The sequence below is a fragment of the Maniola hyperantus genome, chromosome 8 (genome assembly GCF_902806685.2).
Source record: "Maniola hyperantus chromosome 8, iAphHyp1.2, whole genome shotgun sequence".
Taxonomy (NCBI): domain Eukaryota; kingdom Metazoa; phylum Arthropoda; class Insecta; order Lepidoptera; family Nymphalidae; genus Maniola; species Maniola hyperantus.
This window is the reverse complement of record NC_048543.1, coordinates 1,514,832-1,659,010: the sequence shown is the minus strand read 5'-3', so window position 1 is coordinate 1,659,010 and position 144,179 is coordinate 1,514,832. Positions and strand designations below refer to the sequence as shown.

General features: G+C 38.0%; 1 long non-coding RNA gene and 1 other non-coding gene across 2 annotated transcripts; one reads left to right on the top strand and one right to left on the bottom strand.

Annotated features, from left to right (window-relative positions):
- The first annotated feature begins 85,100 nt into the window (after positions 1–85,100).
- Positions 85,101–85,173, top strand: TRNAS-CGA (transfer RNA serine (anticodon CGA)). Its single transcript has one exon. It is a non-coding gene; the product is annotated as a tRNA-Ser (tRNA).
- Positions 85,174–85,438: 265 nt separating this feature from the next.
- On the bottom strand, positions 85,439–87,403 carry LOC138402644 (uncharacterized). Its single transcript, XR_011236999.1, has 3 exons — positions 87,199–87,403; positions 86,529–86,720; positions 85,439–85,965 (listed from the first exon to the last, which is right to left on the bottom strand). It is a non-coding gene; the product is annotated as an uncharacterized lncRNA (long non-coding RNA).
- Positions 87,404–144,179: the final 56,776 nt, after the last annotated feature.

The following is a 144,179-nucleotide window of genomic DNA, read 5'->3' as shown; positions in this document are numbered from 1 at the left end:
GTTAGGGGAAAAATCTGAAAACCGTGAGTTTGTGGTCATGAACAAATAATTAATATTTTCAACTTTCAAAGTAAGATTATTATTTCAAGTGGAGTATCATATTATATGAAAGAGCTTTACCTGTATATTCTAAAACAATTTTTTTTCATGATTTTTTTTTATGTTTTTGATTACGTAGTACGGAACCCTCGATACGCGAGTCTCACTCGCACTTGGCCGGTTTATTTTAATTGCTGATACTCTATACTAATATTATAAAAAGGTAGAGTTTGTAAGTTTGTTTGTACGGGGTAATCTCTGGAAGTACTGAACCGATTTTGAAAATTCTTTCACTAGTAGAAAGGTACATTATTCTTGAGTGACATAGGCTATATTTTATTTATTTTCAGAAAAATAGAGATCACTACGAAATTTGTAGTAAGATACCCGTCCGCTAGTAATATATATACTCGTAAGTTGGACTGGACAGCCCGTTAAGACTGACATCACAGTATAGTGGAAACTCACTCTAAGGGAACCCTTTTAAAGGCACAATAACAGAAAACCTGCCTGTCCACCCTTTAAAGGCTTGTAACTCGTGATGTAGTATGAAATATGATATGGCTGTAAATTAATAACCCTTTGCCCGAACCGCACAATAGTGAAATATATTATAGAGATCATCTAGTCTAGGTATTATATGGGTACCTACTTACCAACTTTTACGTAGGTTGATACGTTTTTAGGTCCTTACCACTGGGACCATTTAAAAAAAAACTGTATGAATGGCTGACCGCAAAAACATTTTATTCCGTTAAAGAATTTTTTGAATACAAGGAATAAAATATTATACAATTTATAATTATGTAGTAATAATAATAGTAATCTTAAGGTATTTTAATTAGAGTTGACTTGATGTGATTATATTATATTGACTATTTTTTAGTCATTTGCATGTCATTTTGTCCTGTGCATTCTAAAACAGATTTTGTTCTATTTTTTTGCATTATAGATTTTGAACTATCGTGCAAAATGTTGAAAATATACGACTGTAGTACGGAACCCTCGTTGCGCGAGCCTGACTCGCACTTGACCGGTTTTTTAACACGAACGTAAATCATTGTCAGTGAAAATGTTTTGATATTTTTGAGACTGTTTCTAAACAGCCGTGGCTAGTTTTTTAATTAAGATACAAGTAAGCCCTTGACGGCAATCTCACCTGGTGGTAAGTGATGATGCAGTCAAAGATGGAAGCGGCCTAACCTGCAAGGGGTATAGCAGTTTTTATTAAACCAATGCCCCTTTGGTTTCTACACGGCATCGTAATGGAACGCTAAATCGCTTGGCGTGTCACGCGATACAGCCCGACGGACACAGACGGACGGACAGCAGAATCTTAGTAATAGGGTCCCTTTGCCATCCTTCGGGTACGGAATCCTAGAAACGTAATTAGTAGGTACCCTTATTATAAATGCGAAAGTGTGTTTGTTTGTTGGTTTGTTGGTTTGTCTTTCAATCACGTCGCAATGGTGCAACGGATTGACGTGATTTTTGCATGGGCATAGATAAAGACCCGGAGAGTGACATAGGCTACTTTTATCTCGGAAAATCAAAGAGTTCTCACGGGATTTTTAAAAAACCTAATTCCACGCGGACGAAGACGCGGGTATCAGCTTTTTTTTAAGAATATTAGCCATGTTAAATAACTAATATTCCCCTTTCCTCTCCAACTAAGCGTCAAGCTTGTGCTAGGAGTAGGTACGACAATAGTGCAACGGACGGGGTTTGAACCGTCGGCCTTTCGGTTTTCAGTCCACTCCTTTACCGGTTGAGCTATTGAGGCTCTAAATCTAATATAGCCTTCACTGTTCACGCCCCGCGTAACGCGGAAAGCCTAAAAATGCAAACTCCATTAAAATCTATTGGGAACAACCTTCGGAACAGGAAGCCTCGTTCAAAGGAGGGGAAATTGCCTATCGCGGCCCGTAGCGATCACAACGTGCGTGCCAATCTAACTTCGCCGCGGACGGTGGATGCTGCTTAATGAGATGTTTCTACTAGGGACTGACCATTTCACAGATAGCGTGTGAAAAATCATATCGAAAATCATATAAAAAGCTTTGTTTCTAGCCAACAAATTGTCAAGTCGAGCACTTTTCAATTGTGCACTTGGACTATCTAGTTAGATCGTCCAAGATTGTGCATTGTGGAGTCTACATATGCTGTGGATGTGCCGTGTAACGCGGAAAGCCTAAAAATGCAAACTTCATTAAAATCTATTGGGAAAAATCTTCAAAAACCAAAGGAGGGGAAATGGCCTATCGCGGCCCGTGGCGATCACAACGTGCGTGCCAATCTAACTTCACCGCGGACGGTGGATGCTGCTTAATGAGATGTTTCTACTAGAGACTGACCATTTCACAGGTAGCATGTGAAAAATCATATGAAAAGCTTTGTTTCTGGCCATCAAATTGTCAAGTCGAGTCGACTTTTCAATTGTGCATTGTGGAGTTTACATCTCCTGAGGGTGTGCCGTGTAACGCGGAAAGCCTAAAAATGCAAAATTCATTAAAATCTATTGCGAAAAACCTTCAAAAACCAAAGGAGGGGAAATGGCCTATCGCGGCCCGTAGCGATCACAACGTGCGTGCCAATCTAACTTCGCCGTGGACGGTGGATGCTGCTTAATGAGATGTTTCTACTAGAGACTGACCATTTCACAGTTAGCATGTGAAAAATCATATGAAAAATCATATAAAAACCTTTGTTTCTAGCTAACAAATTGTCAAGTCGAGCACTTTTCAATTGTGCATTGTGGAGTCTACATATGCTGCGGATGTGCCGTGTAACGCGGAAAGCCTAAAAATGTAAACTTCATTCAAATCTATTGGGAAAAATCTTCAAAAACCAAAGGAGGGAAAATTGCCTATCGCGGCCCGTAGCGATCACAACGTGCGTGCCAATCTAACTTCGCCGCGGACGGTGGATGCTGCTTGAGATGTTTCTTCTAGAGACTGGCCATTTCACAGGTACCATGTGAAAAATCATGTGAAAAGCTTTGATTCTAGCCAACAAATTGAAGTCAACAAAATCCATTTTCCGTTAAAACCCACCTATAAAATATCAGTGCAGTGTGCAATGTAGTTAACGATTGTAAGTGCGAAAATTGAAGAATCACTTTTCGTGATAAATCACATGTGAAATCACTGTGAAATGATTTCAAAGTAGCATTGGCAGTCTCTGGTTTGTACGACTGGGAGATGGGGAATACCGCTGCAACTTCCACTGGCACTGGACAAATGATAAGTTATTATACAGCAGTGTTATTGATCCAGCTATGTGTAGATATAGCAGTACAGCTGATCAAGCTCAGTGTTCATAAGACTGAGGGTTACGCAAAAACCACGCAAACGATTGAGATGAAATTGTCTTACTTAAACTTTTCAAATTAATATAATACAAAGAGTTACTGTTCCACGCCCACACATACACGCACACACACATTTTATGTTGATAAGATAAGATGAAATAAGATTAGTCATATAAAACTAGATTTAAGGAGTAAATTTATGGAATCATACCTGCAACATCGTTCGCGTGGATTTAGGTTTTCAAAAATTTTATGTCACTCACCAGGTTTTTACTATAATATATCCATGCACAAAATCACGTCATTCTGTTGCTCCGTTTCAGCGTTACTTAGGGACAAACTAACAAACAAGCAAACTAACGCATTTTGTACGGGTAGTGATAGAAAAAAAATCTGTCGTTAAAATAATATTCCCGGTCGAAAGTTCCAATCAACTCCATTAATATTTTCCGTTCCTTCCAGAACATCCGTATCTCCTTCATCGGTCCCTCAAATATTGACAAACTCTCCGTCCGGGGCGGCTCCGACTAACTTTTAAGTAGCTAAAGGCTTGGACGCACACGACGCGGGACGGCACTGTCCAATGCTGCCCGAAGAAGTTCAAGAAACTATACCTTCTTAGTCTTCGAATTTCGGGCACGGCAGCTAATTTCAACGGGCAACTGTGATTTTGACTAACGAAAGATAATAATAATATTATAGTAGTGGGCAAACATAAATAGATACACTCTTTCCTCAATGTAATAAACAAATGGGACGAGGATATGATCGACAGATAAATAAGCTAAAACCAGTTTAACAGAGAGAGAGAGTTTATGCAAGAATTGGTTAGAAGAAAAAAGGTTGCAGAATATTTAATTGCTTAAAACAAGAATTATAACATAAGTATAGAACTAATCATTAATCTCTAAACAAAATGAGTACTATTGCCGGTAATTTTATTACCACTATACATTGTCCAATTGTACCTATTTAAAAAATATTTCGCTGAAATTTTCGTAAACAAAACCTGCCGTTTCGACTATTTCGATTTCAACGTCAGGCCAAAAATTTAGTGAATAATTTCACTGAATATTACCGGACGAATAATGGTGAAGAATGCTTTTGTGCGCCCCGAACGGCCTCGTAGATGACATATTGGTTTACATATTCGTCCGACTATACATATTAGTGTAGCACTACCATTGGAACCCGAATGTTTCAAATGATCTTTTCTAGTATCGCACTAGTCTCAGTAAAGCTGTGTAATATGTGGGTGAGTGTTTACTACATAACTGTCATAAGAAAACGAACAACGGCTCGACGTGATTTTTTGCATGGGTATTGTTAAAGACCTGGAAAAATTATATTGGCTAATTTTTTTCCGGAAAATCAAAGTGTTCTCCTGGGATTTAAAAAATTATAATATTATGATCATGTTTAAAGGACAAAATCGGGGGCATCATTTACTTAGTTTGTAATTAAGTACAATAAAAATGTCTACCTAAATATTTCTTTTTTGTACAGTTTCGTTTATATTATGACTAGCTTATGCCCGCGACTTCGTCCGCGTGAACTATACAAATTTCGGTTGAATTTTCAAAAATCCTTTCTTAGTGTATGTCAAGCTATCTGCATGCCAAATTTAAACCCTAACCGTCCAATAGTTTGAGCTGTGCGTTGATAGATCAGGCAGTCCTTTTCCTTTTTCTTTTATATATTTAGATTTACACATTATGTATTTAAAATGTGTAATTCTGTGGGCGGTTCTGTGACAAATCTAATAAAAATAAATAAATATTATATAGGTTGTTTCAACTCGTAACGGAGTAATTTAACAAATTCGCACTAAAAGCTAACAAAAAGTATACAACCCTCGTCTAGATGCTAGCAAATGGTGTCATTAAGTCGCCATAAATCATTTCAACACGCTGCACGCTGTAATTTCCTAGAGTGGCCATAACCCGGCACAATGGACAAGTTTCATGGCGCGAACAACTGAGAACATAACGCTTTTTACATTTAAATCATTTTACTGCGGTACGGGCTTACGGCTTTTTTTATTCCTGTGATGATATTTTAATGGCGAAATCGTGAGAGAATTCTCTTGTACGTTTCAAAGTTTAGTTATAAATAAAAAAATCTTAATAATATTATTAAGTAGCTGATGCTCGCGACTTCATTCGCATGGAATTAGGTTTTATAAAAATTCCGTGGGAACTCTTTGATTTTCCAGGATAAAAAGTAGCCTATGTCACTCTCCAGGTCTTTAACTATACCAATGCAAAAAAAACGGGTACATTACACGATTAATTTGATGTTTTCATTTGTGGATATTTAAACCCAATTGCACGGGTCGTCAGGAAGATCCTGAAAACTTCAATTAATTTTTATTAATACCACTAAAATGGAGACTTGTGCACTAAACTACAAAAATGCAACGTTTTTTAAAAAAAATATTATGGTTGTATCCAAAACAAACCGACCACATTACTCACAATTTACTAGAAAAGTAATTTAAGTGCAACTAAAAGCTTACAACACAACCAAAGTGTCATTAGTTTAGGTACAGTAAAATAATTTTTACACGTTTCTGTTTTAATGTTTTAAAGTAACTGCAGTAAAATAGACCAAGCCTTTTGTATGCAAAAATTCAAGCCAGCCCGTGCATTTTCCAGGCTAAAAATATATTTAAAACTAGATGAACTACAACCTTGTCATTCTGAGTTTAGTTTACTTACAAATGCCGTGGGAACTCTTTGATTTTCCGTGATAAAAAGTAATATTTGCCGTATTTGGTTTGGTTATAATTACTCTTTATTATAGTAAGAACCTTAATTTAATAACTTTAAGGGCCAATATCACTTAAAAAATTAGTTTGGGAACAACAATCTATGCCGCAGAGCGTCCGCAGAGTAAAAGCCATATTAAAGCAGCCAACAGTGTTGATGGATATATTTTACTTTTAACAGTGCTACGAATGAATCAAATCAAATCAAATCAAATCATTTATTTGCACGATTGCAGGTACAATGATGGTGTTACAGTGGTTTATTTACAGCTACAATCCGCCAGACAGTGGGCATGCAAAATTTATCTACAAGCGAAATTTCAAGTATCAACACTGCGCGTCTGAGCTTTACGTTGGTATGTCAACCAAGTTCAATCGAGTTTCAATCGAGTACAGTTAGTACCACCGCGTTGGGAATATTCAAATTCTTTGCCATATCCGATAATACCGCTCTCATGCAAAATGCATACAATATCATTCTTTACTTCATACGCGAATGCTTTCCGGACGTAATTCATGTAAAACTGGCTTTATTTGAATTTTATGCTTTCAAATTTTTGGTTGATCTTCCCCGAAATAAGTGAAGCGGAATAGATGGTAGTTGGTAACCTCCCCCACCTTCATATTTTCCTGCATTCTATTACTACGACTTCCAATTTTGTCCCTATTTTATGATTTCAGCTCCGAGAGTAAGAAAATGATCGCTGGAATTAATTTCTTGCTGGCTTATTCTTAGTAGTTCACTACTATTCTACTTTTCGATGGCTCTACAAGCATGACAACACTCACAGCTTCTCGTGTGGTACATTGGTGCTGGAGAAACAAGATTACGAAGTTCCTGAGCGCACTTTCCAAAGCATATCCGATCGAAGACCGATAGACAGGCGACATTGCATTAGTGCTGTAAACTTTTCCTATAAAGCATCATATTAAAACAGGGCATCCGTACCAAGCTGAAGCAAGTAACTTACTATAGAATACTTTAAGAGGAGTTTATTAGAAGCTCGCTGAAATCGTGCTTTGATTCACATCTAAATATTATATAAAAGGAAAAGGTGAGTGACTGTCTGACTGACTGACTGACTGATTGATTGATTGACTGACTGACTGATCTATCAATGCACAGCTCAAACTTCTGGACGGATCGGGCTGAAATTTGGCATGCAGATAGCTTTTATGACGTAAGCATCCGTTAAAAAAGGATTTTTGAAAATTCAACCCCTAAAGGGGTGAAATAGGGGTTTGGAATTTAGGTAGTCCACGTGGACGAAGTCGCGAGCTCCGCTCCTTTAATCGTTGAGCTATCGAGGCTATAAACTACTTGAACCAATTTTGAAAATTCTTTCACCAGTAGAAAGCTACATTATTCCTTAGTGACAAAGGCTAATTTTTTTTCAAAAAGTTAGAATAGCGAACATTGAAATAAGCTACCCGTGCAAAGCCGGGGTGGGTCGCTAGTTTGAGTATAAACTATCATACTAAATGAAATTTTGTATGCTCATTCTAGCAACAAATATATTCTGTGTCTATGGTTTGCCAGATTTCCATAATAACTAGCTTGGAACGTTTCTAAGAAATTTCAATGAGTTTGACTGGTCAATATGAAAATGTAAACCGAATTACATGTGTATGGTAAGCGCGCTGGAGAAACTTCTCATAAAGTTCCAATGCAAATATTGAATCCATTTCTGTTTACAATAAACCCAATAATAATATTAAAGCTTGCTCAATAAAACTCGAAAACAAATACTAACTCAAGTATCCCGTAAATGGCTTCAAAACCGCATATCAAAGAGATGAAAAGGTCCGGACGGTAGTTTCAATCGGTAGCTAACTAACGTTGTTCATAATCCATTGAAACAAACTTTCCAATTAGTGCGACCCTATCTTTATTAAAACGGTTCTATAGTTCAATAGTGGATAGTTACAGAGCTAGTAGCAATATGAGTATTTTAGTGACTGACTGACTGATCTATCAACGCACAGCTCAAACTACTGGACGGATCGGGCTGAAATTTGGCATGCAGATAGCTATTATGACGTAGGCAGCCGGTAAAGAAGGATTTTTCAAAATTCAACCCCTAAAGGGTTGAAATAGGGGTTTGAAATTTGTGTAGCCCACGCGGACGAAGTCGCCAGCATAAGCTAGTGTATAATAAAGTAATAAAATAATTAGAGTTAAATACCTATTGAAAAACAGTTTCATAATACAAATACAGAGAGAGAATATAACAGCGACTATACTAAGCTCTAATTGAGAAGGCCTATATTATGAAGTATGAATATAGTTCGACAAAGTTATAAAATATTTTGGTAGCAGCTCCCAAGCTACAAAGGACCCGATCGCAAATTTACAAAATAGTTTGTTCGAGGTATTCAATTTATATTCATTATAAAATATGGCGGTAGATCTCATAAAGATCTCGAGTGGAGGTTACCATAGATACAGGGGGGGTTGCTATAGGTGACTTCAATTGGCTCGGCATCCGTCGAGCTTCGTGGGTGTGTGCTCCAAGTTGAAAAGAATGAAAGAGAGCATACTATTTTTATTTTATTTTGTATAGAAGCAGGCGTTACTTTGCAGAAACACATGCTATACAATGAACCAAAAACTTAATTTGCTAAATCTAAATTTGCCGCTGAAACAGGTCGAATGCAATTATGGATTATAAGGTCTACATCTATTGAGGATGCTCCGGTGTCGGGGTGAAACGTGCGTCGAGTGTGTTTTGGGATTTGTGTGGTGCTGCGTGGTGGTGCGTATTGCTTGCCTGGTGGATGCTTTTTCCTGCATGTTTGGCAGTGGGAGGGCGGGCGGTACATTTCGCATGCTGCATGTTGCACCATACAGATTCGACCTGTTTCAGCGGATTGTAGCAAATTAAGCTTTTGGTTCATTGTTTATTTAATTTTGTCATAGCGTACAGGAAGTACGCCTAGTCTATATATATATATATATAAAAGGAAAAGGTGACTGACTGACTGACTGACTGACTGATCTATCAACGCACAGCTCAAACTACTGGACGGATCGGGCTGAAATTTGGCATGCAGATAGCTATTATGACGTAGGCATCCGCTAAGAAAGGATTTTTGAAAACTCAACTCCTAAGGGGGTGAAATAGAGTTTTGAAATTTTGTAGTCCACGCGGACGAAGTCGCGAGCATAAGCTAGTATGAGATATAAATAATTTAGCGACAGGTCAAGATTGCAATCGGGGTGCAGACGCCTGCGACCTGCACAGCCCCCGGTGCGGGATAGTGCAGGTGACGTGAGGGTGTGCGGGGCGTACCTCGCTATTGACCTGTCGCATACTATAGGCGATTACGTAGCGTTGAACCTGCGTAGAGCCTACGTAGAGCCCGCGTAGCATGTCGATGCCCGGGTAGTCGCATTATCCAGGGAGTGTAGAGTGTAGATAATCGGGACATGCTTAGTTCAAGATTTAACATCCAACCAACGTTGATAGAATTTGTCAAAACACGATGACAAAGTAAAATGGACCTATATCAAAATCTTTCTTATATCAAAAATCGCTTCCGCTTACAATTTAAGCCACATTCAATTCCGCGAGTCCTCATTACGAGTTGAACAACAAGTAAACAACGAGAGGCTATCGTTTATTGGACAATATTTACTGTATCTCTTTCGCACATCGCTTTATAACCTTAAGTTATTACCGTGTCTGAGTGAGACAAAAAATAATAATATTTATGTAGTTATAAGGGATTGGTTGAGTGATTCTGTATAAAAGAATTAAGCCATAAACTAGTAGGTAGTAGAGAGAAAGCCAGCGCGTGCCAGACCTTCGTTATTTCAAACAAGCTGAAAGTTTCTCTGCGTGTTGTCCCCAACAGTGGGAGGAACGTTTGTTTGGATGTTTTTTTGCATCATGGTGGCTTTGGGAAATAACAGGTAATAAAGGTGGAAAAAATCTTACGTGAAAGTATATAAAGTCATTTTTCATATTTTCTTCAGAATAGGTAGTATTAGAAATCACGTCATGCATTGTCAGACGTGTCGTGGCAACCCCCTGCCAGGCACCCTTAAACTTTTAAACTTTAAGGGTGTCTGGCAGGGGGCCTGGCACGTCCATAGGTAATTCTGTAGTACCTACACAGTCTATAAATTACATATGATAGGTAATTCATAGACTACATACATATTTTGCTATCCTGTTCCACAGGGAGAAAAAAAGGGATAGCAATACATTTAAACATACCATCTTTTTGGTTTAGTTTCTAGGTATACAAAATAAATTAAAACTACCAGATCCAGTTTACTGTAACGCGGAAGTATTTCGACTCTCGAATTTGGTTTGGTTTGGTGAGACGTAAAATCTTGTACTACGGGTACCGACGACGATTCGAAAGCGCTTGTAAAAAGTCTACTTGAATAAAAACATATTCTATTCTATTCTAAAATATTTGTCTTATTTGCTTCAAACAGTTAGATAAGATTTTAATTTTTTTTTTTTGTAATCTGAATCATTAATTATAAGTGTATGTAATGAAATGACATTTCATAAAATTGAGTTTGCCGCGCTTCGCGCGTGTATCAACTTGTCTGTGGTGGAGTGAGTGACGCATTGTGTGCAATGGCGTAATTACGTTGTTTTGATTTGCAAAAAGATAATTTAACGGATAAAGTTGAGGAGGCGATATTAGTGAACTTTAAATGTCGTTTCTTTGTTTTTCAGGTGAGAACTCATAGTTTGTTGTACCTATGTACCTACCTAATATTGTAAAAGTAAACGGGTGTTAAAATAAAACTTTGTTTTTCAGAGAAACCATTTATGTTTAATTGCAAAAATCCTCAACAATATAATCTTATAAAACGACATTTTCGTTAACTAAAGGAAGATGGACCGGCTGCAATTTGAGTTTACGATGATAGCTTCAAGTGATGGCAAATCTAATGTATTGGCCATAACCTCAATATCTACAGAAGAAGGAAAATGTTATGTTTTACCTAATGAGTTGAAGCCGGTGATTCACCATACGTATATTGTTAAAATGAACACTTTCTCAAAAATAAAAAATAGCATAAAAAAAAGACACCAAAGTAGAAAAATATGGATAAAATTGGATGAAAATCTAAGGAAAACGTACATAGATGAGGAAGGTAATATGCAATTCTCAGATCAATATTTAGAAGAAATGAGCACAAAACAACCAGAACACAGAGATGACAGTTTGCAACATATCTTGGAAAAATTAATAGAAACTACAACCAAGAAAGAAAATCAACATAACCTAAAACATATTTCAGAGAAATTTATTATTGAAAAATTCACAAGCAAGAACCCTAATGCAATGCAATGGATAGAGAATTTTGAAAAAGAATGTGAGCGCTTTAATATAACAAAAGATGAAACAAAAATAGACATATTGAGGTTATTTTTAGAAAAATCTTGTTTAGATTGGTATAGCTCGATGGTTATAAAATTAACAGTAAATTCTGAATGGAAGGAATGGAAAGACAAATTTTTGGAAACTTTTAAAAATCAAGGATGGGACATGGTCACAACTGCCCTCGCATTCAGGTATAAAGAAGGATTGTTGATTGATTATGCTATAAAAAAAGAGCGGCTCATACTAGATATAAACAAATCGATAGACCAGAAAACAATGACAGATCTGATTGCAACAGGTCTACCTGGGTTTATCCTAAATAAAAAACTCAAGGAATTACTTACCTAACCTAAACCTACCTACCTAAACTAATAACCACGTAGCAAGTAAAACAGTAATTATTGGTACTGTAGGTAATATTAAAACTTAAATTTTGAAACCAAATTATTTCTAGTCAGAATTTTCTTATGAGTTTCCTATCAGATTCTGTGTTATATCTCGTAATATTTCTTGAAATAATAAAATGAAAATGTAATTATTATTTTAATCAGCGCCATCTATTCGAAATTCCTGTTACTAGCTTGCGCAACCTGGGGTGGTATGCAGCCTGTGACGTAGTTACAGGAAATCGAATAGATGTCGCCCTTTCAGGAGCAAAGGTTGGCTGTCAGCTGGAGACGACCTGAAAACTACTGTAATACATAGATGGCGCCAATGGTTTACAATTGAAACGTTTCAATTTAATTTTTCATCAGGAAAATCTGGGAAAATAAATGTTACACTGGCTTATGAATAAAAGTGGTCCGATATTCCCTTATTTGGTTTTTGCTACACAATTTTATGCGATGATTCGGATTTTTTAAATTCAAACGCTAAAAATGTCTGATTTTGTCTTGCTATTTTCCTTGTAGGCAAGAAAATTTAGCGGATTAATAATTTCTCTTCTGCATTTTGTTGGCGCAGATATTATAGTGCTTTTTTAATAATACAGTCTTATCTAAGTGAGTGAGTATAATGCTTTTCTGCCGAATAGAGTAAGTATACTTACTAGATTTTCATCCCTGGCGTTAATCTGTTATTCTTAATGCCTACCTTGTATTATTATGGAAGTATAGAAACGAGATGGACAAAATTTGCCCCAGGCTAAACTATGCCTAGTAGACAGGGTTGCCAGGTCGCCAAACCTAATAACCGGATAGACCAGCCAGTTTGGCCGGACATTTGGGTAGAAAGACCGGACACCCTACATTATTAAGGATTTTGTGTCTTAGTATAATAGGTAGGATAAAAAAATTGTATGTAAAATCAAGCTTTTTTTTATTATTGTCATAAATCTTGTTGTCAGGCGGCAGTGCCGCCTGCGGAAGCGACCGACAGTCGACTCGCCTGCGCTCGGCCACGCTCGTTTGCGAAATGTAAAAATCCAAACAAAAGCCGGACTAGCCGGACACCGTTTATTTTGGCCGGACACGCAATCAAAAAGCCTACCTATGTCCGGCTTTATCCGGACGCCTGGCAATCCTACTAGTAGTAGTACCTACCTAATTCTATAAGCAGTCATACAAAATACTTTAAGCAGAAATCATAAAACTCAACACAGTCATACGAACAGTAAACCCCTAACTTTACTCCTAAAGTTATGTAAAAATTTCATGTTCTATTACAATAAAAGAGTTAAGCCAGAAAAACCTAATCTGGCCACGACACACGTAAGCCCAGAGTCTAGAATCGTACGGACGCAGATTTATGTCGGGCAGGCATGCAGGCATGCAGGCATGCAGGCATTCGGCTGCGGCGGACACCCGTGAAAAACCTATGCGATAAAGTTGGCTTTGCATATGCTTGTTAGGGTATGAACATAATCGGTAATAAAAACCGCTGCGTTGAAAAAAACGCAATGCAAAAGTGATTTTTTATTGCAAGATAGGTTGTTCTTATTACAATAATGCCTTGTGGAAAGCATGATGAGGTACCTATAGGTTGTAGCGCATTTGCCTAGAAGATTTCTATTCACTCACGCGGCATGCCTTGAAGTTACTTAAATAATAACAATTAGCAGTTCATAATAATATCAGAGATGTTGAACAAAAACGATATTCAAATCATCATAAATCAATCATACTTTGATTTTTTTTTTACTTTATGGACTTGCACTTAACACACTAAATAGTAAGTACTTAGGTGATGATGCAGCAATAGTTATTAGGAATAGTTACTTAGTATCGTAAATAGTAAGTAACAGTTCTTCAATAGTGATATTTCTTTACCTTCATCTCCTTAAGCAAATAGCTTAGTGAGATAAGGAGCTAGTAAATAATAAAGTAGCTGATAGTGTAGGTAGTGAAAATTACTTAATGTACCTAATAGAAAGCTGAAGGGAGAACCCGACTAATCCATCAAGTCATGCTGTTGCGGATTGAGCGATTAGGTCTACAAAAACACAGAGTTCCTTCGGAGCTCCCAACGTTTTTCTTGGGTTTAGACAAAAAGTTTACTAATTATCTCTGGCTAAGTAAAGCTGAAGTGGCAATGGGCAGGACAGGGATAGACGCTGGGGTCCTAAGGTGCTACAATGGCGACCCCGTACCGAAAAGCGCAGTTTTTGAAGACCCCCCCACTAGTGGGCAGACTACATCAAATAAGTCCCAAGGAGTCACTGCATTCAGGCGGTGCAAGAGCATGGCGTGTGGAAGTCCCTACAAGAGACTTATGTCCAGCAGTGGACGTCAATAGGTTGATATTCATGAAATAATATAGTAGATAATATGTAGGTAGTAAAAAATTACTTTGTGAACCTAATGGAGTGCTGAAGGGAGAACCCGGCTAATCCATCAAGTCATGCTGTTGCGGATTGAGCGATTAGGTCTACAAAAACACAGAGTTCCTAAAGAGCTTCCAACGTTTTTCTTGACTTTAGACAAAAAGTTTACTAATTATCTCTGGTTAAGTAGTGCGTATAGTAATTAGAGGGTTCTAGGTTATATATACGTGCGTGCGTACGTGCAGCTCATAGAGGCATAAACGCACTGCTTACCCTCATTGTAATAAGTCAATGCTTATTTTTCATTTTAACCTGCCGTAAAATAAGTTCATACTTAAATGCATACCCTGGCTTGAACTCCTGTGCACGCCACTGCTAGCGGTCCATGATAACCTGGTGGTTAGGACGTCCGCCTCCTATACGGGAGGTCAGGGTTTTGATCCAGGGCAAGGACCTCTAACTTCTCGGAGTTATGTGCGTTTTAATTAATTCAATATCACTTGCTTTAACGGTCCGATTAGAAGGCGGACGTCCTAACCACTAGGCTATCACAGATAATTAAAGCATAATAATTAATTATTTTATGTAAGTTAACGTAACATAACAACTATTTGTTGTATAGAAGCAGGCGTTACTTTGCGGAAGTCCATGATATACAATGAACCAAAAGCATTCCTGCATGTTTAGCAGTGGGAGGGCGGGTGGTGCATTTCGCATGCTGCATGTTGCACCATACAGATTCGATCTGTTTCAGCGGATTACAGCAAATTAAGCTTTTGGTTCATTGTATAACAACTATTACAAACTTATAAGGCTGGTCAAAACAAATAGAATTTAAAAATTGGCATTTAAAACTAAACGCAGCGTTTAAATACAGAAGTGTGTTACAGCCTTTATGATGAACTTTTTTGGACATTCTCGTATAGTGACGGAATATTATTTTAGTTGATGCTCCGGAAAGCCATGTCAGGTTTGGTGAAATATGGTCCTAGTTTGATTTAGTACTCAAGTTTTTAGGCTGTAACCGAATCGGATGCTATAAATTCGGCCGGAGCGTCCGGGGGTTTGTTACAACCCTTGTATTTTCTTGTTACATAAGAAAAAATGCTGGTCAAGTGCGAGTGGGACTCACACATAAAGGGTTCCGTACCATCGTACAATATATAGCTAACACTTTTATTTACATTATAATTTTTTTTTAATTTTTTTCATGTACCGAAGTAGTAGTTACAAAGTAATAAAATTAAGTTACATTGGAAACGTTGGTTCATGTAGAACACTGCAAGTTAATGACGGACTGTTCTATAGCTATAGGTAAGTGTAGCATACAGGCAAATAACACATACAAACTTACATTCATACTAACACATGTACTTGTACTACATTCAAAACACTGTCGTCTCAAGTCTCACCGCGCAAGTCTCAGTGTGCGTGGAAAGATAATCGTACGCAGGCGGGGAGTCGAGTTCGGGCCGCCGCAGAGTGAAGACGTGCATAGTGAGATGGTTGAGCCGATATTTTATACACTATAATTAGATACGCATACATGAGTTACCACAGTAAGTATGTGATTTAGTAAATTAACTTTTTCGTGAACACATTTTTTGTGATGTAACCACACATTCACAGTTTTTGAATTTTTTCCTTTATTTGTGCTATAAGAACCTACCTACCTGCCAAAGGACAACGACAGAATTTCTATAGAACCGTAACCCATTTTATTATATAAAAGTCCTGTTGACTTATGCAGCATTTTGTTGCTGTTTCATCACTGATAACTAAACATAGGAGTTAACACCTCTGGAACTTGCAGTTTTTTATTAAATTTAAGTTTAAGTCACAATGATTGTAGGTTATGTGCAATTTACCTATAATATTGTGAAACTAATAAAAACATCCGCAAGTTTTAAATCACAATTTTTAATTTTTAAATGGTTATTTAATACTAGGATAATTATCATTGATTTATATTGTGTGTAAATTGGTGGGTCAGGATCTGTCATTCTCCTTTTATGATTCTAGGTCAACGGGAAGTATCCTATAGGTTTTGTTGACAGACCGACAGTAAGACAGACAAAATAGTGATTCTATAAGGGTTCCTTTTTTCCTTTTGAGGTACGGAACCCTAAAAAAGGTGGAAGGTGGCCTGGTTAGAATATGAGATGAGTTACGAGATATTTGTGGAAAAGGAGCCAAAAATGTAGCGGACGTTTTCAATCACAGTGGCGGTATGTCACTGGATAAGTATCTTAAGAGATATATAAGATATAGCTACTCTTTAGGTTAAGATTATTATGTACCTAACCATTTGTGTTCAACAAATCCGTTCACTCGTTTTTGCGTGAAAGAGTAACAAACACATATTACACACACACAAACACTTACACACAAAGAGCAACCACCGAGTTTCTTGCTGATTCTTCTCGGCAGGAACGGCATTCTGAACCAGTGGTAAAATAAACTAGTTGACGATTCAAAAGCACTTGTAAAAGTTTACTTGAATTAAAATATATTCTATTCTATACACACATACATACATACAAATAATCTTTCGCTTTTATAATGTTAGTGTATTTTTATTTTTTATTTTTATTTAGATACAAGTTAGCCCTTGACTGCAATCTCACCTGGTGGTAAGTGATGATGCAGTCTAAGATGATAGCGGGCTAACCTGGAAGGGGTATGGCAGTTTTTATTAAACCCATACCCCTTTGGTTTCTACACGGCATCGTACCGGAACGTTAAATCGCTTGGCGGCACGGCTTTGCCGGTAGGGTGGTAACTAGCCACGGCCGAAGCCTCCCACCAGAAAAATAATAATATATGTACTTACATAATAGACAAATTTTTAAGTAAACTATGATAAAACTATTTAGAAGCAATTATTATGTAAATGAACGTATCTACTACATTGTATTACATATCTAGTTAACTACCTCCACACTTGATATCATTACATCGAGTTAAGGCATTGTTATTAATTATATTAATAATTAATTTCAATGCGACAATCCACGCGCGGGTCGGTACTCGGTAAACAGGTCATTAATTAAACGTAATTAATGTTACATACCTACTGCAATTACACGTGATAATAATAATCGATATGGCATCCTTTTAATTGCTACAAAAAATTAAATATATCCATTATCCAATACTACTATTATACATGCGAAAGTGTGTCTGTTTGCTAACTTTTCACGGCCTTACAGCTTCACCGACTTTGATGAAAGAGTTAGCTTACATCCCGGGGACGGACATGGGCTACTTTTTATCCCGGAAAAAGAAAGAATTCGCACGGGATTTTTAGGAAATATAAGTCCAGGCGGACGAATTCGCGGGCATCATCTAGTCTAGTATTATTATAAACCTCCCCCTCCTCTTCCTGACCAAATTGAGCTCTTCCTCTTTAATTTTCCGAGATAAAAAGTAGCCTATGTCCTTCCCCAGGATGTAAGCTAACTCAAATTTCATCACCGTGAAAAGCTAGCGACAGGAAGACAGACAGACAAACACACTTTCGCATTTATATTAGTATAGATATGGATGTATGAATCGTTTTTATTTTAATTATGTTCTGAATAGTAATCTATCAATTACCTAGTTACGAGCTGGTTACGACAGGATAACACGTCGCAGATTTGATGTAGTGAATACTATTAATAGTATTAATTGTATTAATAATTAATTCACACGCGACATTCTCGACGCGGCGCGGTAAGCAGGTCATCAATTACACATAATTAGTGTTAGAGGCAGACAATCCCGTGCGATAACATTTGACGTGATTATACTAGGCGCTTAATTGCTTCATTTACCCTTTAGGTTAGGCTGTGTTGACACATGCTGTGCAAAAGCGGTGAGACACGAACGGCCTAGTTCTTAAGACATCGCCTTAATATCCCATCGGTGGTGTTCCCACCAGATTACAACATGGGGTTATTCAAGGGGCGGACCAACAAATTCCTAAAAGGCCGGCAACGCATCGGCGGCTGCTCTGGTGCTGCAAATGTTCATGGGCAGCATAATCACTTAACATCAGGTGACCCGCCTGCTCGTTTGTTCGCTATCTCTATGAAAAAAAATTGGGAAGTCGGAGGTTCAATCTTGTGGACGCACCTCTAACTTTTCAAAGTCACGTAAGCAATTAAATATTGGTTTCAATCATTCAATCAGTCAGCCTGTTTGCGTCCACTGCTGATTTGATTTTGATGGGGAAAGTATAAAATACCATTTCCTTATAATGAAAATAATCTCAACTTATTCTTTACTTAACTGACTTTATTCCATCTATACAATGCTTAATAAACTTCAACCTTAATTCTAAACTATTAACTTCTTCAAGACATAAATTCCAATCTTTTCTGCTTCGAATCAATAGCCCCATTTTTCTTGTCGCCATTTTACATCTGCCGCCAATTATCTTTTTTTTTTTACTTAACTCTAGGCAAAGGCAATGCCACTAACACTTAATATGCCGTACTGGCCATTAAGGCCCACTTTCTTCCTGTTCAGTTCAAAAATTTAAGTATCTACCCAGACAATCAATAGACAGAAACATTCGGCAAAAAGTACAAAAGCCAATGAAAGCGGTAGTCGCAGTTGGGGGTACGGAAACAAACAATTGTGGACCTCCCATGCTTTTGTCACTCCGCCTGTACCCTTTATCCAATCGCAGGAGTAAAACGAATCGCGCCTCGACTTGAAAATTGAGTTTAGTTTAAATTCGATGAAGAACTAACGTTGGGAATTTCATTCTATTTAGAGTTTTAGTTCTTTGTAATGCAGTAGATCATCACCATCATCATCATGATCAACTCATCGCCGGCTCTCTACAGAACACGGGTCTCCTTTCAGAGTGAGAAGGATTTTGGCCATAGTCTACCACGCTGACCATGTGCGGATTGGTAGACTTCACCACACATTTGAGAACATTATAGAGAACTAGCTTATGCTCGCGACTTCGTCCGCGTGGACTACAAAATTTCAAAACCCTATTTCACCCCCTTAGGAGTGGAATTTTCAAAAATCCTTTCTTAGGGGATGCTTACATCATAATAGCTATCTGCATGCCAAATTTCAGCCCGATCCGTCCAGTAGTCTGAGCTGTGCGTTGATAGATCAGTCAGTCAGTCAGTCATTCAGTCAGTCAGTCAGTCAGTCAGTCAGTCAGTCAGTCACCTTTTCCTTTTATATATATAGACTCTCAGGTATGCAAGTTTCCTCACGATGTTTTCCTTCACCGTTAAAGCAAGTGATATTTAAATAATTAAATAGCCGGTGATGGGTTGATCATGCTGATGATGATGATTTTATTTTAACCATCCAATGAGCGCGTTTTGTTTTGTACACCCGGGTGTTCGCAAGACGCTACAGACCAAAAAAGATCGTGAACACGGGGGTGTGCACTGTGCACGGGACGCCCGATGGGTTAAGCAATTAAATATCATTTGCTTTAACATCGTTAGGATATCTGCATCCCTGAGAGCATGCTTTGTGGGATACATTGCGCACAAGATCCGAATTTCGTTTAACGACTTCGGATAGCAAAATTCGGATAAAGTGCACAATTCCACATAATATAGTACTAGTAGTTTTACGGCTACTGCAGACTGACAATTCTTGGATTCGGATTGAATGCAGTGCGTAAAGACCCTAAGTGTAAAGAATGGAAAAACAGTGGTTTCTATTGCAAGAGACCACCAGAGCTCTGATCTCGTAGATATGCAAAGCTCCTATCCTTTGGAACATGATCTTATTGTGTACAAAATCTCCCCAAGGCTGCATACGAAACGACTGTGTATGTCGATTTAGAAATTTATTAGGACGCGGTTGAAATTTTTATTCTTATCGCATTGATATATTATAGAAACCAAAGATACACAGTACGCTAGAAATGTCATTATTTTTACCAGTAATTTTTTTTGTTGCCACACACATTTTTTTGTACGTGATGGGCAGGTTTTCTTTTACAAAATCCTTGAATGTTTCTAATTTTCTAATCTTTCTTAATTTTTACAGTTACGATAAGTTTCAAATAACTTTAAAAATAATAATAGTCTGACTAAAAAAACAGCACTAGGTACTTAAAATACCTATATTACCTTTGCGCAAAATCTTATGAAAATAACTTCTCTGTTAAAATTTGGAACATGATCTTATTGTGTACAAAATCCCCCCAAGGCTGCATACGAAACGACTGTGTATGTCGATTTAGAAATTTATTAGGACGCGGTTGAAATTTTTATTCTTATCGCATTGATATATAGCAACCAAAGATACACATTACTAGAAATGTCAAAATTTTAACTCTAGTAAAAATTTTTTTGGCACACACAATTTTTTGTACATATGGGCCGGTTTAAAAAAAAATATTAAATGTATTTTAGTTAGAAATCTCTCTAATTTTTTACAGTTACGGTAGGTAAGTTTCAAATTATAACAGTAGTACCTTAAAAATATATGATGCGCAAAATCTTATGAAATTAACTTTTCAAGAAGATTGACATATGGCTACTTTTTATCGAGAAAAATCAAAGAGTTCCCACGGGATTTTTGAACACCTAAATCAACGCAAACGAAGTCGCGGGCATCAGCTAGTGAAACAATAAAACTCACGCGAAACTTGTGTCTTGGGTTTAGAATATCAACGAGTTATCGCGATCAAAACGCCGTGCCGCACGAGTTACAGTCGCAGGTCTTGCATTCTCAAGCGGTGCAAGAATTTATGGTTAGACGATGACAGCTGAAAAATTGTCGTTATACGAATTGTAAGCGATGTAAGCGCTTTGGATATTTACGGGCGCCACACCGTGTGAAAGTTAAGGGCGCTTTAATGTTTTGATTTATAACGCGTGTGGAAAGTTCTATAGTGCTTTTGTTAGTACCGCAATTATAAAATTTTCACGTACACAGGTGAAATAGGGGTATAATTCATCGTCTTCTACATTATCAGCTGATAGACGTCCACATCAGCACTTGTAGGGACTGCCACTGACACGCCACGGGATATAATTTATTACAAAATTATTAGGAAAATAACCTGCACATATAAAAGGAAAAGCTGACTGACTGACTACCGATCTATCAACGATCAGCTCAAACTACTGAACCCTAAATAGAATGTGTTTAGTGATTTTTTTATCTAAAACCATATTCGCAATATTGCCTTTCTAATCAAACTGATTTGGGGCACATCGGTTGAATAGTTTCAAAGTCTAAAACGGACATAGGTACAAACATTTTTTTATGTTTTTAATAAAGACAACAAATGCAAAACTTTGTATTCTTCAGAATATGAAACTTATTACCTCACAAGATTGGAATCTCATGACAAATAGCAAAATTGACAACCCCAGGATCGCCTTTACAAATTCTACGCAATAAAACATTTTCAAAACAAAGGAAGGAACATCTCCGGATTTCGATCAGGAGGAAAACAATGCAAATCGGAAGATAAATCACCGGGAATCACCAATCACGGGCAGAGACCGCACTCCATTCCGTTGTCCATCGTTTGTGACAATGACAAGTCGAAGATTGTGCCGTACAGTTGCAAATCCCGAGGGCTCCTACCGAAATTGATAGTAGTAATTTGCTGGAGTCCCGACCGATGGCGGTAGACGGTTCGTCTGCGGGTGGTACAATGGATAGTTCGCGGTACAAGGGATAAAGTTACTGAAAAACTTGTATAGTAGACGCATTTTAAACTGAGTCGTCGAGTTATCTGTCTGTTTCGCTTGCACTTACCTACGACCTGTAAGTGCGAACGAAATAGACAGATAACTTGACGGCTCAGTTTAAAATGCGTCGACTGTAGCCAATTGATATGTAAGAACTGGTTAATCCATCGTCGTCTTCTCAATGGATAGACGTCCACTGCAGCTGGTTATAGATTTCTTTAAGGTATGCTGCTTACGTTCAGCAACTCCCAATGTTTCGCTTAAAGTCATATGTCCACCTACTGTAGGGTCTCTCAATGACGCGATTTCCGGTTTGTGCTAATCAATAGAGCCCCAATAGCTCAACCGGTAAAGGAGTGGACTGAAAACCGAAAGGTCGACGGTTCAAACCCCGCCCGTTGCACTATTGTCGTACCTATTCCTAGCACAAGCCTGACGCTTAGTTGGAGAGGAAAGGGGAATATTAGTCGTTTAACATGGCAAATATTCTTTATATAAAAAAATTACCACCAATAGACGTCCACGGCTGGACAGTAACAAGTCGAAGATTGTGCTGTACTGTTGCAAATCCCGAGGGCTCCTACCGAAATTGATAGTAGTAATTTGCTGGAGCCCCGAACGATGGCGGTAGACGGTTCGTCTGCGGGTGGTACAATGTTCGCGGTACAAGGGATAAAGTTACTGAAAAACTTGTAGCCGATCGACAGACGTCCACTGCAGCTGGTTGGAGATCTGTTTGACATCGCTAGGAAACATGCCACTTGTGTCCAGCAGTATCTAGCGAGTTGCTTAAGATCATTTCCATCTACTGTGGAACCCTTTTGGAAAACCCCCCAAAGCTGCGCTTTTGGATATTATTCAGTATAGTAACTACGTGACGTAGACTATAATAACATATTTGCAGCACTTGCCAGCAGGTCTGATTGCAGCCAAGAGTCTATAAATTAAAAAAAAAATATGGTCAATCATTTTGGATGACGAGTGGTGACGTGCGCTAGTCGTATCTACTCGGCTGCTTCCCGCTCATCTACTACCGTGCGTTGAGGTTCACGCCCATCAAGAACGGATGTACTTGCACAGCAACGAAGATAAATGCCAGTTACATGCTAGGACGAAGAGACATCGTGCGACCCAAGCGATTAGGAAGGCGATGCAAGGAGAAAAAAAAAACCAGCCAAGTGCAATTCAAGCGCGATGAGGGTTCCGTACCTACTACAGTCGTATTTTTCGACATTTTGCAGGATAATTTAAAAACTATGATACATAAAAATGAATAAAAATCTGTTTTAGAATGCACAAGTGAAGACCTTTCATATGATACCCCACTTGATATAGGTAGCTACCTTACTTAGAAAATTGAAAATACTAATTATTAGTTCATGACCACAATTTAATTTTTTTGTGTGATGCAACCAAAAATTCACGGTTTTCAGATTTTTCCCGAATTGTAAGCTATAAGACCTACCTACCTGCCAAATTTCATGATTCTAGGTCAACAGGAAGTATCCTGTAGGTTTCTTGACAGACCGACAGACAGACAGATAACAAAGTGATCCTATAAAAATGAGTAAAAAAAACCTCTCTTAACTCATTTCGACAAGACGAAGTCGCGAGCATAAGCTAGTGATCCATAAAACGCATTACTCAAACACGATACGAATCGTCACACGTTCTCAGAATAAAAATGTGTACCAATTTCTCGGGATGCATTGTTTCGCGCAATTTTCGGGCTTCCGCCAATGCCTCCACAATTGAATATACATCTGTACACGCTTGCGATTGGCCTGCGGAACGCTTGTAGGGTTTTATTTCTTTTTAGGGTTCCGTAGTAAGTAAGGAACCCTTATAGTTTCGTCATGTCCGTCCGTCTGTCCGTCCTCGCTTAATCTCAGAGACTACTAGTGCTAGAAATCTGTAATTTGGCATTGGTATAAATATTAATCACGCCGACAAAGTGTTGAATTAAAATTGTGATAAATGTTTTTGTTTAGGCTACGCTCTCCTACATGTAAAGTGGGGATGATTTTATTTCTCGTCTACCCCATAGTGGGGGGTATTTTTGAATAGGTCTTTTAAAAATACTGTGGGTGTGGGAACATCATTTTTCGATTTCTAGATCCGTTTGTAAAATATGATGTTTTAAAGTGCTAATTATATATATAGTTAAAGTACTAATAATAAAAATCGTCCTGTATCAGCCAAATGGTAGTATATAGGAACGTGAAAAAATTCACAGCAGCTAAGTAGTGTTCACAGGTTAAGGAGTTATATCTGTTTTTCGAGGTTAATTGTGACTACGGAACCCTACACTGCGCGTGGCCCGCCACGCACTTGGCTGGTTTTATTTTATTTCACTTTCTTATTTCGTGCACACTTTGCATGCGAAATAGCTTACGCTTCTGCTTGCATTATTCATTTAAACTGCATAGTTTTGTGCTTTAACATGATCATAGCTTATGAGATTTGTTACATGATGGTGATGGAAAATGAAAGTAAATAGCATATACCACTTTTTTTTTATTTATTTATTCAGATACAAGTTAGCCCTTGACTGCAATGTCACCTGATGGTAAGTGATGATGCAGTCTAAGATGATAGCGGGCTAACCTGGAAGGGGTATGACAGTTTTTATTAAATCCATACCCCTTTGGTTTCTACACGGCATCGTACCGGAACGCTAACTCGCTTGGCAGCACGGCTTTGCCGGTAGGGTGGTAACTAGCCACGGCCGAAGCCTGCCACCAGACCAGACCAGAAATTTGGAAATTATAAAATTCCAAACCCCTGCCAGGAATCGAACCCAGGACCTCCCACTAATAAGACCACAGCGCTCACGACTGCGCCAGGGAGCTCGTCATACCTACCAGGGATATACAGTACAGTCATCATCATCATCATCATCATCAGTCAATAGACATAGGTCTCTTGTAGGGACTTCCACACGCGCCAGACGCACGGGCTTGCGCCGCCTGGATCCAGCGGCTCCCTACGACTCGTCTGATGTCGTCTTTCCACCTAGTGGGGGGTCTTCTAACGCTGCGCCAGGGAGGTCGTCAACTTTAAGAAAAATACAGTGAATTTGATGTTTGGTTGGGTTTGCTATAACCAAGTCGAAATTCTACAGATACGTACGATCTGATTTGCCTCCTCATTTTTAATTCGAACCGCTTATATTTGGAACACCCTTCCAGCATCAATTTTCCCCTCCAATTATAATATGGATACCTTCAAGTCGAGAGTGAATGGGCATCTTCTAGACAAGCGTAGCTATATCTATTAGAGCCTCAATAGCTCAATGATTAAAGGGGCGGACTGAAATCCAAAAGGTCGCCGGTTCAAACCCCACCCGTTGCACTATTGTCGTACTTACTCCTAGCACAAGCGTAGCGCTTATTTGGAGACGAAAGGGGAATATTAGTCATCATGATGAAATTGGCTAATATTTTTAAAAAAAATCTTAGGCTGCATCATCACTTGCCTCCAGGTCAGATTGCACTACCAGATCAGGTCAGGATCAGACTGGTCAGAAGTCCACATAAATGATGTACGTGGATTATTTTAGTAACATTTTCAGAGTCATCATCATCATCACCGGCACGGGTTTCCTTCTCATTGGAAAATTTCAGTCATAATTTACCAAGCTGGCAAAGTGAATTGAAGTAGATTGGCAGAATTTACTCACCTTTGAGAATATTATGGAGATCTTTAGCATGTAGGTTTCCTCTATCTTCATTTTCATTTGAGATAAGAGAGTATGAGAAGAAATTTTTAAAAAGTGAGTAAAAAAAACAATACATGCTACAATCCTAAGAGTATTTTCCATTTAAAAGCTATTTATGGTCGGTGTACACTTTTCAATTCAGCGGCTCAAGCAGAATGAGGGTAGAATGGAGTCATGGCGTCAATTTCATGGGAGATTTCACCCGGGATTGCTCAACAGTGTGTGTCCTATGCATTTCTAAAGGCTCTTGACTGGTTAAGTGAACTACAAGACGATGGGAATTCCAAATGTCAATGAATATCGTAGAAGCAGGTATTCTACGTTCTAAATTCTAATCTATATATATAAAAGGAAAAGGTGACTGACTGACTGACTGACTGATCTATCAACGCACAACTCAAACTACTGGACGGATCGGGCTGAAATTTGGCATGCAGATAGCTATTATGACGTAGGCATCCGCTAAGAAAGGATTTTTGAAAATTCAACCCCTAAAGTGGTGAAGTAGGGGTTTGAAATTTGTGTAGTCCACGCGAACGAAGTCGCGAGCATAAGCTAGTCTTGTAAAAAAGTTAATGGTTTAAGACATCCGAGAGGTCGTAGGTTCGATCCTGGACACGCCCTTAATTCCTTTAAGTTTTCTGAGTTATGTGCGTTTTATCAATTAATATCACTTGCTAAACGGTAAAGGAAAACATCGAACGAACATTCGAACAAACCAGCATGCCTAAGATTCTAAATATATAGGTAAAAGGAAAAGGTGACTGACTGACTGACTGACTGATATATCAACGCACAGCTCAAACTACTGGACGGATCGGGCTGAAATTTGGCATGCAGATAGCTATTATGACGTACGCATCCGCTAAGAAAGGATTTTTGAAAATTCAACCTAAGGGGGTGAAAAAGGGGGATACAAATTTGTATAGTCCACGCGGACGAAGTCGCAGGAAGCTAGTTGATAAATATTCCTTTTTATACCCATGTGCTTACTACACATATTATTATTACTGACAATAATAATAACATATTATCGTCATTTAGCGGAGAAGCGGAGAAAAAATAATCTTCCAAACTCAGCAAACGAGGGATAAACAAGAAATAATGGGGAGAAAGATTAATTTATCCCAAAGATACACATTATGAGTTCGGCGAGCGATACCAACGTTTTATCAAAAAGGATGTAATCCGAAACCTTGATAATCCTGGCTTACGTTAGCGATATGTAGGGCCCCTTGTTAGAGAAAATAGATGAGTCAATCCCTCAAATAAAAATTTATTTAAAGGCTGTTTTGCAATGGAGAAACAACGAGAATGTGGCATGCTAAAAATCATCAGTACCCTTATTATAAATGCGAATGTGTGTTTGTTTGTTGGTTTATTGATTTGTCCTTCAATCACGTCGCAACGGTGCAACGGTATGACGTGATTTTTGCATGGGTGTAGATAAAGACCTGGAGAGTGACATAGGCTACTTTTTATCCCGGAAAATTAAAAAGTTCCCACGGGATTTTTAAAAAACCAAATTCCACGCGGACGAAGTCGCGGGCATCAGCTAGTGGGAACATAAATTTTAGAGCAAATATTTTAGAGAAGAGAGGTTATAATTATGGCCTTATGATATTAATGCTCTTTAAGGTCGGTTAAGTAGGTACAGTTTTGAAGATTTTTGAGAAATGAATATTATAGCGAACTCACAGGCATGCAGGTTTCGTCGCGATTTTAAGGTATGTATTAAGCAGCATACTGCAGTCTATTTTATGCCAAATAACATGTGCTGCAGAATCGGAATAATAGGTATGTGCGTACAGTATGACAGTCTACTAAAGTTTCTTGCAACAATTTTATAGTAGCATGTAGAAGTCCCACAAATTGCTAATGCGCGTGGTCGCCATTTTAGTGACGTCAGCAGTCAGCACTAGACTGAAGGTATATTTTTACTTAAATATACGTCAAAATGACGTCATTCCGATGTTAATGAGATATGGTTCCAGCGCAATAGCAATTTACGAGACTTATTGCCCTGCGCCTCTTACTTAAAAGACTACGCCTATAGTTCGCCCGTACTACGCCCAGGAAGTTATTAAAATATTCCATATGAACCCATAGGTAAGTGGAAGTATTTAATATCCATTGTAAGTTGTAACACAAACTCGGTCTAGTCACAAGGCATATTTTTCACAGTCTCTCTATCTTGCAAGTGGTAACTGGTAATGCCACATCTATTTTCTCTACACCAAGCACGCCCCTATCAAACGCTCGTTTGCTAGAAGTATGGAGTTAGACTATATCTGGAACAGCGAACACCGAGACGGCTTTAGGAGCACTTTTTCCCTATTTCCGAATGAATAAAAAGGATCCAAAGAGAACTTCATGACTTTTGTTACATCGTATCGCTTTTTATATCGCCCCGAGACGAAGAGGCTTAGCTAAGGGTTAGAGGAGACATTCGGATTTTTTCACAAGATAACAATTTTGATAACGTTCGGTTAGCAGAGGTGACGACCTCCCTGGCACAATGGTTAGAGCTGTGGTCTTATACATATATCACAAACTGGCTTTACTCAACCGCGACGCGTGCGCCAACTGAGTCCAGAGTCCCTGTGAAAAAAGACCTCGGATGGGTAAGAAACTATAGTCGAGCTAACGTCAACGAAACACGTGAGTAAAGCCGGTGTGTGATATATGTATAATGGGAATCACTCACGATAGTTTAAACGCTGTGGTCTTGTTAGTGGGAGGTCCCGGGTTTGATTCCCGGCCGGGGTTTGGAATTTTATAATTTCCAAATTTCTGGTCTAGTCTGGTGCTAAACTTTGGCCGTAACTAGTTACCACCCTACTAGCAAAGCCGTACCGCCAAATGATTAAGCGTTCCGGTACGATGCCGTGTAGGAACCAAAAGGGATATGGGTTTAATAAAACTGCCATACTTCTGCTAATATTAGATTTAGGGTGACATAAAATAAAATAAAAAATTTGCAAATCGGTTCAGAAACCTCGAAAAACTCGGTGTACAATGTACATACCTTTAAAAAAACAGGCCGAGTTAAGAACCACCTCCTTTAAATGTAGGTATATACTAACATTAATTGACACGTCCTGCCAGTGACGTCGAAACCTCATATTTTGTTAGAAGTTTCCTAACCGTTAAACTCTGACTGAGATATTACTAATTGACAGTTGACACTCCAGTAAGAAGTAGCCAAACGGCCACTTTTTTTTGCTCATGATTTTCTTATCTCACGTTACTCTATCTGTCACTTGCACAAAGTTTAAACACTCCAAGCACGTTTGCGAAGGCAAATTTTTGTGAAATGTTTTCTCGGCGTCTAGGTCTTTGTGCTATACAAACTAACTAACTGTGCTATGTAAAACTGCCATCTGTAAATTTCATCATCATCATCATTCTGTTCGCTTTGATAAGGCGCGCGCCGTGTCGACCACTGCTTACTCTTAAAATTTTCGAAGTGTTTAAATGTATGTTATTTGGTTTGGTAGAAAAAAAAAAATTTGAAATTTAAAAATTTCATATTACTTATTTACCATATTTTCTGCTACCTACCTACCCTGAGCAAGCGTTGATGCAAGCGTTTTGCTACCTACCTACCCTGAGCAAGCGTTGATGCAAGCGTTTTGCCTGTTTACACATCTTTTGAATAATTGTGAATATTTATGCTCTAGCTTATGCTCGCGACTCCGTCCGTGTGGACTACATAAATTATTTCAAACCCCTATTTTACCCCCTTAGGGGTTGAATTTACAAAAATCCTTTCTTAGCGGATGTCTCCGTCACAATAGCTATCTGCATGCCAAATTTTTGCCTGATCCGTCAAGTGGTTTGTTAGCTGTGCGTCGATAGATCAGTCAATCAGTCAGTCAAATTTTCCTTTTATAGAATATAAGAAAAACTATTTTTATTTATTCAATTTTATATAAAAAAAATACTAACATTTATAAAAAAAAACATTGTAATAAACGTTAGGTAGTAATTTTTATTTCTTTGAAGCGAGACACTTCACAAAAATCTAAAATATACATAAACTTTTAGAGATATTAAGTGGCAATATAAAAAATATCAAAGTGTCGTTACAAAATATATAGTTATAGCCTGGAGGCAGAGGATATGGCTGTAAAAAAGTTAGTACGCCATCAAATATTGTGACGAGACAATCCCCTAAAAAAACCAGCCAAGTGCGAGTCAGGCTCGCGCAACGAGGGTTCCGTACTACAGTCGTATTTTTTCGACATTTTGCACCATAATTCAAAAACTATGATGCATAAAAATAAATAAAATCTGTTTTAGAATGCACAGATGAAGACCTTTCATAATATTATGATACCCCATTTGATATAGTTATCTTACTTTGAAAATTGAAAATCCTAATTATTAGTTCATGACCACAATTTAATTTTTTTTTTGTGTGATGTAACCACAAATTCATGGTTTTCCGATTTTTCCCGAATGTCTGCTATAAGACCTACCTACATGCCAAATTTCATGAATGGAAGTGCCCTGTAGGTTTCTTGACAGACCAACAGACACACAGACAGACAGAAAACAAAGTGATCCTATAAGGGTTCCGTTTTTTCTTTTGAGGTACGGAACCCGAAAAATGAATTTATCAAGCCCCAGGTGAGGCTAAGCAGATTCACGTATAAGACACTGCATTGCGTCAAAACAATGTCAATAGAAGGGCACTCCCTTAGGCCGGGACCAACGAGATTTATCTATTGAGCAGAGCGGCTATCGCATGTTGACACTGGTTTAGTGTTCGTACACACGAGCGGCACTTAGTCGACAACAGGGGTAACGTTGCTCATCGACAAAGTGCTGCTCGTCTGTAAGCACACTTACGTTTTCAAGCGCAAAAGCCTTGGTTATAAGTCGTAGTTTATAATATTTTTCTCTTTAAGTTTATAATTAATATAGTTAGTCTCTGTTGCCAATCCGTACCTAGCTGTCGTTAACTAAGGCTTAAAATCTTCTCAATCGGAGATAAATTTCATCTGAGCAAAGCCATGCAGCCTAGACAGTTAGTTTGTATAATAATAAAATATCTAGGAACTTATATGCATATTATGAGCATAGTTCATGGATGTTGAAACAAGAATTCCCGAACTTTATCCAAACAAAGCACGCGTTTATCCACGCACGTTGATGAGCACGCACCTAGATCTACGGGATCTTAAGTACTAGACCCACTAGACCACTGCGTGTATGAAAACATCCTTGCAACACAACTCTAGTTGCTACAGCTTACTAAATGACAATTAGCTCCTTTTCTTAACTTATAGTTATAAATGTTTCTTCTTTCTGTCTCCAATAAAATATTTAAATATCTTTGTCCGGGACACAATCCTTTGATAAGAGACCCGCGACCGAGGGTTGGATTGCGATAACGTTTAGGAACATTTTCAGCTTGGTTTTTCCTATCGGTACTAGTTTATTATAACTATTAAATTTGCTAATGGTACGTATTAAAATGGACAGTTAATTAACAAAACACCAGAGAATACTTTAACGTCAGGTCACCCAAACTTAAAATATGACATTCGTCATTTTCATCGAATGAAAATCTTTCGTAATACATAATAGCCTTGAGCCTCAATAGCTCAACTGGTAAAGGAGTGAACTGAAAACCGAAAGGTCGACGGTTCAAACCCCGCCCGTTGCACTATTGTCGTACCTACTCCTAGCACAAGCCTGACGCTTAGTTGGAGAGGCAAGGGGAATATTAGTCATTTAACATGGCTAATATTCTTTAAAAAAAAAAAATGAATTATACCTACCTATCAGTCCATCAAAACGATATATCATATGCTTCTGAAAATAAACACTCTACTTAGATGAAGTGATATACAAGAGCTAAAAAAGTAAAAAACTTAGATAAAAATCTAAAAAGTCGGTGCAAAATTGCGCTACACGATCCATCTTAGGTTTCAATATATCCACTCGTTAGCAGCTTAAGCGCTTATCGGTACCTGACGAGATCATTAAGGCGATATCGGGCGGGGATTAGCGACAAATTGTACTATCAATGGACACCTAATTGATTTTAGATGCACGGTGCTTTACCTGAAAATTCATACGACGTGGGTGCTTAATTTACATACTCGGAGATGCTGTAGTTAATTAGAGATTAGGCGGAGCTGAACTGAGCTTTTTGGAACGATATTTTTGTACTCCGTACTAAAAATCCGTACTTACATTATAAGGAACTAGCTTATGCTCGCGACTTCGTCCGCGTGGACTACAAAATTTCAAAACCCTATTTCACCCCCTTAGGAGTTGAATTTTCAAAAATCCTTTCTTAGCGGATGCCTACGTCATAATAGCTATCTGCATGCCAAATTTCAGCCCGATCCGTCCAGTCGTTTGAGCTGTGCGTTGATAGATCAGTCAGTCAGTCAGTCAGTCATTCAGTCATTCAGTCAGTCAGTCACCTTTTCCTTTTATATATATAGATAAGGGTTTTCTTTATAAAATGAAATACTAGATAATACCATCCGCGTGGATTTAGATTTTTAAATATCCCGTGGGAACTCTTTGATTTTCCAGGATAAAAAGTAGCCTATGTCCTTCCCCTGGATGCCAACTCTGTACCAATTTTCGTCAAAAACGGGCGAATGGATGTGCCGTAAAAAGCTAGCAGACAGACAGACAGACACACTTTCGTATTTATAATATTAGTATGGATAATGTAGGTAATATGGTACCAGTATTACGTCGATATTGAACAACGGCTGTAACAAAAAGTTATTAATACCGCTCACGAGCGTACAATACATCAAATTGAACAGATGCGAATCAATCTAGATCAAAATATGAGTGCTTTGCTGTATTGGCGCGAAAATGTTTCGAGTTGTGAGTTTTATTGTGATCGATGCGTTCACGTCACGGCGGGATATTTATGTATTCTATAAGCGGAACCAGCTAACAGTTTTATCCATTATCTGAATCTGCTACGTCATTGTGCAATGTAAAGTGTAAAGTGTACCTACATTCAGTACGCTTAGTACGACATTTTATGTCTCACCAACGGTGATAGTATTCGAGTGTCGAAAACCTCCTGCATTATAGTAAACTGGATCTTAACTGCCTTGTATTAAAGCTCATGTTTGTCTACACATCTACAGCCAGCGCTCCAAGCGGAAACGTTGTGAAATTAAAATCAGAGGCATAACATTGAATTTTTGAGTTCAATTCAAGGCTCTTTAGATCCATTTTACTTTGACGGTATTGTGTTTCGACTCTCGAATTCTAGCAACGTTTGGTGAGACGTAAAATCTTAAACTGAGCATGCAGGTTGCAAGACCAGGTGGTCAGACGACGTCGATTCGCAGGATACCAGTCGATCCTAGAAGAGACCTAATCCAACATGGACGTTTATTGGTTTCTGACGGCGACGAAACTCGTTTACTAAATAATGCCTGGATTCAGGGTTTTTAAAATCCCGTAGGAACTCTTTAATTTCCTGGGATAAAAAGTATGTCCTATGTCCTTCCCCGGGATGTGATTAAACTCTGTACCAAATTTCATCAAAATCGGTTAAACTGTTGGGCCGTGAAAAGCTAGCAGACAGACAGACACACTTTCGCATTTATAATATAAGTATGGATTTATTTAGAAATCTTTATTGCACACACACACACACAAATTTTTTAATTATTAATTACACACAAATTATATACAGAAAACAACTTAAGATAAAGACATAAACTATACTAGATGGTGCAACGGGGCCTTATTGCTCGAACAATCTCTTACATTACAGGCACCTTTTGGTGAATAGATTTAATGACTAGAGCGCGGGATGGTGCACAAAGTAAAATTAATAAGCGGAAAGGGTAGCTTAATTATTATTTAATCAATTTTTCCGGGGTGATCTTTTTCAGATTCTAAAGTGGCTGAACCAATTTTCAAGAACAAAAACAGCCAGAGCAAGGAGTCCAGAATTTTTAACTTTTCTAACATTTTACACTTAAGGCAATAGTTTTCTTGGAATTCTGTTTTGAAGATACATCGATAATAAGAAACGTTTTTGAAGGAATAGTTTTTATTTTGACCAAATAAACATGTTCAGATTACTTTCTACATGTTATTATACCAGAAAGTCAACTCATTTTGCGTCCCCCTCAGTCTAGATGAAATAATTTAACCTAATTAAACAGTTAACCCCAAAATTTTCCCTCCAAAATTTGCATAACGATGGTTCAGGTTACTGCTCAATCTTGCCCGGGCATTATAACCACTTGGGCTATAAAACGCCTTATCAAATTTGTTCTATCTGGGCTCTTTATACAGTACATCAATTCCAGACCCTTAGGCAGTGGTCCTACCGCCGCACTATGGGACGAAACCGACAATATCGTCTCAAAAATGCATTTTGTATAACTATGATTACATTAGTTTTTTTTAAAGACATCATTAATAGAAGACTATAAGCACTTGTTAATGTAAAAATTATATACAAATATCCATTATTTACATTCAAAACTTGAACTTGAAGTGGTGAGTCGAATTTATGTAATTTTCGTAATGTAGCGAACCAAGATTCACGATGTCGATTCTGGGCTGGTTTTAAAATAAAGGTATATGTGTTGTATATGGTTGAAGAGGTAATTCATCCTGCTTTAAAAAAAAATTAAAACGAAAATTCTAAAATTCTTGTACAGTGAGTTACAAAATATTTTTATAGAACTTAAAAAATGTCTCTTTTTAAAACTTTAAATTGACTTTTGACAGTTACCTACGTTTCCCTATGTGGAGATATTTATGTCATTGAATTCAATATTTTCCACATTATATAAGGCAAGAAAAAAATCTTGCCCGAATTTGCCCCCTTTCAAATAAAACACATTTATGCATCGAGTGGTAAAAATGATGAATTTTGAAAAAAATCAATATCTTACTTCTTTTTGAGTTTTATTAGAGTTTTCAGTTTAAATATATTTTACTGGATTATTTCAAGCCTTTCTCATTTTAATCCAAGTAAAAATATAATCAAATTCCTGAATATTTGCTTTTTGATGAAATTTTATGTTGGTTGATAAATAATGTTATTAGTGCTGACCAGGTTCATTATTATGGATTTAATTATAATAGTTACAATGAAAAAATGATTTTTGGGTGCAAAACTGTTATCAGTTCGCTTGTAGGGGCTAATTTACTAAAATTCCTTGAGTTTCGGGTCATACCTACTGTACAAAATACCATCAATTTACACCTCATCGATTTTTTACGAATTATCATTGCATTTTAGAAATTAGAGGAGTTGACAAAGATTTAATAAAGGTTCTATGTAATTCTACAGGCCTTGGCATTATGTAGGCCTGCCGATCCAAAAAAGTTTGGCGAATATACAAAACTGCTCAGTTATTATTATGTGGATAAAACATAGCTCTTCAGTTAACAAAATTTTAATAAGTAGCTAGGTACATGAAGAAAATAATAATATAATAAGGCACTTTGCTTTATTTTTGCATATCTGATACTTGTAGTCAGCTGCTGATGCCCAGTAATCAAGAAGTAAGTACAAAAAAAACTAACCACGCACGAAAGTGCTTTAGGTCAATGACAAATGAAAACGTTTTCCATGCTCTTATATACATAAACTTCTAATCTTATAAGATATCCAGTCAAAGAAACAATTTGAAACTATTTCAAAAGAGCTCTTTGAAGTAACTAAGAACGTTTTATAACCATCCTGCATCTAATTATGATAAAATTGTTAGCAAATTGTCAGTTTCAGTATTTGTAATTTTTAAGGGAAAAAAAATTAATGCCTAAATCTTTTAAATGGCTGAAATTTCGTACAATATATTTGCGAAATGTCATAAAAACTCTTATTTAATTTTCTTTTAAATATTATACGTATTTATATTCGCAAAATGTCATAAAAAAGCTTATTTATTTTACTTCATATTTTTTTATTATGTTTAGTAAAAAATATTTACCTTGAAAAGGTTAAAATATTAAAGCTTATATATTAAAGATTATATGTAAAAAAAATCATCGGTTTATTTCAAATAATAAAAAAGTTACGGATTTTTGAGACGCTACACACCGTTTTGTCCCACAGTGCGCCGGCGAGAAACGACTAACTATCGGCGATTTTCTCTCTCAAGAAACGCACAATAAATGTATATTCCGTGTAAACGAAAGAGATGTATGTATCAAAAGTTTCTCTCTAACAGTTCCCACTGCCGGCGACGACTCGCTTTACTAGTTTTGTCGCTGAGTGACGAGCTTTCAAAAATAAACTCGCTCAGCGATATTCGTTCAGCGATGCTCGCTCGCTTGAACACGTGTAACGCGCGCGCAGATTTGCACAGGACAGTGAGCGACCGCGGGCGAATGGCGCGAGTAATCGCTCGTCGCACTTGCACACTAGCTTATAGCCCGGCGACAAAACTATCGAAACTACACACTCGCTTCCCGCTGATCGCCAACTCGTTTAAGTTTCTAGTTCTACTCGTTTCTCGTTCATCGTCGGCGGTCGGACCACTGCCTTATAAGTATGATGTTGTATTTTCGTAGGGTTTTAGCCCTTTTTGATGTAGTACCTAGACATAAATCCTTTTCAGGGGCTAAAAAGTTGGGCTTTGTTAGAAAGGTTTTTAGAGTTTTGGGGATTAGAAGAAAATATATATTTTTTTCTTACTTTATACTTTGACGTAAGATTTTTTTTACACATTTATTACCTGTTGTCTCCCAAAACCACCGTGATCTAAACTGCAAAGTCCGTCAGTCCCAGATCGTTCCTCCCTGTGTTGGGGCCAATACGCACAGAAACTTTCAGCTTTTATGAAATAACTAGCCAATGCCCGCGACTTTGTCCGCGTGGACTACACAAATTTCGAACCCCTATTTTACCCCCTTAGGGATTGAATTTTCAAAAATCTTTTGTTAGCGGATGTCTAGCGCTAAGAGCTATCTGCATGCCAAATTTCAGCCCGATCCGTCCAGTCGTTTGAGCTGTGCGTTGATAAATCAGTCAGTCAGTCACCTTTTCCTTTTATATATTTAGATGAACTCTGGCACGCACTTGCTCTCTCTCTAATAAAAATAGTGCTATAAATACTCGTACTTCGGATCGAGAACCCTCCTATTCGGACTGAAGGTAGTGCGTAAAAGCCTTAAGCTATTAGGAATTCAACTGAATTACTTTGCTAAAGAGTTCCAATTCCAGTAAAGTACTCCCTCTTTCCAGAGCCTACATTTTTAATTCGTACTCATAAAACTTAAGCGTACAAAGAGTTACAAGGCAAACTAATTTTTCGGAAAACTTTCGTTCCGCTGAGTGTATTTACTCGGAGTGGTTCACGAAATTATTTAAACTCAAAGCGAGCCGAGTTAGGGTTAACGCATACAGACGGAGTGGACCATTGACTTATAAGTATATTACTTCGTATGGTCTTTATTGAACATACAAAATGGCACCGACTCATTGGTGCTTTTGCACCAATGCAACCTCAGTGACGTCTGGATTTCAAACGGGTCGTTCATTAGGATCTATGAGGTAGCGCTGATTTATTTGGTTTGTAAACCGTGAAAAATTTTGTTCGCTTGACCATATCTTGTCATTTATATCGATAGAGTGGCGTCTAACTACCGTACTCAGAGTCACTAATCGTTACTTAAGATTGAGTTAAAACGAAACAGATTTATGTGAGAGCAGCTCTGTCTCGTTTAACTCAATCTTAAGTAACGATTAAGCGAATTTGAGTACGGCGGGTAGTCTATTTGAAAAAAAATTAAGTTCGGTTTTAAAATACTAAATATTTATTTATGAACACATTTTAATTTTTTTTTGTGATGTAACCACAAATTGACGGTTTTCGGATTTTTCCCCTTACGTGTGCTATAAGACCTACCTACATACCAAACTTCATGATTCTAGGACAACGGGGTAGGTTTCTTAACAGACGCGACAGACAGACGCCAAAGTGATCCTATAAGGGTTTCAAAAAATTTTGGAACTTTGGAAATAGGGTTTTAAAAACCAAGATGGCAAAGTTTGAAAATGACCACCATGCAAATTAAAAATAAATATAGTACTGCATAAAACAGCTTGTACGATGGTACGGAGCCTCTCACGTACGAGTCCTACTCGCACTTGACCGATTTTTTGGGAAAAGTTTCGTTCCGCCGAGTGTATTTACCCGAAGTGGTGGACGAAATTATTTAAACTCAAAACCGTGGCGAAGTTAGCGCTAATAACTGGACAAAACTTCAGTTTACTTTGTCAAAGTTTAACGGGAAACATTCAATTTGCATACTAACTTGTATTTGGTCTTTACAGTTATTTTGGGTTTTTAATGGTGCGGCGTTTTCTCTGCTATCTGCAAGTTTTCAAAAACATTTAAAATATGTTTTTATATCATTAACTAGCTTATACTCGCGACTTCGTCCGCTTGGCCTGTATAAATTTCAAATCTCCATCTAACAAAATTAGGGTGTTTCTACTATTTACAAAGACCACACCCTTCAAGTTTAATGTCTTTAGGACCAGCGGTTTAGACTATACGTTGAATTTTATATATAAAGATTTATATCATCATCATGATCAACCCATCGCCGGCTCACTACAGAGCACGGGTCTCCTCTCAGAGTGAGAAGGGTTTTGGCCATAGTCTACCACGCTGGCCATGTGTGGATTGGTAGACTTCACACACCTTTGAAAACATTATGGAAAACTCACAAGCATGCAAGTTTCCTCACGATGTTTTCCTTCACCGTTAAAGCAAGTTATATTTAATTACTTAAAACGCACATAACTCCGAAAAGTCAGAGGTGCGCGCCCGGGATCGAATCCCCGACCTCCGATTAGAAGGCGGACGTCCTAACCACTAGGCTAATTATTTACACGTCGGTAAATAACAAATTACTGTAACTTTTATCGGGACATGGTAAAACAAAATCTCATGGATGTCGAGAAAATAAAACATCACAAAATAAAATACACCGTGTAATTAAGTAGAGCACTGACTATGCACACGCCTGTAATTACAATTCAACAATTATTTGACGAGAACGTTAAATACAACAGGGATTGTTAAAATAAAATATAAATAGTCAGTTTTACCTTCCTGTAGATCGACGCAAACGTTCTATAAAATAAAACCGGCACTGCAACCTCCGATTCTGCTGCGCGATTTGATCAAGTGATCAATTGCAATAAGGGTAACAGACTGAACCGCAGGAATTTTTTAGGGGGTCTACGTTAAAGAGAAAATCTACATCAGTGCCCATATTATAAATGCGAAAGTGGTTTGTCCTTCAATCAAGTCACAATGGAGCGATGATAATAATGTGTGTTAAACAAGTTTCTAGACCCAATGGTTCAAAGTCTTTCGTCATCTTTTTTATGTAATAAACTGGATTATTCCTGCAACTTCTTCCAAAATCCCGTTGGAATTTTTCAAAATCTTTTCTTAGTGCACTCAAGGAATATTATATCTTCCAGATTTTAAATATATCTAGATTCTGAGTGAGTTGTATATCAGTGAGTCAGTAACGGTCAGTACTTTTTGATATCGATTTACGTGATACTAGCTTATGCTCGCGACTTCGTCCGCGTGAGCTACACAAATTTCAAACCCCTATTTCACCCCCTTAGGGGTCGAATTTTCAAAAATACTTTCTTAGTGGATGCCTACGCCATAATAGCTATCTGCATGCCTTTCAGCCCGATCCGTCCAGTAGTTTGAGCCGTGCGTTCAGTCAGTCAGCCAGTCATTCAGTCAGTAACCTTTTCCTTTTATATATTTAGATAATTGTTGATATGATGTCATCATAGAGATCATCATTTATTATTCTGTCAGTATGCATGTGAAGTGTAAACTGGTAATACAAACTTGGGGGCAGTTTTTTGTTAGTTACATTTGGTGCATCTATAGGTGGGTTGATTCATCGTATTGGTTCTTAAAACCACGTGCACATTAAGCCTACAATTACAATTATTTGACAACAGCGTTAAATACGTCAACGATTGTTGGAATAAAACAACGTTTAAATAGTCAGTTGTAACACGAAACTGCCATCAAGCGCTGCGGTTTAGCGTATTAACGTCCAACTGATTTATAATATTATTCATCGTTCCATTCGATGCTGTTTGAAAGGGTATTAATCGAGCTTCGAGAGTGGAGATTTGTGGTTTTGTTACAGCATTTAAAAAGAACGTAGGTAGTAAATGAATTAAGCAGGCACGTATAGCAATAAACTGAAATACATAGACCTCAACTTAAGGCCTCCCTGGCGCAGTGGTGAGTGCTGCGGCTTATAGTGGGAGGTCCTGAGTTCGATTCGATTCCTGACAAAAGCAATTCGGGAATTTATTTCTCTAGTCTCAAGTGGTGAGAGTGCACAATCGTCGTCATCGTTAACAGTTAGGGGGGGGGGGGGGGCGTCATCCCTACGCCTATGAAATATTATGTGCCCGGCCTATTGCTACTTCAGCTTCGCTCTTGTAACTTGTACTCCCTGTCACTTGTACGTTTCTGGCAAGACTTTATAAAAACCTATATCCACCTTTGATTCAAGGTGCGTGCGGCCTTTTTCACACCTAAGTTTTTCATTTTTCACTTCATTTTTGTCATTTACTTAGTCGCTTGTTAGAATAATTTATGACCCTACCGTAATGGTAAATTTAATTTAATTTAATTTATTTATTAAGTCGGACAACAATTGATCCATTATGTGTTAGTAACAATAAATACTTAATAACTATGTTAATACTTAAACACTAAGGAGTTAGTAACAAAATACTTAATCACTATGTTAGTACTTAATAACTAAAAGGGATTTAGTCCTCTGCACGAGTTTCCCCAACAGAGGACTATCCATTTTGCCCGCTATCATGCGCAGGATCCCGTTGCTGCTTCCTCGGACTCTGGACAACAGTGATGCTGTTTTCTTGCGCCAGATGGCATCGAAGCCATCTGTCCGGTAAACCACTAGTGAAATAAATAGAGCAGCGCACCGTTTCCCAATGAGCATGATACGGAATGGTTCAGAACGCTAATGGTTCTAATGTATTGCACAGTGGAACTGTGGCAGATACGGTCGTTACCGATAATGAGCGCGGGCGTGCTCGCGTGGGCTTACCTGTTCTTGTTTATATTGCTGTTCGTTACTACTGCCTCTAACTCATCGGCTATACTATCCACACTTATCGGCACAGTATACTATTATACAGAAACCGTCAAGTCTTAGTTTATAGTAGGCTAATTATTGTAGTACGCCAATGGGGCCGATTCTCTTGTACACAATCTCTAAACTAAACTAAATTAACAGGTCTAAATCTGGTGCTATCCTTTCCCGCAAGCAACATTATGAAAGGGATAGCAATAGATTTAGACGTGCCATTTTAGTTTAGTTTAGAGATTGTGTACAACGGAATTAGCCACAATGTCGATTTAAGCGTGGTAATAGCTACAGCTGTTCTAATGTCGTGCCACACGTGGTAAAACTTGAAGATATGGATTTACAGTTACAGCATCAGAAAAAAAGAACACCTGCGGAGTGATCTATCGATGGACAATGAGGTATACGATGGCACAAAATAAGGCGCGATTCAGGGAGTGTGCTGCCACGCAAATGGTTTGTCAGCCAACCTCTCGCTGCCCACGCAGTAGGAAAGTACAATAACTCAGCGTGGATATCTCACCATTACATACTTCGTTGCTGAAAACTTTGATGAATTAATGAAAAGGACTGACATCGTTGCTGAAAACTTTGATGAATTAATGAAAAGGACTGACATCGTTGCTGAAAACTTTGATGAATTAATGAAAAGGACTGACATCGTTGCTGAAAACTTTGATGAATTAATGAAAAGGACTGACATCGTTGCTGAAAACTTATAATGGATTACAAAGCGCGATTACAGCGTATTCGACGCTAAAGTAACAAGGTCATAGCCATAGGTAGGGGTAAACCACTAGTGAAATAAATAGAGCAGCGCACCGTTTCCCAATGAGCATGATACGGAATGGTTCAGAACGCTAATGGTTCTAATGTATTGCACAGTGAACTGTGGCAGATACGGTCGTTACCGATAATGAGCGCGGGCGTGCTCGCGTGGGCTTACCTGTTCTTGTTTATATTGCTGTTCGTTACTACTGCCTCTAACTCATCGGCTATAATTCCAAGCTTATTTATGTGAAACAGAAATGGAAATAATTTTTATTCTAAACCACTTTTACAAGTGTTTTTGGATCGTCTCAAACACTGATTCGGAATGCCCTTGTACAGGCGGTAATTTATTGATCGTTTTGCTGGTATAAGAGATTTAATGGTATTTAATTCTCTCATCAACATTAGCATGTCTCATACTTATATTATTTGATAGAGACAGCTTGCATCCCAGAGATGTACATATAAGCTTCTTTTATTCCGAAAAATTATGTTCCCGTGGGATTTTAAAAACCTAAATCCTTGCAGATCAAGTCGTGAGTAGGTATCATTATTAATTCCTTATTATAAATGCGAAAGTGTGTTTGTTTGTTGGTTTTGTTGGTTTGTCCTTCAATCACGTCACTACGGAGCAACGGATTGACGTGATTTTTGCATGGGTATAGCTAAAGACCTGGAGTGACATAGGCTACTTTTTATCCTGGAAAATCAAAAAGTTCCCATGGGATTTTTTAAAACCTAATTCCACGCAGACGAAGTCGCGGGCATCAGCTAGTGTTCAATAATAATCAACCACATTGTATGAATAGTAAGGGTGCATGAACGATAAACAGCTGGTCACCAAACCACAAAATATATAATAGTACTACGTATCTTTACAGACACAAAGTCCGATCGTACCAACAAATGCAACACTCAGACAAAGGTTTGTCCAACGTCTGGAGGTCTCAAGTATGCGAGTTGCCTAACACAATATTTGCTTTCACAAATTCTACAGACAGGTTGGGAAATACGCAGCAAATAAGTAAATGAATCACACTAATAATATTATAAAGGCAAAAGTTTGTATGGGTGCGTGTGTGTGTTTGTTACTCTTTCAAGCAAAATCTACTAGATGGATTCAGCCGAAATTTAGAATGAAGATTAAATTGGGAATTAACAGATTGTCTCGTAAAAATCCATGGTTCTCGCGCGATTTTTTTAAACATATCCACGCGAGCAAAGTTGCGGGTATCATCTAGTATTACAATAAAATAAAAATCGCCCAATGCGGCTTAAAAAAATTTCACTTCAAAAAATGTTTAATAAATAACCAATTTCAATTGTATGAATAGTTAGGCTACATGAATAATAAATAGACCGTCACAAACGGAACAGTATAATGTCCGATTGTACCAAAAAAATGTTTGTCAGACAAAGGTTTGTCCAACGTCTGGCGGTCTCAAGTGTGTGAGTTGCCTAACACAATATTTGCTTTCACAAATTCGACAGACAGGTTGGCAAATACGCAAATAAGCAAATGAATTAGGTATATGAGCAACGTGCTAGGTATTGAAAATAATTTGTTATTTTGCCTTTTACTTACGTGGTCGTCCTGTTTTTTATTGGGTATGTGGAGTTGACACTTACCTGAAAAAAAAACAATTATTATTGTAATGGTTGAAAAAGATTTTATTGTAAGGGCGGTTTCAGACTAGCGTTTTATACGTGCGTGTAAGCTCGTTTTTGCAAGCGCATGTAGGCGCGTATAGGCGCGCCTTTAGGCACACGCTCAACTCGTACGAGCGTGGACGCGCTTCTAAGCTCGTATAAGCGCGAGCCGCGAGAGACCACCACCCACCGGGCCACCGGTTCGAGCGTACACGCTAAAATATGCCCGTATACGCGCGTCCGGTTTTTTGAAGCGCGTATGTAGCGCGTACGCGCAAAAAATACGCTAGTCTGAAACCGCCCTAATGGTTGGTTTTTTATACATTGTGATTGGCTATATTCATAACTTTTCAGTAATAGATATGACTTTCCGTATCAGTAATATAGTGGTAATTTCTTTTGACTATTCGAAGCACATGTAATAGTTTATACAAATGAAAACTTAATTTATTCTATTATACAGGGTGTAACCAGAACGCTAGCATAAACTTAGCGTTATTGTTATACTACCTAAACACAATCCAATACCAATAACCATTTGCCTCATTTTGTAGTTTTAGTGATTTAGTATTTTTCAAACTTGCTATTTCAATCAACTAACATGCTTCATTTTCACAAATTACAGATACCGGCAATTACAAAAGCTGTCGGCACTCGGCAACAATCGTTAGGAAAAAAACCGGCCAAGTGCGAGTCAAGCACGCGCATCCAGGGCTTCCGTACTACAGTCGTATTTTTTCAACATTTTGCACGATAATTCAAAAACAATGATGCATAAAAATGAATAAAAATCTGTTTTAGAATGCACAGGTTATCCACTTGATATAGTTATCTTATTTTAAAAATTGAAAACACTAATTATTAGTTCATGAACACAATTTTTTTTTGTGTGATGTAACCACAAATTCACGATTTTCAGATTTTTCCCCGAATGCCTATTATAAGAACTATCTACCTGCCAAATTTCATGATTCTAGGTCAACGGGAAGTACCCTGTAGGTTTCTCGACAGACCGTCAGACAGACAGACAACAAAGTGATCCTGAAAAGTGAAACCCTTATGGTTCCGTTTTTCCTTTTGAGGTACGGAACCCTAAAAAAAAATATGTTCCGAGCGAAATTGCTACGTTCTGTTATTACAGCCCTAACCGCAATTACGTGTAATTGAAAACAGGGCGGTTGTTATCGCGCCGCGTGACGTCAGCCTTGCTTTATATGCAACCCTGCTAAAAATGTAACGCATACCTGAACGAAAACTAAACTTTATTATTAGACACATAGAATTCAATATTGTACTTTATTAGTTGGCATCGGGGACTTAGAGTAGCTAGATACCGCAAGTTGTCCATCTAGGCACAGCGTGCCAAAAATTTGAGTCAAGCGCTTAACTTATTGTCATTCCTCTATTAATACAATCTTTCTTCTATTTGGGCAGGTTTTCGAACTCAACCGTTTCCCTCTACTGTCATCATCATCAACAATACCTCTTTCTAGTGTAGTGGTAAATTAAAACTACCTGACGATTCAAAAGCACTTGTAAAATGTTTACTTGAATAAAATATATTCTATTCTATTCTATTCTATAGTACCTAAAATTAAATTATTGCTATACTATCTAAATACAATCCAATACGAATAACCAAATGCTTATTGGATTGGAATTATGTGATGATTTTAGTGATTTAGTATTTTTCAAACCCGCAACGTATGGCGTGCAAAACTGGGGTCAACTCCAAGTGGGCGTGGCCTATTTACGCAACGTTCTACGCGTCAGTCAGATGTTTTATTTGCAAAATATCGTGAACTTTTACAAAATATAGGATAACTTTTTATATTTTTTTCGCGTTTTTTTGTTATCATATCAGTAAACATCACTACTATCATTTGTCTTAGTTTTTGCTAGCGTTCTGGTATACATAGGATATTCACAGAGTACCTACCTACAGTGTTGCTAACTTTGGAATTTCATTTCCGTATTTTTCATGAGATTCTGGTCTGTCTATAATGAGTCGCGTGAGATCATCATTTTTGTAAGACAAGAATATAGGCCGGTTGGTTTTAATACCTACTATTTAATGATCATGCTGCATCTAGCTGTTCCAAGTCCGTGGTTGGAATTAATAGAATTTATTTGCGTTGCAATAAAAGCTTAGCGCGATAGACTTTAAGTGTCTTTATTGCGTACACTTTGTGGTCAAGTGTGTCGACTGTTGACGCGTGTCATTATTGCAAAAGAAATAAGGCTCAAAATCGCGCGTTTTGAACTTCAGTGTTTATGTTTTGAATTACTGTTTTACATTTTCAACAATTACAAGGGATTTATTATAATGTGTTTATTGCAATTTCCTTCGTAGTTCGTGATTTTACGGCGTAGCGTAAGACTGATTAACGGTGTGTGTGGACTGATTTAGTAAAATGACGTCGCTTTGTGAAGTAGGTACCTTAAAGTCCGCGAATCGTCGAGGTGGCAATCGGGGTATGAGGTGGGGGGATGCCCCGCACACGTGCGCGCCCACCCCGATTGCCATCTCGACTTGCCGTGTACTATAGGTACTTATTACTTACTTGCTTAGTAAGAATTAACTTGTAATGCCCACCTCCAGGCTAAGTAAAGTTAGCAATTCATTTATTGGAAAATCTATAAGATTTTATAATAAGCTTCCAGAAGACATATTGGAGATGTCTCTCAACAAGTTCAAAGTTTTCATAAAACGTAAACTAATTGAAAAATCCTATTACAATGTAAAGGATTATTTAAATGATAAGCAAGCTTGGGAATGAGTTGCTTAACGGATTGTGATAGTTCTAATAAGATTCAATAATTATGTAAAGTGGTGATAATAAAAAGAATACCCGGCTGAGTTTGTTGTGGGCTCTTCTCAGACCTGGGCGCGTTTGGAACCCTCGTAGCTTTAGTTTTAAGTTTGCGTAATAATTTTCACCACTATATCTTAGAAATCCAACATCTGACCATCAAAAAGAGTTATTAATTAGGTACCTATTTTGAATAAATCATTTGACTTTTGACTTTTGACTTTTGACTAACGTAGGTAATTACCTATAGTATGGTAGGTAAGCGCAAAGAAGTAAAAAATACCTACTTACCTACCTACTTGCTTTATTTTACAAGCTTCGTTTTGAAATTTCGATTTATGGATTGAGGATTTCTAAAAACCTCTTTATGGATAAATATGTTATCGCACTAATAATTTATTATCTCTGACAGAAGTCACGTGATCCGTTGTGTCAACATCTTGTGTCGATTGTATAAATACGGGTGGTTGATGGCTCTTAAAGCCAGTCTGCGTTCAGACGCAGGCTCATTCGACTACTAAATGCTTTTGTGGTTAGGTCGCCATTTTAATTGATTGGTTGTAATAGTAATTTTGTGCCCTGATCAGGTTAATGTTGTAGTTAGGTTAGTATGAAGAGTAAACCTCTCGATGAACCTCTACGCGTGTGATCATTGTCTGCGCAAGTTTAACAAGAGAGGACATTCAAATAACCAATCCAAAAATAGCATAATGCCCTGCTTTTCTGTCTGATTTTAAACTCGCTTCTGGTACCCTTTTAAATATAGGTATTATTTCTAGTGAATTTTAGTGTATTGTTTCGTTTCCTTTGTTATATTGCGGTAGAATGACAGCTACAATGTCACGATCGCAATCACCTTTGATTGGTTGACGCTCTCTCACTATTTATTGGCTACAATGTATTGTTGCAACAAGAATCGCACAAATTCAGCCAATCACAACAATTGAGGTTGTAATAATGATTGATGCACATTTAACGAAATCGCCCTACTATTGTGAACTTCTTAAGATCCTGATAACGCCGGGAGTTAGTAAAGAACAAGAATCGGTACTAACTTTACTAACTGATGATATTAGATGTAACAAACTAACAAGCATTCGTCTTGTTACTACCAAAGTAACGAGTTCACCAAGTTTGCAATTAGTTGGCGAGGTGAGACGACATGCATTTTGGTGAACTTTCATTACGTTGTGTTTTTACCCGACTATGACGGTTGCACATTAGTATAAGGCAATGAACTAAGCGAAGGGCATATTTCAAACAAAATCGTGATCTATGAAGTTGTCAAAACTAGTACCATAACACTGGATAACATGTTGTAAGAAAAAATCTGTCAAGTGAGAATCGGACTCGCACCAAAGGGTTTCGTATTATCGTATTAGATTAGATAATTTTTCAAATAATTTATATGCCGGCCATTTTGAATTTTTTATTTAAAATGAATTCAATGGCTTTAATAATTTCACAGTGAGCTTAGACTTCACAAAGACTGAAGCAGAAACTAGGAACGTTTGATAAATGCATTTAGTCTCACCTCTCCAACAAGTTCCAACTTGAAGGAACTCGTTACACCGGGGAACGGGCCTCGCTTATTTCATTTGTAACAGGATGGATGTTTCTAGAAATTTTATTGTGTTTCCTCTACCTATATAGGGTGTGACCAGAACGCTAGCAAAAACTTAGCGTTATTGTTATACTACCCAAACACAATCCAATACCAATAACCATTTGCCTCATTTTGTAGTTTTAGTGATTTAGTATTTTTCATACCCGCAATGCAATGCAATAGCATGCAAAACACAGGTCAATGCCCCACCTACGACGCGGAATTGACTTTGAAAATGAAATTCCGTCGTTTTGCAAGTTATATCGATGAAATTGCTATTTATTTGGGCTTTCGGTCAAATATGATAAAGTAGGTAAGTATTAATACTATTTCTCAGGCTGCTAAAAGGTTACCCGAAGGCGGGAGAAGAAGAAGTCCCAAAGAGTGAGGATTGGCAGACTTCTTACATCTTTGAAAACGTAATGGAAAACTCTCAATCATGCAGGTTTCCTCACGACGTTTTTCTTCCCCGTTAAAACAAGTGATATTTAATTTCTGAAATCGCTATAATAAAAAAGTACAATTTTATTATATTCTTTGCTAATAGCCAGACTGTCTAAAAGTCACCCGAAGGCGAGACGAGTGTACCACAAGCGATCACACGAACAAGTGAAGAGGTTAATTGTCGAGCAGCATACCGAGAGAACTTGGCTTAAACGCGTCCCAAACGAACGCTCCACTTTGCTAAAGGCCTATTGTTTGAAGAACTCTAATTTTTAATTGGATACCGTACTTGGGAACTGAAAGTTTGCATCTCAAAGGCCCGGCAATCTTTGCCTCGTTTTTGTTACAGCCTACTTCTTTATTCGCGAATTAAAGCTTTGTTTTTCAAGATTGGTCGGTTTTCTTTTGCTAGTTTTTCTATTTTTTACATTTACCTGCATGTTTTTCTGAATTTTTGTATGCGTTGTATATTCTTTTAGTACTTTTTAGCCATAGAAATCTTCACGGAAATGTCAAGAACTGAAAAAAAAAGTTTCAAATCAATCCGATAATAAATTTAGTTATTTATGATTGGATGACTTAATCTTAAATATATAAAAGGAAAAGGTGACTGACTGACTGACTGACTGACTGGCTGACTGACTGATCTATCAACGCACAGCTCAAACTACTAGACGGATCGGGCTGAAATTTGGCATGCAGATAGCTATTATGACGTAGGCATTCGCTAAGAAAGGATTTTTGAAAATTCTAAGGGGGTGAAATAGGGGTTTGAAATTGGAGTAGTCCACGTGGACGAAGTCGCGGGAATAAGCTAGTAGTAATACAGTTGAAAAAACTACTGCATTATTTTGTACTATAAAATATCATTACGACAGAACAAAGAATCAAGTTTATTATTTTATCTCGTTCAACATTATGAGTTTTGAAATCAACGACCTCTCGACTACATTACAGATTATAATTTAAAGTACTCGCACAATCCCGAGACATTACATCTGTCTGTAGCAAATAACTGAAGCAGAAATACCATAAATCTTACTGCAAAGTGACTTCGCCCGGGCTTTGAACCTTGAAACATTGTGTTGACAGGACTTAAGGCCCTGATCACATATGTACTTACAGCTCCTCCTTGGTGTAGTGGTGAAAACTTCACTTATTGATCGGTAGTAAAGGATACTAGAAGTGTTTTTAGGGTTCCGTACCTCAAAAGGAAAAACGGAACCCTTATAGGATCACTTTGTTGTCTGTCTTTCTGTCTGTCAAGAAACCTACAGGGTACTTCCCGTTGACCTAGAATCATGAAATTTGGTAGGTAGATAGATCTTATAGCTGACATTTGGGTAAAAATCTGAAAACCATGAATTTAGGGTTAGATCACACAAGAAAAAATTAAATTGTGGTCATGAACTAATAATTAGTATTTTCAACTTTCGAAGTAAGTGACTATATCAAGTGAGGTATCATATGAAAGGTCTTCATCTGTACATTCTAAAACAAATTTTTATTTATTTTTATGCATCATAGTTTTTGAATTATCGTGCAAAATGTCGAAAAAATACGACTGTAGTACGGAACCCTCATTGCGCGAGCCTGACTCGCACTTGGCCGGTTTTTTTTAATAGAGATAGCGAGTAAAAGAGCAGGCGGGTCACCTGATGTTAAGTGATTACCGCCGCCCATGATCATTTGCAGCACCAGAGGAACCGCCGATGCGTTGCCGGCCTTTTAGGAATTTGTTGGTCCGCCCCTTGAATAACCCCATGTTGTAATCTAGTGGGAACACCGCCGATTTAAAATCAGACAGAAAAGCAGGGCATTATAAGCTATTTTTAGAATAGTTATTTGATTGTCCTCTCTTGTTAAACTTGCGTACAGATATTGATCACACGCGTAGAGGCTTATCGCGAGAGGTTTACTCTTTATATTGAAATAGCGACTTAAACACAAAAAGTATTTACTAGTCGTCGAGTCTCGAGTCAGAGCGAGACTAGCTTAAAATTCATCAACCAACTACCTGAATTTATACAATCGACGCAACAGATGACGTGATTTCCGTCAGAGATATATTATTGCAAGTGCGATAACAGTAGGCAATGTATTCTATTCCTTGCATCTTTTGACGACCTCCCTGGTGTAGTTGTAAGCGCTGTGGTCTTGTTAGTGGGAGCTGCCGAGTTCGATTCCCGGCAGGAGTTTGGAATTTTATAATTTCTATATAAATTCTGGTCTGGTCTTCGACTTCGGCCGTGGCTAGTTACCACCCTACCGGCAAAGCGATTTAGTGCTCCGGTACGATGCCGTGTAGAAACCAAAGGATTCAATAAACACTGCCATACCCCGTCCAGGTTAGCCCGCATCCATCTTAGATTGCACCATCACTTACCACCAGGTGAGATTGCAGTCAAGGGCTAATTTGTATCTGAATAAAAATAAAAGTGCCCACTGCTACGCTTACCTACTTCGAAAAACGTTAGTTTGATAGGGCCCTAAGTATCTTTTTGTTAAAGGATTAAGATACAAGTGGACTGAACTTAATTTTGAATCAAGATAATGAATACTGATGTAGCTTAAATCCTAAGTTATATCTTTTAAAGTTTAAAGGCTTGGCTCTTTGACTTTCTTTTGTTTCAAACGGGCGAATAGCTTTTGTGTAAAATTACTTTGCGAAAAAAAATGAAGAGAATTCTCTAGGCCTACATCTATTACGCGGCAGAGAGCTTTACGAAGAGATGTCTGGTGCCACTAAGCAATTTAGCGTTCCGGTACGATACCGTGTAGGAACCATAGGGGTATGGATTTCATAAAAACTCCCATACCCCTTGCAGGTTAGCCTGCTTCCATCTTATACTGTTACTACCAGGTGAGATTGCTGTCAATAGCTAACTTGTATCAGAATGGCCGTGTCGGCGTGTCAATGTTAAAAGAGGTTTGACTGTCATAGATTCCATGAAAAGAAAAGAAGCCATCTTGTTTTTAGCTGTCAAGAGTTGGATTTTGACGGACATATTGTGTAGGTTGTCTTGATTCAAAATTCAGTGTAGCTTATTAAGAGAATTCAGATTAAATAAAAAAAGATACATCGGATCGGTCATTTTAGTTAGAGATCGGTGTCAATTCTGATGTTTTTTAACAATTCAGATATATATTCTTGAATAACCCCATGTTCTAATCTGGTACCTATATGGAAAAATAGCCGAAGGGAGTTAATGCCACAGTTGGAATGTGCGTGGAAAAAAGATCTGGCTTAATTGGCGGTAGAAGTGCACCAGGTACCTAGATAGCCAGCCAGATATTATGACTTAGACATCCCCTAAGAAATGATTTTAGATAATTCAGTAGAAGTAATACAGGGGGAGTTTAAATTTCTGTAGTTCACGCGGACGAAGTCGCGGGCATAAGCTAGTATCCACATAAATCGCTTTTATAAACGAAACCGTCAAACGCATTCACTGTTTTTTGTCAAAGATTTGTTCAGTTGTTTTATATCTGAAAATTTATGGGGTCACTGCATCAATACATTCCAATATTCATAATATCTGTGATTGATGAATGATGTTTAAAATTTCAGAATGAAAATGCCTATAGTGAAATACATTTTTAGAGTTTACGAACTCTTTAATTTGAAAAATTCTCCTTTAACAATCTATCCCACTGCCAAGGGTCACTGGTAGAGATCTCTTATATTTTGTAGAGTAGCGCTGCGCTTTTATTTTCTTTATGTTTGTAACTTGTATCTGAGTTTTAAAAAAATCTAACTATGATATTATGAGATTCCAACGAATTGAGAACTCCCTCCTTTTTTGAAGTCGGTTAAAAAAGGGACACAATACACGCAGGATGTCGCAGTAGTTGCGAAAGTCACCACATTACCATAACTCGTAGAGCAGTGTTTTGTGTTTGCGCTCCGTTGAGTAATGGCCCCGCTCCGTTGATTGTAATCTATTAATTCTGCTGCTCTGTTTATCTTCGGGGGCTGTTTAATTGAATCGCGAGGTCGGTGGGGCCATGTGGCGTACCTACATAGACTGAGTTATATCAAACACTGCGGATAATAACTCCTTGGACTCCGTGGACTCCGTGGACTTTCAAATTTCAGTTCAGAATGGGTTTACTGAATAAATAATTAGAAAGATGCTATTTTAGGGAAAATATACCCACTAGTGAAACTAGAAGATGTAATCGTATGAGGAAGGTAACACAATTGTCATGAAATGAACTGGATTCGGACAGCTCGTGAAAGTCCCGCGTTAGGAAATAATTGAGTTACGTACTTTGTTTCAATTAATGACGCCAACGTGTCGCCGCCTCCCGGGAACACTATCCCGAAGTTTCATATGTGTGACAAGACTGAACTTAAAAACTAAATTTGGTTTTGTCACGATATTATCATCATCAACCGATAGACGTAGATGTAGATAAGACTCTTGAAGGGACTTCCACATTCCACGGTCTTCCGCCGCCTGAATCTAGAATAAGCATGCAAACACCCCCTTTAAAATTCCTCCATCAAATGAATGATCGTCCAAAGCGTTATTAAATTGGAGTGTACTCGCGTTATTTATTGTCCTATCCATTAACTTTATTTCCTTTTGATACGACACAAAGCCTTCCACTCCGGCCATGGCAGTGCCAACAAATGAAATACTTAATGATATTTCAGTTGTATCAGTCATAGAAAGGATAAAAGCTGTTTTGGCCACTTCTTGTGTGCCACGCGTAATTGCTAAGTAGTCTTAGAACATTCATATTGTTACAATTTATAACGCATTTGATAGTAGAAGAAAAAATAATATCCATATTAATATTATGAATATAAAACGTGTCTGGGTATCTGTGTGTTGCTAGCTATTCACGGTCCATCTGTTTTACCGATTTTGACAAAGTTTGGTACAGAGGTAGCTATCATCCAAATTTTATCCCAGAGTGTCAAAGAGAGAGTTCCCACAAGATTTTTAATAACCTTAATCCACACGGGCAAAGTTGCAGGTATCATTTTGACATTAATAAAAAATTGCACAATCTTTTGGAAGTAATCCTTCAAAACAGTGGGTGCAAAGTTGATAATCATTAAGATAACGTGAATGACGTTAAAACATAATAATAATTATTATGCTTATGATAGTCTGTAATTCGGACACTATGGAGTGGCGTACTGAAATACTAAATCATTGGGTAGTAATAGTAAGACGGCTTTGTTAGTAACCAGTCACGGCCACAGCGTTCCACTATACTATTAATAGATGCAGAAATTGCAAGCTTGGATCACGTAAAAATATGGTCACCACAGCGCTGCATTACATAGAGACAAAAATCGACGTGCCACAAAATCCGCTCTATATTTTAATTAAATCTTTTTAGAAGTACTCGATCGAGACGAATGGCTATGCATCCCTCTTTTTGTACTTGTTGAAAACGATGCCCCCCATTGAAAAGCGAGCGATGTAAAGCGAAATTTCTCGATAAAATATGAATGCAGCAATTTCCTACGCTATCTAAAGTGTCTTTGTTATATTCGGCAGAGTACGATACGAAATAGTGATGTTAAAATTATTTTCTAGTTTAGTAAAAAAATCTATGTAACCACGAGGTTTTTGGCAAAATGTGAAGTGAAGGAAACATAACGATGTTTCCTTCATTTCACAAATAAAAAGTAACATGTAGAAAAATATTAAAACCAAAGTAAATAATATTGAAACCGCTATGAACTCTATATTTTTATCTAACTATTGTAAATAGTATGTTAATTTAACCAAGCAGGTCGGCAAGATATTCAGAAGGGACAGAGCCTGAATATTCCCAGCCCGTGGCGACATCTTGGACGGCCAAGTTGCAAACTTGATTATTGGGGCGGGCGGGAAACTCGGCAGGGGTCGTCCTGTTTTACTGTCATAGTTCTGGGTTAAAGTTACGCTAATTTATCTTCGTTAGGGGTTCAAATGGTTTTTAAGGTTCCGTACCCCAAAAGGAAAAAAGAACCCTTGTACGATAACTTTTTTGTGTGTCTGTCTATCGTGTCTGTCAAGAAAACCTTTAGGATACTTCCCGTTGACTTACAATAATGAAATTTGGGAGGATGGCCTACCTTCCTTTATTTTTTGATCGGAACCCTTATAGGATCACAACAAAGTGATCCTATAAGGGTTCCGTTTTTCTTTCGAGGTACGGAACCCTAAAAAATCGATTAGGTAGCGGACGACCACGGCTTAGTACATAGCTTTTAAGTATAAGTATAGTGCTCTATTAATTAAGTATGACATCCCACCACTCAGCGCTTTTAGGTGAATTAGGAAATGAATAATGTAAAGCGACGCCGCCTATTCCCTTGTGAATTTTACACCAAGTTTTACATCAACCTAACCTTAATAGTCTGAGAGTTGGCGAGTGAATTGCTCTAGGTTTTTTTATTTTATAGGGCAAAAGCAACACAGATGCCTCTCGTTTATAAAATTTTATTTGAACGAATGAATTGCATTTTATTGCCTTGAAACAAGTCAGTAAGAAGAGAAGTTATTAATTAAAACGTCTTTGCGGAGTGAGCCTTTTGGTATCAGTTAGGTTCTTATAAGTATTCTATGCTTGGACTTATAGTTGTCGGCCGACAAGCTGTGATAGCCTAGTGGTTAGGACGTATGCCTCCAAATCAGAGGTCGGGGGTTCGAACCCGGGCACGCACCTATAACTATTCGAAATTATCTGCGTTTTAAGTAATTAAATAGCACTTGATTTAACAGTGAAGGAAACCTGCATGCTTGAGAGTTCTCCCTAATGTTCTCAAAGGTGTGTGAAGTCTGCCAATCCACATTTAACAAGTGTGGTAGACTATGGCCAAAACTCTTCTTACTTTGAGAGGAGACCCGTGCTCTGTAGTGAGCCAGCGCTGGGTTGATTATGATGATGATAATTATGCTTAGAAGCAAAAATTCATGTCCGCGTGAATTTAGGTTTTTGAAAATCCCGTGGGAACTCTTTGATTTTCCGGGATAAAAAGTATGTCCTTGTAAGCCTATGTCCTTCCCCGGGATACAAGCTATATCTGTACCAAATTTCGTCAAAATCGACTAACCGGATGGGCCGTGAAAGGCTAGCAGACAGACAGACAGACAGACCGGCAAACAGACAGACACACACTTTCGCATTTATAATATTAGTATAGATGTTTTTGGTACAAATTAAATTTTAAAAAAAGTCTGACTACATCACATGTTTAATAGGGTCATTTAGCACCCCTAGCTCTCGTGCTATAGTGTATTTTACACCAAGTTTCGTAACAACATAACCCTGAAGGCCCCTCGTTATGACGATGGCTCTTAAAGAAAAACCCCGTTGACATTTCCCTCACGCGGACCACTCCCCTAATGAATGCAAATTTCATCAAGCCATGGACGCAGCGCACGCTCTGCGTATATTGCCACTACTTTTTTTTTTAAAGAACGCAAATAACAAGGTTTGCTTATGGTTAGCTTTATTGAATCTGTGTTATGGTTACATTCTGCTAATGAGGAATTTTAATGACTTTTTTAGGGTTCCGTACTCCCAGAGAAAAAAGCAACGCACAGCCTAAACCGCTGGTCCTAGAGACATGAAATTTGGAGGATGTGTTCTTTGTAAAGAGTAGGTATCCACTAAGAAAGGATTTTTTCGAAATTAAACCCCAAGTGGGTTAAATAGGGGCTTGAAAGTAATTAAGTAGTCCACGCGGACGAAATCACGAGCATAAGCTAGTCTATAACATAAAAGGTGAAACTGACTGACTGATATCTCACAAGAGAGCTCATATCGTTGGACCTAGAAACTTGACATTTAGCATATAGAATTTTCTCTGTAAAAAAAGAAAGAAAAGGTATTACATTGCTCCGTGCAACACGTTTGATGTTTTTAATTGCCGCTCTGTCAGTCAGGCAAAAAAAAAATCGAATAAAACGTTTCAATTTCAAAAATTATATTTCAAGAACGTATAACCATAATAAGTTTCATCTCCACGCGACTGTCACAAAAGAGGCGAAACTCACAAGAACAGAATAGCTGATTGGGATTAAAGTTTGAATACGAGAGACTCAGCTCAGGCTCTGTCGGATATTTGCCTGCCTAGACTTTTTCCAAGTTCGCCTTCGCATTAAATTGAACCACCTGAGCCTTATTTGGCGAAAATTTGGAAGTTGTTCTTCGTACTCATTGTTTGTTTATCGATTTGGGGAAATTTCAGTTTTGATACAATCCGAAGTTACCTACTACGTAAAGTACAGTGCGACAAGGCTCTTGGCTCAACAAGACATCAAACGAGTTGCACGGAGCAATGTAATACCTTTTCTTTCTTTTTTTACAGGGAAAATTCTGTATGCTAAATGTCAAGTTTCTAGGTCCAACGATATGAGCTCTCTTGTGAGATATCAGTCAGTCAGTTTCACCTTTTATGTTATAGACTAGCTTATGCTCGCGACTTCGTCCGCATGGACTACTTTCAAGCCCCTATTTAACCCACTTGGGGTTTAACTTCGAAAAATCCTTTCTTAGTGGATACCTACTTTTTACAAAGAACACACCCTCTAAATTTCATGTGTCCCAGGACCAGCGGTTTAAGCTGTGCGTTGATATACTTATAAGTCAGTCAGTCAGGACTTTGAATTTTATAGGTATATACAGATATGAGATAAGGAGTTTCCCTAACGAATAATCTAGAATAAAGCAGACATGAAATCATTGCTCCTTGTAAATACAAATACAGTACTATGTTTGGTTCAAGACGTAATTTCCACGAACGAAGTGAAATCTAATTCAAACCTGCACGGGATGTACAGGTGTCGACAGCAAGCGTGTTAATTAGACAAACTTTATCTTCCCTAAACAGACTGACACCGCTGGAATATATTATACAAGTTATACAGTTATACATGTTACAGACAATCTTTGAAATACGAATACTTAAGAATTTCCCAAACAATTTACATACGAGACAATTCACATTAAGAAAGTAATGTAGATCGGCCTTTAGAATAACATTTCAGATTTCTAGAGCGTTGTCTCTGTCACTCATACCTCATGTTTTGTCGGTCTCAACGACAGAGACAATGCTCTACAAATCTGCTATCACCTTCTAAAGGTCGATGTACATTACTTTCTGCCGCGTACTGTAACTCCAAAAAGTTTACCTAGCGTACCTGGGATTGAACACCGAACCCGCCGAATAAGAGGCCGAAATCTTGACCACTAGGCTATCGTATCGCCGTTTCAAATATAATATTTCCCAGAAATTGTATAATCTTCCTTAGTTCTTTACGCGTCCCGTAACATACTCGCATGAAGTCAATATTTTTTTTTTTTTTATTTTGTTTATTTGAAAGTAATCAACAGCGTAAATACATAATTATTATTTAAATTTAAATCTAGGTATAACAGAAGGCCAAAAGAGATTACTTAAAATTATAATTAAACTATTTTAACAGAATAGAGTTAGAATAAATGTAGGTATATACAATAATAAAATAAAATTACAACAGTGTGTGTATGATTGTATGTGTGTGTGTATGCGTGTGTGAGTGTGTGCTTATGAGTATGTGTGAGCGTGTGTGCATGTGTGTGTGTGTGTAAATGGGAGTGTATGATTGCATGCATATTTAGATGTTAGCTACTTTTTTTTGTTTTACGATGATAGTTTCTTAATTCCTTTTTAAATTTATTGTTTGATAGGTAAAATAAGTCAAACTCAGCGAACTGATTGTTATAAGTACGTACCAAGCGTGGAATTATAGAATTTCGCGCATAATTTGAGTTAGATTTGGGAACATTTAGAAGGCGCGTGTGACGCGTTCTTGAAGGTTGAGCATTAAATGAAAAGGCTGAGAGTAATATAATATAGGTAGCTCAACGTTAATTTCAACGTGCTCGCGGTTTTTCATTTACACTCGACTTGCGACTCGCAGGTGGAAAGTATTGGTTTACCTACTTAAGCAACATTTTCATACAAAAACACCTACAACCCGTCGGAAATATCTGTGCACCTCGCTGGAATGCGCTTTCCCTCGTGCATCCCCGCAGCTCCTGTACCGGTGCCAAGGCAAGCGCGTTGCAACACGTTACTAAGCCAGTTTCTCAGATATTTCCGACGGGTTATACTGTTTTTAATATTTAATTCAAACGGATAGATGCGCAAAATTTAAATTCACCACAAGTAGATATAGTACGAGACAGGTCGAGCTGGCAATCGGGGAGGCTGGGGGACGCCCCGCATGTCACCCGCGCTATCCCGCACCGGGTTAGCGCCGGGGCTGTGCGGGGCGCCCCACCCCGAATGCTATCTCGACTTGTGGACGATCGTGGTGCTAGTTCGACTTGTGGACGATCCCAAACTAACCGGCTCGTTGGAAAGCCTGGAGCACCGCAGAGACGTTAGCTCTCTATGCGTGTTCTATCGCCTGTATAACGGGGAGTGCTCTGAAGAGCTTTTTGACCTCATTCCACCCTCTTTTTTCTACAACCGCACCGCGCGCCACCGTAAGGAATTTCACCCTCACCATCTGGGTGTCTGGTGCACTTCGACCGTCCGCTGCGCCAGATCCTTCTTTCCACGCACGTGCAAACTGTGGAACCAACTCCCATCGGCGGTGTTCCCACTAGATTATAACATGGGGTTATTCAAGGGGCGGACCAACAAATTCCTAAAAGGCCGGCAACGCATCGGCGGCTCCTCTGGTGCTGCAAATGTTCATGGGCGGCGGTAATCACTTAACATCAGGTGACCCGCCTGCTCGCTTGCTCGCTATATCTATTAAAAAAAAAATCTCAACCTGTCACATACTCGGTCAATCAAGAAGACTTACTAATCTTCTTGATTGATCTCAACACGTCACAAAAAATTGTATTTCTTGTACGATGGTACGAAGCCCTTGGTGTGCGAGTATAACTCGCACTGGACGGTTTTTATACACCGAGACATCTAATATGCACATGAAAAAACTTCGTAAATAAATAACACAGAAGCAAGTGTGCGGTTTTGGAAAATGGAAATGACACGAAGCGGGCTTTGCCTAATGTCATGTCCTCATTGACTTATTTATTACTTCGTAAGGACAGGGCCATTGAACAAGCAAAATTGCACCGATTCATTGGTCCTTAAATGTTTATTTTAGCACCAATGCAACCTTAGTGACGTCTGGATTTCAAACGGGTCGTTCATTAGTAACATATTTTGACGACCTCCCTCGCGCAGTGGTGAGCGCTGTGGTCTTATTAGTGGGAGGTCCCGGGTTCGATTCCTGGCAGGGGTTTGGAATTTTATAATTTCTAAAATTTCTGGTCTGGTCTGGTGGGAGGCTTCGGCCGTGGCTAGTTACCACCCTACCGGCAAAGCCGTGCCGCCAAGCGATTTAGCGTTCCGGTACGATGCCGTGTAGAAACCAAAGGGGTATGGGTTTAATAAAAACTGCCATACCCCTTCCAGGTTAGCCCGCTATCATCTTAGACTGCATCATCACTTACCATCAGGTGAGATTGCAGTCAAGGGCTAACTTGTATCTGAATAAAAAAAAAAATCTAAGAGGTGGCGCTGATTTATTTGGTTTCAAAACCGTGAAAAGTTTTGTTCGCTTGGGCATATCTTGTCATTTATATCGATGCATGTACTGGACTTAATGCTCCACATATTTCACTTCTCTCGTCTTTTACGTTTTCTGTGTACTTTCGGGGCTGATTTTCAAAATATAAACGGGAATAAAATAGTGAATGGGTAGGAAGGTACGGTTAAAAGCTTTCCAGTGACAGTCGGATTCGGATTTATGAAGTCAAAGGTTGAAAAATTTATTAGAAAAAAACTAGCGCTCTTGGGAAGGCCTTTGTCCAGCAGTGGACGCAAACGTATACCTAATGTAGCGTAAGCGTATAATGTAGGAATCAGTTATATTACTTAGATACTTATTATTTTTAAGGAGCGCCAGATCGCCAAAAAACTGGCTCACCAATATGGCGAGAGTCAAAATATGTAATTATCTTGTACTAGCTTATGCTCGCGACTTCGTCCGCGTGGACTACACAAATTTCAAACCCCTATTTCACCCCCTTAGGGGTTGAATTTTCCAAAATCCTTTCTTAGCGGACGCCTACGTCATAATAGCTATCTGCAATTATTCTGCATGCCAAATTTCAGCCCGATCGCGATCCGTCCAGTAGTTTGAGCTGTGCGTTGATAGATCAGCCAGTCAGTCAGTCAGTCAGTCACCTTTTCCTTTTATATATTTAGATATTCTATTTGATTATAAATATATTAAAGAAAAAAAAAATAACAGGCTGATAGATTAATTTGATACATCTAGCAACGTAGATCTTTTCCGTGAAAAGATCTACGTTAAATTCCCTTATCAATTCCCTCTTCAAAACGATCCCCAAAATATACCTTTGATAGCATTAAGAGAATAATCTTCACTTGAAATATTAATAACCATTGCTTCCCCTCTTACTCAAGTTAAAGTACTGACGCATCAATGCATTAAAATTTCACCTGTTCCCTTCATAATGACTGGCAAAGTAAGACAATTTCCTCAGAGACTATCAGGCCATCTTTGAAATTAATTGAAACGCTTACGGTATTATTTATTCTGTTTCACGGTATCTTGTTTCCTTCACGGCATCTTCAAGATATTATAATATCCGGGGTCTAAACAGGTCAATTATAGTATATTCAAATTACGTTAAAGAAAATTTTCTGTCAGAGATTTGGGCAATCTTTTAAGAATGTTCTCTTTTTAAAAAAACAGTCAAGTGCGAGTCGGACTCGCATACGAAGGAATCCGTACAATCGTACAAGATATACCTAACATTTTTATGCGGAACACTGCAAGTTAATGACTATGTCCTATGTCCAGCTCGACGTCTATCGATTGTTGATAAAATGAGGTACATACCTATTATTATTTGGAAACACTGATCGATTTGTTTTTTAGGGTTCCGTACCTCAAAAGGAAAAACGGAACACTTACAGGATCACTTTGTTGTCTGTCTGTCTGTCTGTCTGTCTGTCTGTCTGTCTCTCTGTCTGTCTGTCTGTCTGTCTGCCTGTCAAGAAACCTACAAGGTACTTCCCGTTGACCTAGAATCATGAAATTTGGCAGGTAGGTAGATCTTATAGCTGAGATCTTATAGGGGAAAAATCTGAAAACCGTGAAAATTAAATTGTGGTCATGAACCAATAATTAGTATTTTCAATATTCGGGAAAACATTTGGGAAAAATCTGAAAACCGTGAATTTAGGGTTAGATCACACAAAAAAAATTAAATTGTGGTCATGAAATAATAATTAGTATTTTCAACTTTCGAAGTGAGTGACTATATTAAGTGGGGTATCATATGCAAGGTTTTTATCTGTACATTCTAAAACAGATTTTTATTTATTTTTATGCATCATAGTTTTTGAATTATCGTGCAAAATGTCGAAAAAATACGACTGTAGTAGGGAACCCTCATTGCGCGAGCCTGACTCGCACTTGGCCGGTTTTTTATTCTATATAATATTATACCTACTATATATTTTATTGAAAATGTTGCAGTAAAACTTAAAGCTAGCGCACTTTTCTACACGGACATCTGTGCTGATGGCACAGTCGTGTTCCAAATCTGAGACCTAGAGCCACAGGTAAACTTTCGTTATCTAAAAGTCTGCCGAAATTTTTGGGTGGCAAAGCATAAAGTCCATATATACAGATTCCTTTTTATCTTTTAACATACCTACATAAAACTACACAAAAGGAGCACGCAACAGATAAAACGCAGAAACGATTCGCACAAACCCATGATTACATAGCGTTTAGCACATAATACCCCATTACGTATTCGCAGAGTCATGCAATGACGGAATGTTGGGGGAATATTACATTAAAGGGAGTATTCGATCAATGTGCATTTTTTTGGTTCATTTACCACGGGCCATACGTTCTGTTCGGCTCGCATTACTGTATGGTACAATGTACAAGTGACCAATAAAAAAATTGTTATGTTTTAATGCACAGCCCATCTATATCCATACTAATATTATAAATGCGAAAGTGTATCTATCCGTCTGTCAGTCTGCCTGTCTGCTAGCTATTCACGGCCCATCCATTCCATCGATTTTGACGAAATTTGGCACAGAGATAGCTTGCACCGTGGGGAAGGAAAATCAAAGAGTTCCCGCGGGAATTGTAGAAAACTAAATCCACGCGGACGAAGTCTTGGGCATCATCTAGTATCTGTATAAATAGAAATGAATCGCCGTTGTATGTACATGCGCATAAGTTCCGAACGCCTGCACCAAATTGTTTTTTTTGTTAGTTATTGTCGTTGTTGTACAGTGACAATAGTAAGCATCTGATTTTGTTCTTGGTGGATATAATAGTTAGAGAGTATCGAACTGGTAAAAAAGTAGTTCGAAAAGTAGTATAATATCAAAGCAAACCATACAAATACACAAAACAACAATAGAAACATCTGGTTGGTACTTAGATCAAGCTTAGCCAGAGTACAAATCACCATATAACACGTGACAACTATTTAATCGTAACCGACGTACTCAGAGTCGCTAATCGTTACTTCAGATTGAGTTAAACGAACTATAGATTATATATAAATATAGACTATAGATAAATAGATTTATGTGAGAGATATAGCTCTGTCTTGTTTTAACTAAACTTAAGTAACGATTAAGCTACTCTGAGTACGGCGGTAAGTCACTTCGACGAAAATAAGAACACATTACTAAACTGTACTGTCTAATATTGGCAAAAAATATACTGTTAAGATTTATAACTTTTTACAGACAAAGTTGTAGTTAAAGAAAAAAATCTGAAACTAAAGTAGCTCGTATATAAATAGCCTATTTATAGTTGCAGATGCTTACATAAATGCTTAAAGCATTTGCTTAACGATCCACGCAATCCGCTGGAGTTTCAAAACTTGCACCAAACCGTTAATGTTCGGTTTATGTAAATATTATGAGAGTTTAACTATTCAGTTATTCACTTAGCGTCAGCTCTCTTAGGCTGTCTTTTTGTATCGCAATGAGAAAATACTCTTCTTTTTCTTTTGCTCTGAGTTGAATTGCTTTTTAGGGTTCCGTACCTCAAAAGGAAAAAGGAACACTTTGTTGTCTGTCTGTCTGTCTGTCCATCGTGTCTGTCAAGAAAACCTAAAGGGCTACTTCCCATTGACCTAGATTCATGAAATTAGTAGGGTGTCCGTGAACTTAGCAGAGCATAATATGCCAGCAGATCAAAGATAATTTTCTAAGGAGTTCTATTTGGTTACATCACAGAAAAAAAATGTGTTCATGAACAATTAATATTAGTATTTTCAATTTTCAAAGTTACATATACTAAGTGGGGTATCATAAATGAAAGGACTTTAATTGTAAATTGCAAAACAGATTTATTTTTATTTTTGTGCATAATGGTTTTTAATTTATCGTGCAAAATGTCGAAAAAATACTACTGTAATACGAAACCCTCGGTGCGCGTGTCTGACTCGCACCTGGCCGGTTTTTTTTTGGTCGCAACGTCCAACTTTTCTAAGTCGGTTTTAAATGTTCTTGAAACGAATTAAGTACTTCCACGAAACAATTTAGTTCAACGCGAAAATTGAATTTGAATTTATGAACTTTACCATTCTACAGGAAAATAGTGTTTTATAACCAAATCAAGTTCAGTACATTACTATTAAATTAATGGCTTTAAATTGCATGTTTCATCAGAGAAAGGTATTGATTTTAGGGTTCTGTACCAAAAAGGAAATTCCTGAAAGGCCGGCAACGCATAGGTGGTGCCTCTGGTACTGCAAATGTTCATGGGCGGCGGTAATCACTTAACATCAGGTGACCCGCCTGCTCGTTTGCTCGCCATTTTTATAAAAAAAAGTAAAATGGAGCCCTATTGGTGTCGCTCCGCTGTCTGTCCATCTGTCCCATATGTCATGGATCTCTATTCTCTAGCTAGTAGACGGAATGAGTTAAATACCGAAAATTTGGATGTGTGTAGAATGTTTATTTAAAAGCGATTTAAGTTATTTTTCAGACAGAAAGGGCTGAAGAAGCCGAAAAAAAATATTTTGTACCGTAGGTACATAGGTATATTATTTTGGCCTCAAATCTCAATGTCAATGTCAAAGCGTAATCGCTTCGCTACCTTTTCGCTAAATGCGAAAGTTTACCACAAATTGTTTGTTAATTTACATACACTTACACACATACACACACACACACACACACACACACACACAAGCGCACACTCACACACGCATACACACACACACACACACACACACACACAAGCATACACACACTGTTGCAATTTAATTATTGTATATACCTACATTTATTCTAAATCTATTCTGTTAAAATAGTTTTAATTATAATTTTAAGTAATCTCTTTTGGCCTTCTGTTATACCTACCTAAATTTAAATTTAAATAATAATTATGTATTTACGCTGTTGATTACTTTCAAATAAACAAAATAAAAATAAAATAAAATAAATTTATTGGTTTTTGGTTTGTTGATTTGTTCTTCAGTCACGTAGCAGTGGACAAAATTGAGGCACAATTATGTCTATTGTATTACATTTAATCTTGATTTCATCATTTAGAATTTTGTTCATCTATTGGTACCCAAACATATTTTGTTCATGATTAGCATCAACACAGCCAACGCATAATTTCGGGTATTTCATTATGTATTCCCGACAAATTCGTTCTAATGAACTGCTCATTGCATCCAAAACGTAATTAGCTTCAGTTTATTCATCAGTAAGTCGATTGTACTACCCACGGATTCGGAATAGATCGATATCTAGATATCATAACTCATAAGCCATCCGTCCAGGCGTGCCCAAATTTGAGCCAAGCTCCTATTTTATGACTGCCCAAAAAAAAGAGTGTACAATGAACCAAAAGCTTAATTTGCTGTAATCCGCTGAAACAGGTCGAATCTGTATGGTGCAACATGCAGCATGCGAAATGCACCGCCCGCCCTCCCACTGCTAAACATGCAGGAAGAAGCAGCCACCAGGCAAGCAATACGCACCACCACCACGCAGGACCACACAAATCCCAAACACAATCGACGCACGTTTCGCCCCGACACCGGGGCATCCTCAGGAGATGTAGACCTTACAATTGCAAGGTCTACATTGGGTCTTACTTGGGATTTGTGTGGTGCGTGGTGGTGGTGCGTATTGCTTGCCTATTGGCTGCTTCTTCCTGCATGTTTAGCAGTGAGAGGGCGGGCGGTGCATTTCGCATGCTGCATGTTGCACCATACAGATTCGACCTGTTTCAGCGGATTACAGCAAATTAAGCTTTTGGTTCATTGTATATCATGGACTTCCGCAAAGTCTTTGAGCCTCAATAGCTCAACCGGTATAGGAGTGGACTGAAAACCGAAAGGTCGACGGTTCAAACCCCGCCCGTTGCACTATTGTCGTACCTACTCCTAGCACAAGCACACTTTACGCTTAGTTGGAAAGGAAAGGGGAATATTAGTCACTAGCTTATGCTCGCGACTTCGTCCGCGTGGACTACAAAATTTCAAAACCCTCTTTCACCCCCTTAGGGGTTGAATTTTCAAAAATCCTTTCTTAGCGGATGCCTACGTCATAATAGCTATCTGCATGCCAAATTTCAGCCCGATCCGTCCAGTAGTTTGAGCTGTGCGTTGATAGATCAGTCAGTCAGTCAGTCATTCAGTCAGTCAGTCATTCAGTCACCTTTTCCTTTTATATATATAATATATAGATTTAACATGGCTAATATTCTTTGTACAAAAAAAAAAAAAAAAAGTAACGCCTGCTTCTATACAGTACCTAATGTTTTCAGAAACGGTACATGTATGTAAATTTCTTTAGGTATTCCAATAGAACTTTTTAAATGCCTCGACAGATTTCAATGTATGGAGATTGTTAGAATCCTAACGTCGCCCTGAGTGACACTGGCCATAAATTAAAAAAAATCCGGCGAAGTGCGAGTCAGACTCGCGCACCGAGGGTTCCGTACCTACTACAGTCATATTTTTCAACATTTTGCACGATAAATCAAAAACTATTATGCAAGAAAATAAATAAAATCTGTTTTAAAATATACAGGTAAGCCCTTTCATATTATGATACCCCAGTTGGTATAGTTATCTTACTTTAAAAGTTGAAAATACTAATTATTTCTTCATGAACACATTTTAATTTTTTTTTGATGTAACTACGTCATATTCCCGGTTTTCAGATTAATTCCATTACTTGTGCTATAAGATCTACCTTCCTACCGAATTTCATGATTCTAGGTTAACGGGAAATACTGTAAAGATTTTCTTGGCAGACACGACGGACAGACGGACAATCAAAAAAGTGATCCTATAAGGGTTCCTTTTTGAGGCACGAAACCCTAAAAATCAATGTGGCCGTCGTGTTTCTTGTATTATCATTCCTCTGCCAAGACTATCTTGTTCCAAAAATCGATCCTCTCTCCTGTTTAAGTTAGATGGCTCACTGGCGCGTGGTGATTGAGACTTGTGATGTAATTAAAAAGAGCAACCGCCGAGTTTCTTGTTGGTTCTTCTCGGTAGGAACGGCATTCCGAACCAGTGGTAAATTAAAACTACCTGACTATTCAAAAGCCCTTAAAGCAAAGCAAAGCAAAAAGTTTACATGAATAAAAAACATATTCTATTCTATTCTATTCTATTCTATGATTGCACGTTGTGATCATCACTAAATAACTTGCGTGACGTCATTGTAGGTAGAAAAAAGCCGACACATTATTTTCATACTACCTATCTAATCAACATGCGGCATCTAGCTTTTTCTAATCTATGGTTCTACCCCTAATTCATTATGAACTTCTGCTCGATGTATTTTGTATTGAACAATTAAAATAATGGATGAAACGGACGCGTTATAAACACCACGTAGAATGAAACTTGTAGCCTTTATCGCGTACGGAATACGGGCTATAATGCAATAAAAGAATGTGGTATTGGCTAGTCCACCGTGCCTAGTCCGTGTTCGTTCGTCCGCGAAGCGTTAAGCTCATAAACAATAATTTAATGCCAATTGCCGATGGGAGTTTAGAAAACCGTTTTATGACTGTTTCACGTTACCACGTTAACGTTGAAGCAATCCAGCTGCTTGACGTAACGGAGACAGTGAGAAGACTAAAAAGGACCAAACCTTTTGAGTTAGTGTATAGTGATTAGTGATAGTGTACATAGTGTAAGTGCTGAAAGAACACGTGAACAAAGTGTCATATCTCAAATCAAGAAAGACTAAGATGCGTCAGTGGACAATTTCTTAGTATATAAGATAATTTATAAGTTTAGGTTAAAATAAAATTACTTATTAGTCATACATTAGGCTAGATCGTAATATAATTGAGTAGCTAATTGGCACTCAACAATAAGGAAAAAAAAAAAAATGACTGTTTCATGTATTGAACGGTTATCTCTGTTCAAAACTACTTCATCATCATCATCATCAACCGATATACGTCCACTACTGGAGATAGTTCTCTTGTAGGGACTTCCACACGCCACGGCCTTGCGCCGCCCGAATCCAGCGGCTCCCTGCGACTCGTCTGATATCGTCCGTTCACCTAGTGGGTGTTCTTCTGGTGCGAGCTCGCCATTCCAGCACCTTGAGACCCCAACGTCTATCTGCTTTACGAACTATGTGCCCTGCCCTGCCCATTGCCCACTTCAGCTTCGCAACCCGTTGAGCTACGTCGGATACTCTAGTTCTCCTACGGATCTCCTCATTTCTGATTTGATCACGTAGAGAAACTCCAAGCATAGCTCTCTCCATCGCCCGCTGAGTGACTCTGAGCTTTCTTATTACACACATACACATATACAATGTTATGTATATGTTAGGAGTTTCCTTGAGGGACAAGATTCGAAATGAGGAGATCCGCAGGAGAACCAAGGTCACTGACATAGCCCAAACTATTAGCAAGCTGAAGGGTCAGTGGGCAGGTCATGCCTGTCGTAGAGGCGATGGCCGTTGGAGCCGGAAAGTCCTTGAGTGGAGACCGCGTTTAAGCAAGCGTAGTGTGGGACGCCCTCCAGCACGATGGACCGACGATATAAAGAGGCTGGCGGGAAGTGGCTGGATGAGGAAGGCTGAGGACCGGGTGTGGTGGCGCTCTTTAGGGAAGGCCTATGTCCAACAGTGGACGTCCACAGGCTGATGATGATGATGATGATGATGACATATACAATACAGATATACAATAGAACATTATTTTCTGCCGCGTACTCATGTACTTTGTTCTCAAGAGCTGTGCACTGGCTAACTTTACAGGTTGCAGCGTACAAAACTTAATAATGTCACCGACAAACAGACGTCGCGCAACAAGGGGGCAGGTACATAATCTAGTTACCGAACACGCGTTAAGCACATAGGTGACTAGACTAGACCAAATTAAGCCTTGGATAGAATCGGGCCATCAAACAAGCGATTTTATACCGCTTCGGCCGCTCGAAACCAGTGTTTCGTACAAAAAATATTTTGTCTCACTACGAAGCCACTTACATAACAAAACTTTTAACTATTTGTACGATACCAATAATAATTCATGGTACGTAACCAGTGGTGCCGATGCTGTCGTCTTTCTCTAAGCTAAATGTAGAGTATCTGCATCTTGTTCTTGAAAGGGAAGCTTTGGCAGGGAACAGAGATTGGTAGACTCAAAAGTAACGCAATCAAGACAATGTGCGGAATAAGGGTACCAAACGGGCGTGGGCCATCAGTTTTTAGTGGTAATAACCAGTACCAATACTCATCGGCATCAACTGATAAATGACCATTGCTGGACGACATAAGTCTCTCGTGGGGACCCCACGCCACGGTCTTGCGCTGCCTGAATCGAGCGGCTTGATATCATCTGTCCACTGATGGGGCTCTTTAAACGCTGCGAATTTCGGTGCGAGGCCGCCGTTGCACGCCCTTAATATTTGGCATTCGAAACTTGTATAACATGGTTTTAAAACGCTGTATCAATGGCCCAACACAAATTCTGAGTCAAAGCACGTTCCACCCTCGTCTACTTGGTCCACCTTGCGAAACTTGCTTCCTTGTCCGGATTAACTAGAATTAAGATCTCTGTTACGTATCCATGTTTTTCTATATTGCCTGCGATGTAAAAACAGAGGGGAAGTTGCAAAAGAAAATGATACACATAAGGAAAACTTGAGCTGTCTGAATAAAGTAATATTCCTTTTAGGTATATTGAGGAAATTTACAGTCCTTTATTGGAGTCTCAAGGTGGTGAAATAGCGACCTTTCACACAAAATTTTAGATTAAATTAATTATTAAGTACTTCTTATTATCTACTAACTACTACCTACTAAACATTAATTTTAAGTTTGTTTGTACCCTAGGCATAAGATGAATAAACTAGTTTTCTTTCTTTCTTTCTTTCAAACTTCCATCCCCTATATGGCCCCCTTAGGGGTGGAATTTCGAAAAATCCATTCTTAGTGGACACCTACTCTTAACAAAGAACACACCCTCCAAATTTCTTGTCTGTAGGACCCAGCGGTTTAGGCTGTGCGTTGAATATAAGTCAGTCAGTCAGGCAGGACTTTGAATTTTATATAATGTAGATTTGTATGGAAATGTGAAATTAAAATGAAACAAAAAAGTTCTTAAATTTGTTTTCATTGGCAGAAGCTGGTTTAATTTTAACATCGATTGTTTTATTACAATAGCGAATGACGATGCGCTTCTGGACCACAGTGGGATTATCCCAGTAGAATCGAATGCATTCGTTTACTAGGCATGTTCAAAAAATATCGATAATTTAAACTACATAGGCAACCCTAGAAACTATTTCAACCTGCCCAAAATCTTGGGCAGGTTGAAATAGTTTCTAGGAAACGGTCACATATTTTCGTAGCGTAGATTTCACACTTTTTTTTTTTATTCAGATACAAGTTAGCCCTTGACTGCCATCTCACCTGGTGGTAAGTGATGATGCAGTCTAAAATGATAGCGGGCTAACCTGGAAGGGGTATGGCAGTTTTTATTAAACCCATACCCCTTTGGTTTCTACACGGCATCGTACCGGAACGCTAAATCGCTTGGCGGCACGGCTTTGCCGGTAGGGTGGTAACTAGCCACGGCCGAAGCCTCCCACCAGAAAACACATCTTCGCAGTATAGCTGCATAGCACATCTCTGGTGGAAGGGCACCCTTATGCTAGCAATTATATCGATGGTCGATATATTTTAACAAGCTTACCCCTTTTATTTATTTGAGTATAATAATCCACGACAGATTGAGATGGCAATCGGGGTATAAGGCGGGAGGACGCCCCGCACAATCGCACATCACCCGCGCTCGCCAACACTGGGTTAGCGCGGGGACTGTGCGGGTGTGCGGGGCGTTCCCTTCCCGATTGCCATTGCGACCTGTCGCGTACTATACAATACTGTGGTGAGCGGGACCAACGATAGCGTACTTTGAATAGTTTGTATGGAATTATTGAAAGCGGCCGGCGTGAGCCTATCACCGACAGCCGCTGAATTATGTATCGTTGGCTGAGTCCGCTATAATCACACTTTTTGTTTAAAGCTATCCATTAATCGAGTTAACTTTGTTGTTATAAAGACTATTATTTAAATATCATAGCTTTTGATGTTTGAGGAGCAAATGCAAAAGTGATGCGAAACATACTCGGAATAAGGACTGTTAGAAATAGCCCTAATGGCACCGATTCCTTTGTCGTTCTCTAAACTAAATTTAGAGTATCTGCATCCTTTTCTTTTTAACAATGCTAAAAAAGGAACGGAACATGACTTTCACATTTAAAGACTCTAAATTTTAGTGCACAATACAATTTTAAACAGTAGGTTTGCGACTGCGCGCTAAAATCACGGGTTTTACCATCTAAAAATTAAATTTAGAACTGTCAAACTGTGTCTATCCTTTTCATATAACATTAGTAAGAAGAGCATGCAAATACTCTAAAATTAGGTTGTGCTCAGAATCAGTGCCATTGTAACACTTACTGTTAGAGCGAGATAGCTAAATGCATTTAAGCTCTTGTTAGAAGGTGACAAAATGATTATGTTTTGTCCTTATCACCGTGGCCACTTTTTTTTGTTTGTCAAAATGTATTTGTACGTGAGTATTTGACAAACAACGTGAAGTGTAGAAGGAATGACATTTCACAAGTAAGAAAATCTGCTTGAGCGAGAGGGACTGAGCGGGCCACGCTTGTTGCAAATCTGGACATATCTGTGAAAACATAGGAACAAATGGAACAAACGCAGTAACTCTATGGCTGTTCTAGTACGCCTTGTTGTCAATTCGTGGTGATAGTTTATGGTATTTATTTCGTTACTAGACGATACCCGCAATACAAGGTTTATCTCCATGCAGCCCTCGAAATTGAGTGGTTCAATGGCGGGCACATAGCTCTAACCTTTCGGATTAAATATCACCTGCTTCAATGGTGAAGGAACACATTATGAGGAAACCAGCATCGCTTAGAGTCCCCATAATGTCCTCAAAGGTGTGTGAAGACTGCCAATCCGCACTTGTCCAGCGTAGCGAACCATGGCCTAAACTCTTCTAATTCTCAGAGGAAACGTGTGCTCAGTAGTAAACCGGTGCTGTTTTGATGATAACACACTAAACGCACGTAACTATCACCATTATATCTGTTATTTGTTCATGTTTTCTATTCTAAAATAAAATAGAATACTATATGATTCTTGTTATTTAATCAGACTTATAATATTAGATTAGCGAAACTCGAAAAAACATGCGCCTCTGCTGGACAACAACAAAAGTATGTGTATTGCCATCTTCAATTTTATTTATATTATTTAACTGGTTTTACGGCTCTGGGTTCTAACCTTTTTATTTAGATTTTTGTTACATTATTTCAACAATATCAGACTGCTTAGAATAAGTAGTCATTTAAAGGCAAATCTCCCAAAAAAAAAAGAAACAAACCGTCAATTTTCGTCCGGAAAGGGAAAACAAAAATCGTTTCCTGATAACATAACTGCGGATAGTGACGTGTCATACAAAAAAGAAGCGAACAAAAGGGGAAGTATTATATTCAAGGAAAATGCCGTTTGGAAATTCAGCGCGTGTTTTTGGGCTTTTAAAGCCGTTCTGTACGAGCGATATCTTGGCAAAGTTTCAGCTAACCAGTTTCATAAAGGGATTCGAAGGGCGCTGCGGATGTGTACAGTTATCTATTTTTTAAGGTTCCGTATCTCCAGATAAAAAGAAGGAACCCTTATAGGTTCACTTCGTTGTTTGTCGGTTTGTCGTGTCAAGACCCGTCAAGGGAATCAAAACCTCTAGGGTAGATACTTACCGTTGACCTAGAATCATGGAAGACAGATAGCAATGTCTTATAGCACAAGTAAACTGAAAAATCCGAAAACCGTTTTGTGTTACATCGCCAAAAATAAATAAAAATTGCATCGATATAAATGACAGGATATGCCCAAGCGAACAAAATTTTTCACGGTTTTGGAACCAAATAAATCTTATGAACGACCTGTTTGAAATCCAGACGTCACTGAGGTTGCATTGGTGCTAAAGCACTAATGAGTCGGTGCTATTTTGTTTGTTCAATGGCCCTGTCCATACGAAGTAATATATAAGTCAATGAAAAAGTGTTATTTCTTTTGACTTTTTTGTGTTTGCCTCACTGACAGACTCTTCATAGCCCAGCTCAAAGCTTTGGATCTGGCAATCTGAAATTTAGCAGAGGTTTCCTTCATAATTAAATAAGGAATAAGGCTAGTATTTTTTTTCGAAAAACGCGAGTGATCGCTAGTTTTTATGGATGCTAAAATTTGTAAAGATAAACTTCAGAAAATAAGAATTATGATTTTTTTGAAAGCCGCAAAAATTTTTGCATATTTCAAAACATGAGCATTGCATGGTAGCAAAAAGAAAGCGATATATCCTAAGCTTAGGTAATTCTTATATTGGCCATGACCCACAATAATTTAGAAAAGGTAGCGTCTAGACTAGTTGTTTATTTATATTAATGGTATGCCTTACCGATGTTAGTTCGTTTCTATGAGGCGAGATAAAAAAAAACTATCAACAACTAACTTATGCTCGGGACTTCGTCTGTGGGGACTACACAAATTTTAAACCCCTATTTTACCCCCTTAGGTGTTGAATTTTCAAAAATTCTTTCTTAACGGATGTCTACGTTATAATAGCTATCTGCATGCCAAATTTCAGCCCGATCCGTCCAGTAGTTTGAGCTGTGCGTTGATAGATTATTCAGTCAGTCAGCTTTCCCTTTTATATTATAGACTTATTCTCGTGAATTCACCCGCATGGACTACACAAATTTCAAACCCCTATTTCACCACCTTACGGGTTGAATTTTTAAACATCCTTTCTTACTGGATGCCTACGTCATAATAGCTATCTGCATGCCAAATTTCAGCCCGATCCGTCCAGTAGTTTGGGCTGTGCGTTTGAAATTGGTGTTGTCCGCGCGGACGAAGTCGCGAGCATAAGCTAGTCATCAATAAATTGATTGTATTTTTTAAAATCGACCATAGAATATTATTTCAAATAGATATATAATAAGATATTGTTTCCAAGGATAAAGAAAGGACAGACAAAGTAGCTCATATAAAATACTAACTCGTATAAAATTGTAGCAAAATAGTCGTAAATATAAGAAATGCCATCCAATAAGGTGTCAGGTGTTCGAGCCGTATCCTTTACAACGCGAAACAATCGCATGAATTCTTTATAAAGTCTACCAGGTGTCCTGACTATCGATTCGTGCTGTAATTTTACGATCGTATTCACGGCACTGTAATCTGCGTGTCAATATGTACGAAGTAGTCGTGCCTCTTTTGTCCTTTTTTAAAAATAAAACTGTTTGGATAAGTAGAGGTTGAAATTTTATTGACAATCGTAGAAATTGACGTATGGGCAGTGGACACAGCTGTAATAGGCTGTAATTTTGCAGAATGAACTGTAATAGGCTGAGTAGTAGACGTTGCTAAATCGGACCATTACCACAGAAAATTTTACTATACCTATCTAATAAAAACCAGCCAAGTACGAGTCAGATTTACGCACTGAACTGAGGGTTCCGGACTACAATCGCATTTTACAACGTTTTGCACGATAAATCAAAAATGATTACGCCTAAAAATAAATAAAAATCTGTCTTTGAATGCTATATATGCTATGCTATAAGACCTACCTTCCTGACAAATTTCATGACTCTAGGTCAACGGGAAGTACTCTATAGGTTTCTTGACAGACAGACAGATAGACAGACAGACAACAAAGTGAGTGACTATAAGGGTTCCGTATTTTCTTTTGAGGTACGGAACCCTAAAAAGCCGGTCAAGTGCGGGTCGTACTCGCACACGAAGAGTTTCGTACCCGCATGGTACGAAACGATTGGGTATTTGACTATAATATCAAAAATAAATTATTTCTCAGTGATTGTTTAGTAGAGGATCTTCGAAAATAAATAAAATCCACGTCCTTTGTTAGTTTTAAGTGTAATAACCATTTTAAATTATCGATTAAATCTTCCTCTCCCTCTGGTACCCTCCCTCCACCTTGCCCTGCACTGTGCTCAATAGTGACTCCATGGGAATCCCACGCCGGGAGACATGTCCGAAGACACTTCGTATGCGAATTTGTACTAACGCCGAAAGACGTTGTTTAATGCCGTCTCAAACGTTACTTGAAACATTTTCCCTTGAGCTTGAAATTTTCAAAACAACCTTATTACAAAAGCTACTTTAATCTCAGCAGTACTCGTGATATTCTTAAAAAGTTTTGGCGTTACTTTTCTTTGTTTCGCTTCGTGTTACATTCTGTAATCACTGAGATATCTCGAGATGAGGTCGAGCGACTCGCCCGGGAGACGGGACGACCTCGTCAAGTACTAAAAGTTCTTGCATTTTGCGATGGAATAAAATAATCATTTTAAATGAGACCATAAAAGCTGTAAGGGTTCCTTGTACATAACCCTAAAAAGTTAGTTGCGTTGCGTTTTTAGTAAATTTTTACAAGGTTTAGTGCAGACAAGTTATTGTTTTAGGTGAATTTGGGGCATAAAATGGGTGGCAAACTTAAAATAAATAATATAAAATGTGCTGCCACTCAGTATAGCGATAATATTATGCACAATCTACACTGTGAAAAGATTAATTTACGATACACAATGTGATAAAACATAATACGTCGCTAAGTTGATAATACTACGACACTGCTTGACTCGTCGGTTTAGTAATTCGCATGTTTGACTGCGGCAGATGAGGTCAAGAGGTCGGTTCTATGGTCAGGCCAAAATATATATATTAGTATTGAGTTTTTCTGTCAAGAAATTCTTAGTACACTAACCCGGATTTAGAAAATAGGCGGTGTTTTATCGCCGTGGCTCAGAAAGCACGTGAAGTCAACAGTCCTGCGTCTGATACCTCTCCAGACGTGTCGGATTGCATGCCATCGGACTTCGAAAGACTGAGTTCTATAGAACGCAATTTGACTTTGCTCAGACTTAAGGTACTGTTAAAACGGGACAGCCTTGTATCGCTGGCATAAATCTATCTTGTTATAATTGGAAAGTCAGAGTATGCTGTATAGATCTCAGCGTAAGATAATAGAGTGTACAGTGTACACATGTGTTTGTGCACTACACTATCTTCCGCGCTGATGGCCAATGGCTCTGTTGAGCTTGGCTGCCAAGGCCAAAATTTACGACAATCATTTTTATTGACCAATTGGTCCGGTCCCTAGCAAAGTGGAACGCGCATAGTACCTCTCTAAACAAACGAGGTGACTGTAAAGCTTTTCGTCGAGCTTCGAGTTAAGATAAAAAGCATTCCGACGGTGGACCTCCTTCGCGAAACATTATCTCGCAAAAGAAAATGAAACTCGTTTGACCGCGTCTTGTGAATTAACGAAATGAGATTTTGTATACTGGATCTTGGGGAGCGGGATTTACAGGGGACAGGTTTGAAATAAACTTTAATATTGTTTTTTATGAGGCCCATAGCGGTCAGCGACCGGGCCTCATATTAAGAAAGCTCAGAGTCACTCGGCGGGTGATGGAGTGAGCTAATGCTTGGCTATTTACTTATTTTTTTATTTATTTTTTATTCAGATACAAGTTAGCCCTTGACTGCAATCTCACCTGGTGGTAAGTGATGATGCAGTCTAAGATGATAGCGGGCTAATCTGGAAGGGGTATGGCAGTTTTTATTAAACCCATACCCCTTTGGTTTCTACACGGCATCGTACCGGAACGCTAAATCGCTTGGCGGCACGGCTTCGCCGGTAGGGTGGTAACTAGCCACGGCCGAAGCCTCCCACCAGACCAGACCAGACCAGAAATTTAGAAATTATAAAATTCCAAACCCCTGCCAGGAATCGAACCCACCTAATATTAAGACCACAGCTGCGCTAACACGCAATTTGAACACGGTTTTCGGATTTTTTCCATTACTTGTGCTATAAGATGTACCTTCTCGTACATACTTATCTTGACATTGACAGATACGGTAGACAGACAGACAGACAACGAAGTGATCGTATAAGGATTCCATTTTCCTTTTGAGGTACAGAACCCTAAAAATGGTCTTTATGGTCGATTATACATAATAGTGATTGCATAGCATTGCATATAAGGTCAAATTTACACTTCTGAAGGAACAATTTTTTCATTTAGACATCCAAAATGCAGTTCAAAACAAAATGCAGACGCGCAAAGTTACGCAAAACAAATTAATAACCGTACCTTCAAAAAACAAATACGGTGAGCACACCAGTGCATACATGATCCCTCGCCTAATAAATACTTTAGATAATAAATTTAGAAATGAACTAACTAGATTTAATTTAAAATATAAGCTAAAATCCTATTATATTAACAAATTGTAATGATCCCCATTTTTGTATAAAATGTAATGTAATGAGAGTTTCTATAAACAATTTATATTGTTTATAGAAACACTATTATTATTATTATTATGTATTAAGAAGTAGACGGAATGACACACTTTTTAAACCTTCGTGGTTTTTTGCTGTGTCTAAATTGGATTTGATGAACATTCTCTATGTTGGTAATTAAAAAAAAAAAAAATATGGATATCAAAACATTGCATATGCTATTCTTCGAAATATCAAGGCAATGTGTTTCTGCAAGGCGATGCATAAATCCAACGTCTATAGATACGGGTTTATGACAGAGATGCGACATGCCTGGCGTGTATATAACAGACGCCTATAAATTTCCGTCTAGACGGAAATCTTTCAAAGAAAGTGGCAGGCATTTAGATCAAGTTTTAAGTAAAAATTGCATAAGAGGGGTTTGTTCGTTGTTTTGTTTTTTATTCAGATACAAGCTAGCCGTTCACTGCAAACTCACCTGGTGGTAAGTGATGATGCAGTCTAAGATGGAAGCGGGCCACAAGCGGGCTAACTAGAAGGAGTATGGCAGTTTTTATTAAACCCATACCTTTGGCACGGCTTTGCCGGTAGGGTGGCAACTTGCCATGGAGTGAAGCCTCCCACCAGACCAGACCAGAAATTTAAAACTTATTAAGTTCCAAACCCCTCCCGGGAATCGAACCCGGGACCTCCCTCTAAGATAAGACCACAGCGCAACGTATCAACAAAATGTCATGAGTTTGATTGGTTAGTGTTCAAGTGAAAGCCGTTTTATATAAAACGAAAAGGTGACTGACTGACTGACGGACTGACTGATCTATCAACGCACAGCTCATACTCCTGGACGACTCATGCTGAAATTTGGTATGCAGATAGCTATTATGACGTAGACATCCGCTAAGAAAGGAATAAAATTAAAAAATAAACGTTTTTCTTTCTTTTTTCTTTAAAAGGAGATTAATTCGGCTTTGTAGAGCGTTGTCTCTGTCACTCATACCTATTTGACGTTTTGTCGTCTCAACGAAAACGCTCTACGAAACCGCTACGTACGTTTTCTGCCGCGTACTGTATTTTTTTGTCCTAATCTAAATCTTCTAAATATATAAAAGGAAAAGGTAACTGACTGACTGACTGACTGATCTATCAACGCACAGCTCAAACTACTGGACGGATCGGGCCGAAATTTGGCATGCAGATAGCTATTATGACGTAGGCTACCACTAAGAAAGGATTTTTGAAAATTCAACCCCTAAGGGGTGAAATAGGGGTTTGAAATTTATGTAGTCCACGCGGATGAAGTCGCGAGCATAAGCTAGTATGTGTATAAAAGGAAAAGGTGACTGACTGACTGACGGACTAACTGATCTATCAACGCACAGCTCATACTCCTGGACGACTCATGCTGAAATTTGGTATGCAGATAGCTATTATGACGAAGACATCCGCTAAGAAAGGAATTTTGAATAATCAGCCCCTAATGGACTAAAATTGGGGTCCGAGAAAGACAAATAAAATATACAAGTATGATTATAATGTAATACATTATATTATTATATCGGACGCAGACGCGTCGTCCGCAAGCTGTAGCCTAACTAATTAAGATTTAAGTTATGACCTAACTAGGATATATTGGCTGTTGAATTGTATTCAATTTATACCGTGACCTACTGACTTATACGACATACTCACAGTTCATATAAGTCCCGCAATTTGCTATTGCGCTGGAACCACGTCTCATTAACATCGAAATGACGTCATTTTGACGTCAGCCGAAAAAAAATATACCATCAGCTCGACAATTATTCAAAATTCCACAGCTTTGGCTGGCACTGGTTCCTCGAAACTTCAGTCTAACTCTAGGTTTGACGTCACTAAAATGGCGATCACGCGCATTAGCAATTTGCGGGATTTATACCAAAGATTTACCCTTTCTCAATTAGACTACTTCGTCATTTGTGAGGTCGCAGTCTCGTTAAACAAAAACCGGCCAAGTGCGTGAAGTCAGGCGCGCGCAACGCGGGTTCCGTACTACAGTCGTATTTTTTCGACATTTTGCACGATAATTCAAAAACTATGGTGCATAAAAATAAATAAAAATCTGGTTTAGAATGCACAGGTAAAGCCCTTTCATATGATACCCCATTATAAGACCTACCTACCTGCCAAACATGATTCTAAGTCAACGGGAAGTACGCTATAGGTTTCTTGACAGACACGACGTCGACAGACAGACAACAAAGTGATCCTATAAGGGTTCCTTTTTTCCTTTTGAGGTACGGAACCCTGAAAATTAAAAAAAAAACTCCCAACTACAACCACATTTTATAAAACAAGTCTTAAAATTACTCAACGCATTAAGTCGAACTATAAATTTCCTACTTTATTATAACCGAAGCGTAGACACAAATGTACCTACGTAGTTCATTGCATTTGCCAATTTAAAAACAAACTTTCCGTAACCCCATTTTCGGTAATACGTTCGTATATAATACAGTAGACTACTTAAAGACCAACTTATGAGTGCGCTAATCTATTTTAAACTCTATTTATAAAGCACTAAGAGCCATTGCTTTATAGAATTTGTTACTGATTGGGACACTGTACCTAATAGCTTAGCTGGCAGTGAACCAGGTTTGAATCGTGCAAGAAAAATGGTGGGAAATCTGGCACGCCTTCGCACGTGGCATTCGAGATGGATTGATATAAAAATCAAAGATCCATAGTTTGATTTTCATATAAATTTTACACACACACACACAATCAAAATCCTCCGAAAAGTGTGCTTGCAATCAAACCAAAATCTAACCCAACCAACCAAACCAAACCAACAACCAAAGTCTAACCCATTACACTGTTGATCTATTATGGTTATGGGCTAGGTATAGATAACCTACAGTAGTCGGTAAGAAATATTGTACATCGACCTTTAGAAGGAGATTTCGACTTTGTAGAGCGTTGTCTCTGTCACTCATACCTATTTGACGTTTTGTCGTCTCAACGACAACGGTCTACGAAACCTCTATCTTAAATGTAGACGTACGTTTTCTGCCGCGTACTGTATTTTTTTGTCCTAATCTAAATATATAAAAGGAAAAGGTGACTGACTGACTGACTGACTGATCTATCAACGCACAGCTCAAACTACTGGACGGATCGGGCTGAAATTTGGCACGCAGATAGCTATTACGACGTAGGCTACCACTAAGAAAGGATTTTTGAAAATTCAACCCCTAGGGGGTGAAATAGGGGTTTGAAATTTGTGTAGTCCACGCGGATGAAGTCGCGAGCATAAGCTAGTATGTGTATAAAAGGAAAAGGTGACTGGCTGACTGACTGACTGACTGATCTATCAACGCACAGCTCAAAGTACTGGACGGATCAGGCATGCAGATAGCTATTATGACGTAGGCATCCGCTAAGAAAGGTTTTTAAAAATTCAACCCCTAAATGGTTGAAATAAGGGTTTGAAATTTGTGTAGTCCACGCGAATGAAATCGCGAACATAAGCTAGTTTCTAGTATAAAACAGAATTAAGATTAATTTCCACTTCTGAATATTCCACTAAACATCAATCATATTATTATACGTTATACCTTTTACGTGTAGGTATGTCTAGGGTATTATATATCAATGTGGAGCTGGCACGCCTTCGCACGTGGTCTCCGGGCGGACGCAAAAACCACGTGTACTTTTGTTTCAAAGGATAAGTTGGCTTGAGTACAGAATGATAGGGAGTCCTGAATGGAATGTTGAAACGCTTGAGAAATCGTGTTTTATTTATTGGATCTTATCGGGTTTCCACCAGGGAAATTGTAGGTTTCGAATTTTCAATAGAATATAAGTACCACACTTGACATACATAGTGACTGTAGAGTGGTTTTCAAAGAACTGAATTTTTCTTTTCAGTTGTTTTGCAAATATATCGGGTACTTTCTTATTAGCATTTGGTATGGTATGTTTTGGTTTTTTTAGCTATTCAGGCCAAATAAATGTTTTTTATTTATTTGTTGGGGTCCCAAGGTGCTGGAATGGCGACCTCGCACCGGAAGACGCAGTGTTAGAAGACCCCACATTAGGTGGACGGACGACATCTGACGACTCGCTGGATCCAGGCCGGCGCAAGACCGTGTAGTGTGGAAGTCCCTACAAGAGACCTATGTCCAGCAGTGGTTTATCGGTTGATGATGATTATGATGATTTATTTATTAGCTAACCTGTCCTGGCTTTGCTTGAGCGAGATTTCTGAGAATACTTACTTTTACATTTTATTGAAAAGTGTATTATATGTAAGTCTATTTTAAATCCAGTTTAATTCTCTAACAAATGTCACATAAATCCATACACCCGCGTACAACAGAGACGCGTTGCGCCGGCTGGCTGCAGCTTAGGAGTCCATAAATCTCTGCCGCGCTGAAATCCGCGACGTAAGCGACATGTGTTACACCATGCCAGGCTTTGCCTGTCTGCTGAGTGCCAGATCATTTAGATGCGATGGATAGTAGAGCTGTCGTAGCTGTAGTTTTAATTTGATGGAAATAATTATCACTAAGTACAAAACATTCACAAAAGTTGATTTATTGAAAAGTGTATTTACACGTAGGTATGTCTATTTTGAAATGCCATCTAAATCCATTTTAATTCTCTAACAAATCTATATATTATATAAAATTCAAAGTCCTGACTGACTGACTGACATAGATATCAACGCACAGCCTAAACCGCTGGTCCTAAAGACATGAAATTTGGAGGGTATATTCTTTGTAAAGAGTAGGTATCCACTAAGAAAGGATTTTTCGAAATTTCACCCCTAAGTGGGTTAAATGGGGGATGGAAGTTTGTATGAAAGTCGGTAATTTTTCAAGTGATTTGCATAAAAATTGGTATTTGGGTTTTCGGTCACAAATGAAGAAATACGTGTTTCAGGATTTTTGGAAAATTTGCCCATAAGGGTGGTAAAATAGGGGATGAAAGTTTGTATGGGAAAGTTTTAATTATTGATATTATAATTAACTTGAAATTTGGAAAGTAGGTTTTTTCTTGAGGTTAGGTGTCATCTAAGAAACGACTATGAGAAAATCCCCCCCCCCCCCCCTAAAGGGGTGAAATGGGGGTTGGAAGGTTATATGTGTTATTCGGTGCTGTTCAGAGTGCGCTTCCTGATGTTATAATGTGTTTCTGAAAAAAAAAAGCCATTTGTTTCCTGTAGGCCACGCGGGCGAAGCCACGGGCAGAAGCTAGTGTCACATAAATCCATACACCCGCGTAGGGAGCCGCGTTGCGCCGGCTGGCTGCAGCTTAGGAGTCCATAAATCTCTGCCGCGCTGAAATCCGCGGCGTAAGCGACATGTGTTACACCATGCCAGGCTTTGCCTGTCTGCTGAGTGCCAGATCATTTAGATGCGATAAATTGATGCGATGCGATAAATAAGATTGAAATGTATTGCCTATCCTATATACTATAAAATATACGAAAGTGTCCGTCTGTCTATTTGTTACTTTATCACGATTAGACGACTAAACTAATCTTGATTAAGTATTTTTTTGCAAAAAAAACTGGCTTGCGCTTGACGACGATCATGCCTATATGGGAAGCAATGATGAGGTTTAGTTAAGGTTGGAGCATGCTTGCCTAGAAGATGTAAATTCAGTTTATTATGTACTAGCTTATGCCCGCGACTTCGCCCGCGTGGACTACTCAAATTTCTAACCCCTATTGTAACCCCTAAGGGGTTGAATTTTCAGAAATCCTTTCTTAGCGGACGTCTACGTCATAATAGCTATCTGCATGCCAAGTTTCAGTCCGATCCATCCAGTAGTTTGAGCTGTGCGTTGATAGATCTGTCAGTCAGTCAGTCAGTCACCTTTTCCTTTTATATATTTAGAAGATAATATTGAGCTTTTCCTATGTGGTGATGTTTTAAACTTGCTGTTTTTTAAATCCAAGAACTGTAACTGTATTGTATTTCGTGTATTTTGCTGTCAATGAATTCTTATTCTTTTATAGTTCTATATCTTAAAATGTATCTTGTTCTAATTAGCAGCACAATTCCCTGTCTAGTACAAGTAACGAAGACGCGTCGCTCGGCCGCACGGCAAGTCCATAAATCCCCGCCCGCCTAGAATCCTGTGCAGGCTGCAATACCGACCGGTTGACCTCAGATTTCCTTCTACGACACCTAGCTAATTCATTGGGCTAGTTATTGAAATGTATTGCCTATTCTATTAATCCATACTAATCTGTGATAAGTCGATAGATTACTTAGCAATGTTAGTATCTGACAAATATAGTATGGTCTTTTTGACAAATAATTACAAGGTTGCTAAGTAACTTATCGGCAGATTACGGTACGGATAAATTAATAATTATTAATTTAGGCCGTAAAGTAGTAGTAGTAGGATTTTAATCTCAACTTTAGTTAGTTTTCTGTTAAATAATAACCCAAGAACTGTAATGTATTGTTCTAATTAGCGGCACAAATCCATGTCTCGTACAAGTAACGAAGATGCGTCGACCGATACCGACCAGTTGACCTCAGATTTCCTTCTACGACACCTAGCTAATTCATTGGGCTAGTTATTGAAATGTATTGCCTATCCTACTAATACTATTAATTGCACGGTAGCCTATTGGTTAAGACGTCTACTTCCTACTCGAGGGGTCGGGGGTTCGAACCTGAGCACACACCTAGGTCTAAGCAGCTATCAATTAATTGCTTTAACGGTGAAGGAAAGCATTTTGAGGAAACCCGTGCGCCTGAGAGTTCTCCATAACGTTCGCCGCAGTGTATTAAGTCTGCTCATCCGTACTTGGGCAGCGTGGTGGACAACGGCTTAAACCTCCGAGCTCAGTTTATAGAGGGCCAGTGATGGATTAAGAGATCATGTACGCATGTACGTCAACTTGTGACTCTTATCAAGACTTTAACACCGCTTCAGAAAGCAATTCTAGTGAGAGAAGTGAACAAGAAGCTCTTTTTGTTCGAAACCCGTAGCAAACGTGCAATAAATCTAATTAATTCCCAGTGCATATAACTGAGACGTGTCAGTCGGCCGCAGGGTAGACGCCCGTAAATCTCTGCCTAGACTAGAATCCTGCGTGACATAGCACACATATTATAGTAGAGTCCAAGCACGGTCAGAGCGACAACGCGCGATGCTTTCTCGCGGATTTTGCAATGTTTTGTCGATGCAAATAAATCTATTATCAGTACCCATATTATAAATGTGAAAGTGTGTTTGTTTGTTGGTTTGTTGGTTTGTCCTTCAATCACGTTGTAACGGAGCAACGAATCGACGTGATTTTTTGAATGGGTATTGTTAAAAACCTACAGAGTGACATAGGCTACTTTTTATCCTGGAAAATTAAAGAGTTCCCACAGGATTTTTAAAAACCTAAATCCACGCGGACGAAGTCGCGGGCATCAGCTAGTCTAAGTATATAAAAGGAAAAGGTGACTTACGACTGACTGATCTATCAACGCACAACTCCTGGAGGGATCGATCTGAAATTCGGCATGCAGATAGCTATTATGACGTAGGCATCCGATAAGAAAGGATTTTCGAAAATTCAACCTCTAAGGGGTGAAATAGGAGTTTGAAATTTGTGTAGTCCACGCGTTTGGAAACATGGAAGGCAAGGTGGTCACACTAACTGAAAGAAACTGGTGCGTTTTTTTACAATGCTGCACAAACTTCTAAAGACAAGACGGGTCCTGTCTTTAGAAAGGGAAGACCAGGCTAAGAGATCACGAACCTCAAACATGAGGAACCGGCTAGAGTCTACGCAGAATCTATGAGAATGCTGTGAGAAAGCTTTGTCTCACTGATTGTACTTGGGCTGCAACAGCGGCTGCATTTCGGCTATGTCACACAGACCAGGCTTGGTTTGGATCCTACAAATTATTTAGTACTACCTTCTGGGATTATTGATTAAGATTGCGTAAATAATTTTTAAATACATATCAAAAATTTCTCGTTCAAAGAGCTTCATTGTAATATGGGCCTTTGAAAGTAGTTTCGATAACTGCAAAGTGTCGCTACTAGATGGCATTAAACAGTCGCTTCAGTACTGAGAGAACATACGTATCACACTACTATCGATTACTGGCGGTAAGCGAAACCGTGGCCGAGTTGGTCAAGGCATCGGGCGCGAACCCTGAAGATGCAGGTTCGATTCCTGCCGGTTACGCAATTTTTGATATGTATTTAAAAATATTTAGTAATTTTCTTGAAGTGTAGGTAAAACACTAAAAAATTATAAAAAAAAAGATTGCGTAATATTCTAGTCCAACTGTATACGAGTATGTCAGCATAGCCTTAAAGGACATTGCCCAAGTGACTATGGGACTCAGTATCGCTACCAAATAAGTTGTCCAGTAATAAAATAGAGCTTAATTTTTAGGATAGTTTTATTACATTTAATTACACATTAAAAAAAATTATAAACCACCGGATTCCGCAGAAATATAGTGAAGAACGACCTCCAAAATTAGAATTTTCGAAACTGTTAATTCGCTGCTAACTTACGTTTTACTGAAATATTTCGCTTTATTAAATATATTTCTAAAGAAATCTATATTATAGAAGCCTCAATAGCTCAACAGTTAAAGGTGTGGACTGAAACCCGAAGGGTCGCCGGTTCAAACCCCACCTGTCGCACTACTACTCTGGTACCTACTCAGGTAGCACAAGCTTGACGCTTTCGTCCTACGACGGCAACGATGCGGCAGCATTCTATAGAACGCGACAGGTCAAGATGACAATCGGGGTGACGTGCGGCTGTGCGGAGCGTCCCCAGCCTCATACCCCGATTGCCATCTTGACCTGTCGCATACTATGGGTATCCGCTAGCTGCGCTCTGGCATTGGTAGCACACATATAGGCACCGTGTCTAGCCGTGACGTGTAGAAGGCCTCGCGCTCACGTGGAACACCTAAGCCCGCAGCGATGCACGCGGCATCATGCCACAGCGAGGCGTCACCTATACATAATACATTACTATGTTAAACATTGCTTTTAATCAGTTAATTAAGTGAATTGAATGATGATAAGATAGGTATACATAGTACACACCTCTAACTTGTGTAAGTTATGTGTGTTTTAAGCAATTAAATATCACTTTCTTTAAAGGTGAAGGAAAACATCGTGAGGAAACCTGCATGCATTCACTATACTGTCCTGAAAGATGTGTGAAGTATGCCAATCAATCCACTTGGCCAGCATGGGAGACTATGGCCCTTCTCTTTCTGAAAGGAGACCCATGCTCTGTAGCGAGCCGGTGATGGGTTGATCATGATGATGATTAAGTAATTACTAGTTACAAATCGAAATAACACATACAGAATACATAACTATATGTTAAACATTGCAACATGTACAGATAATAGTTCATACAGTACAGATTGAATGTACATAGTATAGGTACCTACTATGACTGGTAAAATACAGGTATTTAAGCGGGTAACATATCTGCATATGCCACTTCATCTGTATGCCTATACAGATGTCTAATGGGTAAGTAGTACTTTTCATTATTATACATACCAAGTGTGCAGAAATCCAACGCAGAATAATATTTCTTTCCTCAGAGTCTGAAGGCTGTGCGAGGACGTAGAGATATGCCACATGCATAACTCGCACTCTCTGTCCAAATAAAGCAGCAGGTGCTAGCCCGGCTCGGAGAGCTTTTTGTGATGAACCAAAACACTCCATGCAAATGACATGTTCATGTGAAATCTGTCAAATCATATATTTATAATATTAGATAATTTCAAAAGCATTTGCAATTCTTCTTTGATCAGTTAATTGTTTTTAATCAGTTAATTAAGTGAATAATGATAAGATACAACGACTCACACTATCAACACAAACAAAGACACAACTCAACTGTTAGTTATGTGCGTTTTAAGCAATTAAATGTGAAGGAAAATATCGTGAGGAAACCTGTACGCTTGAGAGTTCTCCGTAATATTCTCAAAAGGTGTTCTAACCACATTTCACGACAGTTAGGTTACTTCTAATAAAACGTCGAGGCTTCGACATCACGCATATAGCTCTAATGTAGCCCTGTTTTCCATGATTTTATCGTTTTCACGTCACCTTAACCTATTATTTGACATATCGTCGATTCAGAATCAAGCCGAGAGTTTCCTCACTTTAGTTCACTCTGCCCTAACACTCTTATAAACCAAATAGTTATTTATTTATTACTTACCTACTGGTGCAGGTGAATTCCAAGATCCAAGTCGCAGTGGAGACTCCCGGAAGGAACAAATTACCACACCGACATGATGGATTTTCCATAACATAATATGTGTATTATCTATGTCTACAACTAACTAGGCGTCTGTAGATTCCTAGATCACTTTGTCTAATTATTAAATAGTGATTAAACAAAAAATTAAACAGCAGTAATAGTGTTCTGTGTGCATAGTGGGAGATTTCCTACCTATTCGATCGCGTAAAAGTTAACTACGATTTGTATAGAATTGAAACAGCGCCATCTAGTGACAAGAAGGGGAAACATAATTAGTGAGTGCGAGTTTTTTACGTCCTCGGGACCGACTATTGTTTACCGACTCGCATTTGAAAGTGACAACGTGAGCGCACGTGATTGGTCGATTCAATAATTATGTGAGTGTGAGTTACAGATTTGGACAACTCGCGAAGTAAATCGAGTAAACATGACGCTAACGCGTTCGATAAGTTGTCACATAGATTTTTACAGTGAGAGTAGGGTGAGAACTAATAATAAAGACATTTATTTTCATTTAAGCGGTGATAGCTTAGGGTGAAGATGTTGCTCTCCTAGTTCGTGGATCCGGGGGTTCAATCCCGCGCACGCATCTCTTACTTTTAGGAGTTATGTGCGTTTTAAGGAATTATAATAATATTATAACACTTGCGTTAACGGTGAAAGAAAACCCGTACTTGTCAAGTTTTCATTCTGTGAGAAGAACCGTACTCAGTAGTGGGCCGGCTATGGGTTGATGATGATGATGATTTTCAATTAAGTTTTGTGTGACCATGGCACTTAATTAAACTAATATTATAGGAGAACAGTAAAAAGTCTTGTGCAGTCAAAACTACTTTTAATTTACTTTTCTAGGCTCTACAAGAATTTTTAAAATGTGTTTATAAACATAGTTATTTTTCTATATCACATATAGATGGCGCTGTTGGTATTAACTCACAGTTTTGCTCATAAAATTATTAAAATATCTTGTACGATGATGCGAAAGCCTTCGTGTGCGAGTCCGACTCGCACTTGACCGGTTTTTAAATAATGAAAATATCAAATTGTCTTAATTTTTAATACCTAATGATGACGTAAACACTATACCTACCTACCTACAAAGACGATGATTTCAAAACATAAACATAGACAGTAGATTTTAATAGACAGCTGCTTCCATACAATCACTTCATAGAAATTTCATTCTAAATTTGGTTGGTTTATATCACGACGCCAACATTACAAAAATAATAAACGCCATTCACGGTGAGTACACGCGTATGGGCTGGTTAGCTTCGGTGGTAACTCACACTCGCTTGCTCGCGATTCTCGATGCGTTTGAGGTTAGCTCGATTAACGCAGTAGTGAAGTCATTCTAATAATTTTGTGGAACTCCCACTCGGCACACTGTACTTTAGCCGAACAACGACAACCACAGAGAACGAATTAAAAACAAACAATTTATTTGACATTAGGGATGTCATATCGATCCGATATCGATTTTCAAAGAATCTATTTTTGTGACAAGAAATTCGATCTACGTTCCAATTTTTGCTTCTTTATTTTAGATTGAGTTTACGCAAACAGAGTAAAAAAGAAGCAATATAAAACTTGTAAATAACTACTAAAATAAAATAAGTACATATATATGGGTAACATTGGTATAATATTATTTTTAAAAAGGGTTTTAGAATATGGTTTATGTACATAAATATGTTTTTTATTGAGTAATTATTTGATGTTATTAAACAATTTACAGCAGCATACACCTTTAATTCCATTGAACTATTGACTCACAATGTTTGACACGTTTTAAAGTTACCCGTAGCTACTGTACCAAGTTAGTTGGTCATTCATACCATTGATATCTTTTTGCCCCCTGCACTATTTATTTTTCATAAAAACGTCCAAAAATTAAAATTCGACTATAGTTGATCAAATTCATATACACAGAAACCGAGAAGTGTTGGGAAGAATATCAATATAATATGTATACCCTATCAGGTATTTTTTCATAACTGGTACTAACTAATTTGATTTTTAATTAAAATATAGGTATCGAAAAAAATCGAAGATTTATTTTTGCGAAATAAATATTCCAGACCTCGATTTTTAAATCCGTTCCTCAGATTTCGATTCGAATCGATCTAAAAATCGATCTTTTTTTGAAGATTCACCATTTAGACCCTCTCGATTACGGTGAAATTACAGCTACAATGTCGCGATCGCAATCACCTATTTGTTGACGCTCACTATTTGCTACAATGCATTGCAATATGAATATAGTACCTACGCGACAGGTTGAAATGACAATCGGGAAGGGAACGCACTAACACCCCCCGTGCTTAATCGGTGCGTGCGAATGCGGGTGGGTGTGTGGGGCGTCCACTCACCTCATACCCCGATTGCCATCTCAACCTGTCGCGGACTATACCATAAATTCAACCAATCAGAACTATTGTAATAATTCTATTGCTATTGTAATAACGACAGGGGCTCGATTTTGTTTCGATTTTGTTAATTAATGTCCGCTACAATGTAACGATCTCAATCACTTCTGATTGGTAGAGGCGTGCTTACTGTTGCCTATAATGCATTTGCATTGTTGCAACAAGAATACCAAAAATTCAGCCAATCACAACAATTATTGCGATTGTAATAAGAATTGATGCATGAAAATAATAATCGGAAGTCGAAGCAAGACGTCATCATAATCGACCTAAGCTTATCGATTCCTTGATTCGCGTCACTACATGTTTTGCTAATGTCAGGAAAATGAACAAAACAACTACTTTTATTTCGGTCAGTTTCCAATTATACGGCTGTTTTTTTATTTCGTAACATTTTAAATGTTTTTTAAAATTAAAAACAGGAATTACTAATTTCACCATTTCGGTGTACACCTATATCTATAGCGATACCAGTGGTGGGCAGTCTCCTTTACACAAGTTTAAAAAATCTATTAAAAGTATGCTCTTGAAAAAAGCATTATTTATACACTGGAAGACTATGTAAATGATAAGAAAGCTTGGATTTGACTCGCTCCAGCAATGCACGGGGCTGCAATTGGTTGTACAGTATGGAATAATAATATTGTAAATTGATCACTAGAAAAGAGCAACCGCCGAGTTTCTTGTTGGTTCTTCTAGGTAGGAACGGCATTCCGAAACAGGGGTAAATTAAACTAGTTAACGATTCAAAAGCACTTGTAATAAGTCTACTTGAATAAAATTTATTCTATTCTATTCCTAGTAGTTACGACATCGGCCACCTAGTCGGGGAATCCTAAAATAAGTAATAAGTGCTTCTATGAAACAAAAATACACCATTTAAATAAAAAGACGCATATAAATTATCTCAAGCTGCATTTCCATCGGCCATAGATAACAAACAACATCTGTTGCAGTGCAGCGAGCATTGTCATGACTTCCGGAATGGTATAATATGGAAATAAATATCCTGTCAGCACAATATGGACATTATGCAAACAAGAAACGGTGAAATATTAGGATACTTCGTATTTTATTCACTTACCCTCGAATACTGAAATTTATTCGTGTGTTTTTGATAATTTTACTGGCATTAAAGCAAAGACGAAAATACCTGTCAGTATGGATGCAGTTTAAAAATTTGCACTAGTTGGCCATGGCGATATAAGACCCGCAAATTGCTAATGCGCGTGGTCGCCATTTTAGTGACGTCAGCACTAGACTGAAGTTTTGAGCTGATGGTATATTTTTATTTCGGCTGAAGTCAAAATGACGTCATTTCGATGTTTATGAGACATGGTTCCAGCGCAATCCCTCAAAATATCGCCGTGTAAAGTCTGTTTTACGCCGAAGTTTTTGCAGTCTATTCAAATGGTAAGACAACATCATTTCTATAGAATTGGAATGTAAATAAAATAGACATAAATATTAATAATCTTTTATTTTAGACTGAATCCATATTAAGTGTACAACCTTCCGTGTTCCGTACCTCAAAAGGAAAAACGGAACCCTTATAGGATATCACTTTGTTGTCTGTCTGTCTGTCTGTCTGTCTGTCTGTCCGTCTGTCTGTCAAGAAACCTACAGGGTACTCTCCGTTGACCTAGAATCATGAAATTTGGCAGGTAGGTAGATCTTATAGCTGACATTTGGGGAAAAATCTGAAAACCGGGAATTTCAAAAAAAATTAAATTGTAGTCATGAACTAATAATTTGTATTTTCAACTTTCGAAGTGAGTGACTATATCAAGTGGGGTATCATATGAAAGGTCTTCACCTGTACATTCTAAAACAGATTTTTATTTATTTTTATGCATCCTAGTTTTTGAATTATCGTGCAAAATGTCGAAAAAATACCACTGTAGTACAGAACCCTTATTGCGCGAACCTGACTCGCACTTGGCCGGTTTTTATAATTAAGTATGTTAGTAATGTTAGTACCAAATAAATAAATAAAATGGCCTACTGTAGCTCTACGCGCCCCGTGGCCACAGCCACCCAATGTTTTATTACTTAACATTGTATTTAAGCAGGTAGGTACCTAAATCTCAATAAGGACTTTTTAATACCTTTTCCACGTGTTTCAACTTACAAGTTAAGTGCATAGGAACGATAATAGAATTGAACAGGGAATCTGCAGGCACCTGTAGCGCTGTTTAATTCGATACTCCCGAAACCTTCCCGGACTCATTAAATTAGGAGCCGGCGAAATCGTTCCCCGTTTGAATATTAATCCTTGTAAATTATTATTTTCCTCACAGGGATTACTGCAATTGTTTCCTAGATTATGTGTTTATGGTTTAGAATTTAGAGGTAGGAGAACCAGAGTAACCGACATAGCTCAACGGCTAAAGTAACAATGGGCAGGGCACATAGTTCGGGGGCGCCAGCCAGGTAACCTCCCAGTGTGCTTGGGTGCTGCGATTCCCCTTTTGGATACGTCTGGGGGGAAGAGCAGTATTCGGGCCGGCTGTTTCGGTAAGTACCTGCACCAGATTGCGAGGCGGGAAGTGACCCCAGCCTGTCACGAATGCGGTGCTCCATCCGATACGGCACAGCACACCCTGATGGAATGCGCAGCCTGGGCGCCGCAGAAACATCTATTGTCGTTCACCTTGGGCAGTGATCTATCGCTCCCAAGCGTGATAAGCGCAATGATCACAAGCGAGACTTGTTGGACGGCAGTAGTGTCTTTCTGCGAGCAAGTGCTCGCATTAAAGGAGGCGGCTGAACGAGAAAGAGAGCTGGATCCCAACGCTCATCCCATACGCCGTAAACGCCAAGGGCAAAGGAGGCGCCGATATGCTCACTACCTCGGGCCGTAAACCCGAGGAGGAAGGCAGGGGCATCCTGTAGGGAAGCCCTGTGAGGTATCTGTACAGCTGAGATGGCATAGTAGTATGCAAACTGCGTTCCTGTGCCGCCTCATCATGGCGCTGACGGGTCCGCTGGGTTTTAGTGGGTATTCTGGGTTTACAGTGAGTCCCACATACCTCCCCGGAAGAAGCGTGGTTCAGCTGCGTTTCTTCCAGGGAGGATGCGTAAAAGCATTTCCCAGCAAAAAAAAAAAAAAAAAAAGGGCACATAGTTCGAAAAACCAATCAAGTGCGAGGAGCCGGTGAAATCGTTCCCCGTTTGAATTATTATTTTACTCGCAGGAATTACTGCAATTATTGTTCCCTAAATTATGTGTTTACTGTGGAAACTCTTTGATTTTCCTGGATAAAAAGTAGCCTATGTCACTCTCCAGGTCTTTAACTATATCCATGCAAAAATCACGTCAATCCGTTACTCCGTTGTGACGCGATTAAAGGACAAACTAACGAATCAATAAACCAACAAACAAACACACTTTCGCATTTATAATATGGGTACTGATTGTGAAAAGTCCTCATCGATTTATACTGATGTTCCCAGCATTCCTACCAATTTCTTGCCCTACGTGAATTATTGTAACCTTGAATGTATATTTTGGCCGGACTGTAATAATATAACTTATATCCCGTAGTGTGAAATGAGCTTAATAAATCCACCAAAATGTTCAACGACGGTGCAACGAAAATTCACTCTACATTCAGAATATTCTCCGGCTACAGAAAAACGGTTTTATATTCAAGTTTCAGCTTCCAGCCCCCGCGGCGGCCCCTTCGTCCCCGGGGGCCGAACTACAGTTTAGACGAATATCGATTCCTAACTATTACGATGTTTACTACGCTCAATATACAGTCTGCGAAATTGTATAATACCTATGCCCTGTTTATCAAACGTTACAAGTCTTGTATTACAAGCGTTTCTCTTGTAAATTTTTGCATTTTTACAAGAATGCGTTTATCAAAACTACACTTGTAAACTACAAGCTACGAGTAATATCACTTGTAATACAAGTGTTTTTCACACTTGTATTTGTGATTTTGTTCATCAAAAATGCCTTTGTAACTTGTAGCTTGTAACTTGTAACGAAAAAGTTGGAGAGCCTCCGTTGACTCTTAATTTATTTTACAAGTTGTATGCAAGTATGATATTGTATAAAAGAATAATTAAATTATCTAGTACCTAGTAGTAAATAGGTAAAATAACTATAAAATAATTCGAAGGTGTAATTTTATTAAACTTATCAATGCTGCTCTTTTTAAATTTGACCAAAACGTGTCTCATGTACATACGAGTATGCTGGCATAATCTTTTTCGGCAGATACAAGTCCATGCGACTGACATAGCAATAGTATCTCTTTCCACTCTGCTATTTTTTGGTCTTTAGATAATTTATCAGTAAATGCGCCAAATAAAATATCTTTTTTGTCACAAATTACTTAATTGAAGAATAATTGTAACTTTCGAATCAGATTTCGCCATTTTTTGCAGTGTAATTCGAATAGCGAAATTTTTTATAGTCTATCCTTTTTTTTCAAATTTTAAGTCTAACCTTAATTCATGAAAAAGAATGTAATATTTTTAATTTAAACTTTTTGTGTCGGTACTTTCTGTTGGTGTACCGAAATAGAATAAATAAAAGTAGATAGGTAAGTAAAATAAGAAGCAACAGGTTTTACAAATAGATTACTTAACACAAAATTAAATTATTTGAAAAATAAAATTATTTTTAACAATAACTTGACTAGTTATGGTACCGTAATTTCTATTTTATCGTCATTTATTGCGGTTGAAAAATTATTTTGCAATTTAGCAAAAATAAAGTGTTATAAATTAAAAATACAAGTTCTACAAGTCTTGTTAAATCCTACAAGTCTTGTGAAATTATTTGATAAACATAATTTACAAGAGTTTGTAAAAAAGTTCTTGTAACTTGTAACTTGTAGCTTGTAGACTTGTAATGTTTGATAAACAGGGCACTAGTGTTTATTCTTTCTTATAAATACATTTGTTCGTTTTCTCCCTAGATCGCTATTTAGCGATAAGACCGCCATTTTATGGTTCCGTAGTAAACAAGGAACCCTTATAGTTTCTCCATGTCCGTCCGTCCGTCCGTCCTCGGTAAATCTGAGAGACTATACCTCAGTGCTAGAAATCTGTAATTTGGCATGGGTTATAAATATTAATCACGTCGACAAAGTGGTGGAATAAAATTGTGATAAATATTTTTTTAGGGTAGCTCCCCTACATGTAAAGTGGGGATGATTTTTTTTTCTCGTCTACCCCATAATGTGGGGTAGGTATCACTGAATAGGTCTTTTAAAAATACTGTGGGTGTGGGAACTGCCTAAACACAGTTAACGGTAACTTAAAGTTAAATTACAACCGCGACGCGTGCGCGAACTGACTTCTTGAAAAAGGACCCCGGATGGGTTCGAAACTAGTCAGGCTAACGTCGACTAAACACGTGAGTACAGCCGGGTGAAAGATATGTATAAAATAAATATCTATCCTACTTTGTAGATGGCGGTTAGTGTACAAAGCACACACGGCTGTTCTACAAAATTGCATGTATAAAAATCCGCTGACTACACGCTCGGCTGATAGTATCGCGCAAAGATCCGCGTCGGTTGCCAAGTCCGCCAATATTTTTCTTCACTCACGGCCCGATAAAGTACATAGATAACCGCGGAAGATAGATTTGGATCGTAGTATACTGGGTCAACACCGCTTTAAATTATTTTTATTCGTGCTTTTTAATCAGTAGGTTTTAATTAACTAATTAATTTTTAGGATGATAGTTAAGGCTTTTGTGTTAACTTAACTTTAAGTTACCGTTAACTGTGCTTAGGCAGTGGTCCTACCGCCCGCGAAAAACGACTAACTGTCGGCGATTTTCTCTCTCAAGAAACGCACAATAAACGTACATTCCGTGTAAACGAAAGAGATGCATATATCAAAAGTTGCTCTCAGACTGTTCACACTGCCGGCGACGACTCGCTTTACTAATTTTGTCGCTGAACGAGCTTTCAAAAATAAACTTGTCAGCGATATTCGTTCAGCGATGCTCTCTCGCTTGAACACTTGTAACGCGCGCGCAGGTTTGCACAGGACTGAGCGACTCGAATCGCTCGTCGCACTTGCACACTCGCTTACAGCCCGGTGACAAAACTATCGAAACTACACACTCGCTTCCCGCTGAACGACAACTGAACGCCAACGCCAAGTTTCTAGTTCTACTCGTTTCTCGTTCATCGTCGGCGGTCGGACCACTGACTTTTTGATGACATCTGTCATTTCTGTGATATTTAATTGGTTAAAATTCACATCATATCTGACAAGTTAGAGGTGCGTTCCCGAGATCTAGCCTCTTACGTTCCGAATAGAAGGCGGACGTCTTAACCACTGCTCTATCATCGTATACGATCTGTCATTGTATGGACGGAAAAGGGTTGGAAAAATTCTCAATCCTTTTTTCTTCCATACCAAAAGACAAATTGAAAAGGTAGTCAATGCTTTGCAATGCGACTCGCATCCACCCACGTACTTTGATGGATCTATGTCACATGGTTTTAATTCTTTTCATATAATATAGAACCGAAATACGAAACGAACAAACAAAAACAATCAAGGGGCTGCGTTGCGTTGTTTTTTTAGGTTTTTTTTTTTTCAATTTTTATTGTGATATAAGCTTTGCGCTTGGCGACAATTATGCCTAATAAAATGGCGCGCTTGCATAGAAAATGCCTATTCACTCCTGCTTTGAGAGTTGACACACAAGAATTGCGCATCTTCTTCAATATTCAAGAAACTTCAAAAGTAGGTTAACCGAATATACATGATTTTCTATAATCTGTGGTTAGCGAATTTTAATACATGCAAGCCAGTGTACATAGATCTTTAGTAAAGTCATCACTTATCGTTCTGAAAAGCTTATAGTCAGCACAGTTTTAATATTATCCAAGTCTGTAAAGGCTGTTTATGTAAATTTCATTTTTAACTTATCTTGATAAGTTAGGTATAAAGGCTCTATATCCATGATATTTTAAGTAAGTATTGCCTAGAACAAGCTGTGATAGCCTAGTGGTTAGGACGTCCGCCTTCTAATCGGAGGTCGGGGGTTCTAACCCGGGCACGCACCTTTAACTTTTCGGAGTTATTTGCGTTTTAACTAATTAAATATCACTAGCTTTAAGGCGAGTCACCGAGGCTAAGCGGAAAAAACTGGTTTGCTAGATCAAATGTTTTAGGTATTTACTATTAAATAATGGCCTTGCTAAAATACCTAAAGACATTGTCAGACAATATACCTAAAGACATTGTCTAAAGAATGTGCTACTTTGATACACAATAGGAAGTACTTCACTCGATCAAATAAAATCTTGAAATAAGCTGAAATAAAAGTCTAAAACGAATTATTTACTACTAAAATTTCTGACTTGACAAATAATTTTTATATGGAAATATTTGTCTTTAAGTACTACAGAGAACCTGCTAAATTTTGGTTTTCAACAGGACTTCTATAATTTATTAAATTCAAATTTAACGTTTGAAACACAGAATTTGAACCGCGTTGCCAAGCGGTTTACATCAAAGCCGCGCGGCCCGCCTCGGTGACTCGCCTTAACGGTGAAGGAAATCATCGTGAGGATGCCTGAGAGTTCTCCATAATGTTTTCAAAGGTGTGTGAAGTCTACCAATCCGCACACGGCCAGCGTGGTAGACACCATTAATCGCTTTCCATAGAGAGTGATGTTATTAATTGATTATTTTAAAAATGAATAAAAATCATGATTTTTAAATAAAATTATTCTCTTTATTAATTTCTAGCCCCATAAACCACCGCTATACAAATTATCACGTCATTTTGTTACTACAGTTCAAGACCCTATTATTGATAGGACTAAATTTCAGTAAGTCGTGCCGCCAAGCGATTTAGCGTTCCGGTACGATGCCGTGTAGAAACCAAAGGGGTATGGGTTTAATAAAAACTGCCATACCCCTTCCAGGTTAGCCCGCTATCATCTTAGACTGCATCTTCACTTACCACCAGGTGAGATTGCAGTCAAGGGCTAACTTGTACCTACCTGAATAAAAAAAAAAAAAAAAAAAAGTAGGTACCTATCTACCTACTGCGATCCTTTCTCCAATATTTGTGACTTGGCAACCTCAGTGAGGATCTCACGATAGCATCAGTTAGCTCCAAAGGCTGGTATCAGCAGATTTTTAATGACTTACGCGACATTTAATAAATGGTATCTAGGAAGATCCTTTCAGAGCAGAGCGCGTTGGTTTTTATGAGCCATTTATTTTATAGATATCTTTATTGTTTGTAGTGAACAAAGTAAAATATCTTGCCAAAGTCAGTACATTATACTGTGGTCTAAAAGTATACAAGGAAAAGGTGACTGACTGACTGAATGATCTATCAACGCACAGCTAAAACAAAGGGCGGATCGGGCTGTTTTGCATTAAGTACCTACCTACCTGCCAAATTTCACGATTCTAGGTCAACTCAAAGTACCCTCTAGGTTTCTAGACAAACAGACAGACAGACAACTAAGTGATCTTATAAGAGTTCCGTTTTTCCTTTTGAGATACAAAACCCTAAAAAGAGTTTTTTATTTTATTTTATTTATTAAATTAACTAACGGCTACTTACAGTTACACTAATACATATTAAAAAAAACTTAATTCTGTTATTATTATTGTGCTATAGTACGGAGCCCCTCGTTTGTTACATCGACTCGCATTTGTCCGATTTTTAGGGTTCCGTAGCCAAATGGCAAAAAACGGAACCCTTATAGATTCGTCATGTCTGTCTGTCTGTCCGTCCGTATGTCACAGCCACTTTTTCTTCTAAAATAAGAGAATGATAAAACTAAAAAAAAAATATGATGTGCATTACCATGCAAACTTCCACCGAAAATTAGTTTGAACGAGATCTAGTAAGTAGTTTTTGATTTATCGTGCAAAATGTAGATATTAAATACGATTGTAGTACGGAACCCTCAGTGCGCGAGTCTGATTCGCATTTGTCCGATTTTTTAAATACATGCAGCCTCAGTAATCTATATTCAAAGCAAGCTATTAGCATATATAAACACGGTCAGAACCGGGCGCGTTGGTTAGTTATGTACTTGCTGTAGGTAAGTGAGTGAGCGGGCAATTACGCTTGCAGTCATGCGTTTGATTGAAATTTAACAAGCTCCGTCGAAGAGCTGATGAGAGCTGGTTTAGTTGGGTGTGACAAATTTAGATACTGTTTTGGAACTTTGTTAGCGGCTACATTATCATCATCATCAACAGCGCACCGCACCGCATCTCACCGCACCGCACCGCACCGCATTACACTGCATCGCACCGCACTGCATGGCACCGCGCCGAACTGCAGCGCACCACACTGCAGCGCACTGAACCACACCGTACCACAGCGCACCGCACCGCATTACACTGCATCGTACCACACTGCATGGCACCGCGCCGCACCGCAGCGCACCACACTGCAGCGCACTGAACTACACCGTACCACAGCGCACCGCACCGCATTACACTGCATCGTACCACACTGCATGGCACCGCGCCGCACCGCAGCGCACCACACTGCAGCGCACTGAACCACACCGTACCACAGCGCACCGCACCGCACTACACTGCACCGCATCGCACCGCACCCTACCGTATCTGTACAATAGTACACTACAATACTGCTACTATTAGGGGTATTAGTGGTCAGTCGCAGAACGCATTCATCAGGCCCGTCAACACTCGTCCACTGATATCGATTTCACATTAAGCGCCTTCCCTTTGCAGCGGTTTTTGTTCCCAACCCTCAGACGGACGGGTTTTTGTTTAACCCGTACAATGACGTCTCAAATGAATCGTTCCTTGAGTACGGTTTGTGCAGAGTTTTTCTTTTTTTTTAATTTCTTCTTTCGGGAATTTCGTAGGTATATTACACTCGTATGTTAACAGGTTGGCTATTTCCTCATCAATTTTAAGAAAATACAATGAACTTACTAATAAATAATTATCTGGCTGTGAAACTGCTGTCTTTTAAGACAAATGAAAAAATCAATATCAGCGTGACAAACATGTAAATATAAAACTCAATACATCCTTTTGGTAGCTTAACTATGTAATGTATTTTAGTTATACAAAACTTAATTGTATAAAAATATATGAAATATTTTATACTCTTAATGCTAGTCGAATCAATTCCTACTTTTAATTAACTTAATTCGTAATCAACAGCATTTCACAAAAACAATTTCGCAGGGTTAATATAGCTAATACACAAAGCCATAAAATACTACCCAAATATTAAATAAACATATTTTATCAGAATATACATACAAATATTGTGATTGCAAAATGTGTGTGTGTGCGTGGTGTTGCTTGTAGTTATGAAACGTACAATTAACTTTTCAACATTTTGAAAAAAAACATGTTCTTAAGTAAAGCACGTCATAGTAAAATATAACATTTAGATTTTTTCAGAGCATCCTAGCTAAAACACCAACTACATTCATACGCATACGGATTTAACAGTGATTTTTAGTTAGAATACATGGAGTTTCATTTGCGGTAACGCATTCGTCACGCCGTTGTCTCGCGCGTCACAAACACTGCTCATGTCATTTGTCACGCCGCCGTTGATTGCAGTTGCCACCCGACAGAATTAAAATTTTATTGCGAGATCTTTATACTTTATAGATAGATAATAATTTGCATATTAACTACTGGGCGATGTCACACAGAAGCAAATGAAAATATTTAGGTGAATGTATGCCAAAAAATCTAAAAGTTTCCATGACATTTTTCTAAAACCTAAATCCTATCACTAACCTTATTATAAATGCAAAAGTGTGTATGTTTCTTTATTTGTTTGAGTCACGAAATTAAAAAAATCTAAATCCTTGCGGAAAAAATCACAATATTTGCGAAAAATAAAAATAGAATCGCAAGAATATGTTTTAAGACTCGCGGTGCATCCATCACGATTACGTGGTGTAATCTATCTTGAGTAGATGCTTTCTGAACATTTTGTCACGGCAGTATTGATTTTAGCTGCCATTAAGCTTCTTATGTTTGGAATGAAGTGAAAAGTGCTCTAAAAGTTCAATATACGATAAACTTTACGTGAGCTACATTAAACTTTCGGTTTTTTGCCAAGCATTCGAGCTTTGTTGATTAACATCATAATAAATATAACAGTTGAAGGATTGCAAAAAGTATGGATCCGGATCTTAAGCGTCATATATTTTGAAAATCAGTGGACGTTTTTTTTCAAAAATTGATGCCATCGTATACAAAACCTTTATATCCCAAATAGACTCAGGTTTTGTCTTTTCAAGGTTCTCAAAATAGTCGTATGTCACTGATCGCTCTCAAAATAATATATTTACTACCTATCTTATAAATATATTTTTAGTATTTTATATGTGAACGCGAAACTATTTGTCAGCCATCAAATTCTAGCACTATCGATTCTGATGTTAGCACTAATACAAGTTACATCTTGAAAATAGACTTGAATATTTTTTTTCGCAAGAAAAGAAAGGAATTGTATTAATGAGATAACGCATGTTTTAAATTTTTTATCTTTTACTCGCGTTTTAGTTTATACCCGCGCCTTCTTTCGTGTGAACTGCACTAATTTGAAACCACTAAGAGAGTAACCCTCAGGGGTTGAATTTTCAAAAATCCTTTCTGAATGGATAGACATCCACCAGACGTCATTATAGCTATCTGCATTCCAATCAAATCAATCCAGTAGATTGAGCTGTGTGTTGATATATCATTCAGTTAGTCACTCAGTCAGCTTTTCCTTTTATATACTACTAGATGATGTCCGCGACTTCGTCCGGTGGAATTAGGTTTTTAAAAAATCCCGTAGGAACTCTTTAATTTTCCGGGATAAAAAGTATTCCTATGTTCTTCCCCGGGATGTAAGCTAACTCTGTACCAAATTTCATCATAATCGGTTAAACTGTTGGGCTGTGAAAAGCTAGCAGACAGACAGACAGACAGACACACTTTGGCATCTATAATATTAGTATGGGTGAAGATATACAATTTCGTAGGTACACTACAAAATTTACACTTTGCAAAATTGCAACACGACATGGCTCCTCCAGATAATATTCTCTTGAAGCCTAGTTGAGTGGAACGCGTACGCAAACAATGGGCTCAGTGAACTGACGTTGTTGCTTAGCTATTCCGGGACTAATTCCAGCTGATACGCCGCAAGAATGATGCATTACAGCGTGTTATGTAGCCGTTATCGCACTTGTAGGTATACCTACTTAAGTTGCGGGAATTCATTAAAATTACAAAATGTCTATTTAAAAGTTAATCAAGTTCATTAAAAAAAAATATTGTAGTACAAATTACTGTTTTCTGTACACAAATGGTTAAAACCAATTGCAGCGTGACAAATGACGTTAAGTTGCGGTTGTAACGCCAGACAAGAGCGTGATGGATGCGAAGCCGCAAATTAAACGCTATACACGTAACATGCACGTCACCTACGAGCTGATGTGTCTTATATTAGTTACGCTCTAGCGAAATTTAGTTCCAAAACTTACGCTGATAGCACGCGGTTGATGTTGTCTGTTCATCTAGTGGCGGTTTACAAACATTGCACAAGTAGTTATAATCAATTGCAGCGTGACAAATGACGTTAAGTTGCGGTTGTAACGCCAGACAAGAGCGTGATAGATGTGAAACTGCAAATTAAACACTGTACACGTAACATGCACGTCACCTACGAGCTGATGTGTCTTATATTAGTTATGCTCTAGCGAAATTTAGTTCCAAAACTTACGTTGATAGTACTTGGTTGATGTCGTCTGTTCATCTAGTGGTGGTCTAGAAACATTGCACAAGTAACTATAAATCAATTGCAGCGTGACAAATGACGTTAAGTTGCGGTTGTAACGCCAGACAAGAGCGTGATGGATGCGAAGCCGCAAATTAAACACTATACACCGACGTCACCAACAACCTGACATTTTATCTTATATTATGCTCCAGCAAAATTTATTTCCAAAACTTACGCTGATAGCACTCGGTTGATGTCGTCTGTTCATCTAGTGGCGGTTTACAAACATTGCACAAGTAGTTATAATCAATTGCAGCGTGACAAATGACGTTAAGTTGCGGTTGTAACGCCAGACAAGAGCGCGATGGATGCGAAGCCGCCGTAACATGCACGTCACCTACGAGCTGATGTGTCTTATATTAGTTATGCTCTAGCGAAATTTACCGCACGCTGATAGAAAGAATGAAAGAAGAAAGAAAAATGTTAATTTCTTAAATTGTGCTACACATTACCAAATCTTATAACTTATCTATAGAGCGCACTCCGACTTTGCTTAGACTTAAAACAGAGTTAAAACGAGACAGAGCTATATCTGTCACAAATAAGTCTGTCTCATTTTAGCTCAATCTTAAGTCTGAGAAAAGTCAAAGTGTGCTCTATAGGTTTCAGTCAGAGTTGATTACACCAGCGCTCTTTCCACATGAGCATTAAGCCAACAAGCCTCAAGCAGAAGAAAGGCAGGATTAAATTGTGTTATGTGTGGCACAACCCGAAAAAAAATCATGCTCAGCATTACGCTGTATGCCTTAATAGCACTCCTTTGATATTGTTTATTTATCAAGTAGTGGTCTAAAAACATTGCACAACTAGTTATATTATCAATCGCAAATGACGATAAATTGCGGCGAGGAAACCTGCATGCCTGACAGAAATCTCTATAATATCCTCAAAGGTGTGAAGTCTTTCAATCCAAACTTAGTCAGCGTGGTGGACTATGAGCTAATTCTCTTCTAATTCTAAGAGGACTATCGTTCTTGGTAGCTGGCTGGTAGCGATGGGCTGATATGATAATGATGATGATGCTCATGAACCTGCACGCTAGATCAAAGACAAGGGCTACCTTATATCACTACCCATATTACAAATGCGAAAGTGCTTTTGCTTGTTGGTTTGTCCTTTAATCACGTCGCAACAGATCAACGTGATTTTCTACATGGGAGGTCAAAGTCAAAGTCAAATGATTTATTCAAAATAGGTAATAAATTACTCTTTTTGATAGTCAGATGTTGAATTTGTAAGATATAGTGGCGATAATTATTACGCAAACTTAAAACTAAAGCTGCGAGGGTTCCAAACGCCCCTAGGTCTGAGAAGAGCCCACAACAAACTCAGCCGGGTATTCTTTTTTCAATTAGTTTACGTTTTACTATAGTTAAAGACCTGGAGAGTGATATATCCCTATACTTTTTGTCCCAGAGAGTTCCCACAGCATTTTCATAAACCTAAATCCACACAGAAGAAGTCGCGCGCATCAGCTAGTCTGAATCTAAATATATAAAAAGGAAAAGGTGACTGACTGACTGACTGACTGACTGACTGATCTATCAACGCACAGCTCAAACTACTGGACGGATCGGGCTGAAATTTGGCATGCAGACAGCTATTATGACGTAGGCATCCATCAGGAAAGGATTTTTGAAAATTCAACGCCTAAAGGGGTAAAATAGGGGTTTGAAATTTCTGTAGTCCACGCGGACGAAGTCGCGGGCATAAGCTAGTCTGAATATAAAATTAGCAAGCTTTGAGCTCATCAAAGACATTTATTATAATAACCCCAACCAGCCAGTGTTTCAGACAAGGCCTCAACAACAAACAGCTAAAATACAGAACAATAAACTCCTCACTCTCAGTGAGTGTCCGCAATAATTCTGCGTTCCGGCCGCTCGCGCGTGAACCAGCCAAATACTTCCGCTAGACCCGGGTTATACTCTCCGGGCTTGGACAAACACAACGCGGGACGACACTGCCATGTCAGTGTGCCATATTGAGCGTCTTAACTTAAGGTGAGTCACCGAGGCGGGCCGCGTGGCTTTGAAACGTTACATTTGAATTTAATAAATTATAGAAGTCCTGTTGAAAACCAAAATTTAGCAGGTTCTCTGTAGTACTTAAAGACAAATATTTCCATATAAAAATTATTTGCCAAGTCAGAAATTTTAGTATTAAATAATTCGTTTTAGACTTTTATTTCGGCTTATTTCAAGAATTTTATTTGATCGAGTGAAGTACTTCCTATTGTGTATCAAAGTAGCACATTCTTTAGACAATGTCTTTAGGTATATTGTATATTTTTAGCAAGGCCATTATTTAATAGTAAATACCTAAAACATTTGATCTAGCAAACCAGTTTTTTCCGCTTAGCCTCGGTGACTCGCCTTAAGACAGGTAATATAAGAAACTGTACGAAGCACCTCGCGCTGCGTTGTGTGACAGTGTAGATAGGCCAACGGCACTGCGTATGCATTTTTATACGAATTCTACTCGTGCAAACACGGTAGAACACGAATAATCCCACATTCCAAGTATGAAAGCGTGCAGACTGGATGCAATTTAGTCGTATTTACACCCAGTCTGCACGCTCTTATAGCACCTAGTAGGTCAGAATTATTTTAGCGTGTTCATATGTATCCGCAAGAGTCAAATTCATACGAAAATGCATCAAAAGTGTGGTCCATGGATCTCGGACAAAGCATATTTTGAAGATCCAAGCTAGATTCAAAACTTTTTTTTCTTAAAAATTCAAGCCTAATGTCAGCTGACAAAGTTCTGCGCCCGGTGCCAGCCAGACACTGCTGTATGACAGTTTATGAGTCAACGCACAGGTTTGTAGTCGAGCTCTCGCTATCAAGCAAGTGGAATGCTTTGCAGTCAACCTGCACCTTCATACATTTCTTTTTACATTGCAAATTCTAGGAGCCACGTTGGAAATTTAGCCGTAGCGCGTTGTATCTGTCCAAGCCTTTACTGTATTGTTAGATAACTTTGTGCCTAGCATCGTTTTGAGTAACACTTTAACGGTCACTAAACTAGCGTTTATCAAATAATAGTTTATTTTAGTCTCTCATGTAAAACCACAATAATTCTGCGATGAATACCAGCTGATGCTCGAGACTTCACCCACGTGGTTTCAAACTCTTTGATTTTCCGGGATAAAAGTATTATTTGTATCATTAACATCTAAATATATAAAAGGAAAAGGTGACTGACTGACTGACTAGCTGACTGATTTTATCAACACACAGCTGAATCTACTGTACTGATAGGGCGGCAATTTGGCATACAGATAGATATTATGACGTAGACAAAAATGGTTCTTTTTATTTATTTATTCAGATACAAGTTAGAACTTGACAGCAATCTCACCTGGTGGTAAGTGATGATGCAATCTAACTGTTTAAATATCATTGTTAGGTTTGCCGCTTGCTTAGTGGCCTACACGTTTATGTCATATCCAGAATGCTTCCCAACGTCCAGCAGAGGAGGCCATTACGGCTCGGCTAGTGATGGAAAACGCCACGTTTTGCTGCACAAAGGGAATCTTTGATTGAGTTACTCTGGTCGCTACAGCCTACACTACTTATGTAATACTCAGATGAAGATCTCCGAGTCTTTCTCTCTGTGTGTCGCATTACTGAGCCATATTCGTTAATAATTGGTGTATGCTGTGATAGCCTGTAATAGTAATTAGGTTTTTTCCACTTGCTTGTAATTTGCCACTTTCCTAAAGAAAGGATTTCGCTATAGAGGACTGTTATCGGGTCTTTACTGGCCGCACGCCAACAATTTCCAAGAGGACTGTAATGGAAATTGCTGGACAGTTTCATACTGATGACGAGGTTCTTTATGGTGTAGGACTGTAGGCTAAAATAATTAATACAATAAATTAGGTCCCAATGTGGAGTCATAAAACAATATTTAATAATAATAATAATAAATACACTTTATTTGCACAACCACAAGAAGGATTACATTAAAGAATAAAAAACACAGACAGAAGGAAGATACAAAAGGCGGCCTTATCGCTAATTAGCGATCTCTACCAGGCAACCTTAAAGATTGAAAAGTATAAGGAAAATTAGACTGCAGGTGGTGTGTAATATACTAATAAACATACATTCAAATAACTGATACTGATTTAGAGTTAGATTTACAAAAAAAAATAATTGAAGTATGTGCCAAATTAATTAGTCACCAAATTAATTAATTTAAACAAAAACTTTTCACTCTACGGGGACGATATTATATACCAGATAATATAGTGAAAAAATTATTGTCCAAACAAATAACTTAATCATTAAATTGTTAAGGTAAAGTATTCATTACAATGCACTAACAAATTGATGTACACAGTGTGTTCGGTCGGATTTTGTGCTACCGCGTCGTTTCCGATGGTATCGCATATAGTGAAAAAATTATTGTCCAAACAAATAACTTAATCATTAAATTGTTAAGGTAAAGTATTCATTACAATGCACTAACAAATTGATGTACACAGTGTGTTCGGTCGGATTTTGTGCTACCGCGTCGTTTCCGATGGTATCGCATATAGTGAAAAAATTATTGTCCAAACAAATAACTTAATCATTAAATTGTTAAGGTAAAGTATTCATTACAATGCACTAACAAATTGATGTACACAGTGTGTTCGGTCGGATTTTGTGCTACCGCGTCGTTTCCGATGGTATCGTATATATTATTAAGTCATAACTGATTTAATATTATAATGGGTCATAAATTAATTCATTTATGTTCACTACTAGCTGATGCCCGCGACTTCGTCCGCGTGGAATTAGGTTTTTAAAAATCCCGTGGGAACTCTGTGAATATCCTATGTATATAGTACTCTGTGGTGAATATTGTTACTCAGTGTCATAGTGTTTTTTTTAAACACATAAATTCCGTGATTATGCCAAAAATATGACCTCCCTGGCGCAATGGTAAGCGCTGTGGTCTTATCCTGGGTTCAATTCCCGGTAGGGATTTGGAATTTTATAGTTTCTAAATTTCTGATCTGATCTGGTGGGAGGCTTCAGCCGTCGCTAGTTACCACCCTACCGGCAAAGCCGTGCCGCCAAGCGATTTAGCGTTCCGGTACGATGCCGTGTAGAAACCAAAGGGGAATGTGTTTATCAAAAACTGCCGTACCCCTTCCAGGTTAGCCCGTTTCCATCTTAGACTGCATCATCACTTACCACCAGATGAGATTGCAGTCAAGGGCTAACTTGTATCTGCATTTTTTTTAAAGCAGATGTTTAATTTTACTTCAAAAAAAAAGCCTTTATTTGTAATACGTAATTAAGTTTGTACATTACTAATTAATAAATAATAATCAAATAGTAATCATTCATGTTTTATATTTTATTGTGTTAGACTGTAGTTTACTACTTGTTTCTCTTCTTAGATGAATCCTTATTTTTTAAATAAATATATTTTTAATTTTACTTATTTGCTACTTAATCAAAATCCCGCTCGAATAAAACTTTGCGAAGTGGGCTAGGGCATAAGGCAATCCCAAATTTCAGTGATTTCCCGCGGGAGATATTAATGGTGGAACCGCAGCCAGCCGGGAGTCCGACTTAAATGTAAAAAGTAAAGTAATGGCCACTCGCCACTCCGGTCCCGGAAAACTGTTTTTCTATTGAGTCGACTAGAGTGACTCACTTAGAAAATCAAGTCTTTATGGAATTTTTAAAAAAGGTTTATTAGTTGTGCTCTCCAAGCATACGTAGTTCGGCTCTCATTTGAAAATTAGCCAATCTAACTTTGTGTAATGTTTTAAAAACTATTTCTGTGGTTTTCCATGTTTCCTTAATAAATTCAGTAAAATATTCAGTTTCAAAGTTAAGTTAAACTGTTTGATAGAAATCTGGCAAACTACAGACTAGATATTAGTTTCGAGAACGTGTCTACAAAAGTGCTACAAAATGACATCGAATTTGATTGGTAGATATTCAAAAGAGAGCCAAACAGCATTCTGAACCAGTGGTAAATTAAATTAGTTAACGATTCAAAAGTACTTGAAATAAGTCTACTTGAATAAAATATATTCTATTCTATTCTAAACCATGTACGTTTGCTTGGAGTGCGCTTCAACCACCCTACCTTCAAAGCCTCAGATTTTAGAGCCTCAATAGTTCAACGTTTAAAGGTACGGACTGAAATCCGAAAGGTCGCCGGTTCAAACCCCACCGGTTGCACTATTGTCGTACCTACTCCTAGCGCAAGCTTCACGCTTAATTGGAGGGAATAGAAGAATGTTAGTCAAAGGCCATGGCTAATATTCTTTAAAAACAAAGCCGTACCGCCAAGTGATTTAGCATTTTGGTACGATGCCGTCTATAAACCAATAAGGGTTATCTATGGGTTTAATAGAATTGCTATACCTGTTTCTTATAAGTTAGTCCACTTCCATCAGTTAGTACTAGTTGAGATCGCAGTCAAGGGGTAACATTGTACTGGAATTAAAAAAAACCGGCCAAGTGCGAGTCAGGCTCGCGCACCGAAGGTTCGGTAGGTACTACAGTCGTATTTTTTTGGACATTTTGCACAATAATTCAAAAACTATAATGCATTAAAATAAATAAAAATCTGTTTTAGAATGTTCAGGTAAAGCCCTTTAATTGATACTACACTTGATATACTTATCTTACTTCGAAAATTAAAAATACTAATTATTAGTTCATGACCACAATTTAATATTTTTGTGTGATGTAACCGTAAATTCACGGATTTCAGATTTTTTCGCTTATGTCTGCTATAAGACCTACCTACTTGCCAAATTTCATGATTCTAAGTCAACGGGAAGTACCCTGTAGTTTTCTTGATAGACCGACAGACAGACAGACAACAAAGTGATCTAATAAGGGTTCCGTTTTTCCTTTTGAGGTACGGAACCTTAAAAACTGCCTACACTTACTTCCACCGCTGAACCAACAATACTAAGGAGTTATAATCGTTACTTCTGTATTCTATTTCTATAGAGTTCCCACGATACGGCAGCGATTACCGTTAAACGAAACTACCCTCAGACCGTAACACAGGCCATTACAGATTATGGGGCTTATTACCCTGCCTTGCTTTGCCTGAGGTTTAAAAGTGTATCATCAGTTTTAAGCTGCAAAGATTTTTGCTTTAGCTACGCTGTAGCATAAACGGTATATGGCAGGACTAGAAGACCGCCCTGTACCCGTAGTACAAGATTTTACGTCTCACCAAATCAAACCAAATTCGAGAGTCGAAATACTTCCGCGTTAAAGTAAAATGGACCTAAACAGCCTTGAATTGAAGTCTAATATTCAATGCCACTGATTTTAATTACGCAATGTTTCCGCTTGGAGCGCTGGCTGTGGAAGTGTAGACAAACTTGAGCTTTAAAACAAGGCATTTAAGATCCAGTTTACTGTAACGCGGAAGTATTTCGACTCTCGAATTTGGTTTGGTTTGGTGAGACGTAAAATCTTGTACTACGGGTACTGGCTACGATCGGATTTAAAAAATCAGCGTGGGGATAGAAATTTCAAAATATCCTGGGACAATGTTTTTCTTCATTTTGTAACCGAAACGCCAAATACCAATTTTCATGGATATAACTCGAAAAATTAAGGACTTTCATACAAACTTTCATCCTCTATTATATAGGGGGTTTTACCCCTTAGGGGTGGAATTTTCAATTTTTTTTATTTTTATTCTTAACCAAAAGCCTAAGTACCAATTATTATCATCGATGTAACTTTAAAAATAACGGACAGTCTCAGTGGCACGAATCATGATGTTAAAATAGCTTAAACTGGTATAAATAATTAAGCATGGTATTTAATGTCCTAGAATGTATGTTCCTCGGTAACTCTTTGATACTCCGATAAGTAGAACAAGTAGCCTATGCCGTGTTAATTTAGGATATAAGCTAATCTCAGGTACTCAGATAAAATCTAAGGTACAATCTATTTCCGTTGCACATTTCAGCCAAATCCGACTCCTCCTCCGACGACCAAACACTCGCACTCACACACACACACACACACACACACACACACACACACACACACACACACACAAACACACAACCACACAATGATGGTGTGGGTAATATAAAACTTTTAAAACTTAATTTTCGTAAATAATTTTAAATACATATCAAAAATTGCGCGACCGGCAGGAATCGAACCTGCATCTTCTGGGTTCGCGCCCGATGCCTTGACCATCCGGCCACGGTTTCGCTTACTGCAAGTGACGAAATTGGTGATATGTATGTTAACTCAGTATTGAAGCGACTGTTTAATGCCATCTAGTAGCGACACTTTGCAGTTATCAATTTTCGTAATTAAATTACTTGTATGTATTATATAATTTGCATATATTCACTGCCAGTAAGTAAGTACCTCACAAAATTTGGGTATCATTCGTGCAAAATGAGAAAGGCTAACTTAATTATGAATACGCGGACAGTTCGCGCAAATGAATTCACAAAACGCTAATCCCGCTAATGCGAACAGCATTAAAGCGGCACTAATTACTTAGTAATTAAAAGCTCTCAAAGTTAAGTAAGCGACGAAAAAGTTTCCTAGACTCACTTTTTCCTTAGCAACTTTCTGTAAAATAATCTGTACCTACTATAAAATTCAAAGTCCTGACTGACTGACTGACTTATATCAACGCACTACCTAAATAGCTGGTTCTAGAGACATAAAATATGGAGAGTGTGTTCTTAGTAAAGAGTAAGTATCCACTAAGAAAGGATTTTTGAAAATTCAACCCCTGAGGGGCTAAAGTAATTGTTTGAAATTGTGTTCTAAATATATATATAAGGAAAAGGTGACTGATCTATCAATGCACAGTTCAAATTACTGGACGGATCGGGCTGAAATTTGGCATCTACTATTATGACGTAGGCATCCGCTAAGAAAGGATTTTTGAAAGTTCAAGCCCTAAGGTCCTAAAATAAGGGTTTGAAATTGAAATTTAAATTTGAAAACACGCTAATGATGTCGCGGGAATAAGCTTGTTTAAACAAAAATAGAAACTCTTGAGTCTTGAGCGGTAAATAAATAAAATAATAGAAAACAGTGTCTGTATTTGCACTAAATGAATTAAACGCTCACATACATTTTAATATCTGTTCAATTTACACATCATTAGGCCGAATAGTAGTTATTTGGGCGATTTTAATTCCCATATAATGCGGGAACTGTTATTCCATTTGCAATAATATTAAGGTTATTTATGTGGATAGGTACAGCATTTTGTTTTGGATGCGTTGATTAAATTTACACCCCATTACTTCTAGTAGGGATGGGTCAGGATTCAGGGTGAACATAATCAAGTTAGCCCCCCCATATTGTGTAAGAAAAACGTATTCATCGTAATCGTCAACAAATTCTGCTCTTTGATTATTTGATTCGCTGTTTACATTTTTTCACAGCCAATCAAAGGGCAGAATTTGTTGACGATTACGATAACGATGAATACGTTATTCTTACACGATCAGGGGGGCAGGCTGGCTCAGGTTGGGATAAGATATCAAGCTTGGTACGGTACGACGCAAGATACAGTGATACGGATACGGTGCTTGGATCAGGCAAATTGTAATTAGTAGAGTGTGCTCAGGAACTTTTCGATCTTGTCCCCCCTTCACCATTTTACCACCGAACCGCAAGACGTCGGGCGAGTTTCCATCCTTATGTCGTCGACATTCCATCTACACGCACGAAACGTTTTGCGTCATCATTCCTCATACGCATGGCTAAGGTTTGGAATACTCTTCCGCGATATGTGTTTCCTGCCAATTACAACCCGGGTATCTTTAAAACAAGAGTGAATCGGCATCTTCTAGGTAAACGCGTCCCATCTTAGGCCATATCATCACTTCCCATCAGGTGTGATTGTGGTCAAGCGTACACCTATAATGAATAAAAAAAAAAAAATATCTGGAGCCGGCTACACCCCTTAATCCTTAGTGATGCGTCCACAAACTAAAAAGCATTATAGCTTTGCCATAGTAGATACTGTAATATATAGCTGTAGGTTGCAAACGCATCATATTAGAAGAAAGGTGATGCAAAATTATGTAGGTTAGATTAAGAAATGTTATTAAAACAATAGTATGTAAGATTTCGTTAATAAGTTGGTTGATCATAAAGGTGTGATTCCGAACCACGCTGCGTGCAGCAGCGCTGCCGTAACAGTGCTGTCACTAGCTGTCAAAGTCAGGACTTTGACAGCTCGCGACAGGTCGCGGCACTACTGGTCCCCGTACAATCTCTATAAGGTTATATGACATTAACATTCCGAGCTAGGCAGCAATGTTCCGCTACATTGCTGCCGCGACATTGCTGCCTAGCTCGGAATGTAATGTCATATTTAAGCTTATAGAGATTGTATGGAGACCAGAAGTGCCGTGACAGGACTGTGACAGCTGGTGACAGCACTGTTGCGGCAGCGCTGCTTCGTGCAGCGTGGTTCGGAATCATGCCTTTAGACATCTATATATATAAAAGGGAAAGGTGACTGACTGACTGACTGACTGACTGATCTATCAACGCACAGCTCAAACTACTGGACGGATCGGGCTGAAATTTGGCATGCAGATAGCTATTATGACGTAGGCATGCGCTAAGAAAGGATTTTTGAAAATTCAACTCGTAAGGGGGTGAAATAGGGTTTTGAAATTTTGTAGTCCACGCGGACGAAGTCGCGAGCATAAGCTAGTACATACTTACATACTATATATATATAAAAGGGAAAGGTGACTGACTGACTGACTGACTGACTGATCTATCAACGCACAGCTCAAACTACTGGACGGATCGGGCTGAAATTTGGCATGCAGATAGATATTATGACGTAGGCATCCGCTAAGAAAGGATTTTTGAAAATTCAACTCCTAAGGGGGTGAAATAGGGTTTTGAAATTTTGTAGTCCACGCGGACGAAGTCGCGAGCATAAGCTAGTCACTCAATAAACACGTCTACACCATCGCCGTCTCTATCAATCTAACCAACAAATAAAAGATATATCTCAATAAAACTACGACAAAATATTATAAGGCTATGTAAAAAACAGTAAGTACAAAGATTATAATGGAATTGAATAGGGCGATATTAAAATTCCAGTGCAATAAAGGATCAAGACGTCTCGGCGTCTCATTATCCCGGCAGGTGACTATCGATTGACTTTTATATTTGAATGGCCGCTTACCGCTTTCAGTCTTTTCCTACCTTCGTAGCTAGGTAAATACCGCATTTAGCGAGATTTTTATTTACCTACCTACGTCATCATCATCATCATGATCACCCTATCACCGGCTCACTACAGAGCATGGGTCTCCTCTCAGAGTGAGAAGGGTTTTGGCTATAGTCTATCACGCTGGCCATGTGCGGATTGGTAGACTTCACAGTTCACATACCTTTGAGAACATTATGGAGAACTCTCAGGTATGCAGGTTTCCTGACAATGTTTTCCGTCACCGTTAAAGCAAGTGATATTTAATTACTTAAACGCACATAATTCCGAAAAGTTAGAGGTGCGTGCCCGGGATCGAACTCCCAACCTTGGATATCACAGCAGGGTTATGTTCGCCTAAACCTATTTTATGGTAGTATCATTCTCACTATTCTTATCAGACTATTAAGTTCTGATTACCCCCTCGATTAAACTATTCAGATCTATAAAGTTTTATGAATGCCATTGGACACTTTTACTGCCCGAGGCGCGTTCACACTTAGCATCTGTTTCCATTACCCTCAAACGATAATTCAATAGGAACGACAGAAAGTACTGTTAACCGTCATCCCCATACTGTGTAGATTTAGAATGGTTTATGGATCTGTCTGGCCAGTTTTATCACTTTTAACACATTCTTTTCTCTTGTTTAGTTTTAGAACAAAAAGCAAACATATTTAAAAATAGTTAGAACAGTTATTTGAGTGCCTTGAAATCTATAAGTACCTAGATGACCATTAATATGAATTTGTATTACATCACTGATTTAAAATACATAATATTAACAACATATTGACTGGTAGACAGTTGATTGACACTTGATAGTAATTTTGAATTGTACGTGTAGGTTCGAAAACAAACTGAAAAACGTACAAATAACTTCAAATAATAATTACAGACCAAAATAATCCAGATTAAACGTATTGGTTCAAAGGATAAAGAAAAAATGTCTATAGGTATTATTCTTTATTCAGAAAGGCTTTAAAATTTACATGACTGCCTTGCCATTAGTAAGAAAATGGCGTTTTAAAAGAAACGATGCCAAATCAAATTCGCAGTCAGTGGGGACTGGGGTCATCTGATAACAGTGATCTATGAAATAAATAACAGTAGGTTTTTGGATTTTCAAATTAATTGCAGTATCTAAAATTTTAATTTCGTAATCTGTAAATTAAAATTTTACAGCTATCATTCGCACTCCGAACACTATTAACATTAGCATGTCAGTGATGCGATCTTGAAGTCTTTATCCTTTCCAAAATCACCCAAAAGTCCCAACGCGCCTAAAAATGTTTTTACTTCAATTGTCAAATAAAAGTAAGAACATAAAACCCAACAGTAAAAGTGAAATCTACTGCACTAGCATAGGCAGTTTTTAAATCTGTCAGCACTCCAAACACTATTAACATTAGCATATTATCAGTGATGCGACCTTGAAGTTTTTACCTGTGGCGGTTGCCAGGGATGCAACTAGATGGCGCTATTCAATGGATAACATTTCATGACGCGGTCCTGAACAAATTTACCGCCGACAGTACTCGCACTAACGAAGTTTTCTGCAATCTGAACTATATTAAGAAGTTTCAAGATACAACCGTCGCGCGTCGGCCCAGTTGGCGCTACCGAGCACAACCAACCGCTCGGTGGGAGATCTCCCTTTGGTCGAGTCTATACTCCGCTCCCTTACATAAAAAATAAAAAATAAAAAAATAAAAATAAAAATAGCTTTATTTTCCTTTCATATTTACATTATCTTATTTTACTAATAATTAATGATTTATATCCAAAAATAGTATATTAGAAAGGACCGCTTTTAGCGGTGAAAGCCTCCTCCAACCTTTTCCATGACTCTCTATCTTTTGCGACTCTACTCCTTGCCGTGCCTGCCACTCTCCCGTACATACCCATCTCGAAAACGCCCAACGCACCTAAAGAAGTTTCTCTTCAATATTGTCAAATAAAAGTAAGAACATAAAAACCCAAAGGTAAAAGTGAAATCTACTAAAGAATTCAGCAGCATTTTATTTACAAAAGATCTATCTAAACACTGTTCAATGTCGAGGCGTGAAACGGCTTTAATATTTAACTATTTGAGCGCCCGTTTTTTCGCACGGTCCGTTATAATGCAAACAAACTCTTATCTGTGCAGCGCATTCACGGATCAGGCTGAAATTACACTGCAAATGTTAGGTTGCCGTCAAATAGAGGTACAGGCAAAGCTGATACTGCTTATAGTAATAAAATAGGGCTTGATCTGAGCTAGATTTACATCAGACACCGTAGCCGACAGTAAATTGACCTCTAGTAAGAGATTTCGGCTTCGTAGAGCGCTGTCTCTATCACTCATACCTATGTGACGTTTTGTCGGTCTCAACGACAGAGACAACGCTCTACGAAACCGAAATCTCTTTCTAAAGGTCGATGTACAATATTTCCTGTCGGGTACTGTACATAATAGGTGTACTTTTATCTACCTACTAGATGATGCACACTTCGTCCGGGTGAATTGAGACTTCAAAAATTGGAACTCTGTGATTTTCGGGGATAAAAAGTAGCCTTGTCCCTCTCCAGGCCTTAAACTATACCCATTCAAATAATCACGTCGATGCGTTGCTCCGTTACGACGTGATTGAAGGACAAACCAACAAACAAACACACTTTCACATTTATAATAGAGGTAGTGATGTAGGGATTATTATTACTTAGTAGGTATGGGTTAGTAGTATCAATAATGAAAAGCACTGACCCCTAAGAAAGGTGATCTCAGTTTAGAGGTCTAAATAAAAACTATACCGTAGGTATCACTTACTTTACTTCACGTAATGAGCACTAAAAGTATCGTGGCAAGTAAATAATGCATACATTTTTAGCCATTTCTTTTCTTGCAGGCTTTACTTTGTATCGTTAAGCTACTCGAATTCCATTAGCCAGCCTCTTACCATTACTAAGTCATTCGCAAAGAGATGCTCCAACATTAATAGTTTGGGAGCTGGAGGTAATATCTTTTAAATAACAACAACGCCTTTTAAGAGAAGTAACCCCATTAACCCTTTCGTGTTACCCAACGCTTTGCATTAAAACGTACTTTGGTTCTCTAATTTTAACCAATCAAACTCTATAAATTTTGTAGACATGTTCCTAGAAACAATTAGGTATTTATGCCTATAATTGCAGATTCTGTAAAATGTGTAATTTTAAAATTACATAGGCTCAAAGATTTATATACAAATCTTTGAGGTAGACTTGACGCACCTTTGAGAACATTATAGCTAATACTCAGGCGAGCAAGTTTCCTCACGATGTTTCCCTTCACCATTTACGCAAGTGATATTTAATTACTTAAACAACACATAACTCCGAGAAAAGTTAATTAGCGTGAGCCCCAACTACCCAAATAGATGGTCAACGTCTTAACCAATAGGTTACCATAAAAGTTACAAAGGTATCGAATTCTGACAAAGTAGATTTTTATAATAGTTAAAAACCGGCCAAGTGCGAGTCAGGCTCGCACACTGAGGGTTCCGTACTACAGTCGAGTAGTACGACATTTTGCACGATACTTCAAAAACTATGATGCATAAAAATAAATAAAAATCTGTTTTAGAATGTACGGGTAAAGACCTTTCATATGATACCCCACTTGATATAGTTATCTTACTTCGAATATTGAAAATACTAATTATTAGTTCATGACCACAATTTAATTTTTTTGGTGTGATCTAACCCTAAATTCACAGTTTTCAGATTTTTCCCCTAAAGCCAGCTATAAGACCCACCTACCTGCCAAATTTCATGATTCTAGGTCAACGGGAAGTACCCTGTAGGTTTCTTTACAGACAGACAACAAAGTGATCCTATAAGGGTTCCGTTTTTCCTTTTGAGGTACGGAACCCTAAAAATTAGTTGTATATTCCACCGGCTCTTAAACTAAAATTAATAAACTAAACGGATAAACCTAAGTGAAACGCAGAGCCCCACTCTATTCATTACCAACTATCGAGTCCACAACTAAATCCGTTCGGATATCGGGTTTGATTCCCCGTTTAAAGTCGAATAGGCCGGAAATCGATTGCTTTTGAAGCTTCACGTTCGAGTCGTAGGCGGGAAACGAGGAAATGGAATTTTTCTGGATGCGTCTATATTTTTGTGTCGGCTTATTTCATTCTGTTAGAGTTGTTTATGTGCTTCTATTTTCATTGGTTTTGATTTATATGCCGAATTGATATTTTAAAGGCTAAAATTTCAAGATATTTATTACAGTTTAGGATTCTTAGTATCTTAGTTCTTATTTTATCTTCTTAAAAAGCCCGAGCCCTTTATACCAAAATAAATAAAGATTTTAAAGAACGGACTGTGAAGCTGAAGTGGCAATACCAAAATTTAAGCCTCGATAGGTCAACGGTTAAAGGAGCGGACTTAAAACCGAAAGGTCACCGGTTCAAATCCCACCCGATGCACTATTGTCGTACCTACTCCTAGCACAAGCTGTACGCTAATTGGAGGGGAAAGGGGAATATATGTAAGTCAGCAACTTAGATAATATTCTTTTTTTTTTTAAAAAAAAGGGCAGGGCACATAGTTCTAAAACCGACAGATGTTGGGGTCCCAAGGTGCTAGAATGGCGACCTCGCACCGGAAAGCGCAGCGTTGGAAGTCAAAGTCTAAATTATTTCTTCAAAGTGGTACCTACCCACAGATATCATCTGTGGTGGTACCATTGTACACTTATTGAACGTTAATGGTTGGATTTGTAAAATGACGTAATGGTGATAATATTAATTACGTATACTTAAGCTACCTAAAGCTACGAGGGTTCCAAACGCGCCCAGGTCTGAGAAGAGCCCACAACAAACTCTTAGAAAATCACTGTCAGGTTGATAGATGACATCAAACGAGTCGCAGGGAGCCGCTGAACTCGGGCGGCGCAAGACCGTGGCGTGTGGAAGTCCCTACAAGAGACCTATGTCCAGCACGTATATTGAGTGACGATGATGATGATTATGAAGTACGTGAAGTCGCAGGCAAAAGCACGCACGAATGGATGTGCCTATAACCCGCCTGCCTATTCAAAGTGTCGGATTTTCAGTTATTCGTCGCTTCCAACAAACGTATAGCCATGAGGGTAGAACGGAAATAACGCGCTTAATAGATTCGCCTCGGCTCAAAGCGCTGACAACGGCTAATCTATTTATGGGAAAACACATTGCGACTGTTTTGTCTGCTGTCTGAAATACATATTTTAATTTCAATTTCAAATAATTTATTTCAAATAACTTGAGTTTACAGTAGCTGTAGGAGGTTGGAGCCTTCTTTCAGGAGTAGGCGAACTACTCCTGTGTCAGAAGACACCGCTCTTCCTTAACAATATTTTCATCAGCGATATCAAGCAAACGTGTGTGAGTTAGTAAGTGTATGGATAGATATATGTATGAAAAAAAAAATGAAAAATGAAAAATGAAAATCTTTTTTATTCGTATAAACTTTTACAAGTGCTTACGAATAGTCGGATGCATCTACCACTGGTTCGGAATGCCTTTCCTGCCGAGAAGAACCAGCAAGAAACTCGGCGGTTGCTCTTTTCAAATATTTGATATAGGTACAAAATTATGCCATGTATAAAATAGTATTTGCAGTCTTGTGCGTTGCTGGAACGAGCTGCAGGTCAAATCCACGCTCTTTTATCATTTAGATAATCTTCAATTGTGTAATATGCTTTTTTCAGGAGCATATTTTGTGTGTATTTGTGTGTGTGTGTGTGCGTGTGTGTGTGTGTGCGTGTGTGTGTGTGCGCGCGTGGTATATGCTTATATTATGAAATATTTAATAATGTCACAGTGTATCTGTGTGTCTGCGCCGTGATAACCTTATGGTAGGGGGTTCGAACCCACGCACGCAGCTCTAACTTTTCGAAAAAAGAGATTGGCCGGTAAAAGAAGAAAAGAGAGAAGAGAGAAGTTGGTACTGTTAATAGATTCGCTGCGACATAGCGTTGGTAAGAGATAATCTATTTATGAGCAAGCGTCGTGCTCTGCGGTGCACTCGCATTTGCATGATTGCGTTTTTGTGTTTGCCATTGAATTTTAATGTGAGTAATGAGGCTAAACTAGTTTCAAGCTAAAAAGGGACTAGCTGCAGACAATCGTCTGGACTTACTCTTAGAGAGGCATAAAAGCACTGCTTACCCAAGAAATAGTTACCTAGTTGAAATAATGCCTAAAGCGCTGAAAGTAGTGCCTAAAGCGCACCGCATCTCTGAGCAATGCCTTAAGAAACTTTTTTTATTATATTAAGTTTCGCAAGTTCCATTATCATTTTTGAACAACGTACGCCATACCAAAGTTTTACTTATTATAAGTCCCGCAAATTGTTAATGCGCGTGACCGCCATTTTAGTGACGTAGGCACTAGACTGAAGTTTCAAGCTGATGGTAAATTTTTACTTAAATATACGTTACTTAATAAAGCTAGCCTTATCTAATTACTATATAAATCATGCCCGCGTGGAAATTTCGATATTAATGAGACATGGTTCCAGCGCAATAGCAATTTGCGGGACTTATATGTGTTTTACTTACAATAAAAAAACGCCAGGTCCAATAAATGGCTGTTCCGCAACTTACCTGAAAATAAAATAAAAAAACAAATTGAGTGCATACTCATCAATCATTTGGTTAACAACAGAATATATCCTATTACAGAACACATTTACAATGAACAAAATGCAATTGCGATTTTCATTCAAAAAAGTGGTCGAGTTCGAGTCAAACTTAAAAAAAAATAAGAATAGTAGCCATATTACATGGCTTATATTCCCCTTTCCTCTCCAACTAAGCGTCAAGCTTGTACTAGGAGTAGGCACGACAATAGTGCAACGGGCGGGGTTTGAAAATATTTAGGGTTTGAAATAATGTTTATTATTATTTGTTATAGCGGCAACAGCTGTGAAAATTTCAACTCTCTGCCTATTATGGGTCACCAGATAGGTACAGCCCGCTGACACACAGACGGACGGATGGACGGACGGACGGAAAGCGGAGGCTTAGCAATAGGGTTCCGTTGGCACCATTCGGGTACGCAAACCTAAAAAACTGATATACTGCTACTTTTTTCAGAAGATAATTATTGTCTTCAAAATTTAGAAGGCGATAGCTTACTATAAAGTTTGTTAATATAAAGTTTGATGTGACCTACCGGTTTAGTACAAATTTGTTGTGTTTTTGGTCACGTGGATTGATTATTTTCCACTATTCGCCACCATTTTAGCATGCAGAAGAGAAATTTCAGTTTAAACAACAACTTTTTACATCTATTGTGACAATCGCAAACCGCAATGCAATAACTCGGCAAGTTTCGTAATACCGGCTACAAAAAGATCCGCGATACCGTCATTGGCCGGGCGCCATTTTATTATTATGATTCATTTGTTTCATCCCGTACTCAATGGGATCCATTAAGGTCTTTGATCTACGATTATGGGAAGATAAATTTCAGCGAGCGTAGATCAAAACTTTTAAAAGGATTGATCCATTTGTGTCATTGCACAAGAGCTATTGGGTTTGATTGTAATATTGTAATGGTCATTTCTGATAGGATTTTATTATTGCCACCACTTGTTTTGTTAATACTGAATATTGAATATACAGGGTGTAACCAAAACGCGGGCAAAAACGAAGACAGGTAATAAATAAATAAATAAAATGTTTTTATTTCGACCAACAAGGATCATATTGGTGTTAGTAATTACACGAAACTTAAACCTAATTGTTAGTAATTATTAATATTAGTGTTAGTAATTACACGAAACTTAAACCTATTTGTTAGTAAAAAATCTATAACTATTTAAATTAGGACAGGATCGATTTGCCAGCACGTGAATCATACAACAGTGATTCAAGTACTGGCAGTCGATCCTGTCAGAAAATACCTTCAGGAGGCCGTTGGGGCTGGACCGGACTCTACGCAACAGGGATGTGCACCGCTTTCGCATAGTAAAAAACAGTCTACATGCGCCTCGGCGAACATCCCTGACGCGCTGCAGAATCTGGGCAGCCCCATCAGCATCCTGAATGCATTATTATATTGTACACGCAGGGCATTGTACTGCTTTTGTGTGTAATCGATCCACAGGCTGCTCGTGTAGAAGGAGGTGCAATATGCTCTGAAAAGAGTGATTTTGACGGCTACAGAACAACGAGCAAACCTGCGGACGATCATGTTCGCCCTAACTGACAACGCCCTGCGTTCTCTCTCTATATCTGCATCGTCTTTCAGGTCAGAGGATATAACATGCCCCAGGTATTTAAACTGCTGCACTCTCTTTAGTGGAGTGTCATACAGCTTTATAGGTGGTACAGTGGGAGGAAGTGTTTTTCCCCTGGCCTGAAAGACCATGCATTCACTCTTCTTGACATTGTAGGTCAAGCCGTGACTGTGGGCATAGGTCTCACAAATGCCCAACAGTTTCGTGATACCACAGACAGACGCACTCAGCAACACCATGTCGTCTGCATAACTAATGTTATTGAGACACGCTCCATCAATATGACATCCGACACGCGTACTGCTAAGTAATAGCACTGATAATATGATTGTTACATCCTGTATATTCAATACTAGCTGATGCCCGCGACTTCGTCCGCATGGAATTAGGTTTTTAAAAATCCCGTGGGAACTCTTTGATTATCCAGGATAAAAAGTAGCCTATGTCACTCTCCAGGTCTTTACCTACTCATAAAAAAAATCACGTAAATCCGTTGCACCATTGCGACGCGATTAAAGGACAAATCAATAAACCAACAAACAAACACACTTTCGCATTTATAATAAGGGTAAGTAACTGATTCTTATATTTTTCGTCAAACAAATTTTAATAAAATAATGTAGGACTAGGTGTGAAAATTCTTTTTCCTATTTCTGATGGCGCCTAACATTTTTGCGCGGCTATTTCGTAAAATCAGAATTTATTACGTCACTGATCCGCTTTTAAGCAAGGCTTTTAAAGCGCCGCTCGAAATATGTAAAGGGATGATGAATGAGACATCGCCGCGCGGGAAAACGGTCACTGCGATGTAATTTTGTGACGAGCATTTGCTTTAACATTTTTATAAAATTATCTTATGCCCGCGAATTCGTCTGCGTGGACTACACAAATTTTGAACCCTTATTTTACCTCCTTAGAGATTGAATTTTCAAAAATCCTTTCTTAGAGGATGTCTACGTCATAATAACTATCTGCATGCCAAATTTCAGCCCAATCCGTCCAGTAGTTTGTCAGGGAGTCGGTCAGTCAGTCAGTCAGTTACCTTTTCGTTTTATATATTTAGAAGATTAGGCTAAAAGGTTTAATACGACATACATTATTATTTGTGTTTGTTGTGGGCTTAACCACCGGTTGTTGAACAATTTGCTTCAATAAATTCAAAACCACGAAGTATAATCGCAGTATGAAATAATTCAGTTGGCATACATAAAGATTCGCCGGTACTCGGTAGGCGGGCGTTGATTGGAGGAATTATGTTTTGAGGAATGCAATTGCATTAGCTAATGTGCCGGCAATGAAGATGAGTATCATTTTTGTGGATTTAAAGATACTAAATGTGGCTTGTCTTTAATGCACAATCGTACATCTCAATATACAACAAAAGGAAAAGAATTGACTCACTGACTGACTCCTCAAAGCTTGGATAGAAAGCTAAAATTTTGCAAAAAGTTCCCTGTATAATGTACAGAAAGAATAAAGTTAGATTTTTCGAAATGAAGAGCATTCATATTTTCACCGTGCGATGTCGCGACCGGGTGGTCTCAACTCTCAAGCCAACATAGAAAAGGTGGATTTAAAGCATATTATAACAGTCAATTTAAGACAGTGTGTTGTGGTTGGGCTCAAAAATATGTTTATTTAATACAAGTACGCAGAAAGATTAGTAATCTGGGACATAGGTATTTGACGATAAAGTGTAGTAACAATTATTATTATTCTTTATGTTAAAGAACCGTTGTAACAAAGAAACTGAAGTACAAAAAACAAATTTAAATAACTGATTTACATTGGAATCCCAAAGTGTTGGAATGGCAACTGGAAAGCGCAGCTTTATTAGATCCCCAATATCATCTATAGATGAATAGACAACATCGAATGCGTCATAAAAGAACTGCTGTATATAGGTGGTGGACGACCCCGGTGTGTGGAAGGATCAAGAAGGAAGAGACCTATGTCCAGCAGTGGACGTCTATCGGTTGACAACAACAATGATAACGATTTACTTACCAACACCTCAAAGGAATCCAAGATCAAATTAAAGCATGGAAACCCAGCTTCATGCATGAATTTACGTCACAGACTTCCAACTTGTCTCCACTCAACACAAGCGGTACCTTTGCAAGCTTACCGAGTACACTTCACTCAAGTCGGTTCAAGTTTGGCCACAGATTACAAAATACGTAGAGGTACACAAATAAAGTGGGTTGGCACACACTGTAATGTGCCTAAATATAGGCAAGCGAAGTTAACTTGGTCACGCGACCCAAGAAATATACCTACGGAGGCGCAGCGCTCGGTAAGGCATTCGACTAACTCTTATCTCTTTTGAGAAAGAGAGAGAGAGACGTTTATTAAATTACTAGCTGATGGCCGCGACTTCGTCCGCGTGGATTTACGTTTTTGAAATCCCGTGGGAACTCTTCAATTTTCCGGGATAAAAAGCCAGAGAAAGGTAGGGTAGCCTATGTCCTTCCCCGGGATATAAGCTAACCCTGTACCAAATTTCATCAAAATCGGTTGAACGGTTAGGCCGTGAAAACATGACACACTTTCGCATTTATAATATTAGTATGGATAAGCCACTGTGTGAGCTAAATTGCACTTTATTGCGTCGTAACAACAGTCCAAACATCTATGAAGAGTATGGAAAGCCGTGATATTATGCTAGTAAGACCTTTGCTTCCTATTCGGGAGGTCGGGGGCTTGATCCCAGGCTCCCTGACCTCTAACTTTTCAGAGTTTTGTACATTTTGGCACAAAACGTACAAAATACAAACGGTTTTGTAACATTTGGGCGACGTGACGGACTGTGGTCTTAATCTGTCTCATTCTGAGAGAAGACCTGTTCTCAGTAGTGGGCAAGTGACCGCGACGGGTTGGTCATGATAATGATGATTTGGAGTGTTCCTTTTGTGACTAGATGGTTTTATGTATTCTGTGATATCCGTGAAACCTACAATTCCGTAAAATAATCCAACTTATCGAGTTACATCCAGGCAATTTTACATCAACGGCAACCACATTAGCCGACTACCAACCAAATAATGTTCAGTTATGACTAAAATTTTCGGATTTCGTGTAATTGTGATTTACTCGCTGCAACCAATTTGATATACGATAAAGTTATCGCAGATCGGCGAGCCTTTGAAACGTTGGGTTATTTTCAGCGGATTTCGGGCGTAGGGCGGAAATATTGGGTTACGTGCGGTGGGGTTAGTTACTGCGCTTTGTTGCATTGCAAGTGTGAATTGCGAAGCTAATTTTCGGTTAGGTAACTCAATTCTGATTTCGTATCACGACGTTGCATCTGTAATTTCATTTCGCTTATCTAGAAAATCTTATGTACGACTACATTTCTGATTATTATTTATTTGAAAAGAGCAACCGCCGAGTTTCTTGCTGGTTCTTCTCGGCAGGAAAGGCATTCCGAACCAGTGGTAGATGCATCCGACTATTCGTAAGCACTTGTAAAAGTTTATACGAATAAAAAAGATTTTCATTTTCATTTCATTTTCATTATAATATAACTAGCTGATGCCAGCGACTTCGTCCGCGTGGATTTAGGTTTTTAAAAATACCATGAGAACTGTTTGATTTACCGGAATAAAATCATATGTAAAAATAGTAAGAAATAATATCCTACTATTAGGTATATCTTGTCCTTTAATTTCTCTAGATTATAATATATTTAAAAATCTATTAATTCTTAAGTGAATTACTTCAAATAACAGAACAAAAAAAACTTACGAAGAATATCGGATAACCTTTGTGAATTTCATAATCACAAAGTAGGAAAATTAGATATCGAGAAACGGCTTTGAAATATTCAGAATAACATAACGAGAAAGCGCCTTGTGAATATAACATTATAAGAAAATTTGCTGAATTTGCCTCAAGCTAGAGAACCAAATTCTAAACGACTCTCAACCTAATTGTAATATTAGCACTTAATATTTAAGTCATACACGTTTCATAGCGCAATCCACGTACTTTGTATTAGACACTGCTCAAAAATACATAAGCAAAGCGCGGAATGAAACTGAATTAGAGTGGCTACACACGCATTTCTTTAAACTTTTAACTTAATTTCCCTTGACCACTGAAAGGGTTCCGTACCTCAAAAAGAAAAAGAAAACCATTATTACACTCACTTCGTTGTCTGTCTGTCTGTCTGTCGTGTCTGTCCTACAGGGTACTTCCCTTCCTTCCTCCTTCCTTGATCTATGTATAGTGACGAAATTTGGCAGGTAAGTAGGTTGTGTACCAGACATAAGGGGAAAAATCTGAAAACCGTATATATAGGGTTACATCACAAAAAAAATTAATGTGATCATGAACTAGGTATCTAATAATTAGTATTTTCAATTTTCATAGTAAGATAACTATATCAAGTGGGGTATCATATGAAAGGGTAGGAAACTGTACATTCTAAAACATATTTTTATTTATTTTTATGCATTATAGTTTTTGACGTATCGTGCAAAATGTCAAAAAAATACTACTATAGTACGGAACTCTTGGTGCGCGAGTCAGACTCGCACTTGGCCAGGTTTTTTAAAGTTTTACCCGCACTCAATGGGACCTTATTACTAAGCTTCCGCTGTCTGTCCATCCGTCTGTCCGTCTAAATCAAATCCATAATCACCACCCAAAGCGCTCACCACTGCGCCAGGGAGGTCGGCAAACTTGTAGTACAGTACACGGCAGAAAGTAATGTACATCGACCTTTAAAAGGAGATAGCAGATTTGTAGAGCATTGTCTCTGTCGTTGAGACCGACAAAACGTCATATAGGTATGAGTGACATAGACAACGCTCTACAAAGCCGAAATGTCATTCTAAAGGCCGATGTACAGTACTCCAATCAGTTGAATGTGACTCTGAGTAATTTCGACGATTATATAACAGCTTAATTAGTCCGTGTATTACAGTCAGCACTGTACCAAATGAAGCAGCCAGTAATTCGTGTCACATTGGCATGACAATTACACATTCCGCGGTGAAGTAACAGCCATAATACACAATATGAGCGCTTCATCATACATGGAGGACAAATTGCCAGAATTTGGGCTATGTAGGTAATGCGTGGAAAAATTCAGGCCGACCGTAAAGCTTGAATTGAATAATGTGTGTACGATTTTACATGGTAAATGGGGTTTTTTGATATACAGCGTGTGTCTTCTTTTTAGGGTTCCGCACCCGAAGAGTACCAACAGGACCCTATTACTAATCCTCCACTGTCTGTCCGTCTGTCTATCAGCGGGTTGTATCTCGTGAACCGTAATAGGTAGAGATTTGAAAATTTCACTGAATGTGTGTTTCTATTGCCGCTATAAAATCAATTCAAATGGCCGCCATGAAAATTTAGTTTTATGGAATGGTATGGAACCCTTCGTGTGCGAGTCAGACTCCCACTTGGCTGGGTTTTTCTGTCGGTCTAAATTAAATCTATAATCACCACCCAAAGCGCTCACCACTGCGCCAGGGAGGTCATCAAACTTGTAGGACTTCAATCAGTTGAATGTGACTCTGAGTAATAATAGTCCGTGTATGACAGTCAGCATTGTACCAAATGAAGCAGCCAGTAATTCGTGTCACATTGGCATGACAATTACACATTCCGCGGTGAAGTAACAGCCATAATACACAATATGAGCGCTTCATCATACATGGGGGACAAATTGCCAGAATTCTGGCGATGTAGGTAATGCCTCAATAGCTCAACCGGTATAGGAGTGGACTGAAACCGAAAGGTCGACGGTTCAAACCCCGCCCGTTGCACTATTGTCGTACCTACTCCTAGCACAAGCCTGACGCTTAGTTGGAGAGGAAAGGGGGATGACTAATAAGTCATTTAACATGGCTTTAATTTAATTTATTTTAGTTTTAATTTAATGTTTTTTTTTTAGATTTAAGTTTATGAATAGTTTATTTGTTAACCATTGATAATAAAATAAATCTTAATACATGGCTAATATTCTTTAAAAAAAAAAAAAAAATGCGTGGAATAATTCAGGCCGACCGTAAAGCATGAATTGAATAATGTGTGTACGATTTCACATGGTAAATGGGTTTTTAGAGATACAGCGCAACGCTTACTGGCAGAGTCGAGTGGCGCAAAGACGTGTCTTCTTTTTTAGGATGCTGTACCAGAACGATGCCATTGGGACCCTATTAATATGCCTCCACTGTCCGTCTGTCTATCTGTCTGTCAGCAGGCTGTACCTATTCCGTGAACCGTAATAGGTAGAGAGTTGAAATTTTCACAGAATGTGAACCTATTTTTTTGCCGCTATAACAAAATTAATAAAAATTTCAAATGGCCACCATGCAAATTAAAAAGTGTTATGGAGTGAACGTGTATCATGATTGCATAGACGGTTGATGATACGCAGTTATGATACGCAGTCACGATACGCCCTGATATGATACGCGATACGAAAAAAATCGGAAAATTCTCGTTGCTGAAACTTTCGTTTTCATTACACTAGAAAAAGTTGAACAACCTAACATAGCCTGGTTAGTATCGAACCGTGTGTATGTTTATTCTATTAATAGCTCCTAAACGCAATGTTAGCTAGGAAATGAGATCATGGCCGTATTCGGTGGAGTTTATGGTTTTCTCTGATATGATTAAAAGGAACTGCCAATTTCCTTCCGATTTGATGGGCATGAGATATGGCTCTGTTAGCTTTACGTCATATTTACGACTACTATATAACTATAACCGGCACAATTCACCGAATAAAAGTAATAATTTGTTATTGTACAATGTTTTTGAATATTATTCTTTCGTCAATATAAAAAAATTGATATTGTTTTTTTTATTTTTTTTATTCATTATAGGTATACGCTTGACCACAATCACACCTGATGGGAAGTGATGATGTGGCCTAAGATGGGACGCGTTTACCTAGAAGATGCCTATTCACTCTTGTTTTAAAGATACCCGGGTTGTAATTGGTAGGAAACACATATCGCGGAAGAGTATTCCAAACCTTAGCCATACGTATGAGGAATGATGACGCAAAACGTTTCGTGCGTGTAGATGGAATGACGACGACATAAGGATGGAAACTCGCCCGACGTCTTGCGGTTCGGTGGTAAAATGGTGAAGGGGGGACAAGATCAAAAAGTTCCTGAGCACACTCTCCGAAATATATCCTATAAACAATAATAAATTACAAGTAATAATATAATACAAGTACACTTTACCCCAAAAATAACAGAATAATCTAAACATATTATTGTTTTTATCATATTATAGGTATGACTTGAAAATATTATATTTATGCGAAACCCCGAGACAGTAATAAAAATAAAGTTCTCTTGATGACTTTAAAAAATTAGGTTTAATTTTGAATTTAAATTAGGTTTTTCAAACTCCCATGGGAAATCATTGTTTTCCGGAATAAAAAGTAGGTAGTCTATGTGTTAATCCAGGTTATAAACTATCTCCATTTCAAAGTTCAGCCAAATCCATCCAGTAGTTTTTGCGTAAAAGTATAACAAATAAATAAAAATAAATAAATAAAAATCTTTTTTATTCGTATAAACTTTTACAAGTAGGTACTTACGAATAGTCGGATGCATCTACCACTGGTTCGGAATGACTTTCCTACCGAGAAGAACCAGCAAGAAACTCGGCGGTTGCTCTTTTCAAATATTTGATATAGGTACAAGATTATGCCATGTATAAAATAGTATTTGCAGTCTTGTGCGTTGCTGCTGGAACGAGCTGCAGGTCAAATCCACGCTCTTTTATCATTTAGATAATCTTCAATTGTGTAATATGCTTTTTTCAGGAGCATATTATTTTTAATAGATTTTTTATACTAACTAGATTTTTTAAAATATACACACACACATACTAACTTTCACCTTTATAATATTAGTGTGGCTAATATTGTAAGTTGTACAACATTCTGGCATATTATAATAATTAATGATTAATTACTTACTAGCTGATGCCCGCGATTTCGTCCGCGTGGATTTACATTTTTCAAAATCCCGCGAGAAGTCTTTAATTTTTCGGGATAAAAAGTAACCTATGTGTTAATCCAGGGTATAATCTATCTCCATTCTAAATTTCATCCAAATCCGTTCAGCCGTTTTTGCGTGATACTCAATCACGTCCAAACATCCAAAAACAATACTAAATATCCACACTTTCACATTTGTAATATTAAGTAGGATTATGTTAATGCCTACGTGAAATAAGTGCATTTTAAATAAACAAACGGAAAAGTGCTGAGTCATAGGCCTTTTATTATTCCCAGGTGATTAATAATGTAGGCCTAATTCCATTAGCTAGACCGTAGACGTGACCTAACCGAAACTAGCCTAGCCAATAGAAATTGCTTATGTTAACTTAATTCCGGAACGAAAACAGACCGTTTAGTGAAATGTACGAACGAAATAACATTGTTGGCACTAGAAGCTGAAATTATGATGGAAATGCAAAAACGTAATGAATGTTTGTATGGTAAATTTTTTTTACGATATTTCTTAAAGCTGTACTTTTTAGGACTAAGTATTTGTGACCTTTTTAGGGTTCCGTAGTCAAATGGCAAAAAACGGAACCCTTATAGATTCGTCATGTCTGTCTGTCTGCCTGTCCGTCCGTATGTCACAGCCACTTTTTTCCGAAAATATAAGAACTATACTGTTGAAACTTGGTAAGTAGATGTATTCTGTGAACTGCATTAAGATAAAATAGAAAAAAAGCAATAAATTTTGGGGGTTACACCAAAATTATGACATCTGCTAAGAAAGGATTGTTGAAAATTCAACCTCTAGGTAAAATAGGGGTTTAAAATTTGTAAAGTCTACGCGGATGAAGTCGCTGGCATAAGCGATATAATATATAGGGACATTATAATATAAGGAGAACCTGACTGATCAAGACCTACAACTGACAGACACGCGTACAAAGTTGCGAGAAAATGCCAGCTGGTAACATTTTTAAATACTTTCATTTTTTAGGGTTCGGTACCTCAAAAAGAAAAACGGAACCCTTATAGATCACTTCGTTGTCTGTCTGTCGGTCTGTCAAGAAACCTACAGGGTACTTCCCGTTGACTTAGATACATGAAATTTGGCTGGAAGGTAGGTCTTATAGCAGACATTAAGGGGAAAATCTGAAAACCGTGAATTTGTGGTTAAATCACACAAAAAAAAATTAAATTGTGGTCATGAACTAAAAAATAATATTTTCAATTTTGGAAGTAAGTTAACTATATCAAATGGTGTATCATATGAAAGGGCATGTGCATTCTAAAAAAGATTTTTATTTATTTTTATGCATTATAGTTTTTGAATTATATTATGCAAAATATCGAAAAAAAAACGACTGTAGTACGGAACCCGCGTTGCGCAAGACTGACTCGCACTTGGCCGGGTTTTGTATGAATACCTGACTTTTAACTTAACACAAAATAAATATCGCCCAGTTATTTTTCAACATGCGTCGAACGAATCCATAACAATTAAAAAACATTCAATAAATAAACACTGTATTGGTAGCTTTTTATTCAATTAACAATACCTTCATATTTTTGTACAAATATTTTGTAAAACAAACATAGCTGAGGTTGATGTTGGAGTTCTTTTTTTATTCAATACATTATTCTTTTCCTTTTTTAAATAAAGAATAATAAGAAACTAATTAATGAGGAAGTTTCAGGGACAGCTTCAATAAAATTTTCATTGATGTCTCTTGAATATTTCACATAGGTCGCCACGAAAGAGGAAAAATAATACCTATATCTTTATGATTTATATGGTTTAATGTTTAGAATATCGTGTCAATCAATGACATAGATGAAGAGTAAGAGCTAGCGTGCACTGCAATTTTCCTTACGTTTCTTCCCCACAAAATCTGTGAACTATAATAGAAGTAATTAATTAACGTCGACTAAACACGTGAGTAAAGCCGGGACAGATATTATTAAGTAATTAATTAATTTCGCATCTGATTTAAATTTAAAAATTCAAAGCATATATGATATAGATATAGGTATTATTTTTCGTCTTTAGTGGTGGTAATATATTCAGCGCCATCTATGAAAATTTTCTCAAACGTTGCCTGGAAACCTCCTCATTTGGTCTGGTCCCAAGTTACAAACTTTATCATCATCAATAAAAAAAGGAAAAGGTGACTGACTGACTATCCGCTTGGAGCGCTGGCTGTAGATGTGTAGACAAACTTGAGATTTAAAACAAGGCAGATTAAGATCCAGTTTACTATAACGCGGAAGTGTTTCGACATTCGAATACTGTCAACGTTGGTGAGAAATAAAATCTCGTACTAAGCATACTGATGATAAAATATATCTAAATGGATAAGTCTAAGCTAGCTTTAATAAGCCTTATAGTTTAGAAACACTAAAAATTTAATTATAGGGTGGAAGTCACAGCAATATCAATTATTATCAATAGCTTGCGGCTTTTGTCAACATATCGGTTTTTTATTCGATAATAAATAAGAATTTCAAAAATTTAATTTGATCGTTCGGCACGCAAATTAATATTTAATTCATTTATGATAAGAGCGTCGCGTCCGTGTCATAATGCAACATTTAAAATTACAACAGAATATACAATATGCAATTTAATGGCCATAAAATTTCAATGGGACACAATCTGCGCCGAATTAAAGCTGAAACGCTATTTCGGCTTAAACCGTTTCGGAAGCGATCCGCCATGTGTAAAAAATAAATATATTGACCATTTCACGAGTTATGGGTACTGTACTGCAATTTTTTTCAACAACAAGATAACGCTTACAGTAACGCGGCAGAAAATAATGTACATCAACTTTAGAAAGAGATAGCTGTTTTGTAGAGCATTATCTCTGTCGTTGAGACTGACAAAACGTCACACAGGTATGAGTGACAGAGACAACGCTCTACAAAGCCGAAATCTCATTCTAAAGGCTGATGAACATTATTTTCGGCCGCGTACTGTATCTAACTGCATTTTGCGATGTCAATATTGACACTTCATTAAATTAGAACTGTCCAAAATGCAATGCATTAAGAAATGACTCGCCATATTATTTGCTTTGTGTCAACTGGTCATCTCAAAAGTACGATTTGAATTTGAAAATTGTCTTTTTTAACTACTTAAGTTAGTTTACAATATTGTGTCGGGGATCCTGAAGTAAGTTTTATAAACCGTATCGTGACGGTGTTTGCGTGTAAAATAAGATTTAAATGTAAATCAAGACGCTACTTAGTGGTAAGATGAAATGTTGCGATCTGATAGATGCACCCTGTGATGCTAACCTGGGGTGGACATAGTTAATTAAAAGTACCTACTGATAGGTATATGTTCTGCGGGATGACAAACATAAGTACATAGTGTTTTTATAATATATACAAAAACTGTTTTATTTGAAATGCCCTTAAAAACTCTACTTTCTCCTATAATTATTTTTTAATAAATAATTTGTATTTGTAATTTTATTATTTTCATTTTTTTTTAACAATTGTACATTTTGTATTTACATTTATGTTCAAATGGGTTCAAATTGCCTTAAATAAATGACTATAAATTAATAAATAAAATAAAGTACATCTCACACGTGGAGCTCAGAACAGTACCCATGAGTTGTGAATCGGAATATAGGAATAATTTGAACCGATTGAATGGTCGGAAAAATTTGTCCGCGCGCGCTCTGTGTCGCATTAAACGGATGTAAATGATACAAAATGGCCGGCGGCGACAGTGGCGCCATCTGCGACTCGGTTATACGACAAAAGATGATTTCACACGAGGCTTATGTTAACAACTGATTAAAGTTGTATAAAAGCAGGCGTTACTTTGCCGAAGTCCCTGTCCATGATATACGAGGAACCAAAATTATGAATGTGAAACTGTATCTGTCTGTCAGTCTGTCTGGTAGCTTATTACGGCCCATCCGTATAACTGATTTTGACGAAATTTGGTACAGAGATAGCTTGCATCCCAGGAAAGGACTTTTTGTCTCGGAAAATCAAAGAGTTCCTACGGGATTATTAAAAACTTTTTTAGCAATATTAAAAAAAGTGCATAAGTAGGTATACTCTAAATTTAGTTCAGGGAAGAACATCAGAATCGACGCCACTCTCTAAATTAAACTAAATTAACACATCTCTACTGCAGCTTATAATACAGGGCAAGATAAAAGGCAGACCTGGTCGTAGACGAATATTCTGGCTCAAGAACCTTCGCCAGTGGTTTAACATGAGTACAAGGTCACTGTTTAGCGCAGCAGTAAACAAGATCCAGTTAGCCTTCATGATTGCCAACCTCCGGTAGGAGATGGCACTTGAAGAAAAAGAAAAACAGATCTAAATGCTATCTTTGTCCAAGAGCACATAAGATAAGTATTATCAAAAGGATATCAATAGGTTCTATCATTTTAGTCTCTAAAAAAATCTGTAAATAGACAGTTTTTCTGTTATAGTCCAACAAAATCCCTAAAGCCTTCGATACGATCGGTAGGAAAGATATTTTTTTCATAATCCATTAGACAAACGAGCGCCGAGCAAACAGAACAATGGGATCCAATGAGTAATCGACGCGCATCTGTGCAGCACCCCGGTAATGCCGAGCGATATGTTACAGATTTAATGCCCCTAAGTTTAATAAATGTATTATTATTCTTTTGAAAACCTCGTTATGAAACTGGAAACGGACTGTTCTACGAAAGCGTAACAAATAACAATACTTATTGTGTTAAAAAATATAAACATCCGCAAGTTTAAAATCACAATTTAAAATTTTTAAGTGGTTATTTAACACTAGGATATTGTGTGTAAATTGGTGGGTCAGGCTCAGGATCTGTCATTCTCCTTTGTAGAGCACTGTCCCTGGCGTTGACACCGACAAAACGTCATATAGGTGCGAGTGACAGAGACAACGCTCTACAAAGCCGAAATGTCATTCTAAAGGCCGATGTACATTACTTTCAGCCACGTACTGTATTCCATGTTGAAAGCCGCGCAACCGCCAGATAAACTTTTTCTAACGCATAAAGGGGAATGCCAGGTGGCCTTAGTAAATTTGGCCCTTAGGTGTCATGATGAAACTATATGGAATTAACAATACAGCAATTAATTGGTAAAAATATGGATTTAGAAAAGAGAGGGTTTCAATGTTACAAATTATTTTTATTCATTATTTTCCATAGGATCGATTTTCAAATTGCACAAACGGATCGTATAGTAAGGTTTTTCCTGAGTTGTAATTCTAAGGTTTTTCCACTTGATAAATGGTTTAAAACACATGTAGGTACCATACATAATATTATGGAAGTATTAAAAACTTAAAAATTTTGAACAAATATTATATCATTTTTGTACAAAAGAATATGCTGGGCATTTTTAGGCCAAATTTTGGAAAGAAAGAAAGAAAAGACGTTTATTTACAAAATTGTGCCACACATGGTTATCTCGGCATTCCCCTTTGTCATTTTGACAGATTCCCAATACAAGCTGTGCGTTGAAAGATCAATCAGTCAATCAGTCAGTCATTCACCTTTTTTTTTTTATTCAGATACAGGTTAGCCCTTGACTGCAATCTCACCTGGTGGTAAGTGACGATGCAGTCTAAGATGGTAGCGGGCTAACTTGGAAGGGGTATGGCAGTTTTTAATAAGCCCATGCCCCTTTGGTTTCTACACGGCATCGTACCGGAACGCTAAATCGCTTGGCGGTACGGCTTTGCCGGTAGGGTGGTAACTAGCCACGGCCGAAGCCTCCCACCAGACCAGACCAGAAATTTAGAAATTATAAAATTCCAAATCCCTGCCAGGAATCGAACCCGGGACCTCCCACTAATAAGACCACAGCGCTCAACACTGCGCCAGGGAGGTCGTCGTTCTTTTATATATTTAGACTACTGCAAGAAAGAACTCTATAATACGAATCGAATAAAAAAAAGCACCCGCAAATACCATTCATTCACTTCTCCGTTCCATGAAATGTAAAATTTAAAAGTAATAAAAGCTCAGAGCCGCATTGAACCCTTAAGTACATCGGTCGAAGAATGAATAGGAGCGCTTAGGGGTACGCAACGGGTTCGTTAACAATTTATATTTACCCTGAGACTTCACTCCGGTAAGGGATTCTGTAGGTAGGTACATAAGATAGTGGAGATTTATAATATAACTAGTATTTTGCTCGCTGCTCGAGCTGCTAAAGCAGCTCTCGAGGTCTATAATCGCCATTTTGAATAATAAAAAATTTTGTATGAAAAAAAAAATTCCGCCATTTTGAATTTTTTTTCCATCCATCGAGTAGACCTTCGGATCCTGATCATCTCTTGCCAAGAAACCACTCTTCCATCTTTCATACCCTCCGAGATGGACGCCGACGAAATTTGTATGGCGGCCATCTTTTTTTCGGAATTTTAAATTTTTTTCCAAATTTTTGGCATTCGGATGAGGTTTCGAATGACATTTGCTCGTGCACCTCCCATCTATCTTCAATACCTTGAGCGTGCCCTTCACCCGTCTCCGAAATCCTCAATCATCAGCTCCCTCCATATATTGCCCTTAAGAAATCTTGGTCTTCTATATGAAACCATAAGTAAAAAAAAAAAGTTTCATACAAAATTTTACAGGAGGAAATTTTTTGAAAATCTCGGCCGCCATCTTGTTTTTTCAATTTTTTACACTTTTCCTAAAAATCGTTTGCTAATATCTAAAACAACTGCAAGTTTAAACAAAATCGGTTGGAAAACAAAAAAGTTACAAAAGTCAGGTCGGCCGCCATCTTGTTTTTCTGAAATGTCATAATTTTTCCCTACTCGAATCCCACTTCTGAACATATCTCCCATACATTATTATATCATTTTCTATCTCTTTCTAGGAGAACAATTATGTCAATCAGTGAGTGAGTGAGTGGTAATTGAACTATATATAGTATAACTAGTATTTTGCTCGCTGCTCGAGCTGCTAAAGCAGCTCTCGAGGTCTATAATGGCCATTTTGAATAATAAAATTTTTTGTATGAAAAAAATAAATTCCGCCATTTTGAATTTTTTTTTCAAGTCATCAAATAGACCTTCGGATCCTGATCATCTCTTGCCAAGAAACTATTCTTCCATCTTTCGTACCCTCCGAGATGGACGCCGATGAAATTTGTATGGCGGCCATCTTTTTTTCGGAATTTAAAAAAAAAAATCAAATTTTTGGCAATTGGATGAGGTTTCGAATGACATTTGCTCGAGCACCTCCCACCTATCTTCAATACCCTAAGCGTGCCCTTCACCCGTCTCCGAAATCCTCAATCATCAGCTCCCTCCATATGTTGCCCTAAAGGAATCTTTGTCTTCTATATGAAACCGTGATTGAAAAAAAAAAGTTTCATACAAAATTTTACAGGAGGGAATTTTTTGAAAATCTCGGCCGCCATCTTGTTTTTCAAATTTTTTTCACTTTTTCTAAAAACCGTTTACTAATATCTTCAATTGTTGCAAGTTGTAACAAAATCGGTTGGAAAACAAAAAAGTTACAAAAGTCAGGTCGGCCGCCATCTTGTTTTTCTGAAATGTCATAATTTTTCCCTAGTCGAATCCCACTTCTGAACATATCTCCCATACATTATTATATCATTTTCTATCTCTTTCTAGGAGAACAATTATGTCAATCAGTGAGTGAGTGGTAATTGAGCTATATATAGTATAATAACTAGTATTTTGCTCGCTGCTCGAGCTGCTAAAGCAGCTCTCGAGGTCTATAATGGCCATTTTGAATAATAAAATTTTTTGTATGAAAAAATAAATTCCGCCATTTTGAATTTTTTTTCTATCCATCGAGTAGACCTTCGGACCCTGATCATCTCTTGCCAAGAAACCACTCTTCCATCTTTCATGCCCTCCGAGCTGGACGCGGATGAAATTTGTATGGCGGCCATCTTTTTTTCGGAATTTTAAATTTTTTTTCAAATTTTTGGCAATTGGATGAGGTTTCGAATGACATTTGCTCGAGCACCTCCCACCTATCTTCAATACCTTGAGCGTGCCCTTCACCCGTCTCCGAAATCCTCAATCATCAGCTCCCTCCATATGTTGCCCATAAGGAATCTTTGTCTTCTATATGAAACCATAAGTGAAAAAAAAAAGTTTCATACAAAATTTTACAGGAGGAAATTTTTTGAAAATCTCGGCCGCCATCTTGTTTTTCCAATTTTTTTCACATTTTCTAAAAATCGTTTGTTAATATTTAAAATAACTGCAAGTTGTAACAAAATCGGTTGGAAAACAAAAAAGTTACAAAAGTCAGGTCGGCCGCCATCTTGTTTTTCTGAAATGTCATAATTTTTCCCTACTCGAATCCCACTTCTGAACATATCTCCCGTACATTATTATATCATTTTCTATCTCTTTCTAGGAGAACAATTATGTCAATCAGTGAGTGGTAATTGAGCTATATATAGTATAATAACTAGTATTTTGCTCGCTGCTCGAGCTGCTAAAGCAGCTCTCGAGGTCTATAATGGCCATTTTGAATAATAAAAAATTTTGTATGAAAAAATAAATTCCGCCATTTTGAATTTTTTTTCCATCCAACGAGTAGACCTTCGGACCCTGATCATCTCTTGCCAAGAAACCACTCTTCCATCTGTCATACCCTCCGAGATGGACGCCGATGAAATTTGTATGGCGGCCATCTTTTTTTCGGAATTTTAAATTTTTTTTCCAATTTTTGGCAATTGGATGAGGTTTCGAATGACATTTGGTCGAGCACCTCCCACCTATCTTCGATACCTAAAGCGTGCCCTTCACCCGTCTCCGAAATCCTCAATCATCAGCTCCCTCCATGTGGTGCCCTAAAGGAATCTTTGTCTTCTGTACGAAAGTATTAGTGAAAAAAAAAAATTTCATACAAAATTTTACAGGAGGAAATTTTTTGAAAATCTCGGCCGCCATCTTGTTTTTCCATTTTTTTTCACTTTTTCTAAAAATCGTTTGCTAATATCTAAAATAACTGCAAGTTTAAACAAAATCGGTTGGAAAACAAAAAAGTTACAAAAGTCAGGTCGGCCGCCATCTTGTTTTTCTGAAATGTCATAATTTTTCCCTACTCGAATCCCACTTCTGAACATATCTCCCATACATAATTATATCATTTTCTGTCTCTTTCTAGGAGAACAATTATGTCAATCAGTGAGTGAGTGAGTGGTAATTGAGCTATATATAGTATATAATAATAATAACTAGCTTATGCTCGCGACTTCGTTCGCGTGGACTACACAAATTTCAAACCCCTATTTCACCCCCTTAGGGGTTGAATTTTCAAAAATTCTTTCTTAACGGATGCCTACGTCATAATAGCTATCTGTATGCCAAATTTCAGCCCAATCCGTTCAGTAGCAGTAGTTTGAGATGTGCGTTGATAGATTGGTCAGTTAGTCAGTCAGCTTTTCATTTTATATATTGAGAAGACTACTGCAAGAAAGAACTGTATAATACGAATCGAATAAAAAAAGCACCCGCAAATACCATTCATTCACTTCTCCGTTCCATGAAATGTAAAATTTAAAAGTAATAAAAGCTCAGAGCCGCATTGAAACCTTAAGTACATCGGTCGAAGAATGAATAGGACCGCTTAGGGGTACGCAACGGGTTCGTTAACAATTTATATTTACCCTGAGACTTCACACCGGTAAGGGATTCTGTAGGTAGCTACATAAGACGACGACGATTTTGACGACCTCCCTGGCGCAGTGGTGAGCGCTGTGGTCTTAATAGTGGGAGGTCCCGGGTTCGATTCCTGGCAGGGGTTTGGAATTTTATAATTTCTAAATTTCTGGTCTGGTCTGGTGGGAGGCTTCGGCCGTGGCTAGTTACCACCCTACCGGCAAAGCCGTGCCGCCAAGCGATTTAGCGTTCCGGTACGATGCCGTGTAGAAACCAAAGGGGGATGGGTGGGATAAAAACTGCCATACCCCTTCCAGGTTAGCCCGCTATCGTCTTAGACTGCATCATCACTTACCACCAGGTGAGATTGCAGTCAAGGGCTAACTTGTATCTGAATAAAATAAAATAAAAAGATGGTGGCGATTCATAATATAACCAAGTGCGAGTAAGGCTCGCGCTCTGAGGGTTCCATATACTACAGTGGTATTTTTTCGACATTTTGCACGATAATTCAAAAACTATGATGCATAAAAATAAATAAAAATCTGTTTTAGAATGCACAGGTAAAGCCCATTCATAATTATGATATCCCACTTGATATAGTTATCTTACTTCGAAAATTGAAAGTACTAATATTATTAGTTCTTGACCACAATTTTTTTTGTGTGATCTAACCCTAAATTCACGGTTTTCAGATTTTTCCCAGAATGTCTGCTATAAGACCTATCTACCTGCCAAATTTCATGATTCTAGGTCAACGGGAAGTACCCTGTAGGTTTCTTGACTGACAGACAGACAACAAAGTGATCCTATAAGGGTTCCGTTTTTCCTTTTCAGGTACGGAACCCTAAAAAGAAAAGTCCAGACTCACTGACTGACTCATCACCATCCATTCCAAACCTTTGGACCTTGAAAGCTGTAATTTTGCACAGAGGAGGCAGATTTTTCAATTCCCATTTAAACGAATTTCTTTAACGATGAAGGAAAACATCGTGAGAAAACCTGCACACCTAAGAGTTCTCAAAGTTGTGTGCAGTCTGACTATTCGCGCTTGGCCAGCTTGGTAGACTATGGAGACTAGGAGATCCGTGCTCTGTTTTGAGCCGGCGATGGATTGATCATGATGATGATAATGAAGTAGATGTAGGTACCTAGATGATATTATCTATATTTATAAAAGGAAAAGGTGACTGACTGACTGACTGACAGACTGACTGATCTATCAACGCACAGCTCAAACTACTGGACGGATCGGGCTAAAATTTGGCATGTAGATAGCTATTATGACGTAGGCATCCGCTAAGAAAGGATTTTTGAAATAGGGGTTTGAAATTTGTGTAGAAATGAACACTAAACACAGTTCAAGTGCTCTTCAAAACTAAAACGAAATTCCACATCTGAAATGGCTATTTCAAAATTTTACCTCTTGCAACTTTGAGAGCTTAAAAATCAATTGTTGCTATGAAACGGTAGATATGTGCTAAATATGTTCCGTTCAGGTCAAGGGTGTAGATCGAGTGAATCCACCTATTTTCATATTGACGAACGTTTATTTTCATTCTCGCGTTCTACTTTCTTGTATAACTGAAAATATATTTCAGTGTATATACATACGTATAAGTTCACATAGAATATCTCATGTCAAACCCTAGAAGGGGTCTTAGGGCATTTGTGCACTCATTCGTATTCGGTTCGTATCCACGATTCTTCGAAGCGGCCATCATACAAATACCTACTCGTTCGATTCGTATTCTTACGGAATCTGTGATTTCACGGATAAATGCACAAACGCCCTGTGCACCTGTATTCGGTTCGTATCCGTGATTCTTCTAAGTGGCTGTCACACAAATACGCACCTTCCGATTCACCGTATTCGATTCGTATTTTTACGGAATTCGTGATTTTACGGATGAGTGCACAAACGCCCTTACCGATATAGTGAAGTTAGGTAATGGACAGGGCTCATATTTCAAAAAATCAATAGACTTTGGGGTCCCAAAGTCCCAAGGTGCTAGAACGGTGACCTTGCACCGGAAAGCCCCTCCTCCTCCTGAAAATCACGTCTCAAAGAAAGCCTAAAAACAAAATCTTAAGTAGGTATCTAATACCAATTATTGAGAGCACTTTTTCTCCTAACAGAAGCATAGAGAATGAATAAAATCAGATAATAATATGTATGTTATTTAATACGAGTGTCAAGTAAAAGATATATACTTAAAGAAAATAAAACCCCAGTATGAGAAATTGTTTAAGAATACCTATAAAAATATTCGTATTTCCATTCTCCACAATCAGAAACACCTCTGAACTTCCACTATCCCACGGAAACAAGTTAAACATTTTCTGCGGTCTCTTCAAACAAAAATTTTTATTTGAACCCCAAAGCCGGCACAAAAGGAGCAAAAATGGCCCGCGAACACTTTGAATTATTAATGTTATTGTAGAGAAGACTCTCGGAGAGCGTTCTCTGTATTATTTTCATTATTATCCAACTTAAAATGAAGACCATGGTAATAATTCTGTCTTAGAGGAGAAAACAATTTTTGCGTTTATTATTTTTAAGGGTTTCGGGGCTTTTTGTTTAAAAATTCACGTAATTTTTTGAACAAACGAAAGGCGGACACTTTTTCTGTACCTACTCGTTATTGTAAAACTTTTCGTATGAAACTCCTTTTCATCCGACTCATACATCTTATCTTATAATATTTTTGTCTAATTTGATCATTGTAAAGAAATTTCCCATACCATGTATGTCAAACCTGTTGGTCATACACGTGAATTAATTTAATTATGAAAATATGTATGTTTTAAGCACTTTCAAATCATTCATCAATCATTAAAAAATAATATCATTAAATAATTTATTTTTTATTTTTTATTCAGATACAAGTTAGCCCTTGACTGCAATCTCACCTGGTGGTAAGTGATGATGCAGTCTAAGATGATAGCGGGCTAACCTGGAAGAGGTATGACAGTTTTTATTAAACCCTAATAGAATGAAAATCTGTATTAAAATCTGTGATTAGTCAAGTTACATCCATGGAAATTAGTATCTACGATTGCGGTTCAAAATTAAAAAAATATATTATGTGTTTTAGAATTTTTGTAAATTCCACCCCCAAAGGATTTTCAGTAATTGGAGCCCTTTGGTTTCTACACGGCATCGTACCGGAACGCTAAATCGCTTGGCGACACGGCTTTGCCGGTAGGGTGGTAACTAGCCACGGCCGAAGCCTCCCACCAGACACATTTTATTCAAACTTGGTAATCGTTGTTGGATTTATAACATGATAATATAAGTAGTGGTGGTAATTTTAATTATAGCTTAAAACTAAAGCTAGGAGGATTCCAAACGCGCCCAGGTCTGAGAATAGCTCTAACTGGGCCTCTATACCTACTTAAATCTGCAATACCATAAATATCTTTATACAAAACTCCTGTCCTTTACGTGAATATCCTATAAAATGTACATACTCGTCTAACAGTAGTGGTAGTTTGTTTTTAACTCTCCGTCACAAACAAGGCAATGCCCTATTTCTAAGGCTAAATTATTCATAGCTCCGTAGGCACCACTAAGTACCAGCCGGTCGGAGCTACCACTACACATAGTAAAAGAGACGGTCCTGGGATTTATTGTATTGAAGCACAATTTAATTTTATTTATTTATTTTTATGGAAACACAATAAAAATTATAATTGTTAAGTTTAAAGACATTCATTTCTCAATAAAGAACACAACAGTTCACTTAAATATCGAGGATTGGGTATTCGACTCCAATTTTTTTATTGCTTTAGTATAAATTAGAATAAAAATAATGACGTAAACTGAAAAAACTAATTAAATCGATCAAATAACAAAAAAGTTATAAGCATTTAAATATTTCTGATTAGACAGAGATAGCGATACAGCAGTTTGACGCCACACCTACTAATGCCATAGTAGCTTCGTGCGGTTTCATACAGTTTTTTTTAGAAAATTAGATTTTTGGCTTCTAGAACTTTAATTTCACGTAGATTTATTAATTTTATGAATTAAAAGATCCATTACATTAGGTACCTATATTTTATGCTAAAACAATTTCAAATAATGAGTATAATGCGTACATGTATGTAATGAGTATAGCCTGTCATGTCAAAATCGTACTTTTGACATGACAGGTGACACATAGAGCTAAAATGGCGAGCGATAATATCAAAATGTATGCATTATAGGATTATTTTATTAATTATTTGTTTACAAAAATATACTTACAAGGTTTATTACGATTATGGTATAAACATAAACTCGGTTGAGTTTTTCTGTACACCATCGTAGTGCCGTCGATATAAGGCATACAATTATGAAGTCACAATTCTAAATTAATTAATCACAAACACACCATACAGTTAAACTAATTGGTAAACCAACATTAACATATTTTTAATTTAATTTTAATTTATTTTATTTTGTAGAGACAAACAGTTACAATTAGATAAATAGACAGTATATATACTTAAACCAAAGCAGTCTCCAATGAGAAATTAACACTTATAATAGAAATTATATATTATTATACTTATCTGATACTAAACTATAAATACACATAAAAGTATATATATTTTTTTAGT